This window comes from Neofelis nebulosa, chromosome X, assembly GCF_028018385.1.
Source record: "Neofelis nebulosa isolate mNeoNeb1 chromosome X, mNeoNeb1.pri, whole genome shotgun sequence".
Classification (NCBI taxonomy): Eukaryota; Metazoa; Chordata; class Mammalia; order Carnivora; family Felidae; genus Neofelis; species Neofelis nebulosa.
Window position 1 is genome coordinate 88,117,454 of NC_080800.1, and position 114,213 is coordinate 88,231,666.

The window sequence follows — 114,213 nt, forward strand, 5'->3', positions numbered from 1 at the left end:
GAGCGCACAACTGGGGGAGGGGCAGAGAGAGAGGGAGAGAGTTGAGAATCCCAAGCAGGCTCCACACCATCTGTGTAGAGCCTGAGCAGGGCCCAAACCCACGAACCATGAGATCATGACCTGAGCCAAAATCAAGAGTTGGTCGCTCAACTGACTGAGCCACCCAGGCACCCCTGACATTTTAAAAGAGCCACTTGTTCTCACAAAGGCTGGGAACCACTGCCCCATGGGTACGTGGAAGCCGTGGGGAGTAGCACCAAGTCCTTTGGCTGTCAGTTTTCCTGTCAAATGGAGGTAACTCATAACTACCCCTTTTTCTAAGATCAAGAAACAGAATGTTCTGCATTCATGAGGAGGGGCACAGAGCCGTGTACTTGTGATTCTCATCAACGTATGGGGAGGATCAGATGAGATAAGAGAGAAGAGGGTTCTGGGAGAGGAGGCATGTTCAGGCAGGGGAGCATTAATGCTGCTGTTCCTCTTGTTCTTTTCCTTGTTCTGGGTCCAGCTGGACCAGCTGAGCCCAGAGCCCCAAAGCCCGTGAAGGTCTTTCCGGGACTAGTGTGTTCTTTTGTCCCTCCACACCCCTACTTGGTTTTCTGTGGAGCAACAACAAAGAACTCCTGTATGTGACTAACAAACAGCCACAAAGTTCCTCTTATCTAGTCTAGCAACCGATGTGGCCTCAGAAGTTGTAGTGTTTGTCTCTGTTTAGTTGGGGTTGCCTAGGAAACAAAGTTGTTCTCTCTTTCCCACTCTGTGACCGTGGGCCAGTTTTTTTTCCCCCTTTTCTTGTAGGGAAAGGCTGGATGACTGGGGAGGGCCGTGTGTTTGCTGAGCCATCTTCTGGGTTTCTCTTTTGCATCTGTGGGTTCTTGTTTGGCTGGAGAGTGGGTGTGGGAAGTCTACAGATGAACCGAAGAGTCAAAAAGTCCCTGAGGGCCTCTTGAAAGGGGGAGGGGCTTGGGACCTAGTGGGAGCTGGGAAGAGCAGTATTTGGGTCAGGGTGGATGCCTGGTTCAAAGTTTGTTCTTGCAGCTGTGTGCAGTGTGTGCGCTGTGATCAAATTGGCTGGTGTACACAACGAACTTGGCATCAGGAGCAGAGAGGTTAGGAGCAGGTGGGGAAATTGGGATTTGAGAGGCCAGCCAGGCAGAGGTTAAGTTCTGAAGAAGAGTTTTGGCAATTGGAAAAGAAGAGGACAGCACATATGACTGCTACAGTGAAAGAAGCCTGGCATTTTGAATATATTTGGACAGTGATTGGCACAAGGGACGGGGGCCAAGACCTCTTGGTCCTTGAGGTTTGTGGTTCAGGAAAATCAGGGGGTTCTGTTAAATTTCAAGTGGCAAAGGGATAGGCATAGATGTTAGAGGAAGTTGAGAGTGAATGGGATCACTTCCCTGGGAATAAGGTGGGGCTTAGTACACAGCTCAGGGTCTATGGTGGCTCCAGAGTTGGGTGTGGCTAAGGAGACCTGGAATAACTCGTGGACAGAATCAGAGAAATGGCAGGACTCTGGATGCCAGAGACCTGGGGTCAGGGAAAGAGTGATGGATGAGAATGGACCCCACAGAGAGCCAGAGGAAGGAAGCAGAGTCAGGATCCTTCGACCTGGCCATGCGTGCACAGCTGGTGGGTTTTGTGAGCCAACTTTCAGCGGTGACAAGTGCAAGGGCAGGGATCCTGAGCATCTTTCCTTGGCAGAGGGGGATCCTGTTTGGGCACCATATACATTCTGTGCCCTTTTCTCACGAGGGTCCTCTGAACTCCTTTGCCAAGGTCAAGGGTCTCATGTGGATTGGTATTAAGGAGAATGTGCGAAGTGATACCAATGATGTTTTCAGAAGAGGGAAGAGGCCCACTCGCGTTTATTTGGTTCCCTCCCTTTTCTTTTGGGTCCTTTTCTTGGGGTATCCTTCCTCCCAATCAGCCCCTTAAGTTGAGGTTGTGTGTTAGCGGTCACTTAGCCACTTGCTCTGGAGCCGTCTTATGAAAGCAGGGAGCAGGCCAATGGGGTAGATGTGGGGTTGAGTCCCCCAATTTGCCATAATAGCTGTGTGACTTTCGGCAAGTCACTTGCAATGGCTGAGCCTCAGCCTCCTCACCTGTACAATGCGGGTGTTTTGAGAGTTCTGCAAGATCACGGATGTGGCACTGGCCTGCCACTTAGAGGGTGCTCATGAATGTTCAGTGCGTCAGAGAAACAGGGCCCCCAACTACACCAGGGGCCCCCCCTAATACCCACTCCATTTACACTCAGACGCCAGGTTTATTTTTAGAAAAAAAAAGAGCAAAGTTTATTGAAATTTCAAGCTACATTTGAAAAATCAAAATCCAAATCCTGGAGACATACATCAGGATAAGGTGTCAGAAAGTGGAAAATGTTCACTGCCACAGAACCCCCTAGACACAAGCTCCCTGAGTACATCACCCAGGCACCGTCGGGTCAAAGCCATCCCCTCGTCCATCCCTTGTCCACAAGGGGACACCAGCAAGCCAATCATGCAGTTCACTTGCAAGTTTTCCACAAACACCAAAAGTTTCTCAATGACAATGTGAAGTCCCAGCTGCTCTTCTCTGAACCCCATTCTATGTAGTCAGCACCAGTGAATGGTGGGTTTGGCATTTGAATGAGGACCTCACGCATCTTTGGGCCGGGGCACACATGGGGCAAGGGCTGCAGTAGCAAGGCATCTGTGGCCGCATTCAGAGGCTTGGCCCTCCTCCCTGCCTTTTCTCTTTAGTCTTACTTAACCTAAAGGACACACTGGATCAACTTGGTAAATGAACACAAAGAATTAGCCTTAAGATATAAGGGACCAGTTGATACTCCCAAAGCCGGTTAGGCCCTTCAACACATAGGTGTGTGTGTGTGTGTGTGTGTGTATGTGTGTGTATACATTGCTACACTAAGATATAGATCTAGCCCTATGGGTATATATACGCATGTATGGCTATATAGAAAAACTATGCCAATACTAACCAAACAGAACTTTGTAAGCGGTCATCCCAAAGCCGTAATCCCACACTGGGCTGTGCGCAAAGCCATGCATTAGACCATATGAACCAACAGAAGACTGACTTGGCTCAATCTCTCCTATCTGTGGCCCTGCCTTGGTGAGACAGGGGAGAAGAGAGAGGTTGCCTCTGCTCAAAACATGAGTGGCTTCTTCATAGGAACAGTTGTTGTCAGGTGAAGCTGCTGAAGATGGCCATGGAAATGAAAAACAGACCCCTTATGCTTTCTGGAGTAAACTGGCATCACATCTCACACTACCTTTCTCCTTTGCCAGTTGTGGCCAAGTTGCTCAGACCCTGGGAGCCCCCAGGACACGGTGGCATTAGAGGCTCACTGGCTGGGGGTGATGTGGCCCCACGCAACTCAGCCTCCAGAGACCTGCTCTTTGTCAGGGGTCTGTCACTGGAGTGGACCCAAGTGGCCATGTCCTTAGGACATCTCTTGGCACCAGCTACGCTAGGTGTAAAGTTCTCCACGTGAGATGACGCTTGGGGAACCAAAAACAAACTGGAAAGAACTAGGTAGAACAAGTTTAGTGGCTCTGCCCACCCTGAGGACAGAGCCACTTACACCGCAGAACCACTGGGGGCCTCAGGTGCGTGTGGGGTTTCTGGAATTGGCTCTTCGGGGCTCAGGCGGGACTGGAACTTCTCCAGCTGCTCTGGGCTTGCCAGGGTCTTCAGGAGGGTGTTCTCACGCTCCAGCTGGGAGTTCTTCTCCACCAGCTCCCGGATCTGCTCCTTCAGGATCTCCACCTCCTCTCTGACTGCATACATCAGATGATTCTTCACCAGATCCTGCCACAGAGGGGAATCACAACAAAGCCATCCAGGAGCCATCACGGCCCCTCTGCAGCACCTTCACCCTGCCGTCGGGGCACCTGTGCTGTCCCTCGTGCCACTGGCCTTCCCCCCAACCTCCCCTATCAGCATCCTGGCCTTGCAGCCCTATTCCTCCCTTTCTCCAAAGCACTTAGACCCACTCAAGAAAGCTGCCCGACTGGACAATGCCTGAGCTGGGAGCCCAGCTTTGAACTACACAGGATGCCTTCTGCAAGTTTCTACTGACTTTCAGAGCTGGCCACTTAGGAGCCACTTCTGTTGGTTGCTGGTGGTCGGCTCTATACCCATTTCTACATAAGGTCCTGTTGCTGGCTGACCACCTCTCAGGGAGGACCTGCTAGGCACCCCCATAAAGTTTGTCTGCTGTACACATCTTCCCCAGAACAAAATTGGCTCTTTTGGAGACTCCTCCTCTTCAAATAACCCAGCACACCGGTTGCATCTGTGGTGCAACCAGACAGGACACTGGTGGCCCTGGGGGAAGGTGCTGGGATTGCTGCATCCTCTCTGAACCTGATGATTGCACTGGGGGTAGGGAACTGTCACTGGGCACTGGGGGCACAGTGAAGTGGTTGCTGACTGCTGGAGGCCCCAACCCCCTGCAGTCATTTTGACTGCTCCCTGGAGTATGACCTCTACCTAGTAAGGAGAGGGAGATGGGGAGGGGTGCTCTGCTTCTTGGTTCCTCCCAACTCCTGACCCTAGCCCAGGCTCTGCGGAGGCACTGCAGTGCAGTTGCATCCAATGAGCTCCCGCCCCTGCCAAATGCGGGGATGCAGACAAATTCAAGAGTCTGAGCTCCCTGCCCTGCAACCTCCCCAGGAGGGAGCTACAGGCTGCTGCAAAGAGAGGGAGGAGTAAAGGAGGGGGTCCAGCAAAGGCAGACTGCAAATGCCCTAAAAGGTGCTGCTCTGTTGGGATGCTACTTAGGGGCTCCAAGGGCATAGGAAGCAGGCCGTTGGCTTCCTCAGGCTCTTGCCTAATGGCTTTTGCACCCACCCCCTCAGTCCTGCCCGAGTTACATAAGCGGCAGCTAGGTCTGGGGACAGGAATGACGCAGTGATGCCACTCACCATGGCCTGCTCGATCTTGTTGTCTATGGCCACCACGCTGGCTCCAGAGGCACTGCCAAAACAAAAAGCAAAGCGACCGCGTTACCCACTTGGTTCCACTCTGAGTACCTGGCAGCTGCAGCCAAAGTCCTCCATCTGCCCCAGCTCTTCCTCTCTCCCGCCTCCCTGGCCCAGAGTCCCGGGCACTTTGTTCCCAGGCCCTGCAGGAAGCTGCACCTCCCCACCCGGGCCGGCTCCCCGCCGCGTGGAGCAACGCGCGGGTCCCGGGGCGCACCGGCTAGCGTGGTCTGCTCAGCCGGCCCGGGCAACAGGCAAACAATGGGGGCGCGCGGCCCGGGGAGTACCCCCGCCGCCAGCCCATTCCGGCGCCGGCCCAGAAGGTCCCGGGTGAACCTACCGCGCTCCGAAGCTAGCTAGGTATTCCTTCTCGGCTCGGAAGCTTCCGGCCTGCTCCCCAGCGACGCACGGCGCGTGGCCAGCCCTCTGCCCGGCCCGGCCCTGCCCGGCCCGGCCCCGCCGCCCCTCTGCCTCCGGCTGTCTCCACCTCGGGCTGCAGCAGTTCGTTATCACGGCGCATCGGCCGCAGGGACGCTCCGACGGCGGATCCCAGCGCGGCGGTGACCCCCCTCCCTGCGTCCCCTACCCCCGCCCCTTCCCAGGATGCTGCACCGCGGGGAACGGGGACCGGCGGTGCATGGCTAGCTTGGTGATCCCGCTCGCAGCCCAGCCCCCGCCCCCCCCCCCCCCCCCGCCGGCGCCTCGGCTCGGGAGCTGCGGCCAGTGGTTACCTGTTATCCAGCTTAACGGAAACCACATCCCCTCCAAGCAAGGAAGAGAAGAAGGAGATGTTGAAATTGTGCAGCTGATAGACCGCCACCTCCATGGGGGTCTGATACATTTCGGCGTTCATAGCTCGGGCTGCTTGGGCGGGCTGGGCTGCTGGCGGCTGCTGGAGCGCTGCACGGGGCTGGGCTCTGCGAGTCGGGCCCAGGGGCTAGGAGGGGGGCGAAGGCTGCCGATGGGACCCAAAGCCAGGCAGGCGCTTCAGAGTTGAAGGGAAGTGACTCGAGGGGTGTCACCTAGTGTGTCACAAACTCCACAGCCTCCAGTCCAACCCAGACTCGGAGATATTTCGGCTCCTGCTTCTTTTTATAGGAGGAGCTGGCTGCGTCACATGGCGTCAGGGGCCATGCAAATGAGTCCTGTACCGGGCTTTGTGGTCCAGTTAAACCACATCCCCTCCCTGAACCTTAAGCTAGGACTGTAAACAGTTCAGCACTTTCTTGTGCCAACTGGCATCTGCAGAGAGGGCTCTGGAGATTGGTAAAAATCAAACTGGAGCTGATTCTTGAAGAAAGAAGTCCAAATGCCCTAACAAGAGCAGAAAGCATTCAGTAAAGGGTGGCGCTGGTTTTCAAAGCTCTTCTTCAGGTGTCAGCCGGCACACCCCCATGGCTTTGCAATGCCATCACACACCATGCTCCCTGGGTACCCACCCTCACCATCAGGAGCCTCACCTTCTTCCTGCTGCCTGCCTTCTCAGCCGCTCTTCTGCACACACACTTTGTCATCTGCATGTCCCCTCACCCAGCCCGCTGGCCTGCACCCAGTCCCAGCCCCTGTACACTCACCTCCTCCTCCTTTGGATGTAGCCTCTGTGTACTGACACATGCACAGATCTGTGACATGCTCAGGATGCAGCTGAACTAATCTGTACCTCAGTGTGCATGTAAGGAGAGGAGAGTGTCCAAGAACTCCAGTGAGCTGGGGGAACATGTACCATGGGGAGGCTGGGGGCCATGTGGGTGACAGAGGAGGTGGGGGAGGAGATGGTAGGGGAACGAGTGCTGGAGTGACCACAAGACAGGGCCCTTTTCCTTTGATCTCCATACCCTACTCTGCAGAGAAAATACCTTCCACATTATCCAGGATTTCATATCCCTATTTTTAAAAACAATATTTCCTTACTTTCCTATAAACAGCAAACTACAAACCAAGGCTATATATAAATTATCCTAGGAAAACACCTGCCCTGTGATTCGCCCAGCCACAGGTAAGAAAGGCTACTTCACTTCAGGAACAGATTCCAAGTTACAAGGAAAATGAGGTGGTTGTTGCCTACCAAGAGTTACATATGTTTCCATGAAAATTTGTTTTCATTCTTTTCAGTCTCAAGCTTAAACTAAATAAAAGTCTGCAGTGGCTAGAGGTCCTTTTCTCCTGCTGTTTCCTAAGCGAGGCCACCTGGTGGACAGTGGCGGAACTGCAGCCAGAAGGAGCAATCTAGACAGAACAAGGGACAGGTGATGACCCAACGGCAAGGATTATTGACATGGACTCAGGGCCGTGAGGAGAACATCGGGTTCCACCACATACACAATAGTTTGGATGAAGTTGGGGCCAGTACCCATGAATCAGTTTGTGATTCAGGCAGTGGTCCAAAGAAATACCCTAATGCAATCATGCTCCTGGAAAAGTACTGGGGCCTCTTATCAGCGAAGAAGGTAATTACTATTTGCCTGAGGCTATTTCTCCTAACCAGGTGCCTGGCACCGACACCCTGGCCAAGGCCCCAGTTAAGCCCAGTCTTAAGGCCTTGATTTTCTCCAGGCGGCAAGTGCTGTTGTGCCACCGAACAGCCAACATTTTTCCACTACGAAATGGGGCTCCCACTGGATCCCACAAGTGGTAACACATGCACAAGGGGCCATTCTACTTGCAAAGAGCTGACAATAGAACTATCTGAGAGAACCTACTGTGCGCAGGCCCAGGATAGTGTATGTCTTCACTCTAGTTTAGGTGGGAGATAATCCCAGTCTCTGGATATTATGTTACCTTTAGGGCATAAATTCTCCCAGTTTTGCACTCAACTGTGTGTAGTTGGCAGAACAAAGCACAGACTATATTTGTAGGTCATCGAGAACACTAGCTGAGGAAAAAAATACTTTTCTTAAATCAGAAGCTTAATTGATACTGGAATTCCCTGATAGAGTAATCTGCCCTCTGTGCCACAGGGAGCTTTCTTGGCCCCAGGAAAGAGTCGACTAGGTTTCATTGGCTTGTAAATCTTTCCTAAGCTAACTATTGCTACCCACCCCCAAAATTCCAAGTGAAATGATGAAAAGAAAGAGGGAGAGATAAATAAGCTGGGTTGGCAGAGAAAAAACACCACCAGGGAGACAAGGCCTAGGACAGAAGAAAAACTAGCTCCTTCCATGGGGACTCCCTTATATGGAGTCAGAGGCAAAGAAACCAAGGTGGTTCGGGAAGGGAAAGGAAGAGAAGTTTGCTAGCAAAGTTGCGTTTGAATTGTACATTAATTATGCTTTGATTAAAAATAAGCTGAGGGGCGCCTGGGTGGCGCAGTCGGTTAAGCGTCCGACTTCAGCCAGGTCATGATCTCGCGGTCTGTGAGTTCGAGCCCCGCGTCAGGCTCTGGGCTGATGGCTCGGAGCCTGGAGCCTGTTTCCGATTCTGTGTCTCCCTCTCTCTCTGCCCCTCCCCCGTTCATGCTCTGTCTCTCTCTGTCCCAAAAATAAATTAAAAAAAAAAAATAATAATAATAATAATTTAAAATAAGCTGAGTTTGGGGCGCCTGGGTGGCTCAGTCTGTTGAATGTCTGACTTCGGCTCAGGTCATGATGTTGCGGTTCGTGAGTTCGGGGCCCCACATCGGGCTCACTGCTGTCAGCGAGGAGCAGGCTTCTGATCCTCTGTCTCCCCTCTCACTGCCCCTCCCCTGCTCATGCCCTCTGTCTCTAAAAAAGAATAAACATTCAAAAGAAAAGAAGACTGTCTTAAAAAAAAAAAAAACAACTGAGTTTGAGACCTACTGACCATAATGTCTACCATTAAGTGAGCACCAGCTATGGGCCAGACATTTGTGCCAGCTGCTCCACAAAACCTGTGGTGTAGGCACTGTCACCATCATTTCACAGATGAAGAAACCAACAGTCTGAGAGGCTACCTTGCCCAAGGTAGCACAGCTAGTAAATTACAGAGCTGGGACTCCAATCCAGGTCTTCCTGACCCAGAGACCAAGTTCGTTCCTACTGCATTTAGGAGTGGGGTAGTGGGTAGGTGTGTTGAATAAGTGAATCAATGCAGTTGGGGGGCTGGGTTGGAGGTGCCCAAAAAGCAGTAAGGAAGAAGAAAGGATGAGGGGCAGGACATATGCCCCTAGGATGCCAGCAGCAGTACTGTTAGAGAATGGACTTTCAGCTCAGTCAGCACAGGTGGCTTTCCTGACGCTCATGGCAGGGGACAGCAGCATCGGGGACCAGAAGAATATCCAAAGTGCCCGTGTGAAATTTATAGTGGGCTGGGCTCACCCACATCATTTCAAAAGGCAGCCACACAGTCCTCAAAGAAAGCTCACTCTGTCTAAGGAAATAGGAAATATTAATCCAGCCTCGTGGCTCCTGCAATGACAAATATGTAGTTGGGGTATACGATACCCCAAATAAAGTAACTAGTCTGAGAATAATCACAGTACAGGCAAACCTCCACTTCCTAGGGCCCCACTAACTAGCATCCTTAATTAACTTTTTGTTGTTGTTATTTCATATTCCTGCTATGCTCAGCTTTCAGGAGAATGAAGCCAGGCACAAGAAAACAAGCTCCTACCAGGGATTTAGTTTTACAAAACAACTTCGAAAGGATGTCCCACGTTCAGCCCACTCAGCCCACGCTCAGCCAATCTCTCATCCCCTCTATACCTCTAGTTTTGCCCACTGCCAGCCAAGTGAGAAGTGATCACCTTGAGGCCTTAGGATCCACCATTAGCAAACAATGAAACAATGGCTGGATCCCAGAATCCCAGAGTTCGCTAAGGCAAGACAATGGACATAAAGGTCCCTGTAGAGAAATTTTTTTCAAACAAAGGCAGGTAAGAGGGGGAGAAGAGAAGAAGCAGGAGGACTCCAGAAGGTTTTCTGCTTAACCCCTGGCACACTAGAAAATTCCTATGCCCAGAATATCTGCAAGAAACCTCACAGTGAGTGGAGGCTTGTGCTGTATGAAGTATCTATGATCTTATCTAACTTTTCTGAGAAAGTGCTGATCCGAGGGGCTCTCTGCATCCCTATGTCCTACGGAGGTGGGCCCCAGGTAGGAAACCGTGGGCTAGGGATTCAGTAGCCCAGCGACCTGTGTGCATATATCCAAATTCCCTTTCTTCTGACCTACACTCGACAGGCTGGGCTGGACCCAGAGCCAGCACAGCAACAGGGGCTGGCTGATGAGCCAGGTCCTTTGCTGACTCACAGTCTAGCCCCAGTGGCCACGGGATTCGGCAATTAAACAGACACAGCTGCCCCCTCCCTCTCTCAGGGGTGACTTGTAGATGCAGGGTGGCATACAGGAGGACAGAGCCAACTCCCTCCATTTTAGGAGGGCCTGGAAGCTGACTTGTTGAGCTGGAAGAAGTGTCTCAGCATTCCCACCGATATGTTCCACTTCAAAAGCCAGACTCTCTAGGACAAGAGAGCTTCCTACTTGGGGTTCCCACGGGACGGCGGGACAGAGACTGGGTAGTCTGGGCCACAGAAGGCGTGGGCCAGATTTCAGCACACTGATGAGGGGTGGGGAGCTGACTTGGGGTGGGTGTGGTAGGGTTGGGGGTGGCGATGAGGGGGAACATCTCACTTCCCTTTTTGTCACACTTGAAGCATTGTGTACCATGTAGCCCAAAGGAAACTATTTATAGGCAAGTCTTCCTTATTTTCTACAGGGAATGTTCCACCCAAAGATTCGGCAATGGTGCCAGCAAAACACAGGGTCCTGTGTCAGGAGAAGCGGAAAAAGACACGACGTGAGAGGTGCAGGACAAGCCACAAAGCAAACACAGGGTTAGGAGCTGGAAAAGGAAATCAAAAAGGATATTGAGCACTGGAGCATTAGCACAGTTAATGGGGCGGCTGCAAAACAGCCTTCCCCTCTTATTCCTCCACCCCGGCCCCCTTCCGGCTGAAGCTCTGGCTACTACTAATTACTTACTTGTCCCTTTTTCTGAAGAGGCTGGGGGAATAAGGAGGCTGAAATGCCATCGTTTAATTTGTCCTTGCTTCTGTCTTATCTTCTCTCTTCCCCTCTGCTTCCCCCTCCAGTGTGGAAGACCATAGACAGGAAGGCCACTGCAACTTACATCGTTACTTTGGCTTCATGGAAAATCCCCAAAGTCCAGAAGGAGGGAAGCAAGAAGGAAAGACGGGGACAGAGAGAGCGCCTTGTCCTCTGTGGGTCATGTGAACTGCCCTGCATGGCCAAGGCCCAGAACCCTGACTCTCGGTGGGGGGGGGGGGGGGCAGGAAAATGGTGGGGTAAGATGCGAACACAGATGCAGAAGGCGATGGTAGGAGGGACCCCAAGGAGAGTCCTGGTGGAGATGGATACTCTCTTGGAGAAGCAGTTCTAACCACTGATTTGGGCCAAGCCCTGACACCAAATGACGACAGGAGCAAATGAATCGTGCCTTTCAGCTCCCTCTGGGACAGGGTCCCATGTGAGCCTCACAATCTCTGAGTGACACTAGGGATGACAGGCAGAACCAAACCCCATTCTGACAGGGCGGGCCTCCCCGCTCACCCTCATTCAGAGAAGTTCAAAAAGTGCTCTTGTCGAATCATCTTGGTCACCCCAACATTGGCGGCTAACTCTGAGGGGAGGCAGTTCCTCCCAGTGTTTCGGCAAGACTGGAAGTATTGGCAACGTTAGCCAAGAACGCTGTTTAGCTCAGTGGATCTTAAATCTTATGAACCTTGTGTCAATATTTATGCCTGTCTCCTTTCCCCTTATGCCTCGCAGCTGGGAAAATTGACTTCCATCATTTTTCTGAGCCCTCTTCTCATTTTCCACCCTCCCCATTACCCATCTCCTAGCATGAAATAGATGTTCCTGAAAAAGAGACTGCAAAATTAACCTCAGTCAATAGAATCTCCTCCTCCTCCTCCTTTTCCCTCTCCGTGTTGCCATTATCATTCAATTCAAGTCAGTTCAACTCAATTCAATTCTAAATTGACTGAATGCCTATTTAAAGCCTAAGGCCCTTTGGGGGGGGATTTAAACAACCAAACAAACAAATTTTTGACCAGTCAAAAATTGTGCTTCCTTCCAGAATATCCTGGGCCTGCAGCAAATTCGGGAGTCTCCCTACTTGGTTATATCTTAGTGAAATGTCTGCTTCAGGAAAAAGCCCAGGACTTGAGGATGTCTGGAAGGGTAGCTTGGGGTTCAGGAGGGCCACAACCACTGCCATCCCCAGGCATCACTTCATTCCTCAGAATTGGCTGTGCTTTTTTTTCTCCTCACCCTGACCGTTGGGCCATGCCCATCTAGACGGGGATAACACAGCTGCCGCAGAGCTTGGACTTTCGGACCTACGTAGCTGCTCTCACCTTGTAGCCTAAGTGCCAGTGCCTCTCACTCAGATTCTCTTCCTTAACCCTCAACATTTGTAAACTAAGGGGTTTGTAAACCTTGTTTGTAAACAAAGCATAGATATTTGCTCTCTGAGTTACCACTGCCTTCCTTCCAAGAAGGGTGTCCATGTTTAGTGTGGGGATCACCTCTACCTGCCCACTTCTCGGTCTTCCTTCTTTGGCCAGCTCCTCTTGGTCTTAACCTTGGTTAAGGTTAACCTTGGGAGGCTCACCCTCCCAAGCCTGCACCATCTTCAGGCAGGCGGAAGGCCTCCCCTCCCCCAGTCACAGCCCACCCTCTGGAAGTCCTAGCCCACTGCAGCCTGCTCAGGAGCTGGGAGAGAAAGCGGCAAGAACATGGCCGCCCTTCACGTTTGCACCAGCCCTCCACCAGCCAACCCGAGCCAGGGAGACCCTGGCAGGGCCTCTCCCTGTCCCTTCTGCTCTGTGGAGCAGCCCCAAGAGCTAAAATTCCAAGCCATTTTTTCTTGGAATGGGTTGCCAGGGTTACTTTGAGTGGTGTGTGAAGGACTCAGGGCTACTGGTAATGCGTGGAAGACAAGAACCAAGAGGATCTCGCTGGGGATGTGGAGCCGGCCGACAAGAAGCTAATGAAGAGGCCAGGGCCTCCAAGGTGGAGCACCTGGCTCCATTGTGGGCCCTGGTATAGAATGGGTGACCTTTGAAGTAGTACAGGTTTCCTGGGGAACAAAACGCCAGTAATAATGCCAGCCTCTTTAGGTGCTTGGGCTCCTGGGCCACGATGGGCAAGCATTATGAGCCTCCCAAGGCTCTTGCGTTGTATGCCCCAGGCCCGTGCTTACCTCATAGCAGAGCTATTCACCAAGGGCTCACTTGAGGTAGCTCCTTGATCCTCTGTGGTGGGATTCTCTGACTTGTGAAGAGGGGCTCTGCAGATTGCAAAGGGCCTCCCCACTCTCCAGCTACCCCCAGAAGCCTCGGAGGTTCCTGGATGGAAAGGAGGCAGCCTAACTTCGGTGAGGCCAGTGGCAGGAGGGGGCAGGGGACACGCTACTCGCACCAGAGAAAGGAAGGAGAGATACAAGGCAAAGCTCCTCCCTGGGCAGCCCCCACCCTGGCCATGGGAACAGTGCCCGGGAGCTCAAAAGAGTGTTTGTTGGGAGGGTTAAGGAAGGCCTCCCGGCTCGGTTTGAGAATTGCTGACAAGGAATATACATACCTTATCAGGAAGAAAGAGAAGCACAGAGGCGCACACATCCATGCAAACATTTCTCTCAGCCTTTCACCAAGTCTAATTCACAGAGATAGGCAGGAGAAGGACATCATGCATATCTTCTGTCTCTGTCTCTCTCTTGGCTATTGCCAGCTTCCTCCTGACCCCAAATAAGTAGTAAGACAACAGGACATGGCAAGATGGCAAGGCAGGACACTCTAGACCAAGCCAGCGTATCAAAAGACACAGCCTTGGGGGCTCCTGGGTGGCTCAGTCAGTTGTGTCTGACTCTTGATTCTGGCTCAGGTCATGATTTCATGGTTTCTGAGTTCAATCCCCGCATCGGGCTCTTCACTGACAGTGCAGAGCCTGCTTTGGATTCTCTCTCTCACTCACTCTCTCTCTGGCCCTCCCCTGCACTCTCTCTCAAAAATAAATAAATAAACATTAAAAAAAAGACGCAGCATTGGCTCTCCCTGACATCCAGGACCAGCTGCATGCTGTGCAGAGTCATAGGTGATAGGGTTCTTGGGAGAAGCATGGAGAGGCAGTCAGATGGGTACAGGGGGAACCAGTTGAAGCCTCCCACTGTACACCAGGAACAGGAAGCCCTCGTGCTGCCAGGTGCACAGGTTTCAAAGATGTCGATCACACATTAAATTAAAAGAAAAATAAAAGCAAGCACTGCTTGCACGCAATCATATGAACACCAAAGAAAGGATCCTCACAGGCTCCTAGAAGAAGACCGTTCTAACTACAGCCGGTCCTGGCACAGATGCTATGTGACTGGTTACCTGAGAAATGTGATTTAAAGGGCACTGAGAAAAAATCCTCTCAGTACAAGATGTCTGCCTGACCTAGCTGCTGTACTGCCTAACGACATCACCATCTGAGTCATACTCTTGGGTTCTAATGATCATTCCTGGACTTCTTTATAATTTGAGGAATTAAGAAAGGTTTTTTTTTTTTCTCCATGAAAAAGCCCTGGGAAAGTGCCACATTCTGCCACGATCGGTTATGCATACTTAAGTATGAACTCATTTTTCATATTACTTTCAACAGAGTGGTCAGGGGCAGATCAGCACTGGAAGACAACTGGACACACAGCAGGTAAACCTTGCTTGGTGGGCTGCAGAGGGAAAGAAATGGATCCTTATGAGGTTTTTAATTTTTTTTAAATTTTTCAGTGATTATTTATTTTTAAGAGAGAGAGAGACAGAGAGACAGAGCACGAGCAGGGGAGGGGCAGAGAAAGAGAGAGACATAGAATCTGAAGCAGGTTCCAGGCTCCTAGCTGACAACAGCAAGCCCGATGCGGGGCTCAAACTCACAAGCCGTGGGATCATGACCTGAGCCGAAGTCGGACACTTAACTGACTGAGCCACCCAGGAGCCCCAAGGTTCTTATTTTTTTTATGTTTATTTATTTTTGATAGAGGGAGACAGAGGATCCGAAGTGGGCTCTGCACTGACAGCAGTAAGCCGGACGTGGGGCTCAAACTCATGAGATCATGAGATTAAACCATGAGATCATGACTTGAGCCAAAGTTGGACGCTCAACTGACTGAGCCACCCAGTCACCCCCGCTTATGAGGTTCTTAATATCAGGATCAGCCTGGGGGGGGAGCTTGTGAAGAATATGAATGTCCTGGGCTCCATCCAGCCCTAGAAAATCTGGTGGAATAGTGTGTGACTTGGGAAGGGTATTTTCAGATGGTTTGGATGCAGCTTTTCTGGTCCCAGTCCATGGAACTGCCTTTGGGAATCACTGGCCTAAAGGTGACAGCCAAGACAGGGTCTACTCATAGAGTCCCCAGAGGGTCAGGGTCACCAAGACTTACTTTGTGTGATACACCATGATGGGGTTCAGAATATTCTGGGCCTAAGGTCTGTCTGCCCTTCACTCGCTTTCCCTTGCCTTGTCAACTCCTGAAAATTTGATCAGAACATGAATGAGCACTGCTAAAAGAAGGATAACCCAAACCTGCTCTAATTTATAAACCAGTCTCTGACAAATTTCACCTGTCTGTTATGAGGAACAGATTGCTTCTAAGACACTTCACAGCTGTCGGTGGGAACTCTGCCTGAGAGGCTGGGGACGCAGAGGGTGGGCATCACAGGGTGGGAAGGGAGAAGAACCTGGGGAGAGGGAGAGAACAGGGAAGAGCTGAGTTTTCTCCAACAGCACAGTTTGGTCAATTAACCAGCCCTGCCTCCCTTCTACAAAAGTCAGCTCTTCACCAGCCCTGTGCCTGTCACCACCTGGTCAAATGTGGGTCTGTTCAGAGGTAGGCTAGAGGGGTGTGACTCATTCCCTCCTCAGGAGCCTGCTGGGGCTGACTACAAAGAGTTACTAGGATCTCTGCAACCATGCTCATCTCCAAGGGAGGGCAGAAGGGGAATTAGATGCTCTCTCTCTGTGGTATGCATCCGGCCTGTGTTTTGGTATTTTATTTTATTTTTATGTTTAATTTATACTGCCTGCTAGGTTTGGGGCTTAAATAAACAAAGGCTATGCTTCCCCCAAGGCTTGAACTTCCTGGTTGCCTGTCAGCAACAAAGTGACCCTTTTATCCTCTTCTCTTGCTCCTTGAGACAGGCAGTGCAGGGGGTGGGGTTGGAAGAGAAAAAGATATTTTGGATCCAAAGCCTGGAAATTCTTGGTGCCAGCTTAAAATACCATCCTCACCCCCGCCCTTCTCGACAACATGTATGTTAAGTTCCAAAGCCACCTTACCAAGCACAGACTTGTTTTAAAGGCCACAGCAGAACCGTAAGGGGAAAGTGCAAAAATGGGAAATTCAAAGTATTTATTGATTTTTTAAAAAATCTACTTCCAGACAACTTTGTACCACCAAGCAAAGACAGAAGGGCCCCAGGTCTTTGTGGGCAGAGCAGGCTTAAAGGCCTATAGACTGAGTAGAGTACGGTGGGCTTGCCTACCTAAGGAAGGCTCCCTGCCAAAGCTCATACACCTTAAAAAATAAGATGAACACTGGCTCCTATGTCCTAGGATAGAACTCTAACAGCAAAGTAATGAATCCTGGTTTGACATCCTGTTATTTGCTAAAACTAATAATACCGTGGAGTTTGTTGACAGACTTTCAGGAGAGCTAAAGTAAATATGGAAACTGAGGAATGGCCAAGTATAGGCAGTTACTAGCTCAGCAGAGGAGAAGAAAGGAGTTTCACAGTTATTCCTTGGGCATCTTGGGGCACTGGGGCCTGAGCACAGTGGGGAGGTAATCCGGAGGCATCTGTCACATCACCGGATGATTTCTCTCCAACAATAGGCTGCTGCAATAATGGGCTTGGCCCACAGAGCTGGGTCCTGAGCCCTTAGAGAATAATGGTAAGAATTGAGAGGGACTGCCCTAATACACATGCCAAGGGAGGTGCTCCCTCAGAAACACAGCTTTCTACATGAACTTGGTCAAGTAGGAAGAGAATATGTCAAGAGGCCAGAGTTCTTTTTCCACTTTGGCCACTAGCCAGCTGGGGGACTGCTTGGAAGGTTCTAAACCCCCTGTGCTGCCAGATCCTCATTTATGAAATGGGAACGATGCTTCCCTCTCCAACATATACACCATACAAGGTGGATAGGTTTATAGACACCTCAAAGTCTGGAAACAGATAACATCATTGTATTATTTTTGCAGACTGACAATGTCTTGACAGTAATATATATACATATTTGCCCAGGTTTCCTGACTTGGTGGCTATCCTGTCAGTGACATAGCTGTGTTCTTCGGAAAGAAGGGCCACATGATCACTCCATAAGTAAGGGTCCCGGGCCCCAAACACTGGCTCACTGGGTAAGCAGCCCTATCAATGCAATTTCAAAGCCTGGCATTGCTACCTTTGTGCCCAGTTTCAATTTTTGTTTCCAAGGTTTCATAAATTATTGGTACTGCTTATGGGGAGGGGCTAGCATGAGGGACAAGAGGCTAACTCATTTGCTTGGAGGTCTTTGGCAATCTGTCCCTGTACACAGGACTTGTCACTTGCATAACATTTTGGCCTCGAGAGTCTCTTCGATGGCACAAGCAGTCAGTAGTCGGCAGGACCTCTTGTCTTTCAAGCAGGACTGAAGGCACAGCCAGATAAGACCATGACTGGAAGTGGGCACTGTACCCTCAGAGTCTGGACAGTACCTGGCACACAGTCTCAATATGGTAAATATGTACTTAATAACTAACTAAAAGATTTGAATAAGTGTTAGAACTTTGTTAATGGCTCCCGCAGGGAGGAACTATAGGCCAATTCATGAATTTGCTTTCTGTTAATTCTTTAATTTGGGGACAATCACTGTCCGAGAGCGATTCTGCAGTTAAAAACATGAAAGACTAGTGAAATCAAACATACTTGGGAAACCCAACCCAAACACAATTTAATTGAGTAAGTGGCCACTAATGACCTGGAACCGAGGCCTGACCTCTTCAGTAAAAAGGGATAATTCACCCCCGTGTGTGCTCCTGGTTCTCCACTAACACTAGGACTCTGGTCAGTTTCCATCTTTAGCTGGAGGGGCTGGGTCAGTTGGGAACAGAGCACCCACAGGGAGCAGTGGAGGGTGATGAAGCCCAAGAGCAGGGCAGCCAAGTCTCAGCTGGCAGTAACATCAAAGAGGGATTTGGGGCAAGCAGGCCTCATTCTGAGCCAGTGACAGCCATTTAACTGGAAAGATGTGGGTGGGGTGGGTGGGGACGAATGGGGGCGCACACACACACACACACACACACACACACACACAAACCTGTCCTGATCAAAAATACCCTGATACCTGCCAAGATTAAGGAAATTCTCACTGTTAATGTCACCATTGGGTTTGAAGTCTTGAGGATCCCTGTTAAAATGAAAAGTCTTTCTCAGAAGAGGAAATGTTCAGTTTTTTTCAGGGAAGGAACATGACGGCCTGCCTGGTGTGGTTCTGAATAGTGGGGGGCTTCTGGGAGAACTGACTCAGGCTGGCTAAGTATAGACAGGTGGGGTGCTGCCTGGGAAGGGGCCTCACAATGGGTCCTGGCTGACTAGTGGCCTTGGGCTTTCAGGGGCCAGGCAGATGTACCCCCATATTCCTGGACTCACTGTCAAGAAACCAAACTGCCTGAGTGGGCAAACTCTAAGAGCAGTGGAGTTTATGACAAAGGAGATGGTTTTCTCCTGCCCTCCTTGGGAAAACGGTTCTGAAGAATCTGTGAGGAGCAGGGATATGCCTGAGCCTTATTGGGGACATTTAACTTCCATGTTCCCTTTCCAGGGGATTTTGTTTGCTTGCTTGTCAAGGCATCCTCCCTGGACACACCCTCCTCAAATTCGACTTACTCATTAATAAGCTGGCACGGGTGACAAACTGACCCCCAGGAAGGCTCCATTGGCTGATAAGGGGTTGATGGGTTCTCCCTCCCATGGGGTAATTTCTTTTTCCCAAGAGCCTCCTATTAACCCAAAGGAATGAAATCTAGTAGGGGAAATGCCAGGCAGAAAGGCAGGTTGCTGGGGGAGCTGTCTTTGGCCATTTTCTGCCACTCTCTGTTGGCAGTCGCCTTCTCTGCCTGTGCACCAGGCGGCCCTGGCAGCAGACACAACACTCACACCAGAGCTAGCCAGGCCAGCCCTTGCCCCTCCACACCCCTCCTTCATACTCTTGTAAAAGCCTGGCAGAACCTCCTCCCTGAAACCCATTCTGGTCTGACCAGGTGATGGCCAACCGCCTAACACCAGGCAGAGCCGGGTCAATGGAGGGGGGCAGGGTGGGGGGACAGCCCCCCACTCCTCCCTGTGGCCCTGTTGTGAGACACTGGCAGCTGGGAGAGGACCTGAAACCAGTTAGCCTGGGGCTCCCAGCCAGCAGTGTATTTTCATCTTGTTTTGACTGGGACTGTCCTCCCCTGTGTAAACACATCCATGACAGGGGGAAGACAATGTAGAACAGCTTAAAATAGGTGGGTGGAATACATCCCACCCATGAATCACCAGCACGGGGAATGCCCTGCAGGTGGGCCTTGCTTTCAGCAAACCTGACATATGAAAACCTTGATTCAATAAGCAGGTGGGGATGGACAGCTGTTAGGTCTTGACCTATCACTGGGAGCTCTCAAAGCCACATCTGGTCCAAATAATAACATCAAATGCTCCCGTGTACTGCTAGCTTAGCAGGCACTGTGCTAGAGTAATTATATACATTAGCTTTTTGAACCTTATCAGCAGTTGGAGGATTGACAGTAGGGGGATGGGTATCATATTACCATTAGGCCCAATTGGTGGATGGGGAAACAGAGGCTCAGAAGGGTTAAGTGACTTGCCTAGGGTCCCCAGGCTAGTAAGTGGCAGAGGCCAAATATGATCCCCTGGTGTGTGATTCTAAAGTTCCAGGCTGTCTCTGGCTAGGCGTTTTGCTTTGTTTTAAGGAGATTTCCAGGCATCTGAGGCACGAATGTCCCTTCCCACTGAACCCTCTGCATCACAGCTGCAGGGGAACTGGGAACCTCTCAGGGTCAGGGTGGGGAAGCCCTTGGGGTGGGGGCTGGTTCTTTCCATTGATTAAAGGATTCCCATCTCAGTCCCCTGGAGGGGCGGGGGGGGGGGGGTGAAGCTTAGCATGTCAGAATGGGATGGATCTGTGTTTCAACTCAGGGACTGGCTCACTGTTTAATGGCAACTGCTTGACCAGACTCTGGGAAGGCCCCTCAAGTAACTGCAAATAAGTCCAAATTACTCACACACCAGGCCAGGGAAGGGACAAAAGACTCAGTATAATAATCTAGTATAAGGAAAGACCAAATGTAAACATGTATTTTGAAACAAAATGTCACCAATCATGCTGTTGGTGCAGGGCTGGCCCCCAGGGCTAAACTGTGAAGTAGGAGTCTGTCTTCAGAACCTTCCTGCTTCCTTTACAGGTACCTTCCTCCTGCCTGTTCCCTCAGGCGACCTGTGCCCTCCTGCTGCTGGGAGTTCCATGGGGCCCCTTACTACTATGTTGGGTGCCCTGCCCTCCCTAGCAGTGCCCACTTCAGGGGAGACTCTGTCTCCCTCCTCCAAATCAAATGTACCTGGTTTGAGGGCCAATCCTAAAGGACAAATTAGAGAAATGTATTTGTGTCAATGGCAGGTAATGACTTAACTTGTTTTGCTCCGCCAGATCACAGGGGCTTTAACCCACAGATTTTGGTCAGTGGTATTTCAGGCATGGGTGGGGCATGGGATTGGGGAGGAAACAAGGTTGGGGGAGAGAACGACAGTGGGAGTGGGTAGGTTGTTTTTCAGTGATCTTCAAAACTGGCCAAGTAGGCCACATGCTACTCTGACTACAGGTAAGTCTGGATAGACAGAGAGGTATAAATACTGTGTCCTTATACTTGTGCTGTATTCTTTCCAGAACATGGTGGAAAGAGCACTGGAATAGTAATCAGGAGACCTGGGTTCTGGCCTGGTTTTGCCCCTGGCTACCAGAACAACCTTGGAAAAGTCTTGTAACCATTCTGGACCCCAGTTTTCCCCAAACATAAAACAAGAGAATCAGGGATGCAAATTTATATTTACTTGGGTGCTTATTTGATGAATGATTCCCCTATTTAGATGGGGAGCTCCATGAAGCCATATGCCAAGGGTCTAGAACAGTGTCTGGCACATAGCAGCACTCAACAAGTGGAATACTAGAATGAATGAATGGCAAGGCAACTTCTGACTGTGCTGCCCGTTCTAATAGTCTCAGCCTCGACCTCGTCAGATGCAGCTGTGCCTAGAGTGGAGGGACCCAGGCCAAGGGCTGGGTGAAGCCCTCAGGCCTTTGTGCTCAGGATCATCAGGTGCAGGGGCAGCCTCTAAGACCTTAGGTAGCAGGCAAGAGCTTCTGTGAGGCCCAGGATGCCTGCAGGATGCTGGATGGGAGGGCAGTTAAGGGCTGTAGGAAGGGCAGGGTCGGTCAGGAGGAGTCAGGAGAGTAACTTTTACACAGTTTTCTGTAAAACGGGAAGCCGAGATAACAGAGAAACTGATGAGTGTCTGGGCTGAGGTAGGAAAAGTGCCGAGTTGCGTGGTGACTCAAGGTCAGGAGCTGGAATGGGGCCCAGAGCTCTCAAGCCTCCACTCACCCCCTTGGGGCTGCCCCTGGCTCCAGGCCAGCTCCCTGAATAGCTCCCCCACCCCCATCCCCTCCACAATTCCAGCCTCCAGCCTGCTGCCCTCCCCCAAGGCCACATGGAATCCTACCCCGCCCCCCACCCGCCTCCCTTCAAGGACTCCAGTGCAGTCACCCATCAGGGCTCTCAGAGGCCCACCTCGGGGCAAGCCTGCCCCCCTTCTCAGTGTCTGCCCTGCCCGCACTCACTCTCTGACGCAACTCCTCCCCTTCTTACGCAAAAGAGGGGAGGTTGGCCAGCACAGCCTCCCCTCCCCCTCCTAACACAAGCCCTGCTTCCCCTCCTCCACTCCATGGCTAGGGTCCTCTCCTAGAAATGCTCTCAGGCATTATTCTGAGGCACTGAGATTTTCTCTCATGGCCCCACTCTTTTCTCCAGCACCCTTCCCATTTTAACACGGGCCACAGTTTCAGTCCAAAATGATGAACCTTTTAAGAGTGAAATTTCAGGTATTAGTGAGTGGAGTAAAAGATTATTTATGGGGCAGGGGCCCTTCCCAGAATTCTTGAGATAATGTTTGGGAGGTGGTTACCTCCATACTCTGCTCTGAGTGTTCATTAGGCCAATTCTGGCCTTTGCTGCCCCAGGGGTTGGGAGACCAAAGTTCTGGTTCCTGCACTGCCATTAAACTTGTCTGTGTGACTTTGAGCAAATCAGTTAATCCCTCTGAGTCTCAGTTTCTTCATCTGTCAAATGGGAGTAATTACCCCATGCCCCACCCGCCCTGATGGAGCTGTTAAAAGTAAAGGAGTGTGTGTGAGTTTGTGAGTGTGTGTGTATGTGTGTGTGTGTCTGAGAGCTTGAAAGCAAGAGCCAGTGTGTGTGAGAGTGTGAGTGAGTGTGTGTGTGTGTGTGTGTGTGTGTGTGTGTGTGTGTGTCTGAGAGAGTGCGAAAGCAAGAGCCAGAGAAAGAGAAAGAGCTTTCTAAATGGCAAGGTCCCGGACAAATACCAGGAATTATTATGTCTCCCTTCTGCTGTGCTTGAAGGACCTATTCAGGTTGCATGGCAGTGCCCTCCTTTTATGAAAAATGTCAGCGTGCCCCAGAACCTTTCCTCTTTCTCATTCTGTCTCTCCTCCAGGGTTTGGCCCTTAGCCAGATTTGGTCTCCTACGCACCTCTGCTTTGCTTTAAGAACATCTCTTGCTCTGCCCCTGTCCCCTTCACCACCCATCTTGTCACCCACAAGCTTTCCTTTACTATCCAAGGGCCTCCAGCCATTCTCTCTCCCTCTATGGCCATGACCATGGCCATGGGTGTGCCCAATGCTCTTTCAGCCCTGAACTCAGCCCACCCCCACCAAATCTTTTAAGAGGAAGGATTTGGTCAGCGGGGGGGGGGGTCGGGGGGGTGGTAATGATTGAACCTGACAATTTGCTATCGAGGCTGAACACAGTGCAGAACACCCAGCATGTGCTCAAGAAACATATCATTGTTTGGTTACAGATGTGTGTGTGGGGGGGGGCAGTAGATTTGGGAGTGGAGTCTGCTTTGGGGCCCCTGAAATCCTGCCAGATAGGTAATTGCCTGCTCCACCTCTAGATTCACCAGGCCCTGTACCAGCCTGCTCTTCCCACCCATCTTCCCCTTCACCTCTCAACCCTGAGAATGGGCTGGGCTCTTTCATCTGCAGGACCTGCATGTGATCTCGGGCCTCCCTGGCCTAGTGCCACAGTTTCTCTGGTGACCCCACCTTTGCCCCAGGGACGAAAGGCTGGGAGCAGTTTGGGGCACCCTCTGAATTTCCCAGCATAAGCAATCAGCTCCCTCTGAAGGACTGCACCCAAGAGTCTTTCTACCTGAGGAAACTTGGGTTTCCTCCCCAGAATCAGAGGCCCCTGAGCCTTTTCCCAGAGGCTGGAGAGTGATGCCTACCACAGTTCCACACAGATATTGTAGCTGTGCTCCTACATTAGGGGCCATGGCAGTCCCTTGGCCTGGCAAATACTGGAGAGAAAGTTTCTCCCAGATTGCGGGGGTGGGGTGGGGGTGGGGGTGGGGGGGGTGGGGCAAAGCCATCGCTTGCCTCTGAATGCTCCCTCAGGGCTTCATTTCAACCCTCTCCTCCCCAAAGGAGGAAATTAGAAGCAAAAGGTGACCTTGGCAGGCCTTGCCAGGGACCCGTGACGGGGCAGCAATGCATGGCCTCATTTTGTTGGCCCCCGCCCACCTGCCTCTCTCCCTCTGCCTGCTGCTGGGCCCCCATGTTGGCAGGCAGGTCTGGGGGAGGTGAGACTCTGGAGGCCACTGAGAAAGCTGGTCCCATGACAGAGATGGTGAAGGCAGTCTCAGGGGCCCAAAGTTTAAGCAGTCGGAGGGAGCAGTGGTAGGACTCTGAGGTAAGTGAGGGAAGAAGGAAATCAATAGGACAGAGTCTAGGTCTTCGATGGAGGCTGGACATTGGTAAGAAAGATCACAAACTCTCATATATGTTAAACCAGTAATGGAAAGAGTAATAATAATAATAGCTACTACTTACTGAGACTTTATTATGTACCAGACATTGTGTCCAGCGCTTTTCATGCATTATTTCATTTATTCCTCACAACAACCCTATGTAATTTTTACACATGACACATGAGGAAATAGAAGCTCAGGGAGGTTGTGACCAGCCCAATGTCACAAGCCTAGAGCTGAGATTTGAGGACCTTGTTGACTCTGGAACCCATATTCTTCACCCCTAACCCAGCCCTCACTGCTCCTCTGTCCCAAGCATGGGCCCCGTGGCCAAAGGGCCCACCAGGTATCCTCCAGCATGGTTTTGGCTCCCAATTCCCTGAGAGCCTCAGTTACCTGGAATTGACTTTTCTTCATCCTGCTTTTTTCCCCTAAGAGGCCAACAATTGCAATCAAGGATTCATTTAAGAGCATCCAGTGGATGGAACAGGGGTCACACAAGAGACACATGAATCAGGAAAGAGACCAACTTTTGTTCTTGGCTCTGCCATGAAATTATCACGTGACCCCAGGCAGGTTGAATCCTCTTTTAGGACCTCAGTTTCCACACCTTCCCAGACATTCTCTCTGGTCCCAGGCAGGGATCAGTAATGTATAAAATCTAAGAGTATCAAATTCTTAGTGATGGGCCACTGACCACCCTCTCCTCCATGGAAGAAGGCCTGCCAATTTGAAAGTGCTCCCACTCCCCACTCCGGGCTTACCCTTTGGTTAGTCTGCTATAACACTCACCACCACCCTCAACATCTAGTCTGGGATCCACTCAAGACCTCTGTGCCAGGAGGTAGCTCCTTATCAACCAAGCCTTCTCTCCCTGAACATGCATCAATATGCCTTCCAGTCACTACTTTGAGATGACCTTGATTTGCCCTTTCCTCCCCTTCTTCCTCTCCTTTTCCCCTGTCCACTATTGCTCTGGGAACACCATTCTTCTTTTCTTCTGGCAAACATGTCTGACGCACACCAGCTGGCTTCCTCCTTGAATGCGCAATTCTCCCCTTTGGCCTACTTGGCATCTTCTGGCCTCTTTGGGTTGTGTTTTGTTTTCCCACATATTCAGAGACATGGAAGGAGCCTTGAGGATCAATTAGTTCAATTCCCTCCTTTTATGAGCGAGGAAAGAGAAATTTGGATAGAGTAAATGACTTGCCCAGGGTGATACTGCTAGGCAGGGGCTTCATCCAGGTCTGTCTGATTTGGGGGCTGCTGCAAGGCGGCAAGGCCTTAGCCCATTAGCCAGCATTTCCCTCCCCTTCTCCAAATGCACCTCTTGTCCATGTCACCCCACTTGGCACGGATTCTATTCCCTGATTGCTTTCCATGTGTATATACCTAGGTTTCCCAACAAAAAAGTAGTCCCTAGGGGCAGGGAGCCAACTAATTCCTCCTACCTGAAGGAGGTAAAAAGCAGGGGAAATGACCTGCCTAGGGTCATACAGCTCATTAGTGAAAGAACTGGGAACAGGATATGGGCCTCCTAGTCTCCATTCGGGGCCACTTTTACTACATTGCAATGCAGGGCACCTCTGTTGCTCTCCCATTCCCCCCCTTCTGTACTCTACTGAAATGTTTCCTTCTTGCCCCTTCCTCCCTTTTTTATCTTCTCCTCCTTCCTAACTTCTGCCTTTTTCACAAACCTGCTGGATTTCAGAGCCAGAAGGGACCTCAGGGATCATTTGATTCTACCTATCACTTAACAGAAGAGAAAACTGAGACCAGGAGATGGGAAGTCATTGGCTTAAAATCAGCCAGCTAATTAGTGGCCCAGCTAGGACTCAAGGCCGGGTCCCCAACTCCAAGTTCAGTGCTCTTTCAACCACCCTCTTCCCATCTGAGCTTTATGTATAGAGTCCTTCTTACTTGAAAATCCCCCCTCACCTGCCATCCAGGTCCAGCAAGATCTGAGAGCGCTTGCGCCCAGGGTCATAAACGCCCCTGGGGAAAGGTAGAAGGAATAGAGAGGCTGGTAACCACTCACATCCTCCCACATCCCACCCCAGGAGGCCCCAGCCTGGCCTTGTCGAGAGTGGTGACTATCAAGTATGTGTTGAGATAAAGCCATAGCCTCTCGTATTCTCAGTTCATGGCCTAGACAGTGGCGTCAAAGCCTGAGCTGGCTGCAAAACGAGGTCAGTTCACTGTCCTTCCAATGGAAAAATCTTGTAAAATCAATAGCACTTATAATGTCAACAGACCCGGAGACCTTTCCTCTGTTTGTTTTTTCCTCCTGAGCTGCTCTTTCTCACCCACCCTACTGTGAAGGCATAGACAACACAGGAATCTGGCAAGTGAAGCCAGGAATCTGCAAAGGCCAGCCCCCAGGTCCCAGAGCCCCTGAATCTAAGGCAGAGAGGGGGCATGTTGAGGTATGAATGGCTCGTGAAGACCCCTGCCATGGCCCTCCTGGATCTCTCAGGCAAATGCTAATCAAATCCCTCCCTGGCAACTGGCTCCTGGTTGCAAATAACCAGAAGCTGCTCAGGGCTCCAGTAGAGATCCTGGAAGCTGAGCCCTACCCTAGCTTTACCTCACTGGGCCTTTGCTAAGGAAGAGAACAACTAGAAAGCCAATTAGAAAACACCATGGGGCCTTCCTGCACTGGGAAGTGTCTGAGGCCCTCAGACTGGAGTGGATGTTGGCCCTTTTCCCAGACATCCTTCCCCCACCTCCAGTGGGTGTGTCCTACCTTCTCTCCATGCACACAGAGGGTGGCTGCTCCTATGCTGTTATTTGCATGGTCACAAACAGGCTTCTTCCTCCTGTCCCTAAACTGGTCGTACCACAGAGCCTGAAATTTCTACTATTAAATGCAGTTCTTTATATGAAAGTGTTGTCAATTTATTCTAGCCTGGATTCATTCAACAAATATTCATTGACCACCTACTCTGTGTCAGACACTGGTAGCTTCTATCAACTGTGTTTTATGCTATTTTCCAAGAGTAAGTGTGTGCCAGGGTGTGGGTCTCTGGACACTGGGGGCATCGAGGAATGGGGCATGAAGCAGGAGATGCCTTTTCCATACACACTCATAGGACCAGGGACAAACATCACACCCCAGAGGAGTTGTCCTGGGTGACTGCAAAAGGCAGACATAAGGACAATCACAAGACCTTCCATGGCTAAGGCACAACTGTGCCCTCTGCCCTCTCTCTCCATGGCAGGGTTCCTTGCCCATTGGCAAGGCAAAGGGCAAGACATTTGGGAAGAAGTGGTTCCCTCTTTTCTGATATGTCCTCTGGGCACTAAGTTTGGTTCCTTTGCTGGTCAGGATATATCCAAGGCACTGAAAGGCAACTAGGTAGCTCTTCAGTGGAAAATTTTCCTGGTTAAACATCCCACCCCCAATGCCCAAATGCATGAACTGGATTTCACAGATCATCTTCTCCTAGGCAAGGCCTTGGCCCTGGGCCTGTTCCCCCAACCCTGCCCTCTGGGTGATCTTGCTCAAGGATGCCAAAGGAGTTGGTGGCAGGGGCTGGGAGCAGAGCCCAGGTTTCCTGGATTCTGGCCTGGCACTTTTGCCACCAGACCCTGCTACCTCTCCCTCTCATCTCTTGCCCTTTGTGCTGCTCTTGTCTGTACCCTCTGGAGGCATGTGCTCCACACACGACTAACATTCACTGGGTGAGATGTCTCTGCCCAACACCACTCAGTGGTTCAGCCATATGGGGCATAGGGAATCTGGCAGTCTGCTGCCCATGGGGCCAGGCCTGGTGGGGAGGGGAGGGCAGGCCACTCTGCTGGTCGGAGATCTGCAGAGTTGGGTCCCTAAGCCTGTCATTTTGTTTTCATGGGGGACCCTAAGTGCAGTCCCTAAACTTGGCAACCCTAGAGCCAGGACTGGGTCCCATGGGACCCCCCACTCCCAGGCTTGTTGCTATGACACATGGTTCTACAAGTGCTGAGCAGCATTGCAGGGGCCGGATGCAAACGGCACGCAGCGGGGTCTAGCTGTGAGCCAGTTGGCCAGCTGACATTTCAGGGTCCAAAGAGCTTGTGTGTACTGGACAAGCTGTTTATTGTGGTCTTGGCACTGCCCAGCCCTTCAGACAGCAACAAATGCTCCCAAACTGGGAAAGGAGAGGAAATAAGGAATCAGCCATAGCCAAAGAAGACCTGGAATCTCTTCCCTCACACCATTTGCTCCCTGCAGCTGACGTGCTGCTGCCGCCAACCATTGGAAGTGCCCCTATGAGGGAACTGGAGGGGGCAAGCCCCACAAGCCTCTATTCGTGAAGACCTAGATACCAAAATCATATACATGCCCACATCAGTATCCTTCTGCCTGCCCGGCTCCCAGAGGCTGCTGCCAAAGGAAGGTCAGGCAGTCAGTATTTGGACTAGGAATGAGAAATCTTTTTTTTTCAAATTTTTTTTTCAACGTTTTTTATTTATTTTTGGGACAGAGAGAGACAGAGCATGAACAGGGGAGGGGCAGAGAGAGAGGGAGACACAGAATCGGAAACAGGCTCCAGGCTCCGAGCCATCAGCCCAGAGCCCGACGCGGGGCTCGAACTCACGGACCGCGAGATCGTGACCTGGCTGAAGTCGGACGCTTAACCGACTGCGCCACCCAGGCGCCCCTAGGAATGAGAAATCTTGATACCACAAGGTCTAAATGTGCAGAGGAACTGGTATGCCAAGTCTGCAAGCTACACACACACACACACACACACACACACACACACTGCATCAGTTAACACTCACTGAGTGCCTACTTTGCACCATAGTTCAAATCACTTCATATACAGTATACAAGTATACATGTTATCTCAATTAACCCTCTCCAATCCCTAGAGGGTCGATATCATTTGAATCATTCTCAATTTACAGAGGGGGAATCTGAGGCTCTGGCAGGTGAAACAACTTACTCAAAGTCCCACCAGGTAGAGTGAGTGGCTGCAGAAGATTCAATGCAAGGTCTCTCTGGCTCCAAAGCCTGTGCTCATTACACTACAGGGACCTTATGACTAAGCCTATTTGTTCCTTTGCACAAAAAAAAACCTTGGGGAAGGAAAGAAGGGAAGGGTAAGAGGGAAGATCCAAGAATCCAAGAGCTTGGCCTTGGGAAAAGAACCACAATGATGGGAGGGATGGCAGATGAGGGTATGAAAGAGGGAGGATGGGCAGTGGAATGCCTACCAGACACCCGAGCTAAGATTATCTATGTCTGCAGCTTGTCTCTTGGTAACCCCCCTTACCCCCAGCATGGTGCCTGTCATCACACTGGCACTCACTCAGTAAAACCGCTAAAGAACAAATAAGCCCAACATGGCGACCTTGGGGAATACACACAGACCAAGGTGTTGCCTCCCACTTGTTAAGACCCAAGCTTTAAAGTGGCTTCCCCAGAGACTGGGTCACCAGACATTACTTAATCCCCCACCCCTGGCACGTGGCAGGCATTGTGAATAAAGAGACAAACCCAATAGGGTCCCTAGCCTTAAGACGTGGCCAGATTGACAGGGGAGATGTTAGATTTGCCCTGAGCCACCCCAAGGGGTCAACTGAGGCAAGGGGTGCAGGCTGTGCTCAGTCAGGGAACAGAACTAAGCCCCTGGGCCTCCCCAGGGATGGGGCTGCTGCCTTTCAGCTCCACTCTTGGAGTTGGGCAGCCCCACTGGAACCATTCTTCATTCAGTTGCTTCTACAAACGCAGCTCAGAGCAGTCTCTTAGGATAGTGCTGGTCGCTTTAACTGGCAAAGCTAGAGCCTGAAATGGGTGAGGGCTAGGAGAAGAGGTGAGACCACAGGAGCTTACCCTTGCCTTCTCTCTCCTTAACGTCTGCCAGTGGACCCTCCACCACCAGGAAGGGGAGAACACCCTTCTTCAGAGCTCTCCCCCACTGGCACATTGTCTCCTCCCTCCCCAGGAAGCCCAAGGCTTAGAGAAATGAATCCAAGTAATTAACTAATTAATGAATATGGATGGCAAAGTTGCTGAGGTTGCTGGAAAACACCCTGTTGCCGCCAACACACACAGCCCAGCCAGGCACCCGCCTCCCTCTGTAGGCAAAGAGGGGGCTATAGAGGGACTACTTGACTGTGTCTCCCCAAGGCTCCAGCTGCAGCAGAAATGCCCGCCACCAATGCCAGGAGACCTACTTCTGGGCAGCACAGCCCTACTGCAAAGATGGCCCCTCCAGCTGGGGCTGCATTCTGTTCGGTTACTCAACATCAAGGGTACCCTGTGGTCCAAGGAAGTCCGTCTGTAGGCTCTCCCAATGCAAAGTGCAAGGCTGCGGGAGACGGATGGATGGAGATAGGAGAAGGGGAGAGAAAAGGAGAAGGGGAGAGAAAAGGAGAAGAAGAGACGGAGAGCCACACACAGCTGGCAGGAGCCCATCTCCAGCTGTTGGGCGGGCTGTTTCCTTTGATAAAGCACTTGGCAGTACTCCCAGTTCTGCAGTTTCTGGCCTGCGAAAGCACACCCGGAGCACGAGCCTGCCTGTGGGAGGACTTCAGCCTTACTTTGTTTTCTTTCTGTCTTTTTTTTAAGCTCTGGAAAATGCCCCTCCCCTTCCAAGGAACCTCGCTCCTCCCTGCACCCTGGCAAATTGAAGTTGTACCAACAGGTGATGTGGGCTGGGCCACCAGTGTGTCTTCACAGAAAGACAGAGTGGCAGAGGGCCTGAGATGGGTGTGCAGTGAGGCCTAGGCACGTGTGCGTGTGTGCGTGCATGCGTGTGTGTGTGTGTGTGTGTGTGTGTGTGTGTGTAGACGGGGGTGGAGACTGTGTGTGTTTGTGTTTGTCTGAGAAGCTGTGCTTGTTTGTTGTGGCTGACGCTGCCTTCTGTGTGGCACATCATCACTATTCTCCCTGCCTAGGCTCCTTCCAGCTCACTAATGTTTCCCTGGAAAGGACTGGGAAATAGGGGAAGTCCCAGGGTCATGTGATCACACAGACCAGCAAGCCCTCCCTCCAATCCCTGGTCCTGTGGCTCCATGGAAGCCTGTCTCTTTCCTCCCTTGTGAAGTGAGGAACCGGGCTTGAAGGCCTCTGGGGCTCCCTGGAGGAACCGGAGCGTGGAGTGTCACAGATCCCCCTGTCCCCTCCCATCCTCCAGGCTCATTTATGGCCTAATGACAAAATGCCCCCACTCCAACCAGCTCCCAGAGGGCCTCCACCAGTCCCCAGCTTCCCAGATTCCTGAGGGGAACTTGATCTGGCCCAGGGGCCCGCACCGGCTCTTCACATTGTCCCTGGAAGTCCCTGCTCCTTGGGAGCCCCCAGCACAGAGCTCACTCCCATACCCAGACAGCCCCACAGAGGCACAGGAGGCCGGGTCTCTGAGGGAACCTCTCAGGATCAGTTGCAAGGGTGCCGCACAGGTGAGGGGGCCCTGCCGAGGCCAGCAGGAGTGACAGAACTTCCTCCCCAGCCCAAGGGGGAGGTGGCCACTCCACCTGAAGCAGCTCAGGGTGACCATAAACCACTGACCGCTGCCCCACTGTGCCCATGGCCCAAACCAGAGTGGCCCTTGGCCCTTTGCAATGGGAGAAACGAAAACAAACACAGCTTGGGAACTTTGGACCAGCTTCCAAACTGAAGGTCCTCAAGTGTCCCTTGTCCCTCATCCTCCACAAAAAGCATTTGCCTCATGAAAAAAGGGAAGACATGTAGACTCTTAGGACATCAGAGCCAGTCGTCACTTTAGGAATCATCTAGTCAAACCATTTCATCTTACATATGGGGAAACTGAGGTCCAGAGTGAGGCAGAGACTTCTGCTGGTTAGCAGAACAACTGGCATCAGAAGTCAGGGCACTATCCCAAAGACTTCTGGGTCCTGGCCATGGTTGAAAGAAGATACACCAACCTGAAGCCCAAGAAGGTGCTTTGGGACCCAGAAGCTATAGACCCAGCTCTAAGTGGGCAGTGTAGCCTGATGAGCTGAGGCCATGAGGGTGGTATGGGGCTGTGAGCACTCTAGACCCCTTTCGCCTGCCAATAGTTATGTCTGCTGACACTGCTGGACCAGGTGGGCATCATACCTGGGGCTCAATGTCAAGCCTGAATTGGGTTCAGAACCCCTGCTCTTTCCCACCTTCACCCTTTCTAGAATATTCTTTATACTGAGGTTTCAAAGTCTGTAATGGGGAGGAAGCCCAGCTCTAATTTTCCCCCTGGTGGGGTGGATGGGGGACAAACCCTGGTATATGGCCCTTACCACTCCTTTGGGATTCAAAGCCCACCTGCTTCTTCCCAACTCAGACCTAATACCCCAGTTGTGAACACAGAGGATGTGGGTGGATGGGAGTGCAAACCAGCTCTGAGAAGGTGATAAGCCATGGACAGCTTTCCCAACTGGGAGCAAACTCTGGGGCCAGATTGTAGGCAGATGTCAAAGTCCACCAGGCTGACTGTGGCATACTTAGGCCAAAATTAAATTGATTGAGTCTGTGCTCAAGCCATGGTCTGGGGCTGAAGCTGAGTTGGCCCTTCCCTCTCTGACATGGCCAGCCCTGAAATACTAGAAGCTGCCAACCCTTTACTATGGCTGGTGTGGAAACAGCACATGCTGTTTTCTGAGACAGGGTGACCTGGATATCTGGGAGAAGCTCCATTAAAATAAAGAGCTCAGCATGGAAGATGATCATGCCCACTAAATCAGTTCATTTTGTTCTTGCTCAGGCCTGTGGTATACAAGCATCAGTTAGAACAAGGTCTTTCTTGACTTTCCACTCAAGGAGTTCTGCACCAAGATTCCAGACAGTTGCAACTGGCATTTACTTAATTCCACCTATGTTTTTATGGAGCCCACCATTTTATAAGACATTTTGGCATGTGCTCTTCTGCATATGTGGAGATATATTTTTATAATTGTTCTTGAGTGATTTCTCTGCATGTGTTCCAGCCCCGAACTTGACCCAAAACTCCTGAAGGGTGAGAAGCACGCTTTTGGTGTTTTTTTTTTTCTCCCTTCCTCCCTCCTCCTGTGGCATTCAGACAGTGATATGGCCAAGAGGACAGTCTCAATAGTGCTTGTTCAACTCAGTAGCAACAATTGAGGAGGCCAGTATAATTTCTGAATTCATCTGCAAGTGTATTCAGTGATGATGAAAATCTGCAGCTGGATGTATCTGTTGTGGCAAAGAAAGAGCTATTCTTGAAGGGAGGGCCACCCAAAGCCAACATATCAGTTGACTTAACCACCCCTCCCCATCCCATCTTCATGAAATAACAAATAAGCAGTTGGGAGAAGGGTGGGGTGCCTCACACCAAGCAGTCATTAAGCCCAGAAGCTGGACATTCCATTTCCCAGCATCCTCTACTCTGTTTCGTCCATCTCTTTGGCAACAAGGGTGTCAGGATGCTTTCTAGGTTCATTTTCAGAAGTGGCGGTCTTCCTGAATCTAGTTGCATGACTACATCGGATCCAGAGTGAGTTATTGATAGGAAACTGGTGAAATTAGAGAACATGTTTGCTCATTTGTGGGTATTAATATACACCTTGCTATGGGTTTGCCTAGGAGAAAATATGAGGGGACTGGTTTTAATGGTGGGAACACTTTTATAGATAGGAACCCTGGGTATTTAGGAACACTTTTCTTAAAATGCTCTTTCCAATCAGAACTGTCTCTTGGTTTTCCTTCTCTCCTGTTACACAAGTGGCCTCACAGACTGAGGAGCTAGAAATCTCTCATTGCTAATAGGAAGAATACAAAGGTTGTCTAGTGACCTATGTTATAGCTAAGACTGAGAATTTAGCTAATATCCCTAAAGAGTGAACTACTTACTATTAACCAAGTTGTTAATTAGGGTCATGTTTGCACTTCAATTGTCAGCCCCAAACATCTGTTTCTTTTTTTTTTTTTAATTTTTTTTTCAACGTTTATTTATTTTTGGGACAGAGAGAGACAGAGCATGAACGGGGGAGGGACAGAGAGAGAGGGAGACACAGAATCAGAAACAGGCTCCAGGCTCTGAGCCATCTGAGCCATCAGCCCAGAGCCTGACGCGGGGCTCGAACTCACGGACCGTGAAATCGTGACCTGGCTAAAGTCGGACGCTTAACCGACTGCACCACCCAGGCACCCCGACATCTGTTTCTTTAAACCATGTCACTTTAGTTTATTACAGCTATAGCCACTGGTGAGATAATCTGCTTAGATTTCACAAGTATGTGTGAATTGCCTACCTCAGCCCTTATTTTCACAGAATAAGAGTCCTCTTGAAGGCACAGGGTCAGACTAAAGATAATAAATGATTTTTATTCTCAACAGAACTAAAAACAAGGCTTTAATTAATTCACCCAATTCTAGGATTGAATATCTATATTACATTTCTTAATGATGTTAATCTGTCCAAGGGTGACCCAAAGGATTCCCATTGATCCAAGAACAACCTTTAGGCAGACATTTCATTGGCTCAGAGGTTGTTTCCCCATCATTAAATGCTGCCCTTCTCAACTGTGGAGTCACCCCCACTTTGTTGGTAGAAACTGCAGGTGGCCAGGGAGAGGGGACAGCAAAGGGGGGCAGTGCTAGAGATCGTGAAGCAGAGAGGTGGGGGGATTCATGGTGGAAAATACCTTCCTAAGGAGGAAGAAGCAGAGGCAGAGAATTCCAGGAGGTCTGGGGTAGAGAATGGGGAATAGAGGCCAAGATGGTTCTCCCAGGCAAGCCTAAGACTTGAGGATAGTCCAGACATATACACCCTCACAAACCCTCACACCACACACACACACACACACACACACACACACACACACACACAAGCACACAGACCTCTTTTACATACACTTCCTCGCCATGACTCTCAAGTTCCAAATACAGGAATAGACTCAGATGGATTTACACACATATGTCATACACACGAGAACACCATCCCTCCCAGATGCTATCCTTCCAGCTGTCCCTTCACAAACACAGGTATCTCCCAACCCACATAAATGTAGTCACTGTACATTTTTTCATACTTTTTTTGCATATTTAAACCAGTTTTTTAAAATGTATATCCACATTACTACCCCAATCCCCTCCACACACTCAAGTCCCGACTCAGGTACACAGTGACACATAGACACACACTCACACACATTCTCCTTCCCAACAAAGGCAAAAGGAGTCCACACTCAGTAAAACCTAGTGCTCTGTTCCTTGGTGGAGGGGATCTGAAGGAGTGACTGGATAGTTAGGGGAACTTGCAAAGTACTTTTTCTAATGGCTCTTAGTATGGTGGAAAAGTCCATCAAGGACATTTGAAATCCCTCACAGAGTTCACTCCCTTGGCCTATAGACAAGACACCAGCGGTAACCTTTAGCGACTGCCAAAAGCTTCTAAGACTCTCTTAGTCCTGCTATGCTAGCTGACCTTTGCAAGGAATCCTGGGTATTTTGAACTAGGGACATTTAGTATAAGATATAAAACAAAACAAAACAAAAACAAAATCTTTCCCTGACATTTAAGAACAATACTAAAGCATCTGTCCAATTCACCTGGCAGGCCTGGCCTGTGGCAAGATGGTAAAGAAGGAAAAGTTCATTTTAAAGCCCACCTGCCCTGGGTCCTCATCTTGTCCTCTGCCAGGCTTACTCTGTTCTGGCCAATGAAGACTAGAACTTGGAAAAGGCTTTTGGATTTGACTAGAAGGAGGTCATGGGCAAACTTAGAGGGAGTCTATTAGGTCTGAGATCCAAGTGGTGGGCACTGTGATCTAAGCAGTGCCATCTGCATAGGAAATCTAGGGTCCAGTGAGTTTTGATCCAAGTCCTGCCAGTCTGCACATTAAAATGTTCAAATGTGGCTCGGCTGAAAAGCAATCAGATCTGTTATTGACACTGTTTCATTCCGAATAGCACAGAGGACTAAAGGCTTTCTTTACTTAGTTCATTTGTTAGCTAACAAGCATTTTCCAAACACCTACTGTGCATGTAGCACTGTCCCAGACACTCAGCTCTTGCTGTCTCTGCTCCTGCTATTGAATTTCTGAATACAGGCTGTTGCCAGACATCCAATTTTCTGAGTGCTTGCTCTGACAGGGAACAATGACTAATGAACCAAACATCAGGGAGGGCCCTCTGATCTCCAGCACAGAACATGCCCATAAAGGCAGAGTCTAATTTGTTCAGCAAGCAGCTGCCAATTCTTTTGGGATTTTAATTACCTGGAGCAGTTTATATGGGTGAATCCCCTTGGGAGAGAAACCCTAAACCCTGTGTTTCTCACACCCTATCATACCCCAGGTCCCATAAATGGCTTTAACCCCCAGCCATTGCACATGGGTACAAAGTCCAGGCCACAGAAGTTCACCAGACAGGCATTCAGGCACTGCACACAGCCTTCCTTCACACCACACGCACATGCACACACACACACACACACACACGCACACACACACGCACACATGCAGAGGCAGCCATGGGTGATAGAAAGCACTCTAGACCACAAGTCAGGAGATCTTGGTGTCAACCAATTCTGCCTCTGCTTTTTTGTGTGACCTTGGGCAACACTTTTTCTGTCTCTGGGCTTCTGCCTCCATGCTTATAAAATGAGGGTGGGACTCGTTCTCTATGGCCTTTCTGGTTCTGGGACTTGACATTCTGCTTCCTGAGCCCCAAAGGATCTGGGTGATAAGGTCAGGTTTGTAAAATGGGAATGAGACTAGGACAATGACTGGCTCAGGAGCCCGAACAGTCACCATGACAGTGAAGGTGAAATATCTCTGCCTCCTGGGGTCAGCCCTTCCCAAAGTTCCATACTACTTCCCAAACTGTTCACAAACTGGGCTGGTGGGTGAAGGCAGCGCAGGCTCTACTGTTCCCTTTTGCCTCATCTCCCTCTCCCGTCATTCCTTGTATAAACCACTGTTCCAACACTCGTTCATTTGAACCAGCCCTTTAGCTCAGACCGACTAGTTCCCTTTAGCAATGATTAAATGGTCTTGAGAGTCTCCCAAGTCTGTAAAATGTAAATAACAGCCCCTGCCCTGGCGGCCTTCACAGGCTTTCCAAAGGATCAAATAAGATAAAGTCTGTGAAAGTGCTTTAGAAATTGTCAAGTGCTATGCAAATTTGAGAGATTATTATTAGCGATGGGTGGGGAGGCAGTCACGTGATGCCAGAAGCTGAGTGCCAACTTGCCTGCTCTCCTTACCATCTCCCCTGGGTGAAGGCACTGGCATTGCCAGCCAGCCTGTGGCCAGCTAACATATCAGGAGGGATGGTTTTTTGATTAGCACTCCATTTTCCCTTAGCGGAGTGTAGGACCAGAGGAAAGAGGTCAAGGAAGGAGTAGGTCAATTTGGGCATGGTGAGAGAAATGTCTAGAGTAGTGATTTAAAATTTTTATCAAACAGAGTCTCAAGGGAAAACCGAATTTATAAAACAAAACAAAACAAAACAAGCATAGCTACCATAATAGTTAAGTAGTTGAGGCTGGGGTGAGGGGCATGAGGCCCCAGTGGATGGGCCCTCTGCTTGCCCTTAAGATCACTCTGATGGGTCTGTAGGGCTCCAAAGCAACACACTGGAAAACTGGCAGTGTAGAGCAGGAGCTCATGCCTGGCACCTAGTGCTCTAAGCATCCAGAGGACAGCCAGCCACAGCCTGGGCACTGGAGGGACAAGGGTATGGGGCACAGAGAACGGGGGTGAGAAAATGCTATAGAAATGCAGACAGAGTTGGGTGCAACACTTTTTGCCTACTCAGCAGCCTTGACTAGGGCCCCAGGCCTGCATTCTTGGATAACGCCAGAATGGGGTTGCAGCACTGGCAATCAGTGCTGGAAGGCCCGTGCAAAACGTGGGTCCAGAAATGGGTGAAACCAAGGCCCAGGCTAGATGAATGTGAACAGTACTCTTGCTTTCTCATTTAGCTTAAGGGAGAAGGAGTTGCTCCCCAGGGCGAATCCACTGAAGTACCTCCTTCTAACGTGTGGCCCCACCATGAATGAGCATCCCTGGCATGGTGAGGAGGAAAAGGCCAGAAGGAACTGGCTGGACATCTTCAGGTGAGGTCAGTGGCCAGGCAGACAGATACCTGCCACCAGCCCAGGAGCTGAGCAGAAGAGGAGCTTTGGAAGTGCTAGCGGGTACAACTGAGGACCCAGCAATCCAGGCAAGGCATATTGGGCCTGGTCAAGATTGGAGCCCAGAAGCGGAGTCAAAGAACAAGGAGAGAGAGCTGGGGAGCCAGGGGGTCTGGGAAAACTGAGAACAGTTACCTGCTGGAGCCCTTGCTCCATTTTTCCCACTCTCCCCACCCAAACAGGCTCAGCAACAATGCACAGCTGACTAGGCAGAAACCAATCAGATACTGCAGGTACCAGATGAAGGATCCAGGCCGATAGGGGTTATATGTGCCCAGGACTTTCACACAGGCCGGCCATGGGTAGTTGCTGACTCCGAGGCTGATGGAACAGTGTCAGGGATTTCATGAAAGTTGCTGCAATGGGGAGGATATCGTAATAATAAAAAAATCACCTTAGAGTAAATGATGCTGGCATCCTAGAAATAGCCGGTGCTGGTATTTCCATATTATGCAGGCCCTTTGCGAAAAGCCCAGCATCTTTCTCTAGGAGATTCTTATTCCACATGTGTCTTCCCCTGATTCCTTTTCCACATGTGGTGGCCTAGAGCTCCTTCTCAAATTACCCTGAGGTAGCTGCTACAGAGACACGTTTGCTGTGCCAGGGCTGGGCAGGAAATGGGTAACCCAGAGCAGAGGATCAGCAGCAAAAGCCATTTGTGCTTGAAGGAAACGCGAACATTTGGAATTCCAGTGTGCTTGGGCGGAGGGGAAGAGGTCATTACATCGGTCCAGACGGTCTTTGTCCCTGCTCTTCTGGAAGGGAGCAGTGGGACCATCTCGGAAAATGTGTTGGATGAGAGAATCACTTGGCTAGGGGTTACTTCCCCTGCATAAGCCTGTGTGAGTGCAGACACGGGGAAGGAGGTGGAGAGGGGGGCTCCTGAGGGGCCTGGAGAGGGACAGAACTCAAGAAGGAAAGAAGAGCAAATGAGCCAAAAATAGCTTTGCAACAGACCCCTCCTGAAGGACTGTAACCCTTGCTCCATAAGTGGTTAGCGCTCCTCCCTTCAAGCAAGAATGGTTTTTCTATTACAAGCAATTGCCTCACGCCTGCTTTCTGAGATATTTAAAAAGTCAACTGATTCAGGTACACATGAGGGGGTTTTCCAGATTCTTCCCTGCATCTTTCAAAAGTGCGGACCTGGCTGGGTTGGGGGAGGGCACAGAGGCTCAGGCCCAATTCAGCTCCCTGATCCTCAGGCTAAGCCGGAGCCTTCATCCTGATACCCAGTGCCTTGTGTCTGGGCTTCAGTGTGGGTGGAGTTGGGGCACAGCCAGGAGTCTTCCAGTTACCTCTGTGAAAGGTAACCACATCCCCAAGGGATGGCCTTATACATAGGTGGAGAAGGTGGCTGCCTGCTTTGTATGATTTGAGGGGCTAGAGGTCAGAACAAATTTTCCCAAAAAGGTCAGTTCCATCAGCCCACAGCTAAGCCTGCAGTTCTCACTTTGCTTACTCCATTGGAAGGTCCAGGTTTTTTTTTTTTTCTATTTGAGAGAGAGAGAGAGAGAGAGAGAGAGAGAGAGAAGGAGAGAGAGAGAGAGCACAAACAGGGGAGAGGGGCAGAGGGGGAGGGAGGGAGAGAGAGAGAGAGAGAGAGAGAGAGAGAGAGAGAGAGAGAGAGGATCCTAAGCAGGCTCCACACTCAGTGTGGTGCCTGACACGGGGCTCAATCCCACGACCCTGGGATCATGACCTGAGCTGAAATCAAGATTTGGACGCTCAACCAACTGAGCCACCTAGGCGCTCTGTGGAAGATCCAGGTTTAAACAGAATCATGACTTGGGAAGGGAAAGCACATTCAGCTACTACCAACTGTTTATACCTTAGCAGGATTCATTTCATCACATTAGCAGTAGCAGAAAGCAGGTCTCCCCTAGGGGGATAGATGGCTCAGAGGTCAGGAGGTTGGAAAGTTCTGAATATATAGTTGACAGCCCTCAGCAGCTGAGGATAGTTTGAGGGAGCCTGTGCTAGAAGGGGGATTGGGGAAGACAAGACAGTGTCAAAGACCAATCCTACCCAGTTTGCTGTCTTCTGAAAGATGTGCCTGCTTCCTCTGTCCCAGTCGAAAATGTTTCTGATTTGACAACTAGGTTTACAACAAGGGAGACACAATCTCCTCTCCAGACTGAAGCCCTTCCCCAGAATTCATACCCATCTCTGCCCACTTAATGCAGGGACCCCATGTGCTGGTGAGGTCTGGAGCCAAGATGCCATTCACCTTCCCTACTGGGCTTCAAGGCCTGGCAGGACCCACCCCTTGCTTCCTGGGGAGCATGAAAACAGTCATTAGTTCTTTGTCTGTGGTGGGGTGGTAGTGGGAGGGGATATGTGCTCCCTTGGCCAAGCCCCAGCCCTGGAGACAAAGAATAAGGAAGGAATGCACAAAGCACTGCACCTGGAGGCCAGGAGTCTGTCTCCACTAGTGCCACAGACCTGAGTGGAATGGGTGCTCTGAAAGACAGCTGGGTTGGAATTTGCTGTGGTCCCTTTGCACTGGAGAGGTTAGAAGCCATCTGGACAACTAGAGCTCTAAAGATGGAGTGCTGCTGCCCAGCTGAGATTCTCCAGAGACACACGGGAGCCTAATGAGGTTGCCAAGGGAGCCGTCTGGCAGCCTCACATCAGGGGAAGGGATATGGAGCAAAGACACAGAACCAGGCTCCAACAGAGGGCCCATAGCCAAGATAGGCATGGCAGGCAAAAATGCAAAGATCATTCACAAAGACAGCAAGTATTAAGTCCAGCTATAGCCCGACAGAGTGAGCCACTGTGCACCCCCTGCCTCTCGTGGGCGGTAGAGACTGGGGGAGCCGCATTCACCCAGATTGCCACAGGGCCAGCCATGGCAACATGGCCGTTGCGGCTGGTTCCAGGGTCTCGGCCTAACTGCCTTGCAAAAAGCAGCATGAGCCTCTCTGCCCTTCACCTACAGCTTGGCCCCTGGCAGGGTACACCTGGCCAGCTCCGATATTTTCTTAAGTGTGTGCTGAGCCAGAGAGGAGCAAGGGAGGGAGGAGGATGGACTCGAGGAAGGGAGGAAGGGCCAGGATGCCAGCCTCCTGAGGTAGATTCCGAATGAATACACTACTGACGGTGAAAGGTAGCAGCACAGCCTCTTCCAATTCTAGCACGTCTGGGAGTCATTTTTCAGCTCACACTTCCCTCCTGTGACAGATACATAAATCCTTGGCTGAAGAGGTTGCCGTGCCCCTTCCTGTCTCAGACACGATTTCCTCAGATGAATTGCACCACCTCCCTCAGACTTGCATGGGTCAGATGACCCAACCAGGCACAGTGACATAGCCATCAGGCTGCAATGAAGAGGGAGAAGGGAACTATGATTTCCTATCAGCAACCTGGCCCTGTCTCTCCCCGAGTCAAACCAGGTGCCAGTGGACAGGCCCCTTAGAACTTCCTGGACGAGTCCATGGCATAAACAACCATATGACAGGTTCCAAACACACCCAGAAATGACATCTGTGTGACTGAAAGCCAACTCCCAAGCATTTCTGGGTGTCTTTTTCCACTTTGTGAAATGTCCACGGCAGTGCTTGGTCTCAGCTCACCTTCTCCTTACACTCACATTCTCCTTCTAGTTCCTATATACCTCCAGGGACACAAGCTCACTTTTATTTCAACCCAAATAATGAGGAAGGAAGAACTACTGGGGGAAAAAATTAGACCCATAGCACAGTTTCAAAGCTGGCTATACATGATTAAAAAAAAAAAAAGATTACCCTTTTTTTTGGATTATCCACTGCCATGTCCGAGGTTACCCCGGCCATGTGAAATTCAACCATGATTGTATTTGGAATCCATTTACAAGCGGATAATTTATTTTTGCAAGAATCTTCCTTGTTTATGCTCAATTCAGACTGGTGTCAAAGAAACCCTGCATGCCTGAGTTCCCAGAGACTAGCTAGAAGGTGGAGGGTGGGCAACGTGGGATTCAGTGACTGCTGCGGATATTCCACAAAATGCATAATGAATATAGGAGTAAATCAAAATGTGACTCTACCCAGATCAAAGAATGTGGCTACGTGGGTATGGCAGCTAAAGACAGAGGTGGCAATGAATTGTTAGCACATAATTTAATATCATTAAGAAACAAGCATCCTGGATGCTCTAAATAGGAAAGAAACAGGTAGGAACTATGAGGTCATCTCCCTTCTCTACTCTATGGCCATCAGGCACTAATGAAACCCTACACTGCTCCAGTCTCCTGTTGGACAGCTAGCTCAAGGGGTTAGGGCAGGCAGTTGGGTCCTCTGTAGTCCAGTTAATTCTGCTCCTTTCCTATCTTGCCATCTTCCAAATGTGTGTCACTGGTCGGAGGAGAGATGGGGGGGTTGGCTAAAGGCAAAGGTGTGTCTGTTACATTCTCAACTGTTACAGAGGACAGAATGAAATCTAAGTGGAGAATTTGGAGATGGTCTAAAGGATAGAGAAATACAAGGTGGTTCAAAGTCTTTAAAAAAATAGATATCGCTAACTTGGAAAAGAGGGCTGACAAGGGGCAGAATAACTACCATTAAAGCATATTAAGTGGTGTATAAAAAAGCTGGAGGTTGGGGGCATCTGGGTGGCTCAGTTGGTTAAGCGTCCGACTCTTGATTTAGGCTCAAGTCATGATCTCAAGGTTCCTGAGATGGGTCCCGCATCAGGCTCTGCGCTTGACAGCACAGGGAACCTGCTTGAGATTCTCCCTCTTTCTCTGTCCCTCCTCGCTCTTGCTCTCTCTGTCTCTCTCAAAATAAATAAATAAACTTAAAAAAAAAGAAAAGAAAGATGGAGGTCAGAATTTAGGAGGAACAGTCTCAGAAAGCAAAGGTTGTTTAACAGCAGATTTACCACCAAAGGATATTGATGGTATTTCCTCTCTTGGAGGTGTTGGCTGCTCAGCTGTCTCTACTTGGCCCTTTTGCTAAAGACAGTTCCAGAGACCAAACAACACAGGAAAGAGATGTAAGGCTCCTGAGGTGCATCCTAGCTTGATGGCAGGAGACCACCTTTCTGCTTCCCTTCAGGGCTCATCCCCATTATCTGCAAGGTGAGCCCTGGGAGGAAACAGGGCATGTTCCCTGTCTCAGGGCAAGGGAAGGAGGAAGTGGACCAAACTTATTTACCCAGAGCCCATCACAAACTCCCAGCAGAAACAGGAACCCTCTTCTACAGTTTGATTTTATACAAATTTCCCACCAAATCTTGTCCGAATCTGTCCAGAAATCAGCACAAGTCCATGTCGCTTGCCACAGTCACTTATTTCCTGTCCTGCTGTGGCTTTGTGCATTCTGAGAAAGACTGTAACCTCCTTGACTTGCTTCCTGGAAATACCTCCTTACATTTGAGTTGAATTTGCCTGCGAACAATGCTGAGAAGAAATCGCTGGAAGGTGGTGAGGACAGCCCCACCAACTTTCCAGCGGCATTCTCCCCACCCTGTGTGTGGGGGTGTGGTAGAGACAGTGCCCTGGAGCAAGGCGAAGGCCTGCTGGTAATCTGGAGTGCTGAGTGTCATGGGGCAGCGCAGGACACTGGGGGTATAAAAATAGCAGGGTGTTCTTACACTTGGAATAGGGCTGTCACAGGAGGCCTTCAAGCTAGGTGTACATGGATGAGATGATCTCAAACCATACAGTATGGCTCTCATTATCCTCCGCCTCCTCTTTCCCGCCTCTGCTAACACAGTGTGGTAGTAGGGTCCCAAATGCAGTGATTTGCTTACCACTGTCAAGATATTAGCCACATGCGGGGCACCTGGGTGGCTCAGTCGGTTAATGTCGGACTTTGGCTCAGGTCACGATCTCACGGTCATGAGTTCGAGCCCCGTTATTGGCCTCTGTGCCGACAGCGTGGAGCCCACTTCAGATCCTCTGTCTCCCTCTCTCTCTGCCCTTCCCTAGCTTGTTTTCTCCCTATTTCATAAACAAATAAACATTAAAAAAATATTAGCCACATCTGAGTACTGCTAGTATAGTCATTTATTTAATATTTTCTCTAAAATAAGCAGATTCACTTGTGAAAAATGCTTTCACCTCAGGAACATTTTTGAGATCAAACAGTGTATGTGTTAGACACATCCCCTCCCCCACAACATGTCAAATAAATAAATAGCTATACAAATAGAAAAACAAAGTAGTCCATGTAACACCTAAAATCATTTTGCTTACCACCAGCATACATTTACCATGCTTGGGGAAACAGTACTCTCTGTATAGTGCCCGCAGATGGTCCCCACCGCCAACAGGCAAGGCTTTATCCTCCTCCAATGTAAAGCAGTCAGGGCTTTAGAATGCCCGCCTGGCCTGGAATACCTTTCCTGAGCCTGCCTCCCTCGTGCCTTCCTCTTAGGGCTAGGGCCCAGGCCCTTTATTAGTTTTCCCCTTTCAGGGGCCAGCCCCAGCCAAGGTTCCAGTTTGCAAGTTTGCGAAGGAACACAGGGCCCTTATTCTCAATCAAGTGCTCCTTCCCTCGAGCTATTTCCCCTGCTGAGAATTCCACACTAGACCTCACTTACCTCGGACAGTGCCCTCCCTGGAGTGGACTTCTTCAGCCTTGGCCCCAGGGGCTGCATTGGCGGAGTGCCCCAAGCCCACATCAGTAGCCTGCCAGTGCGGCCTGGTGCTCACACATGCCCCAGCAACCTCTGGATGGGAGCTGGGGACACGTGGTGCCCCTAGCTCGGAAGCCAGCCACCGGCCCTCTGCTCCTCGGGTGGTCGTTGGGAGATAGAAGGAGGCCTGGAGCAGGGACACGAAAGGAGGGGCCAAAGCCTGCTGCGGGCCAGAAAGATGTGCGCCCATATTGGCTAAACCCCAGGACTTTCTAAAAATCAGGGCTGAGATTCCTTCAAGCCCAGGCAGGGTGTCGACCCCTTGGGGATGCTTTACTAGAGATTCCTGTTTCCGCTGGAGTGTTACAACTTTTGTTGTTATTAAACAGATAATAATCCCCCCCCCGCCCCGTCCCTCACCACCCCCTACCCCCAATCTAACCTGGACACTCTCAGGGTCTCTGGATACAAAGCCCTTAGAGCAGCATAACTGCTCCTAGGCTGGAAGCCCGCCCACTCGGCTCCTGGCTCCTGGCGGCTCCCAGGGGCGCCCAGAGCCTCTTAACTTCCACCACCCAAGGGGAGACGCCTTCCAGTTCAGGGGAGCTGAGTTTGAAAACCCTGTGGTGAGGAAAAGCAAGCCAGGTGAGGACCCAAACCCTACAACTTTGAAAGGATACCGGTAGATTCTTATTTGTGACCTTGTTTCTTTGGAGGGGTTAATTAACCTCTACTTGGTCTGAGCGTGGCACAATCTACCTCCCCTCTTTCTTTCTGTCCTCTAAACTCTCTCTTCCTCCCCTTCCCTCCCTCAAATTCACCTTCTACCCTCTACCTGGCCTCTCCTCCTTTCTCCTCAGACCTCTCCTCCCTTTCTTCCTCTCTCCTTCCAGCAGCCCCTAAGATACCAAGGAAGACCATAGAGCCTATAGTGCAGCACTGTTTCTTGTAGGAATTCCAATATGCCTTCCGATCTCAGGGATCTATGGCTGATTGAGTGGCAAGAAATGATTGTTGAAGGTACTGAGCCAAGAAGAATGAGGACTAATAGCAAGGGAGCAGGGCGTGTGCTGGTGAGGATGAGGGCACTAGGGCAGTGAGCAGGTGTCTGGACAGGTGTGTGTGTGGGGGTGTTTCTCTTCTACTCAATCTCCCCATTGCAGCTTCCTAGCAGTGGAGATGCTGGTGGGAACATGGTTGGCAGAGGACATCGGAGATGACCTGCCACATAGGGAGCCCTGCGCTCTCATGCCTGGCCTTGCTAGGAGCTCTCCGGTTAGTGAGATGTCACCTACTATGACTTATAGACTCTCACCACACAACCCGGGGAGGGGTGACCAACTTTGAAAGACTCTGAATGCAGTGCAATGTACCAAACACTAATACTCACCAAGCAGATTGGTTTTATGGTAGCTCATCTGTGCATTAGTGGGGGGAGAGTAGCTATATATAATGTTTGTCAAATTCTCAAAGGGCCCTGCCTGAGTCATGCAGCTGTAGGTCTGGTGAAATTGGGGGATTTACCAAGCAAGCAGGTTTCTAAGACAAGGGGTCATTCTAGTCTCTCTTCTTAGGCTTTTTTTTAAATCTAGATGTGAACATCCAAGACCTGAAAATATCCCTGATTCAATTGAGAATCTTCACAAAGACATACACGAAGAACTAAAAAAAATGCATTCTGGATTGAGTACCTGAGTTTTGGGGCTTAAGGGGTCACTGGGAGACATTTAGCAGAGAGGCTTGTTAGCAACAGTACATTGACCACACCCCCTAACATCCTAGTTCTCCTTACTAACTCATTCCAAGCCCATCATCCTTTGAGTTTTGAAAATCAACCCTAATGTTCTACTAATCTGGACTCCCTCTTAAGGTCATGACTCTTTACACATTTACCACCTTCTCCTTCCCTCTTCTTGTTCCTGTGAACTCCTTCTCCCCAACCACACCATTCTAACATTCAGGGGTCCAATGACTTAGTCAAGTGTCTGTATATCCCATCCATGCACATCAGGAGTTTAGAGGCGTTTTCCTGAATATCTGAGTGGAAGAGGCTCCCCCCTCCCCCATTTTGTCAGTAGGGAAAGCAGCAGCCCACAGGAGGGCAGGGAGTTACTTACTCGAGCTCAAGCATCAGATTGGTGGCAAAGTCGGGACTGGAACCCAGATCTTCTGGATCTAAATCTGACCCACTTTCCACCACCTCGAGCTGTAGCTCCTCCAGGAACTGTGCCTCCTCCACGAGTTCAGGGTCCTCCCCAAGCTGGGGCTCCTCCACGAGCTGGGGCTCCTCTAGCCTTTCCCCTTTCATCTCACTGTTGCCCAGGAAAGCCTCGATTGCCTGGCAGGGGTTGGTTCCCTTTCTCTGTCTCTGTCTCTGTCTCTCTCCCCTCCCTCCCTCCCTTCCTTCCTCCCTCTCTCCCTTTCTCCTTCCGTGTCTCTCTCAATTGCTCTCTCCTTCTCTAGCTCCCTCTGTCACTGTTGGGCTAGGGTGGGAGCAACTGGAAGCTCTTTCCCAGCTCAAAAGAAAAGTGCTCTGGGAGCCTCAGGGCCAGCCTGAGCTGGCTGGGCTGTGGAGGCAGGAGGAAGTTCCTGGCCCTGAGTGCCTTGGGGGCTCCTAGGCTCTGAGGGAAGGCTGGAGCTCCTGGGGTGAGCCCTGCCCTCTGGATCTTCTGCGAAGGCCGAAGGCCGGGCCAGCTTCCTAAACTAACTCCCAGACTGAAGGGGAGGGCCGGATCCTCCAGGGGGGAGCCCAGACGGCGGCTCTGCCAGCCAGCCCCTGTGGTTGGAACTTTGAAAAAGACCAATGTTTCAGCAACTGATTTCTTTTCCAACATGAACAGCAGGCCTTTCTGTCCCCCTCGCATGACTGTGGCTGTGGCAAGCAGACCCAACCTGAGCAGAAGCAGGATTCCAGGGCTGGGGCTCCATAACACCCAAACCACTGGTCAATTCTATTAAATAAAATCAAATAAAAAAACACCTTTTTTGGCATCAGGTGGACCCAAAGCTGGTCTCCTGGCATGGAGATGTTGTGTACCTACTGGGATGGGATGTGCACGGCCATCTAGAGACGAGAAGCCAGAAGACCATTGGGTCAGAGAATCAGGAGACATGGTTTCTCTTTTCAGCTGGTCACTAATTGGCTGTTTGTTTTGGGGCAGGTACACAGCCTATTCTGGGCCTCAGTTTCCTCATCTGTAATGGGAGGGGATCAGACCAAATGGCTGCGAAAGCCCTACTAGTTTTGAGCCTCTGAGTCTGTGTCTAAGATGTATGTGGAGGCAGAAGGTGCTGGCCCCCAACTCTGGGAAGGGGGAGGCTCAAGGTCTTGAAGAGGTAGTCCATCTCCATCTTCACTGCCCTCTGAAACCCTTTTTCATTTGTTAGCAATGCCAGTAGAGTGCTCTCATGCTTCTGTGGGTTTTGATCTCTGGTAAAAATCTCAAAAGCTTGCCCTACGTACCGCCACCCTCCCAGGAAAGAAGAAAGCTAAAAGCCTTCTCAGTCATTTATACCTGAGTGTGAATGAAGAAGGTTCAGAGAGCAAGCCTTGACAGGGAGAAAGCTTGCCAGACTGGGTTGCAGGTGTTACCTGGCTCTGGGCAGGAGAGGGTGTGTGATTGATGGAGTGAGGGGAGGGGTCAGTGAGTGGACTGGTGAGAGAGGAAGGCAAATCAGAGAAGGTTTTGTTCTGGTTCCACAGAAGATTTGCCTGATGTAATGAACTGAATGCTTCCTGGGAGCACCCTCTCACTTAACCTTTCCAACCACACCCCCCCATTCTTTAGATGAGGAAACTGAGGTCCAGGGAAGTCACTTGCCAAGGTTGCAGAATCTGTCAATGGTAGTTTATCAGATGTGAAGCCCCTGGCTTCATGAGCACATGGTGGCTAATGTTCTCTGCTTCTTGGTGGCCCCTTCAGGGTCTTTCGAGGGTGGAGAAGCCCATCCCAGCTCCCCTACAATGGCCAGCACCTCCCACTCTTCTGGTAGAGGGACAGGGAAAAGCAGAGTAGGATCCTGATTCTCTAGAATCCTGACTCCCCAGGACTCAACAGCCCTGGGTACGCCTCGCAGTTACTGCTAGAATATGATATAATATGTCTCCTACGTTTGAATAGGAGAGTAAAAACACAGCATTTTGGAGACATGGCCATTTCTGGGGGCCAATTTCAAGTATAATTTTCAGTGTGTTAATTCTTTATTTGTTTCACTGACCTTCATCCTGTTCATCTGGCAAGTGAGCTCTTCAAAGTCTTCCTGATCCTGATTTTCGGCTGATAGACTATTACAGCCTTTAGAGAATCACTCTGCCTAAATCAAGACTGCTTGATCTTGGCAATGAGAAAATGTCCTTGGGGTTTGCTTCTATATGAAGGCTTCAGTGAACCAGAGGAACTTCAAATCCATGTCTTAGGGCATCGTAGTGACTGGGTTCATTTTGCCTTTCCTCGCTAATGATTTGGGGCAAGAATTGCTCATAGAGGGGTACATGCAGTGCTCAAAGTTTTAACAAGGTGACTTCTTTTTTCAGACTTTCTAATCCTAGAGGAAGCCCCCTTAGCTTGTGTTTTTGTGGCTTCCTGCACCTTTCCTTCATTATGACCAATTGTATGATACATTTATTTGTGTAATTATTATTTAATGTCTGTCTCTACCACTAGATTGTGAGTTTCCTGCCACAAGGATTCTGCCTGGTTTGTTGGCTGCCACTGTGTCCCTTGTGTCTAATCTTCTTTGTGTGAGAGGAAGAAGAAATCCTCTTCTTCCACCTGGGGTGGGCAGTCTTATACCAATGCTCCCAGCACAGGGGTGCTCCCCAAAACTGTAAGATGGTGGAAAATGGGTGCCCCCCCCCCACTGAAGCTAATTTGGCTAAGAGATGAGAAGGAGGCATGGGGAAAGGTGCCCTAACCGCTCTTGAGTCCATACCCCCACACCATTCCAGGCCCGGGAGGTATGTGCTAGGTTTAATGACTGGCCTCCAATGGAAATTTCATAGACATTTTTATTATGCAAGTATTTTCGTGCAAACACTTTCTTTCATATGCCACACATGCACTTTGCTTTTCCTTCTGAGTACCTGCTTCTGACTCCTTTGCCTGTCTGTCCCCTTCTGTCCATGGTCCTTATAAACCAGCTCCTCTTACACCTTTACCCAGTTCTTTATTTCTACCGTCACCACCTTCCCCACATTTACGAAGTATTATAACATCCCATGGTCCTTTCATTTAGCTTCTCTGAATGCTTGTAGTCAGGAAGTTCTTCCTATTATCTAATCTCAATTCTTCATGCTACAGTAGAGGCCTGTTTCCTCTTGTTCTGTTCCTAGTGTGGCTTGGAAGCAGCTAGTCACCATCTCTGAGTTGTGACTTTTCTTATATTTGAAGATCAACCACTCTTCTCTCTCTTCACCACCCTCCCCTCCACCCTCAAACTCCTCTTAGATCAATCATCATCTTAGTTCCTATAGCTCTGCCCCACCGCTCCTTGAAGTCCCAAGTTTACCTCCCATTGGCTAAATAAGTCTCAGTGGCCTTATCTGGACCCTTCACAATTAGATTCCCTTGGATCGTGCCAAGCTCTTGACTGTTACCTGCCTTGCCATTATGGTGGGACCACCTCTCTCCAGTGAAAGCTCCTTGGAGCCCCTTGATCAATGTCTTTGCCCCTCTCCAAGGTGCAGCCCCCCTTCCCCTCTGTTTTCAAGTTGTTTTTCAGCCTGGACAAACATCTGACATTTGCAGCCCAGAAAATTTACACCTCAGGCTCCAGAAAGGAGTACAGCCTGAAGCTCTGTGCCCCACTGCCTCTGTACAATGAGGAGCATTCATAACTCAGAAGGAAGCCCACAAAGAGAAAAGAAAACCCAGATAACCCTCCCCTTTCTCTTTTCTTTATAGTAAATAATTTACAAAACCAAATTTTCCTCCCCACAGGCTATACTCACTTTATCACCGGTCCCCAGGGCCAGCCTTTACACATTTCCATACTGTCATGGACTATTTTTAGCAAAGGATGACATTAAGTACTAGTTGCCCCGTGTGCTTCAAACTCATCTCTTCCTCTTGTCAGAATATTAGTCCTCCTCTTTTGGACCTGCCAGCTACTCATGGCCTAGAGATATTTCCAAGGGTGTGAGCAGCTACCTAGTGGTATGACTTCAGTGGGTCTTTACTAAGTCCTCTGTTTTAAAATGTCTCATTTGGGGGCACCTGGGTGGCTCAGTCAGTTAAGCATCCGACTTCGGCTCAGGTAATGATCTCACAGTCTGTGAGTTTGAGCCCTGTGTTGGGCTCTGTGCTGACAGCTCAGAGCCTGGAGCCTGCTTCAGATTCTGTGTCTCCCTCTCTTTCTGTTCATGATCCTCCCCTGTTCATGATCCATCTCTCTCTGTCTCAAAAATAAACATTAAAAAAATTTTAAAAATTAAAAAAAAAAAATGTCTCATTTGGCCCAGATCTGCTCATTAGAATTAGACTGGGTCTGATGATTTCAGTATTAGAGATTCATTTCTTTAACTCAATATCACTTCCTCAGGAAGCCTTGTCTGCTCCGTTGTTATATTCTCTGTCAAAAGCTCGTTCCTTTTCCCTCTTGGCACTTACTTAGTTTGTAAATACACATCCATTAATGTGACTGTTTGGTTGTTGTCTATCTCTCCTACTCTGCTGATTATTCTATGATGGCTGTGACCATGTCTCTTGTTGTGGGTTTCCCATTCTATTCCCAGTGCCTAACAGTGAGCCTGGCACATGGAAGGTGTGCAGAAAATACTTGTTGCTGACCAAACATGCTCATAAATTTAAATGTGAGTTCTCCAGGGCACTGGTGGGAAAGGGTGTGAGCACGAGTGCCCAGCATTCTAGTTGGGGGAGAGGGTCCCAGAAAGCAAGGGCAGAGTGCTGACCATAAGTAGCACTCTCCTTCCCCAGGTGACTTGAAGCTGGTTCCCTTTGCTATCCCTTTCCTATCAGCTTGAGGCTTCCCTCCTTTCTCAGCTTTACCCCAGGACCTTCTTTGGTAGGGCATCCGGGAAAGAAGGATTTGACCAAGGTGCATATAAGGCTAAAACTAGCAACTTTTTAAGGCTAGCAACTTTTTTCCAAAGACACTTGGGCAAACTGTGTATATATTCTCATGGCAGCACCTTGACATGTCCCTGGTTCTGTTACCCACCTCAGAAGGGGCTTGGTGGAGATCAAGGCCAGGGGTGCTGAGATATGAAGCCGCACACCCCCCTGGGTCCTCTGGTGCTCACCTTCGACTGTACTCCCAAGCTCAACCCACCTGGTCCCAGTGAGCTTTCTTCAGGCCCTAGAGGCCCTAACCTACCAGGGCTAGCCCAGGTCCCTGAGGAGAGAGTGCTAGGGACCAGCTCACCTAGAGTCAAGAGGAGCAAGGAGAGGAGGGCCAGAGTTGGCCTTCCTCTAGTTCCTGAAGCTTGGAGACTCTGGGTTTCAGTCTAGGAAGAATGGAAAGTGTTCTTGGCTGCTGTCCCCACTCCAGGCCAGCCCCTTCCTACCCACGATCCCCACTGGACTGGCAAGCCTCCCCTCCCCTGTCCCAACCAGGGAGCACTGTAGCTGCTTCCCATCATGCCAAAGCCAAACCATTCTTAAGGCCCGCTGGAAGCCACCACCATACAGAGACTCTCCCTTCCTAGTTTGCTTCGGCACCACCCAAGTTCCAGACCTGCAGAACCAGGGCGCAGCAAGTTTAAGGCCTTTCCGTCAAGGAGCAGGAGTCCCTGCTGGGCCTGAGTTGTTCTAGTGGAACTGCTTTGTTCCCCTGAAGGCCTTCGGGACAGCTACTCTACTCCTCTACTCTTAGCTCCCCAGGCCCCATCCTAGCCTCTTCCTCCTTCCAGCTCTTCTTCAGTGCTAGGCAGGGTAAGCACTCAATAAATCCACAGTGGGTGCTCAGTAAAAGTGGGCCCTTGGTCAGTAAATGATGAACTGATTGACTGAGATGCTTGGTCACTCAGTCCAAGGCTGAATGAGGTGCTGCCATCATTCATTTCTCTGTGTACCTGGGCCGGCCAAGTATGTTGCCTTAAAACAGAGCAGGGCTGGGGCGCCTGGGTGGCTCAGTCGGTTAAGCGGCCGACTTCGGCTCAGGTCATGATCTCGCGGTCCGTGAGTTCGAGCCCCGCGTCAGGCTCTGTGCTGACAGCTCAGAGCCTGGAGCCTGTTTCGGATTCTGTGTCTCCCTCTCTCTCTCTGACCCTCCCCCGTTCATGCTCTGTCTCTCTCTGTCTCAAAAAATAAATAAACGTTAAAAAAAAAAATTAAAAAAAAAAACAGAGCAGGGCTTTTCTTATTCTTTCCTTGTTGTTGTTTTCGTCTTTGTTATGTTTTGTTTTGTTTGGCTTTGTTTTTACTGCAATGGACTCTAAACTGGAAGGGCAGGGGGATAGGGACAAGCAAAGGGCTCAAAGCCTGGGAGGGCTCTCAAGAAAAGGAAATTCTGCACCTCAACCTCACACTCCCCAACATTGACTAGATTCTGGCCGTGATCTGGGAAACTTCAGGGAGCTCTCCTGAGCCCTGAGATGATGGTCTCGAGTTTGTCTGAGGATTCATGAATCTGAGCTTTGGATATAACGTGTCTACTGGTAATTCCCACACCACTTTTCTTTTTACATTGTTTCCCCATTTCTTCCTCTTTTTCTCTAACCAGAGAGCAGTGTCCCCAACTACTCTCAGCCTGTGAGCCACTTACTGGCTGGCAGCACAGTGGGGCGGGCTCAGGCAAACACTGGGGAAGAGCAGAAGAGGAACTATTGGTTTAGTCACAAACTTTGAGCCAATGGAATTTTAGATTGATTGGGCTATTCTGTGTTGTAGATAGTCAAATGAGCTTATTAAAGAAATATGTCAGCGAATTTGGTAAGCCTGATTTTGCTGGGGGCTCAGTTGCAGCAAGCTGTAATGTAATTTTCTGAATAGACCAGGAAGAAAGCTAAGAATCATTGTGAATTCAGGCCAGCCTGGGGACTCTAAGGCTTCATGAAGACTATACTGGGAATTGGCCTTCTTTTAAACAGCTCCTCCAGCTTGTAGTAAACCCTTTTCTGCATGGGGTCCCAGAGCAGTCCCTGAACCAACAAGCAGATACAAAAGGAAGAGGGACTTCTAAGACCTGTTCTGGGGCCCCTCCAGATGCACCAGGCTGTCTCTTAAGCAGCATAGGATCAGGTAATAGAGGAAGTTGCCCTCCCTGCCCCCCTCCTGCCCCCACCACCGAATGCCCCAAACCACACTAAGCCCACAGCAGCTCACCTGCCTGCTTACATTTGCTGCTGAGTGCGGGGACTCAGGCTGGATCACCTTTGCAACCTGGTTGCCTCTGAGAAGACTGCTTGCCTGACACTACAGGGAGAGTAGGCTTTTCCCCTGGAAATATGATTGAGCTCTGTAGACCCCCAGCAGGCTTCTGAATGCCTGGCCTCAGGGAAGCCTGCCACTGAGCAAGCAGAAGCTTGATGCCTCAGTAACCTGGTTCTGTTACATAAGGCACTATGGGAGATATGAGTCAGGGCCCTCAGGCTGGCCTAGGCCCAACCTAGTCTGGGAGTGAGGCTATGCAAGGTGAGGGAGGGCAGTCGAGGGGTGGTGTGTATATGTGGAGGAAGCCAGCAAGGAGCCATTGGAACCACTTCTCTTCTTATCACTTCTCACCCCCTTCTTCCTCAGGGATAGCAGGCATGGCCAATCAATGGCCTAGACAGCTCTGACGGAAATCCTGGCCAGACCCTTAAGCTGTGAGCAGCTGCTCTACATCTCCCCTGAAGAGAAGACAAGAGGAAGTGGGTTGAATACCCGAGCCTATTTTGTGACTAAATTCTTCCTTCGAGAAAGGATGAGGAAGGTCCCTGTGGGGCTTTGTCCACAGGCAGGGCCCTGATTTTAAGCTGGGCCTATCTGAGGAAAGTGGCTCCCAGGAGAGGAAGGTTGATAGCATAGCCTGGGGCATCACTGATCAAGCCTGCTTCCAGCTCTTGTTTCTCCTTGGGCTAGTGTCTGCACCATGGGAAGCTTCCCATTCGGTCTCCTGTACTGGCTGGCTAGGATCTCACACCTGTTCCCGAAAGGGCAATAGTTACTTTAAGGCAGGGATCTCCAGCTAGAAGGTACAAGTGAATTCGACTTGCCCACTGATAAGATTCCCTGCTGCCTGGATTAGCATTTGGAAAAGTCTGCTTTCTACCTCACAGACCCCTGTCTTATGCCCACTCTGACTCCTTAGCCCAGATGAATTTCGGCACAGTCGATAGGGGCCTCCATAAGCCCCTGCCAAGACTCCTCATCAAACCTTTTTTTGAGGCTAAGCTCTAGCCTTCTGGACTTCATGGGGCTTCCATTAGCACACAGGGTTCTATGGAGGGCCTGCTCTGCCAAAAGCTGTGGTCTTACAGCAAAGCCCTAATCCTTGTCCCATTATTGCAGGCACTGGGATGGCACAGCATGTCCTGGGCTGTTACTGTGGCTTCATCTAAAAGGGAAATTTTGTCTTTTTGACCCCTGTGGTCATGGAATGCCTTCCTTTGAGCGCACTGAGCATACAGAGTGCCCCACCAAATGTGCCCAAGCTTTAGTCCCACTTGGCACGTTGGCTTCTCTGGAGCTCAAGAGTCTATTTTGCACGACACCGACCAATTTATTATGTAAACTCAGCCACCCATGACAAATTTTGGCTTTGTAGTTATCTTGAGGGATGCCTTAAATAAGAGGAGAAAGTTCAGGTAGGAGCAGCATCGTGATGAGCAAACACAGTGCAACGGCCACCGCCAGGTGCAGACAAGGCTGGCCTCACTCCTCTCACCCGGCCCCACAAGGTCGGGGGCAAGTACTGGCCAGACACATCCATCTCCATTTATCCAGACTCCCTGGCCTTCAGGACCTGTTATGGAAAGGAGCCAACACTCTACCTGGAATCGAGAGCTTGTTAGTTTATCTGGATGTGCAAATATAAGCAGGAGTATAACCTTCTCTTCAGGCAGGGAGGGAAAATAAGGTCACCCTGGAAGAGTTATTTTCTGAGGGGTGGGCTCACTCACATGGGTCCATTCCTTGCAAACTGGAGGCGTAGGTGAAATTTGTGCTCTGTTCTTACTATTTGTCTTTATGAGCACAAACCTTCCACCTTCACCTCTTCAGCTCTCATGCTACCCAGAGCCCTGGGCTGCAGCAAACCTTCTGTGGATTCCAGCCTTGTCTCCCTACCTCTCTTCTCCAAACTTGGCTTTCCCATGCTTCATTCCCATAGAGCCTTCCTTCCAGTCAGTTGCCTCCCTCAAAGAAAGTCTGGTAAATAAATCCACACAAAGAAGTCAATGATAATTAATGATGTCACATGTGACTCTTTTAAAAGGTATGGTAGACCCTGGACATTTATGAAAGGGACACACTAATTCATGAGCATCCCAAGACCATATCATTTTCCCTATAAAGCTTCTATGTCCATCACTTCATTAAACTTTTTTTAAAGAATTTTTTTTTATTTTTGTTAATATGGAAGAAATGTTAACAGTAAAACTGGTGAACCTAGGGTACATGTACTGAATTACTGGAGGCTTTTTTCATTTTATTTTCTTGCTAAATACACTTAAATTAAGCTTTACTGAGGGCTAATAAAGTACAAGGGTTACTTTGAAGTGATGCTCTAACCCATTTTGTTTGCTAATGTATGTGGAAATAGCTTAGTCGGCCCTGGTGCTATAATATAATACTATAGACTGGGTGGCCTCAACCATAGGCAGTGATTTTTCATAGTTAAAAGTTGGAGGTCCAAATTCAAGATACTAGCCAGCTGGATCCTGGTGAGAACTCTCTTCTGCTGATAGCCACTTTTTCACTGTGTCTTCATCTAGTCAAGAGAGAACTGTGGAGTCTCTTCCTTTCCTTAGAAGGACCTTGATGCCATTGGGAGAGCCCCACTCTCATGAAGCCACTTTTAGCTAAACCTGTCTCGCAGAGGCCACATCTCTAACCACTGTCACATTGGGAGTTAAATTTGGGAGGACACAATACAGGCCATAGCAGTCAGGTCTCAAATCGTTAGTCTTCTGTAATTCATTTTGTGCTTATAGGCTTGAATACAGAAAAAAGAAAAAACTTGAACTTTTCCATACTCCTTTCTTTAGAAAGGATAAGAAGCTGCTGAAGCCTTGCCCACTCTTCTCTTTCTTTTTTTTCTTTTTTTTTTTTTCTGGATGTCCATTTGGTGACAGGATTTGGACATGAGTACGTATCGGCCAGAGGACCCATCAAGGTGGGAAATGGCTGTGTTTTTCTTTTTCTTTTTTACTTTTCTTTTTTTATTTCTTTAATTTAATTTTTTATTTTTTTAAAATTTACATCCAAATTAGTTAGCATATAGTGCAACAATGATTTCAGGAGTAGATTCCTTAGTGCCCCTTACCCATTTATCCCATACCCCCTCCCACAACCCCTCCCGTAACCCTCAGTTTGTTCTCCATATTTATGAGTCTCTTCTGTTTTGTCCCCCTCCCTGTTTTTATATTATTTTTGTTTCCCTTCCTTTATGTTCATCTGTTTTGTCTCTTAAAGTCCTCATATGAATGAAGTCATATGATTTTTGTCTTTCTCTGACTGACTAATTTCACTTAGCATAATACCCTCCAGTTCCATCCACATGGTTGCAAATGGCAAGATTTCATTCTTTTTGATTGCCGAGAAATACTCCATTGTATATATATATATATATATATATATATATATATATATATATATACAATATACAATATATACCATACACAATATATATGTATATATATGATATATATTTGTGTATATATATATATATATATATATAAAGAAGATATATCCACATCTTCTTTATCCATTCATCCATCTATGGACATTTGGGCTCTTTCCATACTTTGGCTATTGTTGATAGTGTGCTATAAACATGGGGGTACATGTGTCCCTTTGAAACAGCACACCTGTATCCCTTGGATAAATGCCTAGTAGTGCAATTGCTGGGTCACAGAGTAGTTCTATTTTTAGTTTTTTGAGCAACTTCCATACTGTTTTCCAGAGTGGCTGCACCAGCTTGCATTCCCAACTTCATTAAACTTTTTAGCTTTCTTTTCATGGTGTTCACTAGCAGCTGACTCAGGAAGGGGGTGTTGTCCTCAAAGAAACAGATGTTTCCTCATTTCATAGAATCACTACATTTGTCTAGACTCTGAGGAGAGGACCTGGGCAATCCCACTTCTATGTGTCTAGACCCCAAAGAATTGAAAAAAGGGACTCAAAAAGATACCCATAGGGGCACCTGGATGGGTCAGTTGGTTAAGCTTCTGACTCTTCATTTCAGCTCAGGTCATGATCTCACTGTCATGAGATCAAGTCCTGTGTCAGGCTCTGTGCTGGGCGTGGAACTTGCTTAAGATTCTCTCTCTCCCTCTCTCTCTCTGCCCCTCCCCCGTGTGTGTACTCTCTCTCTCTCTCTAAAAAAAAAAAAAAAAAAGAAAAAAAAGATACCTGCCTACCCATGTTACTAGCAGCATATTTCACCATAGCCAACAGGTGGAGACAATCCAAATGTCTGTGGACAGATGAATGGTTAAACAAAATGTAGTTTACCCACACAATGGAATATTATTCAGTCATTAAGAAGGAATGAACTACTGTTACATGCCACCACATGGGTGAACCTTGAAAACATTATGCTAAGTGAAAGAAGCTGGACACAAAAAGCCACATGTTGTATGAGTCCACTTATGTAAAATATCTAGAGCAGGCAAATTCATAGAGACAGAAAGTAGAATAGAAGTGACCAGGGGCTGAGGGGAGGAGAGAATGGGGAGTTATTGTTTAATAGGTATGGAGTTTCTGTTTGGGATGATCACAAAATTCAGGAAATGGATAGCAGTGATGGTTGCACAACATTGTGAATGCCTTTAATGCCACTGAATTGTATACTTAAAAATGGTTCTAATGTCACTGAATTGTATACTTAAAATGCTTAAAATGGCAAATGTTATGTTATATACATCTTACTGTAATATATGTATATACTACTTATATACTTTATATGCATACATAAAATGCACACACATCATATATACATATGACATACGCATGTCATATACATACACTGGTGAAAGCCTCTTAGCACATGGAATTCACATCTGTGCTTCAAGAAAAATACAATTACTTACATGTTGAGATTCTCATGAGGCATCCAAACCATAAATATTAAGTTTGCAAATGCATTTGCATTTTTAACAGGGAATGTGCCTTAATCCAATAGTGCCTATTCTTTGTCAGACCACTAGGCACTCAGGAAATAGTTATTTTATTTTATTTTTTTTTAACGTTTATTTATTTTTGAGACAGAGAGAGACGTAGCATGAAGGGGGGAGGGTCAGAGAGAGGGAGACACACAATCGGAAACAGGCTCCAGGCTCTGAGCTGTCAGCACAGAGCCCGACACGGGGCTCGAACTCACGGACCGTGAGATCATGACCTGAGCCAAAGTCGGCCGCTTAACCGACTGAGCCACCCAGGCGCCCCAAGAAATAGTTATTTTAAATAACCTTGGGCTAGGGAAGGACTTTCGAAGCTTGATACCAAAGGCAAAAAATCACAAAGGCAAAGAATGACAGGCTTAACCACAGGGAAACCCAAAACCTCTCCATAGCAAAAACAAAAACAAAAAACAAAACAAAACAAAACAAAAAAACCACCAAAAACAAAAAACTTCCATCCTCAAAATCAAATGGCAAATTAGTTGACAAAGGTTGCAATCTCTAATTCAGGGTTTCTCACGGTGTGGTTCTGCATATCACTGGTGCCACGGGAGAGAGGTTTGGTTTTAGATGGTACACAGTCATAGAACTGAATTTTAGAGTATGAATTTGGACATGACAGCAGACAGGCAGGGGAGTCATTTTGCCCCTCAAATCACACCATGTAAGTGGCTACGCCCTCAGAAGTCAAATCCAGGAATATACACTTATGAAATCATTAGTACTAAGACCTACTTAGAGAAGCACAAATAATTTTTATGCAAATTTTTCTTGGAAACCTGCTCTCTGAATCTCCATCTTTCCCCTTACTGCTATATATCAACTCAATAGGGAAAGTGAAATGAATTAGCACACACAAAGCCATTCAACATTTTTGCTCTTTATTACTTTCTAAGCATCTGAGTGTGGGAACTAGTTGTTGCCAGCTAGAAGCTTAAAGGTAGACTCCTAGGACTTTTAGAGCTGGAAGCAAACTCAGATTCAGAGTGTGTCAGACCACACTGGGCAAGTGTGCCTGGGGACCAAAGGCAGAACAGCCGATTAAGAAGTTTTGAATAAATTCTTAGAAATAAAATTTGAGGTTATAACAACAGCAATAATAGACCATGGCGAAAGCTCTCACACCAGCTTGCCACACCTTACCAATCAGTTAAGGCCCCTCGAATTTCAACTTTGCAAGGTTTTTTTCATAGGCTACATTTATTTTATTTTGTTTTATTTACAATTTTTTAATGTTTATTTTTATTTTTGAGAGAGAGACACACACACACACAGAGTGTGAGCAGGGGAGGGGCAAAGAGAGAGGGAGACACAGAATCCTAAGCAGGTTCAGGCTCCAAACTGTCAGCACAGAGCCCAACTCGGGACTTGAACTCATGCACTGTGAGATCATGACCTGAGCCGAAGTCAGATGCTCAACTTACTGAGCCACCCAGGCGCCCCTATTTACATTTTTTTAAACTTACATTTTTTTAAAAGTAGGCTCCACGCCCAACAACGTAAGGCTTGAACTCATGACCCTGAGATCAAGAGTCACCTCTATGGATTGAGCCAGCCAGGCATCCCTCATAGGCTATATTTAAATTGGAAATTTTAGCTGCTTATCCAGTATGTTCTATCTGCCTCCTTAGTTTTCCAGTCTTAGAAGTATATTCAAATGGTAAGGCAGAGTCCCTTAATAAAAGGGTGACCAACCATCCCAGTTTCCCTGGGACTATCCCAGTTTGAGCGTTGAAAGTCTTGTTTCCTCACATTGGAGGGTTTGTCAACCTATCTAGTAAGGACATTTTAACCACTTGATTAGTTTCTGGGCTAATATTTACCTCTGCTTAACAATTCTTTCTTTGCAGACAATTCTTTAGTGTCTGATTGATCTTAGGTGGAGTTTTGGCTTTGCTCTTTGTTGTGAGGCATCAGGCAAGTTACTTCATTTTCCCAAGCCTCAATTTCCTTTATTAAAAATCAAAAAGGATGATAACAGTACCCATTTCATTGGGTTGGTGTAAGTATCAAATGAGATTAGTATATATTGTTGTAAATGCTCCATCAATGTTAGCTATTAATCTATTATAATTGTTAGTTACCTAACACAAGATTGAAGGGATGGTATTTAAAACACATCTTCCCTCACTCAATATTTTTTTCAAGTTTATTTATTTATCTTGAGAGAGACAGCATGAGTCAGGGAGGGGCAGAGAGAGAGGGAGACAGAGAATCCCAAGCAGGCTCTGCTCTGCCAGTACAGAGCCTGACCCGGTGCTCAAACTCATGAACCATGAGATCATGACCTGCGCTGAAATTCAGTCAGATACTTAACCAACTGAGCCATCCAGGCACCCCCCCCCCCCAATATTTTAGAGGCAACTTCACATACCAACAAGCTGCATGCCTGTTACCACTCATTCATAGGTATATACACAGCACGGTCCACTGGAACTACCAAGCTATGAGAGTTAATGCATGTGGCTCAAACAACAACAGAAATCCCACTTAAATATTAGTAAGTATTTTTCCAAAGACTAGGTTAAAATTGTAAAATCTTTACATAAGACCACACCAATAATTAAGCAGTCATTTGACAAAAAAACAACAGCAACATAACAACACAATGGTTATGAGCACTGGCTATATAACAGGAAGCCAAGGGAAAACCAAGTGAGTGTAAAACGCATCCCTGCCCTCATATTGCTTACACCCTTGTGTTCCAAGGATACCACGAGCTAAGCCCAGGAGCCAGGGACAGATCAAAGCAGACAAACCAGATAGAAACAAAGAATGTGCCCTGCCCTTCCTCCCTAGAATATAGGGGCCCTTGCAGCAGGAGAGTAGGCTGCAGAAGAGGCAGGAGAGTCTCTCTCCCAGGAGAAGAGGCAGGCTTGAAAGTAGACAAATTAAAAGAAAAAAGACACCCAAGCAGGAATTTGAAATATCAAATCATTAAATGGAATAGAAGTAAAAATGATGGCACTTGAAACATTAAATCATTAAATGGAACAGAAGTAAAAAGTATGGCTGAGTTTTGAAGACAGAAACCCTGGAATAAATGAAGTAAGAAAAGACAAAATTTTCACTTTGGAGAAGGCTGCCCAGCTCAGATACAGGAGAAGTCCCATGACCGACAATAATGGTCTCCTACTCTGCTAAGGAGCATGTCATTCTGGGCAAAAGCTAAACCAAACTCAGAATCTCCAATTTCTGAGGTCCCAGGAAAGGTCAAGGAAGATGAGATAATGCTTTGTCCTGCTGGAACTATAGGGCTATTACCACAGGACCAGGTCACTCCCCAGCCTCACCGAAGCCAGAGGGCTTGCTGGTTTGCTACTCAGCTGTTTGGGACACTGAGTTGCTCTGATTCCAGGAGGCAGAGTACTCAGGTACACCTTCTTAACAATTCGCCCTGCTCCCTCCACCCATACCCCCAACCCATAGTATTTCCAGGCTTTGCCAAGAACCAAGAGTCAACAGACAGGTGTCAATAGAGTAGGTGACAAAGGAGGTTTTTCCATTCAAGAAACCCAGATAACCAGAAAGCATCCCAAGGTATGCCACAAGCCAACATTTTGATCTCAGGCTCTCAGCCTCATACCTCATGCACATAGGTCTGACCTCTTAGGCCCTGAACCTAGGAACAAGAGCTGAGGAAGCTTTCCCTCCTATACTTCAGCAATGCCATTTTGGGGCAGTTTCTCTCCCAGTTGAAATAGTACAAATGCTACAGGCCCTCTTTCCAGGTGTTTCTGCCACCCCTCCCCCACCACCAATTTCCTACAGAGCGGAGGGCTTTAGCTCCGCAGGAATGCAGAGTCTGTCTGTGGTGTGAATACACTTGTAGTAATCTTTGGCCAGAAATGGAAGATTCCCTCGAAACCTGTTCCACATGTGGCCTGGTTTCTTCGAGACAATGAGATAAATTGATGCATAATGTGAAACAATAAATGAGAAAGTGCATTGAAGGCATGGAAAATGCCTGAGAAATACAACTTGTTATGATAATGCTTAGCGAAGTGAGCAGCCCTGCTTGTCCCCTCCTGGAATTTCTGGGCCGAAGAGGCAAACCTGGTCCTTAGCATCAAGTGAGGGCAGTTCCTACCAATCTTAATTGCTTATAAAATTTCCTATGTGTGCTTCATTGAAAAGCCGCCCAATGATTCAAATATTCTGTGGATGCTCAAAATTGCTTATTACCTTGCCTCAACATACCACCTGCCCATGACCTGGGATCTCAGAACTACAAGGAACCTTAAGAGGCCAGAGTGATCAGGGAACTTGCCCAGGTTCACACACCGAAGTAGAGCCACAATTTGTACCATAGGTCTATCTCAGCGGGGTTCTCTTTCTCTTAATATAACCTTTGTTGTTGAGAGAATAAGATCCACCCCTATACACACGCACTAACACACACACACACACACACACTAGTGTCCCATCCCAATGGTTCTAAGAACACCAGACCTAAGGCTGGGTTTCCTGCTTCCCCTGACTCAAAATTGCCTCAGTTGTCTCCCCGCTAAAGACTGACTCTTACCAGAGTGTCTCAGACTGGATGGAGGGCAGAAGCCACATTATATCTTCCTATTATGTTTCTCCCCTCTCCCTCTTTCCTTGCCCTTCAGCAGGATTTCTAGAAAGTATGACCCACACTCCTACACAGGCCTGGGAAGATATGGGTTCATCCACCCACCGGTCCTAGGATGCTCTCTGGGGCTGCTTTTGCCCATCATTGGAAATTGAAGTCTGTAATCCATGGAGGAGGTGGGGGTACCCCCATCCAGATTCTCAAAAAATTCTCACACATCTCTAATTTTTCTTGTTCTCCACCCTCTCCCCACATCAGCAGAGGGCTTAATTTGTCTTGACATTTTGCTTACCCTCGCGGTCAGCCAGGGCCACTTGGTAATTTAAAAGCCCTTGCAATTTCAATCTGAGTTTGCATATTTTGAGAAGGGTAGAACTCAGATCCCAAGAGCATTCCGCGACAGAATCTCCAAAGTGGCAGTGGAAATGTATGTATTTGAGGATGGGTGCTGCCAGCTACCCCCAACCTATCTAGGGCTCTGTCCACCTTCTGGACTCCAGCATTTCCCTGGGAAAGTCTCCTGCGCGCACCTTTCAAGATCGGGCTCCCACCTGCAGGGCCTTCCCTCAGCCCCACGGGACTCCAGGTAGCATCAGCGACGAGTCTTATCGCCCCGCCCCTTGTGAACTTCCCGGTAGCGCCTTCTGTCAGAGGTGAGGGTCCGGCAGAGGCTGGCGCTGGCCCGGCCCGCGTGCCCATCTGTATGCCCAGTCACCCACCTGTGGAAGAAGAGCAGGATGGACAGCATGGTCTGGTCGATGTTGCGGTTGCAGATGCCCTCGTTGATCAGGTAGCAGGGGTCCCGCAGCACGGGCTCTAGCGAATCCTGCCGCATTATGCTGTTGAGCTTGTCGGTGTTGAGGTTCTCGAAGATCAGCTTCTCCTGCAGCTGCCGAAAGTTGTTCACGGTAGGGCTGCCCGGGTTGTTGTTCTCTCCGCTGCTGTCGCTCTGGAGCCCGCTCCTGTGGGCCAGGTCCAGGCAGCAGTTACAGCAGTCGAGACCGACAGGTGACCGGCAGTCGGTCTTGGACTGGGCCATCTTCTCAGACTCAGGGGCCGCTTGGCCTGCGAGGTCAGGGTCGGCTGGCAGGTGCGCGCCCGCCGGGCTGGCCTGAGGGGTCTCCAGGGTGTATGGAAAACACAAGCTGCGAGAAGAGTTGGAAATTAGCACCTAAAGCCAGCCACCCTCGGCTCGGCCACCTCCTGACTGTGCTGCTCCGGGTGCGAATAGAAACAGCTGGACAAACAGCTCTGAGCTGATCCTTGGGCTCACTTCCTCCTCTTCCTCCTCCTCCTTCTCCTCCTCCTCCTCTTCCCCTCCCCCTCTGCCCTCCCCCTAGGTGCCACCCGCGGCCCTAGCACAGTCCCAAGTTTCCCAAGTGTGAGCGGGGCTCGGCGGACCTGTGGCAGCAGGAAGGGCGGGCGGCAGGGCAGAGGGAGAGCCGGGGCGCGCCCTCGCTCCCTCCCTCCTTCGCTCCCTCCCTCCCCGGCTCGCTGGCTCTCCAGCTCACGGGCTCCCCTGGGCTGTGCCGGCTGAGCGGTGGCAGGAGCCGAGAGCGAGTGATCCAGTGAGCCGGCGAGCCTCATGCCCAGGAGTCAGCACGGGGCTGTGACAGCATGTAAATTACCCCGCGGGGCGGGGGGTTGGGGGGCGGTGGAAAACGCTCGGCCGCCGCGGCCGGCTGGCTTCTGCCCCCAATCCCCCGCCCCCCCCCCCCCCGCACCTTAGGGCCCTCGCACCCTCGCACCCACACGGCCGCCCGCACCCTCGCCCGCGCTGCCGGGAGCCGGGTCCGGCTCTCCCCACCCCGTCCGCGCGCCCGGTGCCTGGGCTCGAGCTCTCTCGCCGCTCAGGGCGCATCCTCCGTTAATAAATCTACTAGCGATCTCTGGTCTCGAGAGCTCCGCGGGAGGGCAGACGTTCCGCGTCCCACTGAGGACGGGTCCCCCTGCAGGAGAGACGCCGCCGCTCCCCGCGAGCCCGCCTCGTGGCCGCCTTCAACCGCCGCCCCCCACAAGCCTGTTTCTGGCAGGGGTGGGTGAGGGCTGCAAAGAGAGCGATTGCCCCCACAGAGTCCAAAGTGCCAAGCACACTCTACCGAGTGCCCAGTGAAAGCCTTGAACGAAACTCACAGAAGCGCGCTCAAACTCGCCTCGGTTTCTGTCCCCTTCTTCTCACTTCTCTTCCCCTCTTTCCCCCACTGGCTCTCTCCTCTTTTCCCTGAACCCCATTTGAGGCGATCTCTGCCCGGGCTTCCGGGAATACCCGGCTCCCCGGCAGGCTTCCCGCTGCCTTGCCCCCTCACCCTCTCTGGGCTCGCGTTTCAATTTGCCTTACCGTCTCTCAGCGCTTTTTCTCCACTCTCTTCACTTTCTCTCATTTTTTTTCTTTTCCGTTTTTCTTTCTTTACCCATTTCCGCCCCCTCTTCCTTCTCTTTCTTGCCCCCTTTCTTTCCGTATTTTTCTCCGTTTCTGTATTTCCTCATTCCCCCCCTCTTCTCCCCCATTCCTTTTTCTCTCCTCGTTTTTTCTTCCCCCTTCATTTCCCCCGTTGTGTTTTCTCCGCGCGTCCGTCGCCTCGGCACTCCCCCCTTCTCCTCCGTTCTGTTCTTTTCTCCTCACTTCAGTATCTTCCTCTACTTTTCCAAGCTTACTCCCCGCACCCTTTTTTGATCTCCACCTGCCACTTTAGTTCGTCTCTGCCCTCACCCTTTCAAGAGCTGCGGTGAGGGAACGCTCACCGGCACTGGGGCCGTGTCGAATGAAACTGCGGGCTGTGGCATTCTCAGTTCTGAGGAGAATGTGATTCTGGGGCCACGGAAAGGTTAAAGGTCAAATCCGTGGAGAGCAAGGCAGGCTGGTTCCTTGGGTCATACCCCAGGCTTGCGGGATGTAGGGATGTGATGGGTGGGCAAGTGGTAGACTTTCAGGGTGTCTCAGGATTGGAGAATTGGAATACGTCGAATGTGGAGGATTCCCTAATTATTGGCTCCCGAAAAAAATTCAAAATATTCATGATCAGTTTTCACACAGAACTCCAATGGATTTAGTTTCAGTCAGCACTTCCCACCCCCCTTCCGCTCTTTTTTTCACAAGCCCGCGGCCCTGGCCATACAGCAGTATATACCGCCATCTTGTGTTTAAGACGTGGAACAACATTCGGTGCCTCGCGGTCAGAGTTCAATCTTTAGGAGCCGGCAGAGATGCCTCCTAGTGGAATCCACAGGGCATTACTTCTGAGAACAGGAGGGAAAACTAGGCGGAGCCTTTACACTAAAAGCCCCGCCCCTCCACCCCCCATGACCAAGCTGTACCCGCGGACGCCAGTCTGGGCCAGAGCCACCCTGTCTCTGGGGGAGCTTCGCTTGCCTTAGTCCCTTGTAGACCGGGCTTCCATACACTTGAAATTCTCTCTAGGTGCTACAAGCATCAGCCCTGTGGTTAGCAGCAAAGGGAGGCCAAATAACTCCTGTTCCCAATACCCTCTGGGTCTTTTTTTTAATTAATTTTTTAAAAGTTTGTTTATCCTGAGAGAGAGAGAAACAGCGCGAGTGGGGGAGGGGCAGAGAGAGCGGGAGGGAGAGGGAGAATCCCAAGCAGGGTCCGGTCTGCGGGCCCAGAGCCCCAGGTAGGACTCAAACTCTGGTGAGAAATCGTGAGATCGTGACCTGGCCGAAAACCAACAGTGTGAGACTCAGCCTACTGAGCGTCCCGGGCGCCCCGGCCCTATAGGTCTTATATGGGGCCCCACATCTTTAGGAAATGGAGGGAGGGAAGTACTCTCTGCTGTAGGGGCCAGAAAACCAGAAATGACCTGTATCCATAGCTCCCGACAAGGTCCCAAGATCAGAGATGAAAGAGGCATTTGGAGGTCTGTGAGCAGACCTGCAGAACTGAGAGCATGATCCCTATGCTCTCACAGACTGCTGAGCATTCAGTTTGGGAAAGAGGCAATCCTTTAGATGCAATAGTTTCCCTTTTTCTTCTTCTTCCTGGTCTTTTTTTTTAAATGTATTTGGGTAAAAGCCAGAGGAGGTAGTAGAATATGAAATTTCATATGGTTGTGCAGACTTATAGCCTACTGAATTGTTTTTTAATTACAGTGGTTATGATTTTCCCTCTTGTTTATAATTATTTTATAGTAAACATTATAACAAACTGTATTAGCTACATAAATGTTTACTTAAGTTGTGTTTTGAGAACTGCTGGGGCCTTTTGCTTCTACACATGCCTGAGTCCTCTTATCTTTGTGCATAACCTTGGGACAAGGCCCTGGTAGAAGTATTTCCTTCTTGGCATTTGGCACCATTAAACCCAAGATTTTGTCCCCTTGACATTTCCCTTGTTGTACTCCTTGCTCTCATCAGTGTTGTTAATAATTCAGTGCAGCTTTGCATACTATATCCAGGCTGATCAAGAGCAAATATAACCTAGGTATAGAAAAATCTAGACAGTTCAGTAATAGAGTTCAGAAAGCTGCTGTGTGTCTGCATACAAGTCCAGCTTGTATTGATATATAGTATACCTCCACAGGGAAGGCTGACTGGGCAGGGCCCCCTTGGCTTCTCTCTGTGAAGCCTTGCTTTGCCTACATATATTGTGTTGGGTGGAGACGCTACAAGCAGCAAAATGCTCTTGCATAAGCCCAGTGAGCAGAAGGGGGCCCCACTTCAAGACAGAGCTGGTGGCTCTCTGGGTGGAGCAGAAAGTGAGTATAAGGGGCATCTCCTTCTCAGATGGGGTCATTCAAGGGTCACTTATTCTGCACTTGCCCTGTGCCAAGTATGGTGTTAGTGGAGATTCAGAGGTAAATGAGACACAGCTCAGGCCCTCAAAGAAGGTATGGTCTAGCCAACAAACCAGATACATCAAGAGACAAAAACAGTACAAATGAGCGGTGATGAGGGAGGCCTGGTGTGTGGTGGGAGCAGGTGCTGTGGAGTGTGGAGAAGATGTCAGCTCTGGAAGGAAGAAGGGCAATCTAGGTGGAGAGAGTAGAGAACAGAGACCTGGTGGTGAGGGCAAAGTGTATGCTGGGGCCCGGGTGGGGGGGATTACAAAGCAGGTCGGTGTTGTGGGAGAACAAGATGAGAGATGGAATAGTGTGAGTCGAGGCTGGAAAAGGATGAGGGACCAGGTCTTAGAGGGGCTTGTGTGAAACATGAAGGGGATCTCGACATACAAGTCTGCTGTGCATTTGGAAACTGTTAAGAAAAAGGATAGGGGGTCCTGGGTGGCTCAGTTGGTTGAGCATCCAGCTCTCAATTTCAGCTCCAGTCATGATCCCAGAGGTTGTAGGGTCAAGCCCCAAGTTGGGCTCCGTGCTGAGCAGATTCTCTGTCTCTCTCCCTCCCTCCCTCTGCCCCTCCCCACTCCTCTCATGCTCTCTCTCTAAAATAAAATAAAATAAAATAAAATAAAATAAAATAAAATAAAATAAAATAAAAGAAAAAGGATAGATACCATTTATTAAGTCCCTGCTATGTGCCAAGCACTTTACATATATTATTGCATATAATCCTCACAACAACCCTGTGAAATAGGTATTGTAGTTCCAGTGATGAAATGGGTTTAGGGAAGTTAAAGAAGCTCTCAGGTTACATAAGTAGTAAGTTAGGCATTTGAATTTGAACACAGAGCTTTCAGACCTGGAAGCTTGTGCCTTTAACAATTAGGTGACTTTTTTGTAAAGTTTATTTATTCATTTTGATGGACAGAGAGAAAGAGTGGGGGAGGGACAGAGAGAGGGAGAGAGAGAGAATCCCAAGCAGGCTCCGCGCTGTCAGCGCAGAGCCTGATGCAGACGGGGCTCGAACTCACAAACCTGAGCTGAGCTGAAATCCATAGTTGGACACTTAACCGACTGAGCCACCCAGGCACCCCAACAATTAGGTGACTTTTTAATGATGAGTTTATCAAACATTTATAAAGCATAACGGCTGTTTAAAGAAGATCACACACTCAAAATAAAAAGGTGCAATCAACGATTTACTAATATATTAAAAGATTTTTATTTGTAAGGAAATTGGCAAATCTGGTATAATAATTAATACTAGAATATCTGAGTTTTGGATCACCTACCATGTGTCAGGCACCGTTCTAAGTGCTTGACATGGCATCATCCAGTTTAATTTATCACCACAATCCTGCGAATTAGCTCCTACCATCATCCTCACTTAAGAGATGGGAAAACTGAGGCACAGAGAGATTATCTGGCCTATCTAAAGAATAGGTAGTCGCCCTCTAAGCCCTTACAATCCAGCTATGTTCAAGTAAGGCACACAAACAGTGATCTTCAGGCAATCCCTTTTCCCTACCATTGAAATTCAATTTTGTTAACATTTCTTAACTGGGGAAAGCAGATTATCCTTCCGGAAACTTTTCTCAATTGTCCATCACAGATTTGTAGATTGTTATAGCCTGGCAAGGATTTAAAATCTGTATCAGGGGATCTTATTTGTGCCAAGGACCCCTTTGAAAGTATAGTGAAGTTTAGAACAATGTTTTCAGATACATAAAATCAAATATGTAGAATTACAAAGGAAATCAGCTATATTGTTATGCTGTTATCAAAAGATTAAAAATAGAAGGTTGTGATATAGGTATGTAAGTGCTTGTTATTAATGTAGTAAATGACAAGATCTAGATGCAGCTATGATAACTTCAAAGTAATGATGAGTGTAAAAGTATTTAAAGACACCTGTAATAACAGTAATGTGACAAAATACTGATTTCCACCAGTGATGAAGTCACGGGTACTGCTAATCCTACTGTGATCTGTTCTTTCTATTTGTAATGGAAGGAAATCTAAATTTCAGTTAGAGGTTGGGGAAAATAAAGACATTTTTCCATTGAAATTTATTTATCCTCTGAATTTTTAAGAATCTTTGTTCTAGACCAACCATTTATAATATTAAAATAATAGTTAACATGAATGAGCCTTTACTACATGCAAGGTACTGTTCTGGATCTTTACTGTTGTAAAGATTTATCCCTCATAGTAAGCTTATGAGGTAGCCTTGTTTTATGGCTCTGAAAGAGATGGAATTAATTTTCCAAGGTTACACAGCTGGCAAGTGGAAGAGAATGACAAATGTATTTTCTCACAGTTCTGGAGGCTAGAAGTCTGAGATCAAGGTGTTGTAAGGGTTGGTTTTCACTGAGGCCTCTCTCCTTGTCTTCTGCATGGCCATCTTCTTCCTGTGTCTTCGCATGGTCTTTCCTCTGTATACGTCTGTGTCCACATTTCCTTGTCTTTTTTTTTTTTTTTTTTTTTTTTTTTTTTTTTTTTAGAAGAGACTCTTTTTTTTTTTTTTCTTTTTTTTTTCAACGTTTTTTTTTTTTTTTATTTATTTTTGGGACAGAGAGAGACAGAGCATGAACGGGGGAGGGGCAGAGAGAGAGGGAGACACAGAATCGGAAACAGGCTCCAGGCTCCGAGCCATCAGCCCAGAGCCTGACGCGGGGCTCGAACTCACGGACCGCGAGATCGTGACCTGGCTGAAGTCGGACGCTTAACCGACTGCGCCACCCAGGCGCCCCACCACATTTCCTTGTCTTATAAGGACATCTGTCATATTGGATTAGGATTCACCTTAATGACCTCATTAACCCTTTTAACTTAATTACCTTTTTAAAGACCCCCATCTCCAAATACAGTCACATTCTGAGGTACTGGGGGTTAGGATTTCAACATACTGGATTGGGGGGGGGAGGTGAACAATATAGCCCATTACAGACCCCAGCCACAAAGATTCAGATTCAGTAGGTTTGGGGTAGGGAACACAGATTTATCATTTTAATAGGTCCCTAGGTGATTCTTATAGGCAGGCAGGTTTAGGAACTCTTATGTTCCCAACTACAAACTTTCTTAGCACAGTGTTTGGTCATGGTTGGTGCTCAATAAATATTTGTTGTTTGACCAAGAAGAAATAGAATATGGAGATGAGCACGTGGGGGACATTTTCAAGAGTCCTTAAGGATCATCAGGTAGAAGTTAAATAGTTAGGTCTCAAATAGACACCTCTGCAGATAGGGAGCTGGACCCGATGAATTCAATGTCCCATCCTTCTTCCTTTTAGTTTTTTTATACGCAAAAAGAACAAGGTGCAAATTTATAAGCAAGTGTTAAGAGAACATGAACTAAGAACTGATTTGAAAGGGATAGCATTAATAAGGAAACAAAAATAAGATCCTATATATGTAGGATATTTGTGTCTGTGATTGTGTATTTACTTCTATGTGGAGCTTTGCCTGTGGATATTGGATGTGTGTGGGCGATGTTGGAATATGGAGATATACGAGCAAAGAGGATTTGTATAGAGGGGTGTGTGAATGGGCACTTGTGTCAGGTGTCTTGATCTCATTTGAGGGCCATTTTACATAGAGCTCAAGAAATGGTTACCATTTTAATAATTAAAATTTTTTAACAGTTTTATTTATTGTTGAGAGAAAGAGAGACAGACAGACAGTGAGTGGGGGAGGGGCAGAGAGAGAGGGAGACACAGAATCCGAAGCAGGCTCAAGCCCTGCTTGAACCCACGAACCTCAAGATCATGACCTGAGCCGAAATTGGATGCTTAACCGACTGAACCACTCAGGTGCCCCTTAATAATTTTTTAAAAATAGTAGTAGTAGTTGTAGTAATATAAGGCCGTGGTACTCAAAGAATCTGTAGTTTTTTTAGATATTCTTTAAACACTGGTTTGTTTTACTATAGTTTGGTTTTCTATCCCTCTATTACAAGTGGGATTTGCTCTACTCAGATTTGACATATTTTTCTCTTGGTGAAATTAAAATATATCCCCCCTATAGAAGAATTTTAGATGGAGTACTGACAGTGGTTACTTCTAACGAAGGGGTGGGGTTAGGGAGGGTGAAAGGAGTAAAGGCAAGGGACTTTCTAGTTTTATGTGCCAAAAAATTAGTATGTTTTACTATATAAATTAAATAATTTTATTACTAAAGTAACACAAGATTATTTTTTGTAATTTAAAATCTTTTTTTAAAGTTTACTCATTTTGAGAGAGAGAGAGAGAGAGTAAGCATGCACAAGCAGGGGAGGGGCAGAGAGAAAGGGAGAGAGAGAGACAGAGAGAGACAGAGAGAATCCCAAGCAGGCTCCCCACTGTCAGCACAGCCCTGATGCGGGGCTCAAACTCACAAACCATGAGATCATGACCTGAGCCAAAATCAAGAGTTGACATCAGTGCCTGGTTAAGCATCTGACTTTGGCTCAGGTCATGATCTCACGGTTCATGAGCTGGAATCTGCATCAGGCTCTCTGTTTGAACACAGAGCTCACTTCTGGATCCTCTGTCTCCATCTCTCTCTGCTCCTCCCCTGCTTGTGCTCTCTCTCTCTCTCTCTCTCTCTCTCTCTCTCTCTCTCTCTCTCTCTCTCAAAAATAGATAAATAAAAAGAGTCAGACACTTAACCAACTGAGCCACCCAGGTGCCCCAATACAAGGTTATTTTAGAAAACAGCTGGTGTGGGATGGTGTGAAGAAGCCTCCAAATTCACTCACAATTCTGCCAGCCAAGAGCAACTTTTATCTTACTTAGCCTCCCTCTTTACAGAACTGTGTCATGGAGGTCATATGTTATCACATCCTAATATCCACAGCGCATTGTCTTCTGGAGCTCAAGGTCTCGTGAGAGAAAGAGAAAGAGAAGAGAGAGAGAGAGAGAGAGAGAGAGAGAGAGAGAGGAAGAGTGGCTTCCCAGAAGAGGTGATGTCTGGATTGAGCCTTAAAGATGAATTGCGAAGGCTGAACCCATTTTCTAGTGCCTAGTAAGCATTTGCATAATGCGATGGTGGATATAAAACACTTAGTGGCTAGCACATAGTAAGAGCTAGACCTTATTATTACCTGACCCTTTCAAACAGATTTGAATGGCAACTTGTGTTCGCTATGAGGAGTAATTGAGATAATGCATGTAAAGTACTAAAGATAGTGCCTGGCATCTAATATGTACACGGTACATGGCGGCAGTTTATAGCGTTGTTTGTTGGTAGTGGTTTTATTATTTTGGGATTCTACTGGATTGAGATGGAATCTTCTGTCTCTGATCTTCTGTTGTTTGACTCTGGAGTTTGTCCTGTTACATTATTTTCTTTATTTTTTGATTTAAAAATTTAAAAATATTTTGTTTTTGAGAGAGAGACAGACAGAGCTCGAGTGCAGGAGGGGCAGAGGGAGAGCAAGACACAGAATCTGAAGCAGGCTCCAGGCTCTGAGCTGTCAGCACAGAGCCCGACGTGGGGCCTGAACCCAGGAACCACTGTGGGATCATAATCTGAGCTGAAGTTGGATGCTTAACCGACTGAGCCACCCAGGTGCCCCTGTTCTGTTACATTAAGATATGATGTCTCCAAGTATGCTTATGTTCGGAGCTCTTTTCCTCACAACAACCACTGGCTAACCACCATTGCCACTATCACCAGCCACGTGGTGTGCTCCTGTTGTAATCTCCAAAAGCATACAGAACCTATTGGAGCTTGATGGTAGAAGTGGAGCAGACCCCTGGTTTGCCTTAGAAAATATTTTTTGTATACTAAAGAGATAGTTTCTGGGTTTCTGATTAGTACAGCTCCTGTATTGCTGAAGACAGCTGGTAGAAGTGAATCAAAAGCTTTCCCCATCTTTTGGGGGCACTTTCATTATTCTGGACCAGAGGGTAGAGTGTACATAGGCTGCAAGTGTGCTCCTCAGTCCAATCACATCTCCCCACAAAAGCCAAGAGCAACTCCTTCCTCACCAGCAGCTGGTGGTCACTTTTTCCCAGGGTCCCTAGTTAGTGCAACTCTTAGGGTTTTTGCAGAGCTTTGGGGGTATTCTAATGGGAATTTGTAATGTTTATTTATTTATTTTGAGACGGAGAGAGGGAGAGAGAGAGAGAGAGAGAGAGAGAGAGAGAGAGAGAGAGAGAGAACAAGTGAAGGAGGAGCAGAGAGAGAAGGAGAGAGCGAGAATCCCAAGCAGACTGTGCTCCACCAGTGCAGAGACTGATGCGGGGCTTGAACCTACAAACCATGAGATCATGACCTGAGCTGAAACCAAGAGTCAGACTCTTAACCAACTGAGCCACACAGTTGCCCCTCTAATGGGCATTTGTAAATGGTGGGTATCAGAGATTGCTAGAGATTGCCACCCTATTAACCCAGAGTGCCCTGAATATAATCAATCTTCTTACTAAAGACTTCAGTAGGAAGGCACAGAAGACCTTTGTTTTTTCCATGGCCCTTTGTGAACTAGCTTTCCACACCTCCATCCTGATGATCCTGTTTTCGGGAGTCATCTCCTTTCACCCAATACAGGAGTCCTCTGCCTTTTTGTAAGGAAAAACTGTGCTGAACTTTCCTGAAGCTTTGATCTCCTCTGGCAAGAGGGAGGTTAAGGGTAGAAGGAAGCTGAATGAACCTAGGGGCTGTCCGTCAGGGTGTGGGAGTGAGGAGGGTTGTGGGGTAGGGACACTGTTTTCTGTCTTCCCCTCTGAGCTGTTAACCCAGGCACATTACAGAGAGCAGGGAAGGAGGAAGGTGACTACCTTGAAGAGGTAAGTTGTAAGGCTTCCACGTTGCTTGTAGATCCCAAGCTACTGATTAGGGACCCCTGACCTAATATAGCAGAAAAATGGTTTGTGTTGTTGTTGCTGCTGGTTTTTAATATCCTTCCCAATGTGTATGTCCCTTCCTGTATTAGCTTTCTGAATCTTGATACTGTGCACTCAGATTGATCTCTTAGCCCTACTTTCCACTCCTTGGGCCATTTTCATTTACGTTTCAGCCACCTCTAGAATTCTGGACCTGGTTTATCTAGTCCTTTGTCACCAGTCCATATGTGGACATAAAGGCAGCCTCCAACTCGTACATAGGCTAAGATCTCAAAGTTCATTCTGAAGTCGGTTGTTTGGAAGGAGACATGCATTTTTCTATAGAAGAAAAAAAGAAAAAATGTTATAAATATTAGTTACAGTTTAAGACCAGCCCACTCTCTCTCTCTCTCTCTCTATATATATATATATGCATATATATGCCATCCCACTATATATATTAGAAGTGTGTATAATATATATATTATAGTGTGTGTATAATATATTATAGTGTGTGTATAGAAGTGTGTATAGTATAATATAATATTATATATATATATATATATACATTAGCCCACTATATATATTAGAAGTGTGGGCCTGGGGTGCCTGGGTTGTTCGGTCGGTTAAGTGTCCGACTTTGGCTCAGGTCACGATCTCACAGTTCACGGGTTCGAGCCCCACATCAGGCTCTGTGCTGACAGCACAGAGCCTGGAGCTTGCTTCAGATCCTCTGTCTCCCTCTCTCTTTCCCCCTTCCCCGCTCACACTCTGTCTGTCTGCCTCTCTCTCAAAAGTAAATAAAAAAAATTAAAATTAAAAAAAATGTGGGCCATTTTCAGGGAAAAGTTAGAAAATCTTGGTCATCCAGCTAAAACAGGAAGAGAATCCAAGGGAATAAGAAATGCTTTAGCCTTATTGCTGGCTGGAGCTGGAGCCAAGGAAGTTGAATTGGATGAGGTAGATGAAGCTTTCATGGAGGTTCTCTATGGGACTTTTGACGACTTTGCAAGGTTGCAGAGGGTCACAACACTAGTTCTTTATTAGTTCTAATTTCACTTCAAAACTGATGGCTTTCAGGGTGCCTGGATGAGTCAGTCTTGGTTTTGGCTCAGGTCTCACAGTTCATGAGTTCAAGCCCCACATGGTGGCACAGAGCCTGCTTGGGATTCTCTCTCTCTCTCTCTCTCTCTCTCTCTCTCTCTCTCTCTCTCTCTCTCGCTGTCCTTCCCTCACTTGTGTGCCCTCTCTCTCTCAAAATAAATAAATAAACATTTTTAAAAAACTGATGGCTTTCAGGTGTGGCTGGATGGCTCAGTTGGGGGAGCACTCAACTCTTGATCTCACGATCCTGAGTTCGAGCCCCATGTTGGAGGTGGAGCCTATTAAAAAAAACAAAACTGATGGCTTTCAGTAATCATAACTACCAAATACTGGGCTCCTACTGTGTGACAATTCACATACCTGCTCCTCATTTGATCCTCACAATAGCACTCTAAAGTAAGTACTATAATGACCTTTATTTTACAGACCAGGAGACTGGGTTTCAGAAAGGTCAGTGAGCTTGACGAAGGTTATTAGGTACAATTGAAAAGAAAGCCGGTGGTTTCCCATTCCCCAACCCCATGCTTTTACGGTGTGTACCCAGCCACCCTTTTCTTTCCCTTGTCAGGAGGTACGTTATGAGCATTACTCCTAAGGCTATCAGCCATGATTAGAGTTGTTTGTTAGCTCATAAAGGAAACGAAGAACGAAGAAGTCAAGAGAGGTGAAGGGAGGGAGGAAAGGATGGAGGAAGGGAAAGGTTTTAGCTAGGGAGAAGCTCAATGAAGAACCCCAGATACAGAAGTGCTTCTCAAACTGTACTGTGCATATAAATCACCTGATGCCAGCAGTGCAGATTATTCTTCAGCAGGTCTGGGGAGGGGCCTGAGATTCCTGCTTTCCTAACAGGCTCCGGGGTGCCCCTGCTCCTGTTGGTCCAGGGCAACACTTTGAATAGCAAGGCCGTATAGTGTAAATGATAAACAAAATAAATCAGACATCATTAACATCCCTTTCTTAATTTTTTTTTCAGTGTTTATTTATTTTTGAGGGGGGTGGAGAGAGAGAGAAAGAGAGAGAGAGAGAGAGAGAGAGAATCTGAAGCAGGCTCCAGGCTCTGAGCTGTCAGCACAGAGCTGGACGTGGGGCTCGAACTCACAAAACATGAGAGCATGACCTGAGCCAAAGTCTGTCACTTCACTGACTGAGCCAGCCAGGTGCCCCATTACCCCGTTCTTAATTTAATCAGGATCAGCTTGTACACTGAACAGTTACTTTATTATTCTCTTTTCTCCTATAGGCTGTCCCAGGCCACTGTCTCTGCTTCGGGTCTGCCTGTCTGTTTCAGCTTATGCCCACCTGCTCTTTTAAATCCAGGTGTTAAAGACATATAAGCATCTTCTGCCACTCTGAGCTCTAAGCAGCCTTAATCAGGCATTAGTTTCTCTTGGCACTGGCTAGATCTCTGGCCATGGGCTTCCAGGTCTCAACAGCTGCTCCCAGCTATCTTTCTACCGCTAGGAACAGGCTTTATAAAGGTAAAGCGTGTAACACTACTGTCCCAGCTCTTTCTAATTTCCTTTCTCAGAGCTGCTGCCTTCATCTGCAGCCAGAAACAACCTGGCTTATTTCTTTGGCAGAGTTGAAATAATACCAAGCATTAGTCTAAGGCAGCCATTGGAAAGGCTCTTCACAGAGTCTTCCCGCCAATTCCAAAAGGCCAGTAAAATTTTTTTCCTGGAAGCTTGTTTGCCTTACCTTGCCACTGTCTCTCTTCCCTGCCCCCAGGATTTTGATCGTGATCCTTTTGAGCCATTCTTCAAATTTTTCTTCTATTTTTAGAGTCTCTGACTCATTCTTCCCCCATAGCAAAAGTCAGGGAGGGCCTTCTGTTCTAGCCAAGCTCTCCTTTTTAAAGTTGGAAATAGTCTTTCACAGTGTCTACAAATCAACTTGATGATTGGTGGTGCACAATGACTGGATTGCTTTTCCATCTTCTCTGTGTCCTTTCTAATTCCCCTTGTAGGTAGTGTTTGTCCAGCCTCCACTTGAGTACACTAGATAAGTTCACATTTCATGATTGGATAAATGAAAAGCTGTACTGAAAAGGACTTGCAATCTTTCCTTTGTAACTTCTATCCATTAATCTTACTTTTACCATATGGAGCAGAAAGAATCCTTCAAATGTTTCATGATGGCTGTCATATTTTCTTTTAACCATCTCTTAGCCCAGTTCCTAATCAGTCCTCAGTAGTTTCTTGACCCTTATCTAGATGCACTTTAAAATTAGGCACCTAGAAATGGATATACCGCTCCATACTCATTGGTGCTGAGTACATTTGGACCGTTCCTTCCTGTGACCTTCTAATACAATTTTACGATTATGTTGGCTTAAAAAAAGTCATCTTGGGGCACCTGGGTGGCTCAGTGCATTAAGCGTCTGACTTCAGCTCAGGTCATGACCTCGCAATTCATGAGTTCGAGCCCCACATCAGGCTCTGTGCTGACAGTTTGGAGCCTGGAGCCTGCTTCAGATTCTGTGTCTCCTCTCTCTCTGCCACTTCCCGCACTCGCACTCTGCCTCTCTCTCTCTCTCTCTCAAAAATAAATAAACATTTTTAAAAAAGTCATCTCTTCACATATATTGAGCATCTACCTTGGGTCAGATACAGTACCTAACATCTACTAAGCAACCTCTTCAAAGGTTCAGTGGTAGAGGGTCTCTGTTCTCTCTTACCCCATCGGGCCAGGAGACGGCATATAGCTAACCTCTTCCAATACTTCTTCCTGTTGTCTACCACCCTCCAGGTCTCTCACTTATTGACGACCTCAGCACCTCACTTATCATCTCCCCAACTCTGGTTACCATCCTGAGTGACTTTAATGACTCATCTAAAGCTTCATCCTTTCTTCCTTTTTTGTTTTTTAAAGTTTACTTATTTAAGCAATCTCTACACCCAATGTGGGGCTCGAACCCACAATCCCAAGATCAAAAGCTGCATGCTCTATGGACTGAGCCAGCCAGGTGCCCCCAAGCTTCATCCTTTCAATCATTTTCACCTCCAATCCACTTCACCAACCAATTCCCATGATCTACTTTATTTTCAGCAGAGGAACTCACCACTTATTTCATTATGCAAATCAAAGCCATCAGATGCTCACTTTTATTTTCCTGCCCTGACCCCACCCTGCCATATAGTTGCCTCTCTACACATCCTAATCTCTTTCTCTTTTTTCTTTCTTTTCTTTCTACTTTTTTATTTTTCCTTTTTTATTTTATTTATTTATTTATTTATTTATTTATTTATTTATTTATTTATTTTGCCTTGCAGGAATAGGCCTAGCTTGTCCAGTTCAAGGCTAAGCCATGTATTTATGCTTCAGAGCCCGTTCTCTCCCATCTCCTTGGAGACTTTTCTCCATTGGCTATCCCTTTTCTCATCTGTATCCTCAACCACTCTTTCTCTTTTTACTGGCTGCTTCCCATTGGCATTTAGATATGCTTGACTTTCTCACATTCAAAGGAAAAAAAAAAAACAAGCAAAATTCTTCTTCAACTCTGTTCCCAACTGGTGCTCACCCTATTTCTTTCCTTCTGTGATGACGGAAGCTTTTCAAACATAGCAGTCTACACTTGGTGTCTCCATTTCCTCACCTTCCATTCCAAACTCAGCCCTGCCCTTTCCCCCACAGTCTGGCTTTTCTGACCCCAGAACACCACTCTTACTGCTCTTGTTGAGGAAACCAATGACATCCCGATTGCCAAACCCAGCAAACAAATTTAAGTCTTTATTTTCCTGGAGCTCTCTCTGCTGCATTTAACATAAATGATTGCTCTCACTCCACTTCTGTCCTCATGCCTCTCTTGAAAGTGCCTACACTTTGACTCTGGTCATGCTGTTCCTCTCCTGATTCTCCTCGTTCCTCTTGGTTATTCCTTCCTGTTTTCCTTTCTGGACTCTTCCTCTGCCACCCCTTCAATGCTGCTCTTTCCCAGGATTCTTCTCATTCTATACCTTTCCTTGGGTCATCTTATCCATCCCCATGGTTTTACCTACTTTGCTGTTCACTCCCTGATCTATATTTATAGCCTCAGATCTCTCTCATGAGCTCCAAACCTGAATATTCAATTGTGGCTAAACATATAGGACATGGTATGTTCCACAGGTACCTCAAAACTAAGCTCAGTATGTCACAAATTCATCTTCCTTACTCACATCTGCCCCCCCCCCATCCATCCCACTACCACCATTTTGGTGATGCAGACTCTTATCCACACAGTTGTCCTGACCTGAAACTTAGGAGTCACCCAAGACTCTTCATTCAACCAGTTGCCAAGAGTTGTTAAAGTCTATCTTCTAAGTATCTGGTGTGTCTTTTCTTTATGTTACTACAAGCATACTAGTCCAGACTCTCCATCACCTTTCTTTAAACTATTTGAATAGCTTCTCAACTGGTCTTCTGCCTCTTGACCTACTCCCCTTTATTTTTTAAACATTTTTAATGTTTATTTATTTATTTTGAGAGAGAGAGAAAACACAAGTGGGGGAGGGGCAAAGAGGAGAGACAGAATCCCAAGTGGCTCTGCACCATCAGCACAGAGCCTGATGTGGGGCTCGAACTCACGAACCATGAGATCATGACCTGAGCTGAGATCAAGAGTCAGAGGCTTAACAAACTGAGCCACCCAGGCTCCCTGGCCTATTCCCCATCTAATCTGCTCTCCATATTGGTGCTAGAATTAGTTTTCTGTAATGCAAATCAGATCACATCACTCCTCTGCTTCAGGCCTTAGCAAGACTCCCCACTATTTACTGGTAGTGTCCAAGCTGCTCTATATGCCTTTACAAGGCCTTTCATAACCTGGCCCTGCCTACCTTTCCAGTCTTATCTCTTATAATATTTTCCTTGTCCTCCTACCCAAATAATACCAAACTGAACACCCCATTAAGCTTTCATGCCTTTGTACACATGGTTCTGCCAAGAATGACCCCTTGTCTTCCAGCCAAACTTGTTCAAGTTTCAAAATTGAGCTTGGAGTATGTCAAGATAGTTACACAAGAAACTAACAGTAATTTGCCTCTGCAGAGAAGTGGGTGGCTGGGGCAAAAAGGTAGGAGACCAACTTCAGACTCCCTCCCGTTTCTCATTCTTTTCTACATTTCCTATTTTGCACCAGAAATGTGAATTGGCTACTTGAAACATAAATACAATGTGATCCTTTTTTTAAGGAGACTTAGGGATCCTATCTTCTAGAAAGTGGTCTCCCTCTCATCCTTTCCCTTCTGTGATTTTACCTCCTTTCTTTGTGTTACTTCTGGGTCTAGTACATGCTCATGTAAGTGAAATAATCACATTTGTTGTAATTGATCTTTTACATCGTCTGTCTCTCCAGACTGAGAGCTCCTTGAAGGCAGAAGCTGTCTGTGGTTATTTCCCAAGAATCTGGCATGGTGCTCCATAAATGTTTATCAAGCCAAAGAAGAAATGAATGAAGAAATGAAATACGGGATGCCCCAATTGTAAAACAGGGCTCCCAAGCCTGTGTCTTTCCAGATCTCCCCCACTTTGTTCTTTTGCCTTGTGTTGAATCTAAAAGTAATAATTTACATATATTAAGTATTATCCATCACCTTGTCAGTTTGGATTTAGCATCATCCAAGGCTGCCCAGATCCATTCAAAATCCCTCCTACCTTGAATCATTGGAAGATTTGATCGGTATTTATATGTCTTATTCTGGGTTACTGAATTACAGAATGGAATACTTTGTCCAACACATGCGGTTTATTGAACACCTACAATGTGTTAAGCATTGTGCCAGGTGCTTTTTACACTTGACACTGTCACAGCATTTGCTGAGAGGTAGATATTTTGATCCCCGGTTTACAGATGTGGAAATTGACATTAGTATGGTTAAGCACTTTGCCCAAGGTTACATATCTAGTAAGTGGTGAAGCTGGGATTTTAACTGAGGTCTTTTGACTTCAAAATTTTGACTTCAAAAATCAATTTGACTTCAAAATTGATTCATAACACTACACTGACAGAAAGGGGCCTCCCCACTGCCTGACCATTCTGCAAGGGGTTCTTCAACGTTGGCTTGAAGCTCTTGGTGCCTAGTGCTCACTGCTCACCAAGGCAGTCCCTTCCAACTCAGGCAGTTTTGACCATTTTAAAAGTTCTTGTTTGTAGAAAGCCAAAATTATAAATGAGCTGAAAAAGACACAGCCAAGAATAGAGCCTTTTGGCTCCCTGCTAGAACTTCCCTTTTGGTCTGACACCAAGCCATTAGTTTACTCAACTAGTTACAGACTCATCCCAACAAACAGCTGGAGCACCCAGCCTACATTTTGCCATCTCGTCTGCAAGAAAATTATGGGAAACTTTGTCCAAAGCCTGGATAAAATGCAACCTGCTATAGCTATCACATTCTCTGATCTGCCAATCTAGTAACCAGATTAAAAAAAAAAAAAGGAAGAAATGAAGCCTGGGAGGGATATTTGTTTTTAACAGCGCAATTTGTCAATGACTCAAAGTAATGAGTTTCTAGTTGCAGACTTTCAGACATCATTGAGAGGCTGTCAGGAAGATGGTTTTTGGACAGTGGGCTTCCCACTGCTCTTCAAATGACATCTAAATAGGCAGGGCCCGCCATTTTCATTGCTTTGAATTGTACAGCACTGTTGTTTGCACCTGGTTTTTATTTAGGCTTCTATTTCAGTTTTCGATTTTATTTTTCTTTGACTGTGTTCTGCCCTTGCATATGTTTTCTCTGTCTGGTTCATTCCCGAAATTTCTACATCTTCCTTCCAAACACATACACATACACACACACACACACACACACACACACACACTCACCCTCCTTGTCTGTTGAGAGTCAGTGCATATGCAGCTCCCTCCCTCTGGAAGCCTTCTCTGATGCCCCCACGCTGGGTAACTGCTTCTCCTCTGTGACGTAGTAGAAAGTGCACAAGGTGACCATCACAGAGCAGATCCCCAGGAAATGTTAGTTCCCTTCTCCTTTTCACCTTTATATATATTTATATATATATATATATTTCTACATTTTCACCTTTATATATATATATATATATATATATATATATATATATATATATATATTTCTACAACAGTGTTGATCACACCATATTGTATTTTCTTGTTTACTTGTCTGGCTTCATCCCTCAATTTTGAACTTACAAGTTCGTTCATTTGACAGATATTTATTGCATGTCTACTGTGTGTGCAGATCGTTGCTCAAGCTTAGTGCTGGGGGTACAATAATTTCTGAAAATCATAAGTTCACCATGTCTTTTTCATTGTTGTATTCATAGCACCTAGCATAGTACATGGCAAATAAAGAGTGTTCATTAAGTGTTTAAGAGAAAGCATTTCCTCAGCAGAGTTCCTCCAAGTGTGGTCCTTGCACTACTTGCATCTGGAGGGGTGCAGTTTAGATGTTAAATGTCAGTTCCTGGATCTTGCTCTGGATCTACTGAGTCAGAGCTTTGTGGCAGTATCAGTATCATAGCCAATGAAATTTATCTGAGGCGTGATTATTGATAATAGATCTACCAAGTCAGAATCTCTGAATGTTGGGCTGCAAGAATCTACATTTCCATCTAGTACTGTGGGTATTTCTTGCGCATTAAAGTTTGGGAACTGTTGCAAAATGGAGGGGTGTGGAGCTAATGGCTATTTTTGGAAAGTGTAGCTAAAACCGATTGAATCATTCTTAATGCCTCTGACTGCGGTAGGAAAATTTAGTAAAGGGGGAAAAGGGCATTAGTTAAAATTCTCTGGGGAGGTTTTTTAAATAGATGGACTAGTCTAAGATGAAAAGTGGAATTATTGCTAATAAAATCTAATCTTAATTTAGGTCAAATTTATGATGCCAGAATGTTTTCATTTTTATAGAGCTACATGTATACTTGATAGTGTATATAGATAGAGAGATAGATAGACTTTTGTCTAACTTAACAATACCATATATTGATTTCCATATTATAGACTTGAATCATAAATTTGTTATTTTAAACTATGACAGGGTATATTACAATTGTATTTGTGCTTTAGCCCGGATTGTATATATGATTTACCTGATGCCTAGTCCTTGATCAGGAATGATAGTAGTGCTCATTCTCCATGAAACTTTGATCCGTTTTACTGTTTTGTGCCATATTTTTCCATAGCATTCTGTTATTAAATTGTTCTTTGGTAATAGATTAGGTATGTAAGATCTGAGTTAATCAAAGGCACCATAACATCCCTTTCAAGAAGACTTGCAAAGTTGCATTTTATGACCTTGCTCCTGGGGCCTGGAACTTTCTATTTTAAGTTTGCCTTGACATGAACTTCATAGTCAAGAGCTGAGGTGTCTATGCGTCAGGGCACAAACCTCTTAAATATACCAGGTTTGTGTTTCTGCTTCCTTCCTTGTAACTTTACTTTTTTAACAATTTAATTTAGGGTTTTGTTAGCGGTGTCACTGCTGCCAAGATGGACCACAAGCCACTGCCCTCACGGGGCCCATTAGGCACCATGTCCAATGACCTGAGACTTCTGCGCAGCGATCCCTCCTTGTAGCTGAGCGAGTACCGGGACCAGCAGTTCGGTGGCAATAATGATGAGCAGGAGAAATTACTGAAAGAAAGCTTCACACTTTATGTGGGGAATCTTTCCTTTTATACTAAGGAAGAGCAAATACATGAGCTCTTTAGTAGATGTGGTGATGTCAAGAATATGTTTATGGGCCTGGATAAAATTAAGAAAATGGCATGTGGTTTCTGTTTTGTAGAATACCATAATAGATTTGAGGCCGAAAATGCCATGTGGTGCCGAAACAGGACCCGCCTAGATGATCGTATTATCCACACAGATTGGGATCTAGGCTTTAGACAGGGCAGACAGTATGGCCGCCCCGACGTGGGGGCCAGGTAAGAGATGAGTTTCATGAAGATTTTAATGCTGGTAGAGGAGGCTTTAGAGAAGCCTGTGATAGGAGAGAAATCCACTAATGACAAACCTGCAGCTCTGGCCCCTAGAAAAGTCTGTTAAGGAGCACCACCAGGTCAGCACATAACCAATTTTGTAACAAGTTTAAATTACTTGCTGAGCAGAGACCCTTTTGATGTATTTTTTTCTCTCTGAAATGTTATTAAATGGCACAAACCAAAACATTCTCTTGTTCTTGTCTTAATTTTGAAGCTGGCTGTCAGATTACCAATTTGTCCATCTGGTGGTCAAAAGTGAAGTGTTCTTTAGGAATAAATGAGGTATGTAAGATCTGAGTCAACCAAACTTCCATTTCAGGAAGACTTCAGTTGGATTTTATAGTCATGTTTCCAGGGCCTGAAATGATTTTTTAAAGATATTTGACAAGTAAAGTCAAATAAATGGAAAATTAACAAATATATATCAAAGGAATAAAAGCACACTACTTTAAAACATAAGAAAAAGGCAAGAACTGTGTCTAGTTTATTTCTGTATACCCAGCACTTTGCACAGTAGAGCCACTCAGTAAATGTTGAATAAATGGGGTGCCTGGATGGCTCAGTCGGTTGAGTGTCTGACTTCAGCTCAGGTCATGATCTCATGATTTGTAGGTTCAAGCCCTGCATCGGGCTCTGCGCTGACAGTTCAGAGCCTAGACCCTCCTTCGGATTCTGTGTCTCCTTCTCTCTCTGCCCCTCTCCTGCTAGTGATCTCTCTGTCTCTCAAGAATAAATAAATGTTAAAAAAATTTTAAGAAAAATATGGAAGAGTTTATAATGAAACAAAAATCCTCTTTCTCCACCTATTCCTATCCCAGGCCTATTCCCTGGGCAATAACTTTTAATTTTTTTTTTAAAGATTTTGTTTTTAAGTAACCTCTGCACCCAATGTGGGGCTCGAACTCACAACTATGGGATCAAGAGTCGCATGCTCTACCAACTGAGCCAGCCAGGAGCCCTTAATTTTTTTTAGCAAGTTTTTTGGTTGTTGTCATTTCTTTCCTGGTAGTTTCTTCCATATTTCTAAAACACCATGACTATATATACTATTTATTTTCATTTTAAACATCATCTATTGACTTCTTGCTTTCATAGATGAGTGTTTAGTTCACTTACACTCACATTTGAACTTTTCTCCATCTTCTTAATATAGTTTACACTTTATTTACTTTTTTTTTTAATTTTTAAAATGTTTATTTATTTATGAGAGAGAGACAGACAAAGTGTGAGCGGGGGAGGGGCAGAGAGAGAGGGAGACACAGAATCTGAAGCAGGCTCCAGGCTCAGAGCTGTCAGCACAGAGCCTGATGCGGGGCTTGAACTCATGAACCGTGAGATCATGACCTGAGCTGAAGTCAGACGCTTAACCGACTGAGCCACCCAGGCACCCCAACACTTTACTTTTTCTATTGTTACATGACATAAGTCAGGTTATACTGCAGTAACAAGTAATCTAAAAAACCTTAGTGGCTTAAAATCACTAAAGTTTGTTCCTCACACTACATTTCCATTGCCAGTTGCCTGGAGGTTCTGCTCCACACTGCAGTGATCATCCTCCTTCTGGGGCCCAGAAGGCCTAGACACTGTCATTAGTGTGAATTAGTTGTCGCAATTCCTTCCCTCTTGCTGGTGATTGGTTTAAGAATCCCGGCTTAAGCTGACCAGAGGTTGACAAACCCTGTGATGATCATTATTTATAAATTCAGGAGTGGACGATGATCAATGGGGACCCCAGTAAAAGTGAAATGAAGCATTTTTAGTTTATGCGTGAAGGAGAGATTGTCTCTGTCATTCCCACTGGATGTGAATAAGTATGTATAGAAGGATTGCTACAAGCAGCCTTATAATCACAGCAGAAACTAGCCCCAGGAAGAACTGGACACTTTAAATGGTAAAAGGAGGGACCGAAGAAACTGCATCCTTCACGAAATTATTCAGCTTCTGAAATCAACTAATCTTGCAGCGCGCACTGCGTCTCAATGTCCTATTGTGTGAGATAAGACATTATTTTATTGTGTAAGCCAGCTTGTTAACAGGCAGCTGAAAGCACTCTGGTACCAAATACTTTTTCTTGATTCTATTCTTGTGTAAATGATTTAAGTTTCTCCCTTGAGAGCTCAAGCATCTATCTCCTGGGTTCATGACCTTACATCTGGAAAGTTAGTAAAAATCAGTTTCTTACTCCTGATTCCTTCACCCTGTGACCTGAGGTACTTCTCTCTGGTCAACAAAATTCTTGCCTGAATAAAAGAGGAAAGGGAATGTCAATTCTTTATAGAATGACTATTATGCACTGGGCACTTTGGGTGAGGCTTTAAAACACAGTCCCATTTATTCACAACAACCCTGTGCCTGTTACATAAGTGAGGAAACTGAAGATTGGAGAAGTAAGGTCACCAACTAGCAGGCGGCAGAGCTGGGGTTCAAGGCAAGCGATTCTATGTCAAAGCTGGTGCCCTTCATCAGGGTACTCCATTGTCTCCTGCCCTTGCTTACCTTCAGTCAGGCCATTAGGTCTAAACCTCTCTTTGATGTTCCTTTTTCTCTGGAAATTATCCCACTGACTACATCGTATCTGAGCTCTCTCTCCCCCAAACAAGCTCCTTGAATGTGTTGTCCTTTCTGCCTTGATATCCAGTATCACTCAGGCTCAACACGAATACCATCCACCCATATTTATCTTGACTTCATGGGAGAAAAAGGAGCATCTGACATGGATTTCTGGCCAACATAATTTACTCTGCATACAGTAATGGAGTTTACCAACATTTTATGATCTCCCTTTTACAACTTCCTTGAAATGGAAAAAGAGATTTTGAAAGTCATGGGATCCAAAATTTGTTTTTAATTACATAATGTTTCTGGAGGAATATCTTGGCATATCTCTCAACCCCTCCTCCTAGAGGCCCCACTTGTATTGCTCCCGCGATGTCTTTTCCTAGGCTCAGAGAAAGCATTTAGCAATGTCTTGTGAAGCATACTTTTGGTTAAGTAAAGGAATGTTCATACTGTATGGCTAGAAGACTCCTCCAGTAGTTTTTACAATACACCAAGTTCTTCAAAATCATGCTGAATACATCAATAGAATAAAGGATAAAAGTCACATGATCATCTCAATAGGCACAGAAAAAGCTTTTGAAAAAATTCAATACCCTTTTCATGATAAAAATGCTCAAAAACTAAGAATATAACAGAGCTTCCTCACTCTGATCAAGGGCATCTATAGGGGCGTCTGGGTGGCTCAGTCGGTTAAGCATCCAACTTCAGCTCAGGTCATGATCATATTACGGTTGGTGGGTTTGAGCCTTGCATAGGGCTCTGTGCTGACAGTTCAGAGCCTGGAGTCTGCTTCATATTCTATGTCTCCTTCTCTCTCTGCCCCTCCCCCGCTCACACTCTGTCTCTGTCTCTCTCAAAAATAAACATTAAAAAAATGTAAAAAGGGCACCTATGAAAACCCCACAGCTAACATACTCAGTGTTGAAAGCTTTACCCCTAAGATCAGGAAGAAGACACTTTTATTCAATATTGTACTAGAGGTTTTAAGCTAGGACAATTAGGCAAGAAAATAAAATCAAGGACACCTACATTGGAGAAGAATATGTGTAAATATTCTTATTTGCAGGTGACATGATCTTATATAAAGAAACTCAGGGGGCGCCTGAGTGGCTTAGTCGGTTAAGCGTATGACTTCGGCTCAGGTCATGATCTCGCGGTTCGTGGGCTCCCACATTGGGCTCTGTGCTGACAGCTCAGAGCCTGGAGCCTGCTTCAGATTCTGTCTCCCTCACTCTTTGCCCCTCCCGTGCTCATGTTCTCTCTCTGTCTCTATCTCTCAAAAATAAATAAACATTAAAAATTTTTTAAAAAAATAAAAAGAAAAAAAAGAAAAGAAACCCAGGAGTCCACAAAAAATAACTATTAGAGCTAATAGTTTAGCAAAGTTGCAGGATACAAAATCAATATACAAAAATCAATTGCACTTCTATGAACTATCAATAAAAAATCCAAAATGAAATTAAAAAAGCAATTTCATGTATAAGAAGATAAAAAATAATAAAATATTTAGGGAAAAATATAACAAAAAATGCTAAATGTATACTCTGAAAACTACAAAATATTGTTGAAAGAAATTAAAGAAATAATTGAAATTAATAAATTGAAAAATATCCTGTGGTTCATGGATTGGAAGACTTTTTAATATTGCTAACAGACAATAACTCCTAAAGTGATCTATAGATCCAATGCAATTCTTATCAAAATCCCAGCTGATTTTGTAGAAATCAATGAGCTGACCCCCAAATTCATATGGAAATGTAATAGAATGACCAAAACAATCATGAAGAGAAGAAGTTGGAAAACTCACACTTCATGATTTCAAAACTTACTACAAAGCTATATAGTAAACAAGACTGTTGTACTGGCATAAGGATAAACATACATCAGTGGAATAGAATTAAGAGTACAGAAGTAGATTTACAGTCAAATTATTTTTGACAAGGGAACTACAACAATTCAATGGGGGAAAGAATAGCATTTTATTTTTTTTATAAGTTTTTATTTAGGGGCACCTGGTGGCTTAGTCGGTTAAACGTCCAACTTCAGCTCAGGTCATGATCTGGCAGTTCTTGAGCTCGAGCCTCGCATCAGGCTCTGTGCTGATAGCTCAGAGCCTGGAGCCTGCTTAGGTTTCTGTGTGTGTGTGTCTCTCTCTCACTCTGCCCCTCTCCCACTCATGCTCTGTCTCTCTCTCTCTCTTTCTCTCTCTCTCTCAAAAATAAAGAAACATTAAAATATTTTTTAAAAATACAAGTTTTTATTTAAATTCCAGTTAGTTAACATAACAGTGTAATATTAGTTTCAGGTGTACAATATAGTGATTCAACATTTCCATGCAATACCTTATGCTCATCACAAGTGCCCTCCTTAATCCCTATCACTTATTTCACCTATCCCCCACCCACTTCCCCTCTGGTAACCATCCGTTTGTTTCACTACTAGATATTTACCCAAAGAATACAAAAATAAAAATTCAAAGGGATACATGCACGCCAATGTTTATAGCAGCATTATCTACAATAGTCAAATTATGGAAACAGCCCAAGTGTCCATCGACTGATGAATAGATAAAGAAGCTGTGGTATATATGTACAATGGGATATTACTCAACCATAAAAATGAATGAAATCTTGCCATTTGCAAAGACGTGGATGGAGCTACAGAGTATTACACTAAGTGAAATAAGTCAGAGAAAGACCAATGCCATGTGATTTCAGTCATATGTAGAATTTAAGAAACAAAAAGAATGAGCAAAGGGGAAAAAAAGAGAAGCAAACCAAGAAACAGACTCTTAACTATACAGAACAAACTGTTGGTTACCAGGGGGGAGGTGGGTGGGGGGAAGAAGACATCCAGATGGCCAGCAGACACATGAAAAGATGCTCAACATCACTGACCATCAGAGAAATACAAGTCAAAACTACAATAAAATATCATTCATACCTGTCAGAATGGCTAAAATCAATACAAGAAACAACAGGTGCTGGCAAGGATGTGGAGCTAGGAGAGCCCTCTTGCACTGTTGGTGGGAATGCAAACTGGTGCAGCCACTGTGGAAAACAGTATGGAGTTTCCTCAGAAAGTTAAAAATAGAACTACCCTACGATCCAGCCATTGCACCAGTAGGTATTTACCCAAAGAATAGCCTTTTAAACAAATGGTGCTGGGACAACTGGATATCCATATGCAAAAGAATAAAGTTGGACCCCTACCACACACCATGTACAAAAATCAACTCCAAATGGATCAAGGACTTAAAAAGCTAAAGCTATAAACATGTTAGAAGAAAACATAGACATAAATCTTCAAGACCTTGGGTTAGGCAATGGCTTCTTAGATATGATGCCAAAAGCACAAATAGCCAAAGGGAAAATAGATAATTTGGATATTATCAAAATTAAAGACTTTTGTGTTTCAAAGGACACCAACAAGGAAGTAGAAAGACAATCCAAATAATAGGAGAAAGATTTTGCGACTTACGTATCTAGTAAGGGACTTGTATCTAGAATATATAAAAAAGTCTTATAATTAACAATAAAAAACAAATAACTCAACTTACAAATGGACAAAGGATGTAAATATATATTTCTCCAAAGAAGAAATACACATAGTCAATAAGCACATGAAAATATGCTCAGCATCAGTAGCCATCAGGGAAATGCTCTCAAAACCACAATGGGATGCTAGCTTGCAAATACTAGGACAGCTATAACCAAAAAGTCCAATAATAACAAGCGTTGGTAAGAATGTAGAGAAATTGAAACCTTTGTATGTTGCTGATAGGAATATAAAGTTGTGTGGCTGCTTTGAAAATAGTCCACGAGTTCCTTGAAATGTTAACATAAAATTGCCAAGAGTAGACCCAGCAATTCTACTCTTGAGTGTATACCTAAAAGAAATGAAAACATGTCCACACAAAAACTTCTACATGAGAGCTCATAGTACCATAAATTATAATAACCAAAACGTGGAAACAACCCATAGTCCATCTACGGATGAATGGACAAATGTGATATATCCATATGAAGGAATATTATTTGACTGTAAAAAGGAATGAAGAACTGATACATGCTTCAATATGAACAAACTTTGAAAACATTATGCTAAAGTGAAAGAAAACCAGTCAAAAAGGATCACAGATTATATGATTTCACTTATATAAAATGTTCACAGTAGACAATCCATAAAAGACAAAACGTAGATGAATGCCAGGATTTGGGGGAAAGTGGAAAACGTGATTGCTAATGCATATGAAGTTGCATTTTGGGGTGGTGAAAATGTTTTAAAATTGATTGTAGTAATGGTTGCACAGGTCTGTGAATATACCAAAAGCTTTAAATGGATGAATTGTATGGTATGTGACATAGCTCAATAAAAGCTATTACAAAATCATGCTGGGGGTGCCTGAGTGGCTTAGTCAGTTAGGTGTCTGACTTCAGCTCCAGTCATGATCCCATGGTTCATCAGTTCTAGCCTCACATCGGGCTCTCTGCTGTCAGTGTGGAGCCTGCTTTGGATCCTCTGCTCCCCCCTCTCAATGCAACTTCCCTGCTTGCATGCTCTCTCATAAATAAATAAATAAACATTAAAAAAATAAAACAAAATAAAATAAATCATGCTGAATAGGGGTGTTTGTGTGGCTCAGCCTGTTAAGTGTCTGACTCTTGATTTTGACCCAGGTCATGATTTCATGGTTTGTGAGTCGGGCTCTGTGCTGACAGAGCAGAATCTGCTTGGGATTCTCTCTCTGCCCCTCTCCCATTTGCATGCATACCCTCTCTCTCAAAATAAATAAACATTAAAAGATCATGCTGAATAAAAAGCTTGTTGGAGGTGGACAGAGAAAGGGCGGCAGGCTGTTTTATCTGTGTCTCTTCTAGTAATATCGAAGGCTTTGCTCGATTAAACACTTCTTACCTAAGACTTGCCTTCCCTACAACCCTTTCAACTTCAGCCCATTTTCTTTTGATTTGTGTTCCTTGATGGGTTTTTCTATGGTGCTAGTACCACAAACACCTTCCTTTGTGGGGTGAAGGGATGTATATTAAGTCCGATATTTGGATTCTTTGCTGTATTCTGTCCTAGAGGAACTATCTGCTTGTCTGGGTAAGGATAGGACACTGGAACAATTTCTGATCTAAATCCAGGGATAGCTGGAATGGATATATAATGCGACATTTAAATCATCTCCTCTCTGAAAGATAGTTTTGCTAACCACTTGATGCTTTTGGATTTCTTTGTGTATCTGACCAATGAAATCTTCATCTTTACCGATTTTCCAGATTAAAAAACCAGTTCCCTTGGAACTTTAACTGGCTATCCCCAGAGAGGCAGAGAGAGAGGGAGAGAGACAATCCCAAGCAGGCTCCATGCTATCAGCACAGAGTTTGATGCAGGGCTCAAACCCACAAACCACGAGATCATGACCTGAGTGGAAATCAAGAGTCAGACACTCAATGGACTGAACCACTCAGTCGCCCCTGATTTTTACTATTTTAAAACTCATATTCATTAAATAAATAATTATTGAGTCCCTACTATGTGCCAGCCACTCTATAGGTTTTGAGAATACAGCAATGAACAAAATGGACAAAGATTCCTGCCTTCATGGAACTTGTGTTTTCGAAGGAGAGGGCAGAAAAGAAATAAGTAAAATAAGTAGGTTGGATGGTGATAAGCTCTGAAGTGTTCAAATAAATCAAGGAAGAGATATAAAGACTACACAAGGTTGGACTGCAATGGAATATAGAATGCTCAGTAGGTCTCACTTGAGCAAAAATCTTTAAGAGGTGAAGGAGTAAGCCATTTGGATACTGAGTGTGATAGATTTTGTGACTGTAATAATTCCTCTCATCCAGTATGTTCTTTTTGTAACGTGACTTTGCTACACTTCCAATCAAGAGGTAGAGTTGTCCCCTCTCTTTTCCAATCTGGGCTGGTCTTGTCATTTGCTTTAACTAACAGAATGGGATAAGAATTATTTGTAAAACTCGGGGCGCCTGGGTGGCGCAGTCGGTTAAGCGTCCGACTTCAACCAGGTCACGATCTCGCGGTCCGTGAGTTCGAGCCCCGAGTCAGGCTCTGGGTTGATGGCTCGGAGCCTGGAGCCTGTTTCCGATTCTGTGTCTCCCTCTCTCTCTGCCCCTTCCCCGTTCATGCTCTGTCTCTCTCTGTCCCAAAAATAAATAAAAAACGTTGAAAAAAAAAAAAAAAGAATTATTTGTAAAACCATCAGTGCTAGGCCTTAAGAGATCTCACAGCTTTTGTTTTAATGTTTTTTTTTTTTTTTTTAATTTTTGGGACAGACAGAGACAGAGCATGAACGGGGGAGGGGCAGAGAGAGAGGGAGACACAGAATCGGAAACAGGCTCCAGGCTCCGAGCCATCAGCCCAGAGCCTGACGCGGGGCTCGAACTCACGGACCGCGAGATCGTGACCTGGCTGAAGTCGGACGCTTAACCGACTGCGCCACCCAGGCGCCCCTCACAGCTTTTGTTTTAGCAGTTAACCTCTTAGTACACGGTTGCTATTTAGAGAAGTCTAAATTCTCCAGCTGGAAAAAAAGACCATGAGGAAAAGAATTAAGGTGTCCCAGTCAGCAGCCAGTGCCAAGGCTCCAGTCATGTGAGTGGTGCCATCTTGGATACTCCAGATCCAGTCAAGCTGCCCCATCTGACACCATGTGGAGCAGAGATGAGCCTTCCCTACTGAATTCTGCCCAAAGGACACAGACAAAAAAAGTAAATCTATAGAATAATTATAAATCATGTTAGATTCTACAAAGGAAGCAAACAAGAGGATAAGAAGAGTAACATAGGGGACCTACTTTAGAGGCACTAGCCTGGGATGTCATCTCTAAGGGGTTGACATTTGAGTTCACACTTAAAGGACACAAAGGAATGGTGGTAAGAGTGTACAAGGCAGAAGAAACATCAAGTTCAAAGACTTTGACTCAGAGGGAACTTAAGTGTGTTCCAAACACTTAAAGAAAACCAGGGAAGCTAAAACAAGGAAGATGAGGCCAGAGAGGCAGACAGAGACTAGATTGCACAAGGTCTAGCCAGGTGGTCAAGAATTTTTATTTCTTTTTCCCCAGGTGCACCAAAGGTTTTTAAACAATGTAGTGGTGTGATCTTTCATTTTGAAAGGGTCACTTTTGCTGTTGTGGGAGAAAGGATTAGAGGGGGAGAAATGAAAGTGGAGGAATTCAGTCATATTGCAATCTAGGCTAGCCTTGAAAGTAGCCAGGTTACGGTGGTGACAACGAAGATGGAGAAGTGTGGCTAACTTTCAGATACGTTTTGAAGAAACAGCCTGCTGATGAGTGAGACATGAAGCACAGGATAAGAGAAAAGGAAGAATCAAAGATGACATAGATTTCTGGTTTAGGCAAAGGAGTGATGGTGGTGCTCTTTGCTGAATGTAAGGAAATGATTAGGAGAATCCAGTCTTCTGTTTTGGATATGTAAAATGTGGTATATTTACATGATATCTGTATATAGGCATCAAGTGGACAACAGGAACCCATAGGAGAACTCCTAACTGGGAGATTTATTTGGGGGTTGCCAGGAAAAAGGGCACTTAGATTTAGGGGAATGGCTGAGATTACCCAGTGAAAGAACATAGCATGAAATGGGAAGAAGGTATAAGACAGATCACTGAAGAATATCAATATTTAAAAATTAACTAAAGGAAGAGCAGATAGCAAAACATAGTGAATGGTGACCAAGAAGTTAGGAGGCAAACCACAAGACTGTGGTGTCGAGAAAGGCAAGAGAGAAATGTATTTCAAGTGGAAGGAGTGGCCAACAGTGCTAAATGTTGCTGACAGCATGAGTAAAATGAGGACAGGTAAGTGCCTATTACATTTGGCAATATCTAGGTCATTGGTGACAAGAGCTGTTTTGGTAGAATGGTAGAGGTGTAGGTCTGATTGCAATGGATTGAGGATTGAATGGGAAGGCAAGAAGTGGAGACAGTATATGTAGAGAGCTGTATATATGAAAAGTTGGCTATCAACAGGAATAAACGGGGTGGGAGTTGGATATATGGACAAGGGAGAATGTATATTTTTAAGATCAGCAGTATTAGAGCACACTTGATCTTTGATGGAAATGATCCTAAGGAGAGGTAAGGATTGATGTTGCAGAAGAGGAAGGAGATAACTGAAGAAGATTCCTTGAGGTAAAGAAAAGGGACAGGATTCAGAGCACAATGGATGGACTTGAGTGCCCTTTCAAAGTTTAAGTCTGCAAACTTAAAGCAAAACCGATCAACTTACTCATGTGATACCCCCCTGCACTATTCAGCTGCCTGCTTGGGTGAAGCCTCCAAGAAGGCAAATGGCAGAGGTCATTCGGGATTGGAGTTTGGCCAGAAAGAGAGTTTCAACAGAGGGAGAGATGACCAAGGGAATTGACTGTATTTGCAAGGATGAAACATGGATTCAGGACTGGCTAAGGAATGAAATAAAGTCAGAATGGAGGCTGATGGATATTGTGAAGAGTGATGGCCAACAGATAGGAGGTCTTGGAGAGGGTGTGTGTGTGTGTGTGTGTGTGTGTGTGTGTGTATCGGTGTTAAGGATGGTTGGCAGAGGAGTGTGACATTTCAAATAAAAATGGCAGAGGTGGTAGGATGTTGGTGATAATAATGTCCAGGGGTAGCCATAGGAATAGGTGGCTGAGTTGGAGTGAAGGAAAAAAAAAAAGCATGGGAGATGGCTAGGTCAAGGAACTGAGAATCTGGTTGTTCATCCATGTGAATGCTGAAGCACTAACTTTGTGGAGTAGGAGGACAACATCATCTACAGAGTGTGAGTCAATCAGTGTGTTTGCTCTTTTCCAAAGAAGCTGGTTTTTGTGTTTGGACTCTAACTGCTCTGAACCTCAGCTGGACCCTCTGCGATACTGGGTAATTCAGCATTTCCCTAATTAGCTCCCTCTCTCATTCCTCAGAACAGTTATTTTGGCTATATACTACTTTCTGAAGTAAGTACCTCTCTCCTCACGCTTTGTGCATGACTTTGCTTCCTACCATCAAAGACCATCGGCTATCAGGAGGGCAATCTCTCACACCAGCTCCCTACATACAAACTTACTTATATATGCACAATACCACCGTTTCTTCCTTAAGTGGGATCTAATCTGTTCTCCTAAGACTAATGCACCATCAATGTGGAGCTCCACAAATGTGCCCCATGCCGGCAACATCCCCTCTCTTCTGTATCTTTGCCCTATTTCTACTCAATGTTTCCCCTGAGGCTCTGAACTGGCACACATCTGTCCCATCTGTATAACAGCAGTGACTGCAACCATTACTACCACTGTCCTTCATCTGGGCTTGTCCTCACGGGCAAACTCATTGAAAGTAAAGTAAAACTAGTGGAGAAGGCATTGCTGTCTCCACTTCTTCATCTCAGAATCACTTCTTTATTTCTCTTTTAATTCTTTATCATCTTGATCTAATTTCAAACTTACAGAAAACTTGCAATGAGACTTAAAGAAAAACTCATTTTGCCTTTTACCCAGATTCCCCAAGTGTTAACATCTTACCACATTTCTTCATCCTTTTCTCTCACCCCCAGCTCCTCCTCCTTCATTCCCCCCTCCCTCCCCCCTCTGTTTCTCTCTCTGTCTCTCTCTTTCACACACACACACACACACACACACACACACACACACACACACTCTTTTATTCTGAACCACTTGAGAGTAAGTTGCAGGCATGATGCTATTTACCTTTGATACTTCAGAATATATTTTCTGATAATAAGGACATTGTCTTACACAACCGAGGCATGATGATCAAAATCAGGAATTTACTAAGCTACAGACCTAATTCCTAAATCAGTTTTCGCTGAATGTGTTGACTCAGTGATGTCCTCTATAGCAAGAAATTTCGGTTCATGAGTAGCACTCAGCTTTCGTGTCTCTTTTAATCTGAAATAGTTCTACAGTCCTGTGTTTCCTGACATTGTCCATTTTGCAGAGTATGCACCAGCTATTTTATGGAGTGTCCTTCCATGTGAGAGTATCTGCATTTTCCTCATGATTAGATTCAGATTATGCACTTGTGGAAGGAACGTCACAGAAGTGCTATCTCCTCAGGATGTTGATTTGTCCTGTTGCTGGTCACGTTAACTTTGATCACTTGGTTAAGATCCCATTTGCTGGGTTTCTCCATTATAAAGTTACTATATTTTTTCCTATTCTACTAATAGATATCTAGTAGGGATACACTTCAAAACTATATATAAATATCTTTACTCCTCAAACTTTCTTCTGCTAGTTTTGGAATACACTGATGACTCCAAACAAGTGGTGGCCAAATGCTCTCCCCCACCGCCTGCTAATTTTTACCAGTTCTCCTACATTTTTAAAAAAATGTTTTTATTTATTTTTGAGACTGAGCATGAGCAGGGGAGGGACAGAAAGAGAGGGAGACACAGAATCTGAAGTAGGCTCCAGGCTCTGAGCTGTCAGTACAGAGCCTGGCACGGGGCTCGAACCCACAAACTGTGAGATCATGACCTGAGCTGAAGTCAGACGCTTAACCGACTGAGCCACCCAGGCGCCCCTCCTACATTTATTATTATTGTAAAGATGACCTTTCTCTTCTCTTCCATTTGTTTATGTCTATCTGTGTGAACTTAAAGATTCCTATATTTTGCAAAGGCTTATCATATTTTATTATGATACTTTATTTTAATGCTCAAATTTTCCAGATTTGGCCAGCAGAAGTCTCTTCATGCTGGCTATAGTATCAATTTGACATGCTCCTATCACTCCTTGAGTAGTTTGTTACTTTTTTTCACAAACCAGATAGTCCCAGCTCATTTTACTCCTTATCCTAGTCCTGAAATTAGTCATATTTCCAAGGAATCTTGTTCCTTTTGGTGGAGAATGTCATTTAGGAATGAAGATCTGGATGTTTATTGTGCTCATTGCCTGTAGAGCATCACAGAACTATGAAATAGATGTATGTATATATACCTACACACATATGTATATGCATATAATGTGCATAAATGAATACCTGCATTGCAGCTAGATCTATTTCTGTATCTATCTATATTAAAAACCATAAAAACACACTGATGGTTCAATTCCAATTCAATACCACAGAATTCATTCTATCCTTCTCCTTTTCCATATTTTAATTTTCTTCACCAACAGTAAGATAATCTGACTCCCATTATCCACAATATATTATAATCACTTCTTTACGTACTATACTTTGGCTTTGGTTCTACCAATTTGCCAAAATTATTCTTGCCAAGGACACAAATTTTTGTAATTGCTAAATCCAAAGCTTACTCTGGTCCTTATCTTCCTTGATCTCTCCTGTGTGTCTGACTGTGTTGAAACTGTTCCTTATTTTTTTTTTCTGGGCTGTGCAATTTGATTTCTTCTATTTTTTGATAGAATATATATCTAGAACATATAAGTGTAGATTCTTATCCCTTCTTCCATAGAGCCAATGTACATATTCTTAAACATTAGACAGCCTGCAGAATTGGGGAAAGGTTACGAACCACTCGAATTTGCTAGTAATTCTGATAATCCTGAGTATGAAGTCAGTCTCCAGTATTTGGGAGTATGGAAAACCCCAAGATAGTTGTGTTTATAGTATTGGTTTAAGAAGGTACATATTGGGGTAAATATTCCAGAACCCCAGGAGCCCATAGTCCATGTTGTGGGAATCTCAGCTCATGGGCATCCCCTTACTTTCGAGCCTCAAGGCTTCAGGGTTATGTCAGGACTAGGCCAGAACTCAGGAGACTTTTGTGGTTTGAAGTGTTGCTGAGTCTCCTCTCAGTTTTAAGCTAGAAGTTTCCTGGAGGAGGTTGGTTGGCATGGGGCCTGTTTGCTTGAGAGTTGTCATCCTATGTGGGCCCGAGTGTCTGCTGAGCTGGCGAGTGTGTTGAATCATCAAAACCAAAGCCCTTAATGATAAGTGATGATGAGCATCTTTTCATGTGTCTGTGGACCATCTGTTTGTCTTCTTTGCAGAAATGTCTGTTCATGTCTTCTGCCCATTTTTAATTGGATTATTTGTTTTTTGAGTGTTGAGTAAAAAGTTAAAAATAGAACTATCTTATGATCCAGCAATCACACTACTGGATATTTCCCCAAAGAATATAAGAAAACTAATTCAAAGGGATACATGCACCCCTATGTTACAGCAGCATTATTTACTCTCTCTCTCATATATACACACACATCACACCATCACACCATCACACCATCACACCATGGAATATTATCCAGCCATAAAAAGGAATGAAATCTTGCCATTTGCAATGACATGGATGGAGCTATAACAGAATGCTAAGCAAGATAAGTCAGTTAGAGAAAGACAAATACCACATAATTTCACTCATATGTGGAATTTAAGAAATAAAAAAAAAACAAGCAAAGGGAAAAAATAAGAGTGAGACAAAGCAAGAAAAAGACTCTTTTTTAAATTTAATTTATTTATTTTTAAGAGAGAGAGAGTGAGAGGGAGCAGGGGAGGGGCAGAGAGAGGGAAAGACAGAATCCCAAACAGGCTATGTGCTGTCAGCATAAAGCCTGATGCGGGGCTCAAACTCACAAACTGTGAGATCATGTCCTGAGCCAAAATCAAGAGTCGGACACTCAACCAACTGAGCTACCCAGGTGCCCAAAGAAACAGACTCTTAACTATAGAGAACAAACTGATGGTTACCAAAGGGGAGGTCGGTGGGAGGATGGGTTAAACAGGTGATGGGGATTAAGGAGTGCAATTGTAGGAATGAACATAGGGTGTTATATGAAAGTGTTGAACACTATATTGTACACCTGGAACTAATACAACACTCTGAGCTCAAACAAACAAACAAACAAACAAAAAAAAAAAAACAAAACCAAAGTCCTCAAGTTACTGTACTTCCCACAGGGGCATAATATCTGACAAGACTCCTCAGTATTTTCACTCTGGCCCTGATCTTCCTTGACCTCTCCTCTGTGTATGACTCTGCTGAAACTCCTCCTTCTTGAAACTCACCACTTCCTTAGTGCAGTAGGTAAAATAATGCCCCCCACAAAGATGTTCAAGTTCCAATTCCTAGAAATTACGAATATATTGCCTAATATGGAAAAAAGGGCTTTGCAGATATGATTGAGTTAAGGATCTTGAGATGGGGAGGTTATCCTAGATTGTTTGGATAGACCCAATGTAATCAGAAAGTTCTTTATAAGAAAGAAGAAGGAGAGCAGTCAGAAAAGATGATGTGATGACAGAGGCAGAGATAGTGAAGGAGACAATACTATGCTGCTCGCTTTGAAGATGGAGGAAGTGATCATGAGCCAAGGAATGTAGGTGGTCTCTCAAAGCTGGCAAAGGCAAGCAAATGGATTGTTCCCTAGAGCCTCTAGAAAGAACCGGCCCTGTTGACATCTTAGCTTTAGCCTAGTGGAATTGATTTTATTTTTTTAATTTTTTAAAAATGATTTATTTTTGAGAGCAAGAGTGTGCATGAGTGGGGGAGGGGCAGAGAGAGAGGGAGACACAGAATCTTGAGCAGGCTCTGGGCCTTAGCACCAAGCCTTATGATACGGGACTTGATCCCACAAACTGAGTTCATGACCTGAGCCAAAATCAAGAGTTGGAGGTTTAACCAACTGAGCCACCCAGGCACCCCAAGACTGATTTGAGATTTCTGACCTCCAGGGATATAAGGTAATAAATGTGTTGTTTGAAGGCACTGAGTTTGTGGCAGTTTGATAACTAACAGAATAAAAATGGAAATCCTCTCCTTATGTGCAGGGGATATATTCAAAGAGCCCCAGTGGATGCCTAAAGCCACAGATAGTACTAAATCTTACATATACTGATTTTGCCTATGCCTACATACCTAGGATAAAGTTTAATTTATAAGTGAAGTACAGTGAGAGTAACAACAGTAACTATTAAGAAAACAGAACAATTACAGTAACATACTATAATAAAAGTTATGTGAATGTGGTCTCTCTCTCAAAATATTTTATTGTTCTGTACTCACCCTTCTTCCTGTGATGATGTGAGATGATAACATGCCTATGTGATGAGATGGAGTGAGGTGAATGAAGTAGGCTTTGTGACATAGCATTAGGCAACTATTGACTTTCTTTCTGACTGTATGTCAGAAGAGGGAACATATGCTTCTGGACTGTGGTTGAAATAGCAGAAAGCAAAACCACAGATTGGGGGGCTACTATACAATACAATAGCAATAGAAAATGAATACACTTAGCTCCATGACACTACACTATCCTTTTTTTTTTACCACTCAGGCTGCTCCTCTTCCCTCCTTCCTGGGCTCCTTTCCTGGCACCTCTTCCTCTGCCATTCCTTAAATGTTGATGTTCCTCAGGGCTCTGTCTCCAGCCCATCTCTTCCTGGGTGGACTTATCTGCTCCCATAATTTCAACGTTCATGCTCATGATTTCCACACCCATGTCTTCAATCCTTATCTGAGCTCCTCATCTGCCCAGCCATTTGTCTACTCAATTATTCTGCCTTGTTATTCCACAGACTCCTCCAACTCAGCATGTCCCAAACTGATCTTATTATTCTCCCCCAACATTTCCCCATCTACATGTTTCCCCAAAGTCTGATCCTCTTTCTGTATTCCCTCCCCAGATAGTGACACCACCATCCCCCAGGTACCCAGTCAGACTGACCTGACTCACCCTTCTTCTTTATTTATTTTGTCACAAAGTTCTACTCAAAGTTCTAAATCTCTTTTATATCTGTGTTCTTTTTATCCTCTTTATCTTTCCTTTTTTAAAGTTTGTTTGTTTGTTTATTTATTTTGAGAGAGAGTGAGCAGGGGAAGACCAGAGAGAGAGAGAGAGGGAGAGAGAGAATCCCAAGCAGCCTCCACACTATTAGCACATAGCCTGATGCGGGGCTCAAATTCATGAACTCTGAGTTCATAACCTGAGCCGAGATCAAGAGCGGACGCTCAACCGACTGAGCCACCCAGGCACCCCTCCTCTTTATTTTTCTTAATACATTTTAGTTGTTTCCAACAGCTGTTCTGCTTCAGTCTCAACCCCTTTGGGTCCACCCCTCTCATAGCTACCTGAGTAACTTTTCTAAAATGCAAATTTCATCGTGGTGGTCCCCTATCAAAAACCATTCAGAGGTTGCCCACAGCTTCTGGGTAATGTCCATATATTCCTTGCAATGTTGCATAGAGTCCTTTGTGATCTACTTTCAGACTATCTCATCAGCCTCTTCTCTTTATTCTACTCTACACCCAACCTATCTGCCTACAATATTTTCCATTCATTGCAGTTACCATATTCTCTTTGCCATCTTTCTGAAATGCCCTTTTTCCACTGAATAATGTCTACACTGCTTTCAAGACTCATCTTCCCTTGACTGCCCTCCTCTCACTTCCACTGCCTATTAGGAACCCATCCTACATGCTTTATAGCAGCTTGTAGTTCTCATATTTCAGTACTTTGTCACACGTTATTGTAATTGTCTGTTCACTTGTATTTCCCCTACTAGACTGTGGACTCTTTGAGGACAAAGACTCAGTATATATCAAAAAACAAAAACAAAAACAAAAACAAACTCTCATCCATAAAAGAAATGAAATTCTGCCATTTGGAACAACATGGATGGACCTAGAGGGCATTATGCTAAGTGCAGTAAATCAGAGAGAAAAAGGCAAATATCACATGAGAGAAAAAGGCAAATATCACATGATTTCACTTACATATGGAATCTAAAAAAACAAGACAAATGAACAAACCAACAAACCAAACAGACCCTGAAATACAGAGAACAAACTGGTGGTTGCCAGAGGGGAAGTAGGTAGGGGGATGGTGGAAATAGATGAAGGGGATTAAGAAGTAAAACCTTCCAGTTATAACATAAATAAGTCATGGAGATTAAAGGTACAGCATAGGGAGAGTCAATAATATTGTAGCAATGTTGCATGGTGACAGGTGGTGACTACGCTTACCATGGTGACCACCAAGTAATATATAGAATTAACACATTGTAATTAATACAATGTAATTAATACATTGTACACTTGAAAGTAACATAACATTGCATGTCAATAATATTTCAAAAATAAAGAAAAAGAAAAAAACATAGACTCTGGTATAATGAATATGATTTACATATGACAGTAGTGAAAACCAATTAAACTGGTTTAATTGCTTTTGTGACCTTTGTAGTCACAGGTATGTATCTTATTTTATTGTGTGTGTCTATATATACACACAATGACAATTCCTTGAAATAAAATGTAAGATTTATATATCAACCATCCATGTATTTTTATATATTTGCTAATCCTCTCATTCTGTCCATGTGGACTTCATTTTCATTCCTCAAAGATTCTATTTCCTCAGAAGAAAACTTACAGTCCCTTCTATTTTTTTAAGTTTATTTATTTATTTGGAGAGAGAGAGAGAGACAGACACAGACACAGAGAGAGAGAACAAGCAGGTGAGGGGCAGAGAGAAGGAGAGACAGAATCCAAAGCAGGCTCCACACCATCAATGCAGAGCCTGATGTGGGGCTTGAACCCACAAACTGTGAGATCACAGCCTGAGTTGAGATCAAGAGTCAGACACCCAACTGACTGCTCCACCCAGGCACCACTTAAAGTCCCTTCTAAATGACTATCTTCAATGAACAGGCAAGTAATTTTCCACAGATGCACATACCTGAGTTCTTCATCCTCTCCTTTGAACTTATCAGGAATTAGAGAATCTGAGAGTTGAAAAAGATTTTTATAGGTTTCATTTTCCAGTACTTCCCATCTCTGGTAGCTCATCCAAGGGAGCCTGTACATATACAGACTTGCAGGTCCACCCTAGAGGTACAATGCAGTATAATCGGAGATCAGTTTAGAAACTTTGATGGGGTCTAGTCATCCTGCCAGTGCCTAAATACCCTGGATGGCAGTATAGGATATACAATTCTTCTTAAACTTTAATGTAGAATTTTACTCAGTCTGGGTAGGGGTCCTGAAGTTCTGCATTTCTAGGAAACTCTCTTATAATACTATGCTGCTGGTCCTCGGCCCACACTTTGAACATCAAGGGCCTTAAAAGGACAGAGCAGTGGAGGGGCTCCTGGGTGTCTCAGTGCGTTAAGGACCTCATTTGGCTGTGGTGGAGATTTTTTTAGGTATACAAATTGACACAGATAGATTCTTTTGAAAATTCGAGCAATCCAAACAAATTGAACTTTCTCCTCATCTTGATTTTGAAGACTAATTCAAAGAGAACATCTTTTAACAGTACTGTGCCTTCTCATACAAGAATATGTCACTTTTTATTTGTCTTTTTTTATGTGTTATGAGACATTAAATGAGATAATGCTTTAAAAGCACTTAGCATGGTTCCTGGATGTTGTAGTCCTCAGTACTTAGTAACTGGTAGCTTCTCTCTCTCTCTCTCTCTCTTAAAGATTTGCTTATGGAGGGGTGCCTGGGTGGCTCAATCAGTTAAGCATCTGACTCTTGATTTTGGCTCAGGTCATGATCTCACCATTCTTGAGTTCGAGGCCCACGTCAGGATCTGCCCTGACAGAGTGGAGTATGCTCGGGATTCTCTCTCTTTCTCTCTCTGCTCCTCCCCTGCTTGCTCTCTTTCTCAAAACAAACAAACAAACATAAAAAGATTTGCTTATGGAAAATTTCAAACACATACAAAGTAGAGAGGATAGTATAAGTGAACCTCCATGTATCCATCTCCCAGTTCCAACAATTATCAACAAATGGCCAATCATGTTCCATGTGTACACCAACTCATTTCTCCCTCCTCTGGATTATTTTATTTTATATAAAATTTTTTTTAATGTTTATCTTTGAGAGAGAGAGAGAGAGAAAGCAAGCAAGGGAGAGGCAGACAGAAAGGGAGACACAGAATCCGAAGCAGGCACCAGGCTCTGCGACATCAGCACAGAGCCTGACACGAGGCTCGAACTCACGAACCATGATATCATTACCTTAGCTGAAGTCAGATGCTTAACTGACTGAGCCACTCAGGCACCCTGTGGGTTACTTTAAAGGAAATACTAAACACCCATATCATTTCCTCCATAAATACTTCAGTGTGTATTACTAAAAGATAAGACCTCTCTCTCTCTCATTGTGACCATTATGCCATTATTCTCACCTAAAACTTTAACACAAAATCCTTAATATAATCAAATGCCCAATCATCATTCAAATATCTCCAGTGATCTCATAAGCATCTTTTTGTTTTTTTTAAAATTTTTAAAAATGTTTATTTATTTTTGAGAGAGAAAGATAATGTGAGCAGTGGAGAGACAGACAGAGAGAGAGGGAGACAGAATCTGAAGCAGGCTCAAGGCTCCAGCTGTCAGCACAGAGCCTGATGCAGGGCTTGAACCCATGAACTGTGAGATCATGACCTGAGCTGAAGTCAGATGCTCAATCAACTGAGCCACCCAGGTGCCCCACATAAGCATCTTTTTGAAGTTGGCTTGTTAAAATCAGGATATGAATGGAAGTTGTATTATTAGTAGTATTATTACTATTATTATTTCTGTCTCACAAATATCAAGGCTGGACCTTCAGTGACGGGGAGCTTATCAGCTCCCACAGCAGCTCATTTTACCTTTGGATAGCACGACTACTAGGTTTCCATTCAACATAAAAAAGTACTTCTGTCTCTCTGTTCTTTCCACTGGGTCTTTACACAGGACAAATCTACTCCCTCTGCTCCATGACAGCCTGTATTAGTGTCCTGTGGCTGCTGTGACAAAGTACCACAAACCAGGTAGCTTTAAACAACAGAAACTTATATCTCAGTTCTGGAGACGAGACATCTGAAATCAAGGTCCTTGCAGGGCTGTTTTCTTTGAAGGCTCTAGGGTAGAATCCCTCCTTGTCTCTTCCAGATTCTGGGGGCTCCTGTTCTTTGGCTTGTGGAAGTGCAACTCCAATCTTGAGCTCTGTCTGCACACGGCTCTTTCCTCTGTGTCTGGGGCCAGATTTCCCTCTTCTTATAAGGACATTGGTCATATTGGATTAAGCAGCCCCCTCATGCTAATATGACCTCATCTGAACTAGTTGCATCTGCAAAGACTCCATTAAAAACTAAGGCCATGGGCGCCTGGGTGGCTCAGTTGGCTGAGCATCCAACTGCGGCTCAGGTCATGATCTTGCAGTTCATGGGTTTGAGCCCTATGTTGGGCTCTCTGCTGTCAGCACGGAGCCTGCTTTGGATCCTCTATCTGCCCCCCCCCCCCCGCAACTCTCTCTGGACCTCCCCCTACTCATGCTCTCTGTCTCTAAAAAACAAATAAAAATTAAAAAAAAAACTAAGGCCACATTCTGACATTCCAGGGGTTAGGACTTCAACATATGTTTTGGGGGGACACAATTCAACCCATGACAGACCGCTTCAAATATTTGAAGTAAACCATCAAATCCCTTATAGTCTTCCTTTATCTGGGTTAAATCTTCCCTGTTCCTTCAGTCATTCCTGAGGTTCAGCTTTATTCTTTCCAAACTGCTGGCATTTATTGAATAATACGATTTGACTCACTGATTGAAATGTTGTTTGAGCAATTTGACCGTGCAGAATAGACCCACACTATTTCCTCCCTGGTTCCACATACTTGATTTCTATTCCTGTAGCCTAGGTTTGAATTAGTACATTCCCTCCCCTCCCCTCCCCGCCTCATCTCAGGCCATGTTATGTGTTCCTCTTCTGTTCTTTTGGTTTACCTCTACCATTGCTCTTACCACACTATGTGACAATTATTTGTGTGAGAAAGTGTTAAGGGTGTTGTAAGTCAACTCAATGAGCTAACAGCATGTTATGGCCATAAAATAGCTGACTCATCAAACATTCATTGAAATTTTACTATGGGCCAGGCACAGTAATGGTGCAGTGGATACAATTTTGAATAAAGCAGAATCTTTGCCCTCAGGAAGCTCACAGTCTAAGGAGGGATACAAGCACATGAACAGACAAGAAAGACATGGCAGGATAAGTGTTGCGAGAGAGGCAAGTTCAGGATGCTTTGGAAGCATAGAGGAGAGATATCTAATCCAGCCCAGGATAGGGCATGTTAGGGGAATGCTTCCTTGAGGACATAATGCCCTGGGCCAAGTCTGAGAGGATGACAAGAAGTGTGCCAGGCAAAGGAAGAGTGAGCAACAGAGGAAATGAGCATCAAAGGAGAGGCTGCCTTGTGGGCAAAGACATAGAAATGTTTTGGGAACTTCAAGGTTGCAAGCTGTTTGGTATTGCTGAAACGTTAGCTATGCATGAGACATGGTGGGGGATAGAGCTGGCAAGTTCCAGGAGATTCACCTGGTCCTGAGGTAGCTCGGAATCTATCTTGTAGGCAATGGGGTGTTACATGATCATATTTGCATTTTAAGAAGCTAATTCTGGTGGCTGTGTGGATAATTGGATACAGTTAAAACCTGAGGCAGGGAGACTAGCTACTTACTAGGTGTGTGATGAGTTGAGAAATATTTGAGAAATTCAACTCTCAAGATTGGGTCAGGGTTTCGCTTTCAGGGTAGTGAGAGAGAATGAGGAGACAGAAATGACTTTCAGTTTTCTGGTATGGCAGTGATGGGGTGATGCCATCATTTGAGACAGGGAATATAAAACATTGAATGGGGAGGTGCCTAGGTGGCTTAGTCAGTTGAACATTCAACTCTTACTTTCGACTTGGGTCATGGACTCAAGTTAGTGGATCCGAGTCATGCATTGGGCTTTGTGTTGATGGCCTGGAGCCTGCTTGGGATTCTATCTCTCCTTCTCTCTGCCCCTCACCTGCTTGTTCTCTCTCTCTCTCTCTCTCTCTCTCTCTCTCTCTCTCTCTGTCTCTCTCTTTCTCTCTCTCAAAATAAAAAAATACCCTTTAAAAAATGAAAAGAAAACATTGAATAGGTTTGAGGAGGAGATACTGAGTTTGGTTTTGAACATGTCAAACTTGAGGTACCTGTGGAATTTTTCAAGACTTGGGGTAAAGTTCTGGCCTGGAAATATAGATTTGGGTGTTATCAGAATGAAGGTAAAATGGAAACAATGGGAATGGATAGGGCCATCATGGAGAATTTGGAAAGTGGGGAGAACCAAGGACCGAGGATGAGATACTGGTCAACACCTACATGTTGGTGGAGGAGGAGGATCATGCGAAGGACAAAGCAAGAATAGTTATAGAGATGTGAAGGGAACTAGGAAAGTGTGGCATCATGGAAACCAAAAAAAGAAAGAAAAGAGTAGCAGTGTTAAATGACACCAGAAGATCTAGTAAAATAAGGGTTCCAGGAAAGACCTTGTTTAATGCTTTTCTAAAAGCCAAAGAAATTCAAAATTCTCTTCCCATTTCCCTTTTCTCTGTACTGATTAGCCTCAACGAAGAAGAAAATCAGGTTCAATTGACTATTTGTAATGAAAACTACCTCCCTTTAATAATCTGAGAATCCCAGAACTTTTATTCAGCAAATATTTATCGAGCACTTACTGTACACCAGGCATTATTCTAGACTTTGTTCTAGGTTTATCATTAGTAAACCAGACAGACAAAAATCCCTGCTCTCATGGAGCTTATAACTGAGATGCACTATAGCTATGATTCTGAGTCCAATTCCAACGTGTGGCAGGATATTTTCCCCCACACCACCAAGCGATTCTTGGTACACCATCAGCTGAGTATCCTATAATTCAACTCAATTCTGACACTATCTACCTAGATGTAGTGTTAGAATCCACTGGTTAGGGGCTCAGTCCTACAAGACTGCCCCCCCGCCACCCATTTCAGATGCCAATCACAAGGCCAGATTCTCCCATGTGTTTCAGATCCACCGGCTATAGATGGAGGTTCCAATAACCCTCTTCTTCGGTTCAATTAATTTGCTCAGAACTCAGAGAAACATTTTACTTACTAGATTACCAGTTTATTATAAAAAGATATAATTTAGGAACAGCTAGATGGAAGCGATGCCTAGGGCAAAGTATGTGGAAAGGGGTGCAGAAATTCTGTGTCCTCTCCCATATCCCAATCTCCCAGCATCTACATGTGATCACCAACCTGGAAGCTCTCCAAACCCAGTCCTTTTGGCTTCATTACATAGCCATGATTCATTAAATCACTGGCCATTGGCAATTGATTCAACCTCCAGCCCTTCCCCTCCCTGGACATCAGGGGTGTGGGGGAAGAGAAACTGAAAGTTACAACCCTCTGATCATGTGGTTCTTTCTCCTGGCAAGCAGTCCTCATCCTTAGGTGTGGTCCAAAAGTCACCTCATTAACATAACAAAAGACATATTTTTCTGCTTTCATCACTTAGGAAATTCCAAAGAGTTTTATGAACTTTGTGCCAGAAATAGGGACAAAGATCAAATTCATATTACTTTTTAAAAAATGTTTATTTATTTATTTTTGAGAGAGAGAGAGAGAGAGAGCGCACAAGCAGGGGAGAGGCAGAGAGAGAGAGGGAGACACAGAATCCAAAGCAAGCTCCAGGCTCTGAGCTGTCAGTGCAGAGCCCCACTCAGGACTTGAATCCACAAACCATGAGATCATGATCTGAGCCCAAGTCGGTTTCTTAACCCACTGAGCATCCCAGGTGCCTCCCCACCACTTTTTTTTTTTAAGAAAAACAATAGCTACTTTTGTTTTATTATTATTATTTACTTATTTTTGAGAGAGAGAGAGAGAAAGAAAGAGAGGAAGACACAGAAACCAAAGCAAGCTCCAAGCCTTGATCTGTCAGTGCAGAGCCTGATGTGGGCCTTGAACTCAAGAACTGTGAGATCATGACCTCAGCCAAAGTCAGACACTTAACCAACTGAGCCACCCAGGTGGCCCCCAAATATGTATATCTTTTTTTTTTTTTTTAATTTTTTTTTTCAACGTTTTTTATTTATTTTTGGGACAGAGAGAGACAGAGCATGAACGGGGGAGGGGCAGAGAGAGAGGGAGACACAGAATCGGAAACAGGCTCCAGGCTCCGAGCCATCAGCCCAGAGCCTGACGCGGGGCTCGAACTCACGGACCGCGAGATCGTGACCTGGCTGAAGTCGGACGCTTAACCGATTGCGCCACCCAGGCGCCCCCAAATATGTATATCTTATAAATCACAATATCACAATAACATAATGCTTATGAGCTGGGTCTAAATCATGGAATCACTCTCTGCTAACTATGTGACCACATGGATATATTACTTAATCTCACCCTTAGTTTCTTTATCTATAAAATAGGGAGATGAAGAATTATTGCCTGGAGGTTATTATTAAGATTAAAAGAACTAATGCCTGTAAAATGCTTTGAACAGTGTCAGGCAGATAATAAGAGCTCAAAAAATGTTAGTTATTATTCTGGTGTGGAGGGGGCATGGAGACAAGTCAATACACAGCAAAATACGAGTTAGTGGTAAGTGCAATGGAAAGAAAGAAAATCAGAAGATTTTGTAACTTGTAGTTACTTTAGTTTGAAAGGTTTACTGTGAGACTATGATGTTTGAGCTAAATTCTGAACAAAAAGAAATTAGCTATGTAACAATCCTGGCAAAGTACACTCCAGGTTGACCAATTATAGTCCTTGGGCCAAATCCGGTCCACAGCCTGTTTTTGTAAATAAAGCTTTACTGTTTATGCACTGTCTATGGCTGCCTTTGCTGGGAGCTGAGTAGTTGTGTCAGAGACCATATGGCTCACAAAGCCTAAAACATTTACTGTTGGCTCGATACAGAAAAAGTTTGCCCACCCCTGCAGATACAAAGGCCCTATGCTGGGCTGAGTTTGAAGAGTTCAAGGAACAGAAAAAAGTACTGATATAGGTAGTAGGAGTAGTATTAATCTTGCCTCCAATCAATATTAAGCCCACTGGTCTGTAGTTTGAAAAATCCACCTTCTTTCCCTGTTTGAAAGCAGTTCATCTCTAGTCCTGGAGGATCTGATACCGGTGCTTCTCCCGGGTGTATGATTTCTCAATGACAGTAGTTCATCAATCTTATCTGCGCGTTTTATTTGCGTGTTCTAAGTAGCCTAGGGAGTGATTAATTCAGGCCTTATTTAATTTTTTTAATGTTTTTATTTATTTTTGAAGGAGAGAGAGAGAGACAGAGCATGAGCGGGGGAGGAGCAGAGAGAGAGGGAGACACAGAATTCGAAGCAGGCTCCAGGTTCTAAGCTGTCAGCACAGAGCCGGATGCGGGGCTCGAACTCACCAACTGTGAGATCATGACCCGAGCCGAAGTCTGAGGCTTAACCGACTGAGCCACCCAGGTGCCCCAGGCCTTATTTAAAATTTGAATCTCGACCTCATTTCACTGATACCTTTGAATTGGAATTTATTGTCTTGGATATTAAGTTAATTCTTGTTAAAGTTTCTTAAAATTTTTTTTGAGGTTTATTTATTTTTGAGAGAGAGAGAGAGAGACAAAGCACGAACGGGGGAGGGGCAGAGAGAGAGGGAGACACAGAATCTGAAGCAGGCTCCAGGCTCTGAACTGTCAGCACAGAGCCCGACGTGGGGCTCGAACTCACGGACCGCGAGATCATGACCTGGGACGCTTAACCAACTGAGCCACCCAGGCACCCCTGTTAATCTCTTATACAGGTATCACTGCTTTTTGGAAGTTCATGTTACACCATTTTGCATTCACAAAAGACTTCTGTTAGTATCTGTTTTCACTAATGAAAAAAAGAAAATCTGAAGAGGATTCTCCTTTTTACAAAAAGAGATGAAAATTGAAAACAGCGTTTAGTGTTTTGAAGTGAGCTCTTATAGAGGCAGGAAGCATCCTGAGCAGCAAGAGAGACGCTGCCTAACTAGCTCCTTCCCTGGAACCACACTCAGTATCTCAGCATCAAGTTGCCATAGCTTTGAACTGGGTTTGTGAGTTTCTGTGCTTCATCTTGACTTATTTTTTAAAATGTTTTTTTTTTTTTATTTTTGAGAGAGAGAGCCAGTGGGGAGGGGCAGAGAGATGGTGGGACAGAAGATCTGAAGCAGGCTCCACTCTGACAGCAGAGAGTCCAACGTTGGGCTTGAACTCAAGCCAAAGTCGGACAATTGACTGAGCCACCCAGGCACCCCTATTGCGACTTATTTTGTGCATCTGTTAGCAAGATCCGTTATCTTTTCTAAGGTATCAGAAAAGCCTAAGAGAGGTTATTTTGGGGGTCTCAAAAAATTTCCCTATAATTTAGTGCTAATTGCTTCTTTGCCATTGCCATTTCAGCTTAAGAGAGGTTTCACAGGAACATTGTACCTTCAGATAGCAGGGGAGCCCTGTATATATATATAACAACCTACATATCTATATCTATATATCTACATCAACACCATTTTCAAAACTGCATTTTGAGAGATGCTAGTGTCCTATGACATATTAGTAAGTGAGAAGAATATAAAAGTTCCATGGTCAAACATATTTGGGAAATGTGAAATAAAGCTAAAATAGGTTTTATGTCTGGTAGGACTTCTTATTGATATGCTAATGTGTGCTGTGTCTCTGAAAAGGAGATTCAGGGCACAGCATTTCCTAAATTTATTTGATCACATTCTTTTTTTTCTCAAAACACCAGTTAATATCTTGAGGGGCTCTAGTGTTTCTTGAGTCAGTTTGAAAATTGCTGGCATGTAGGCAGTCGAGGCCCTGAGTAATGTGTCTGGCCTCCTGGCATGAATCTGCTACAAATGTCCTGGTTTCTGCCAAGAGTTTCTTTCCATGTGTGATATTTTCATTTCAGACTGAAGATTGGGGTAATTCTGTGATTCTGTAGCAAAGATCATCTCTGGAGCACACTCTTTCCTGCTTATTGCCATTCATCCAGGAAATATTAGCACCTGCCATGAGCTGGGTAGTGTTCTAAGCATTGGAGATATGCCAGTGATAGAGATAGACAAGGTTCTTGCTCTTGTGGAATGTATATGCTAGTGTGTATGTATATGGAGGAGGGCATATAATAAACACATATGGTAATTTTAGCTAGTGATAAGTAACCTGAAGGAAATAAATAGGGTGTTGTATTAGAGAATAATATGAAGGGGTTACTTTAGATAAGGTAGTCAGGGAGGGCTTCCCTGAGTAGGTGATATATAACTTAAGAGAAGGAATTAGACAACCATGTGTTGAGTAGAAGGAAGAGTATCCAGCTGAGGGAAGAGAACATGCAAAGCTCCTGCGGTAGCCAAGAGCTTGTGGTTCAAGGCATGTCAGAGTGCCAGTGTGTTTGGACTACAGTAAGAACGAGAGTGGAATAGGATAAGGTTGGAGAGGTAGGCAGGGGTCAGCTAATGCCAAGTTTGATAGATCACAGTAAGCAATTTGAATTTTACTCTAATGGCAGTGAGGGGAGGGAGTAAAATATTGGATTTCCATTTTAAAAAGATCACTCTAAGGGCACCTGGGTGGCTCAGTCGGTTAAGAGT

General features: G+C 46.1%; 2 protein-coding genes across 5 annotated transcripts; one reads left to right on the forward strand and one right to left on the reverse strand.

Moving 5' to 3' along the window:
- Window positions 1-2,275: 2,275 nt before the first annotated feature.
- TSC22D3 (TSC22 domain family member 3) lies at window positions 2,276-65,151 on the reverse strand. Of its 4 annotated transcripts, XM_058714278.1 has the most exons (4): window positions 65,002-65,151; window positions 64,320-64,745; window positions 4,938-4,989; window positions 2,276-3,819 (listed from the first exon to the last, which is right to left on the reverse strand). In XM_058714278.1, the coding sequence occupies exons 2-4, from the start codon at window positions 64,637-64,639 to the stop codon at window positions 3,589-3,591; spliced, it is 603 nt and encodes a 200-aa protein (XP_058570261.1). In that variant the 5' UTR covers window positions 64,640-64,745; window positions 65,002-65,151; the 3' UTR covers window positions 2,276-3,588. The 4 variants fall into 4 exon arrangements, with proteins under 4 accessions (XP_058570261.1, XP_058570263.1, XP_058570262.1 ...); XM_058714280.1 differs by lacking the exons at window positions 64,320-64,745; window positions 65,002-65,151 and adding an exon at window positions 10,935-10,999; XM_058714279.1 differs by lacking the exons at window positions 64,320-64,745; window positions 65,002-65,151 and adding an exon at window positions 5,726-6,073.
- An 18,267-nt stretch (window positions 65,152-83,418) lies between these two features.
- NCBP2L (nuclear cap binding protein subunit 2 like) lies at window positions 83,419-85,618 on the forward strand. Its single transcript, XM_058714606.1, is given in 2 exon segments — window positions 83,419-85,160; window positions 85,163-85,618. Coding segments are annotated over 2 exon segments (516 nt in total). The 5' UTR covers window positions 83,419-84,742; the 3' UTR covers window positions 85,261-85,618.
- The last annotated feature ends 28,595 nt before the right edge of the window (window positions 85,619-114,213 follow it).

Bases quoted from the DNA above. Each gene is read 5' to 3' on its own strand.
- TSC22D3 (XM_058714278.1), bottom strand. From the start codon at position 64,639: ATGGCCCAGTCCAAGACCGACTGCCGGTCACCTGTCGGTCTCGACTGC. The intron at 4,990-64,319 runs GTGGGTGACTGG...TTGTTTTGGCAG, and splicing joins ATCCTGCTCTTCTTCCACAG to TGCCTCTGGAGCCAGCGTGG. The intron at 3,820-4,937 runs GTGAGTGGCATC...CCTCTGTGGCAG, and splicing joins ACAAGATCGAGCAGGCCATG to GATCTGGTGAAGAATCATCT.